Source organism: Bos taurus, chromosome 6 (assembly GCF_002263795.3).
Source record: "Bos taurus isolate L1 Dominette 01449 registration number 42190680 breed Hereford chromosome 6, ARS-UCD2.0, whole genome shotgun sequence".
Classification (NCBI taxonomy): Eukaryota; Metazoa; Chordata; class Mammalia; order Artiodactyla; family Bovidae; genus Bos; species Bos taurus.
In genome coordinates, this window is record NC_037333.1 from 85255498 (window position 1) to 85399676 (window position 144179).

Sequence of the window (144179 nt, forward strand, 5' to 3'; positions counted from 1 at the left end):
TGATTTTTATCTCTGATAGTAACTAATGAATTATTATTATTACATACTTTGGTAATATATGTTTATTTATTACTTTTAGATTATTAATGTATAAACTATAAGAGTAGAAGACCATGATTAACAAACTATTCAGTAAACACTCTAAGGAAATACACAAAAATGTCATTGATATTTTATTATGCTGATACCATTCTAAGCATACAATGAAGAGAATATAATGCCTTCTTAAGAGGGTATTTTGGGTCTAATCCATCTATCTTGAAGATTTTGTTAAATATCTTCCTTACCAGTCCAACAATGCAGGCCTTAAACTTAAAAAAAAAAGTACAATTATAAATTTTTAGACTTAATTTTATTTAGTCTTTAGGAATAATAAAGCATAATAAAAACATTGTAGAAGGTAGTTAAAATAATAAAACAATGTTGATCTTTCATATGCAAACTCTGAAATTCTTTGAATATTCTCTTATAAAACACTAATGTCAGTAAATAGGAAAACATTACACATAACTAAAGCAGCTGGAAAAAGAGCAAGTATTTCTTAGATCTCAGAATGAAATTGCAATGTAGACCCTTTCATTTTCTTTTCATAATCCTCTTCAAATCTTTCATACTGGACTACAGTAAACTGATTTTTCCAGTCTCCTGAAACACCTGAAAAGAAAGATGAGGTGGTAAATTTTAAACTAATGTTAAAAATTTCTAATATCAATTTTAAGCTTAATTACTAGCTTGTATTTTTAGACCTCTAACTTTATACTGCCATATCTACTCCATAACTCTGTTCTTCACCTCCTACTCCCACTCCCAGACTCTTAGACCTTCCTAATTTTCCAAAAATCTCCGTGGGTTTTTCCAATATCTTATATAAAGAAATAACTTGTTGAATAGCTTCAGGAAATGTCACTGAGAGAAAAATCCAATGTCTCAAAATCTTTACTCTTTGATTTTAAGAGCTTGATTAATAAAGGACCAGAAAGCTTTTCAGACATTTTAAAACTATCTTTTCCAGTGTAAAATGATAAAAAGTTACTAAAGTTATTAAAAAGTTTCTATGATCAAGTAAGATTTAGAAACTACTATATTCAATGTAATTAAATCTATTTCATTATTATTGTATTGTTCTTTCAATCTTCTTGATACTAACCACATCTAAAACCTTAAAGGAAGAAATAGGAAGTAGTATTTATAATGCATATCTGATAGAAACAATGTCATTTTCATAGGGCAATTAAGAAGACACATTTGGAAGCCCAGTTTTAGAGAAAAAATGAAGAAAACATGCCAAAACAACCATCAATCTGGCCTAGGACTTCTTAACCTTGACATTTTATTTATGTATATCTCCACTGTTGATATTTGAAGTCAGCCAGTTCTTTGCTGGGGAGGATGTGGGGGTTGTCCTGTGCATTGTGGGAGGTTTTAGCACCATCCTTAGCCTCTATACATTGGAAGCCAACAGCGAACCCCTAGTCATGATCACCAGCAATGACTTCAAATGTTGTCAAACATCCCCTGGGAGGCAAAATCATACCTGGCCAAGATCCAGATATTCCCAGCAAGGCTTATCCATTGCACAGTTCCTAACCTCCTAAAAATATCTCTAGAATGTACTGATGCATTATAATTACAATTTCCTTTAATAGTGCCTTTACAGGTTCTCATCAAAACATCTGTTCCTCCAAAACTGTCTTAGATTATATTAATATTTACTCTCTTCTTCACTGTAAAAAGATTTTACACCTATGTCCATTGTAGCATGTTGTGTGATTCCTCCTTGCCTCATTAACTTTGGGCTTGGATTTTTTGTATGCTTTGGCCAAAGGAATTTGAATGTATGTGGTATATAGCACATCTGAACAGAAACGTTAAAGGGCCTGGCAAGTTTCCAACATCTTTCTTGATCTTTCTCTCTTTTTTGAGGGCATAGCTCACAAAAGGGCAGCTCTTTCAGTCTGGGTTTCAGAAAGAGAAAACATAAGAGGCAGAGCCCATGAGAGTCAAACAAAACTAATCAGAGTCAAAAAGAAATGAACAAAATTGCTGCAGCCACAGTTGGCCAACATACAACAATATTAAACAAAAAACAAATCCCTAAGCTACTGAGATTCTTGGGGTTGTTTGTTTTAGCAAAGATGACTAATGCATACGCAACTAACAGAATTTATCAATCTCATCATAAGGACAAAGACATACACACACATTTTGTTCATTCACTTAGTCGTGTCCAACTACAGCATTCTGGGCTTCCCTGTCCTTCACCATCTTCCAGATTTTGCTCACATTCGTGTCCGTTGAGTTGGTGATGCCATCCAACCATACACACACACACACACACACACACACACACACACACACACACTTCAACTCAACATATATTCAGTAAAGGAATATTTTGTGCAAAATGTTGACTACAGTTCAATACTTGAGTATGCAATGATTTATCATAATCATAGAAACAATCTCAAGGAATTGGATTTTCTTTCATGGTAACCCACTCCAGTACTCTTTCTTGCCTTGAAAATCCCATGGACAGAGGAGCCTGGTAGGCTACAGTCCATGGGGTCACAAAGAGTCGGACACGACTAAGCGACTTCACTTTCATTTTTCATTAATTTATTCCCAGCATTATTTAAGCTAGTTACCAACCATAGCAAAAATTTTAGGGAATATGAAGAATATCTAGATAATTCAGACAAATAACAGTTATCCTTCTGATACATCATTGAATGTCAAAATCTATACTTATCAACACATAGATTCTTGAATAAACATTTTTTACTAGGAAGCTTGTCTTACATGTTAGACTTACAATAATAATAAATATTTTTGCCATGAATTATTTCCTTTAATAATTTTTTTCATAAAACTTTCTCCCCAACATACTTAATCTCTTCCCATTTACTTTGATATTGTTCTTATCTGCCTACATACAATGTCCATAATATTACTATCAATTTGTATAGAAGCTAATATATAATGTATATAAAGCTACCTTTTCTCATGAAGGGAGACACAGAATGGTCCATACAAAATTTTGGCATAGTGGTATAATTTGCACTAGGATTTTGCTTCATCATATCAAAGGAGCTATGATAGAGGATTTTATCCACAGTTTCTTCTGGAAGGTCTTTATCTAGAAATTTTAATAACTTCTGAATTTCACACTTTGGATCCTAAAAAACATTATAAAGAAACAGGATTATTTCAGGTAGATTTAGTCATGAAGTAAGCAATGCATTTTATAAGGATCCACATTTCAATGTGTCAGAGGAAATATTTTTATAGTTTTATATGGCCTTTTCAATTTCCTTTCCCAAGTGTATAATCTTATTCTTGATTATACCAGACAACCATCTGCTAAAAGGAAGAGGTAAGATTTGTTTCAAAAAATGGAAAAAAAAAATAGGTCAATATTCAACTTTTCACTTTCAAAAGTAGAATTATCCTGTAGAATAATAGATGGTGATAAAACAAACTTGGGTCTCCTGCATTGTAGGTGGATTCTTTACAACTGAGCCACCAGGGAAGCCCTATGATATTATGGCAAGGTATAATTAAGATAAGATATAATTATGACAAGATGAAATTTTCAAAACCCCTTTATCTTCTTTTTATAGCATATCTAATATTAAGAATAGATTTCCACCAAGCATTTAAAGAAGAATTAATATGAATATTTCTCAAACTCTTCCAAAAAGTAGAAGCTAAGAGAATACTTCCAAACTCATTTTATGAAGCCTGCCTTACCCAGACAACAAAGCTAGACAAGTAGAGTATCAGAAATGAAAATTGCAAGTCAATATCTCTGGTGAATATCAGTGCAGAAAACATGAACAAAATACTGGCAAACTAAATTCAACAGCACATTAAAAGGATCATATGCTATAATCATACCATTTCTGTCCTTTATGGAGCCCATCTTTGCATGAAATGTTCCCTTGGTATATCTAATTTTCTTGAAGAGATCTCTAGTCTTTCCCATTCTGTTGGTTGCCTCATTTCTTTGCATTGATCGCTGAGGAAGGCTTTCTTATCTCTTCTTGCAATTCTTTGGAACTCTGCATTCAGATGCTTATATCTTTCATTTTCTCCTTTGCTTTTCACTTCTCTTCTTTTCACAGCTATTTGTAAGGCCTCCCCAGACAGCCATTTTGCTTTTTTGCATTTCTTTTCCACGGGGATGATCTTGATCCCTGTCTCCTGTACAGTCACAAACCTCCACCCATAGTTCATCAGGCACTCTATCTATCAGATCTAGGCCCTTAAATCTATTTCTCACTTCCACTGTATAATCATAAGGGATTTGATTTAGGTTATACCAGAATGGTCTAGTGATTTTCCCTACTTTCTTCAATTTAAGTCTGAATTTGGCAATAAGGAGTTCATGATCTGAACACAGTCACCTCCTGGGCTTGTTTTTGCTGACTGTATAGAGCTTTCCATCTTTGGCTGCAAAGAATATAATCAATCTGATTTCAGTGTTGACCATCTGGTGATTTTCATGTGTAGAGCCAACTCTTGTGTTGTTGGAAGTGGGTTAAGAAGAGGTGGCAAGAATACACAGAAGAACTGTACAAAAAAGATATTCACAACCAAGATAATCATGATGGTGTGATCACTCACCTAGAGCCAGACATCCTGGAATGTAAAGTCAAGTGGGCCTTAGAAAGCTTCACTATGAACAAAGCTAGTGGAAGTGATGGAATTCCAGTTGAGCTATTTCAAATCCTGAAAGATGATGCTGTGAAAGTGCTGCACTCAATATGCCAGCAAATTTGGAAAACTCAGCAGTGGCCACAGGACTGGAAAAGGTCAGTTTTCATTCCAATCCCAAAGAAAGACAATGCCAAAGAATGCTCAAACTACTGCACAATTGCACTCACCTCACATGCTAGTAAAGTAATGCTCAAAATTCTCCAAGCCAGGCTTCAGCAATACATGAACTGTGAATTTCCAGATGTTCAAGCTGGTTTTAGAAAAGACAGAGGAACCAGAGATCAAATTGCCAACATCTGCTGGATCATGGAAAAAGCAAGAGAGTTCCAGAAAAACATCTATATCTGCTTTACTGACTATGCCAAAGCCTTTGACTGTGTGGATCACAATAAACTGTGGAAAATTCTTCAAGATATGGGAATACCAGACCACCTGACTTGCCTCTTGAGAAATCTATATGCAGGTCAGGAAGCAACAGTTAGAACTGGACATGGAACAACAGACTGGTTCCAAATAGGAAAAGGAGTATGTCAAGGCTGTATATTATCACTCGGCTTATTTAACTTATATGCAGAGTACATCATGAGAGACGCTGGGCTGGAAGAAGCACAAGCTGGAATGAAGATTGCAGGGAGAAATATCAATAACCTCAGATATGCAAATGACACCACCCTTATGGCAGAAAGTGAAGAGGAACTCAAAAGCCTCTTGATGAAAGTGAAAGTGGAGAGTGAAAAAGTTGGCTTAAAGCTCAACATTCAGAAAACGAAGATTATGGCATCCGGTCCCATCACTTCATGGGAAATAGATGGGGAAACAGTGGCTGACTTTATTTTTATGGGCTCCGAAATCACTGCAGATGGTGATTGCAGCCATGACATTAAAAGACGCTTACTCCTTGGAAGGAAAGTTATGACCAACCTAGACAGCACATTCAAAAACAGAGGCACTACTTTGCCAACAAAGGTCCATCTAGTCAAGGCTATGGTTTTTCCAGTAGTCATGTATGGATGTGAGAGTTGGACTGTGAAGAATTGATACTTTAGACCTGTGGTGTTGGAGAAGACTCTTGTGAGTCCCTTGCCCAGAAAGGAGATCCAACCAGTCAATTCTAAAGGAGATCAGTCTTGGGTGTTCTTTGGAAGGAATGATGCTAAAGCTGAAAGTCCTGTTCTTGGCCACCTCATGCAAAGAGTTGACATATTGGAAAAGACTTTGATGCTGGGAGGGATTGGGGGCAGGAGGAAAAGGAGATGACAGAGGATGAGATGGCTGGATGGCATTACCTACTCGATGGATGTGCATTTGAGTGAACTCCAGGAGTTGGTGATGGACAGAGAGGCCTGGCGTGCTGCAGTTCACGGGGTTGCAAAGAGTCGGACACGACAGAGTGACTGAAGTGGACTGAACTGATGCTATAATCAAGTGAGATTTATTCTGGGGATGCATAAATGTTTCAACATCTGCAAATCAATCAATGTGATACATCACATTAACAAAATCAAGAATATAAATCACATGATCATCTCAATAGATGCAGAAAAAATCATTTGACAAAATTTAATACAGATTTATGATTAAGAACTCTCAACAAAGGGAATAGAGAAGGAACATACATCAGTAAAATTAAGGACACATATAAATCCAGAGCTAACATACTCAAAGGTGAAAAGCTGAAAGTTTTCTAAGGCTAGGAATAATGGTTAACCATACTCAATAATACTCTGTTATAAGTTTTAAAGTTGCAGAGAGAGTATATCTAAAAATTCTCATCACAAGAAAAGATATATATATAACTCTGTGTTGTGATGTATATCAATTAGACTTATTGTGGTGGTTATTTTATACTGTAGACAGATATTGAATCATTCTTTTGTATACCTGAAACTAATATTATATGTCAATTATATCTTGATAAAATAACGAATAGATATACCTCTCAGAGAAATCTCTTATATTAGAAAAAAGATATTCTTTCTACCTCTCACGCTTATATAGATATTTTGATAGTCTGAGTATATGAGGACAGTAAAATAAAAACCTGTGCACTTTCCAGCCCAAGGAGTGGTAGGGAAGAGAAAGAGACAATAATGAAGAGGAGAGATCCATTTAATGTATTCCTTGTGACTTTCCTTCTCTATGCATCAGGACTGGACCTAGAAGAGCATGTTAGATGTAATGAAAGAGTTGCATTCAGATCAAATAGCTTGTGCCCTGCTACCCACTGAGGAAGTGTTCTTCTTGATGCTCTAAACCAGACTGAAACAGAGAGCCATAATCTTAGTGAATTGATGAGATCAGCCAGAAAACAATCTGAGCTTTCACTTTCCTAAGACATCCATCTCAATTCATGGAAACAGAACCAGAAAGTTTCTGTGGTGGCTATAATAGAATCTATTTCTTATAACTGCATAACTTAACATGGTAGCAATAAGATACACGCCCTAATTCTTCAAGCGGAAGAATTACTATCAAAGTTGAATCCCCAGTTGTGACTAGTCTATCATGTGAAAGGTACGTGGAAGAGTGAGGGGAAAGGGTGGAGAAGGCTTGGAATGGTAATATTTCGGGCAGATCTGATAACAGAGACACTGGAACCCTTGATTAATTTTGAGCTTTTTCTGACAGAAGATGTAGATTCTCCTCCCATATTTGAGAAGATTCAAATTCCTTGGAATAGGAAATGGCAACCCACTCCATTATTCTTGCCTGGGACATCCCATAGATGGAGTAATCTGGCAGGCTTCAGTCCATGGGGTTGCAAAGAGCCAAACACGACTTAGCGACTAACCAACAAAAACAAAACTTCCTTAGCTCAAAGACCTTATTATGACCTAATGTGGGAACTTCTCTTTCAAGATACTGCTTATCATCTTCAATCTCTATTTGTTGCTTCTTGTCCCATAATTAGGGTAATATACCACACCATAATCCAGAGTGGCAAGTGCAAAGTGGTTTGAACAGGTTGCATGGGAAGCTGAGAATTTGACTAGCAAATCTTCCAGAGAGGATTGCCTTAGGTGGGTAAGGTAGTTTCTTTAGGGGATGTGTGTGGAATAGATTTCCCAAATAAGAGATGAATGAATCATAGTCATCCAAGGGAATTTAGGTGTGGACAGGTTCTCTGAGAGACATTCAGTTTAAGAGATGAGACATATTCCTTAAATGAATTACCTAAATAATCAGGACAGGATAAGTTTTCAATCAAATTGTAGAATGAATTCTTTTCAATGCTAATGATTAAACTGAAGAGAAAAAATAAAAGTTATATGTTTTAGAGATTACATAATAAAAATTACATTGCTTCACCAATATCCTTGCCATAATAGTATAGGAGACTAAAAAACCATAAATAAACATATACATAGAATAATTAGAGGTGGTTGATACTATGAAAATAACAATAGAAGCAAAAGAGACTTTAGTAGACAAAAGATAAGTTATCTGATCTTGTGAACATGAAAGAGCTCTGTGGAGAGATAATACCCACGACATGAAGCATGAGAAGAGGTTAATCTAAAAATAGTAGGAAAAATGTTTCAAGTAAGCTCAATTTTTTGAGAAATGGAAAATGGCATCAGAAAAGATTGGAGAGACAGACAGGGACTAAATAATGTGCAAATCTATAAATTATCTTAATGTTTTATACTTTGGGGCTTCCCTGGTGGCTCATCAAGGCTAAAGAATCCACTTGCCAATGCAGGAGACACAGGTTTCATCCCTGCATCAGGAAGATACCCTGAAGAAGGAAATGGCAACCCACTCCAGTATTCTTGCCTGGAATATTCAATGGATAGAGGTGCTTGGTGGGCTAAAGTCCATGGGGTCATAGAGTGTTGGACAAAACTTAGTGACTAAACAACAGCAGCAGAGACAGAAGTCATTGAAAGATTATTAGAAGACAGTGGACATACTTTGATTCAGATTTTAAGAAGATCATTCTCTCTGAGTGAATAACAGAAGCAAAATTAGTTCAAATATATCAAGACAGTTGGCTGAACTAGAGTAGGAGACAGTATTAGCAGAAAGGAGTAGATTAAGTAAAAGATCAAGTTTCAAGGCTGAATTAATAGAACAGAAGATTAGTCATGAGGACTTGCCAGATGGCACTAGAATTAAACAAACAAACAAACAAACAAATCACCTCCCAGAGCAAGAGACTAAGAGACATCAGTTGGACCCCTGGTTGGCAAAGATCCCCTGGAGAAGGAAAATCACAACTCACTTCATTATCCTTGCCTGGAGAGTCTCATGGACAGAGGAACTTGGTGGGTTCTGGTCCAGTTCAGTTCATTTTAGTCGCTCAGTCATGTCTGACTCTTAGAGACCCCATGGACTGCACCATGCCAGACTTCTCTGTTCATCACCAGCTCCCAGAGCCTACTCAAACTCATGTCCATTGAGTTGGTGATGCCATCCAACCAACTCATTCCCTGTCGCCCCCTTCTCCTGCCTTCAATCTTTCCCAGCATCTGGGTCTTTTCCAGTGAGTCAGTTCTTTGCATCAGGTGGCCAAAGTATTGGAGTTTCAGCTTCAGTATCAGTCTTTCCAATGCATATTCAAGATTGATTTTCTTTAGGATGGACTGGTTGGATCTCCTTGCTGTGCAAGGGATGCTCAAGAGTCTCTCCAACACCACAGTTCAAAAGCATCAATTCTTTGGCACTCAGCTTTCCTTATAGTCCAACTCTCACATCCATACATGACTACTGGAAAAACTATAGCTGTGACTAGATGGAAATTTATTGGCAAAGTAATGTCTCTACTTTTTAATATGCTGTCTATATTGGTCATAGCTTTTCTTCCAAGGAGCAAGCATTTTTTAATTTCATGGCTGCAGTCACCATCTGCAGTGATTTTGGAGACCAAGAAAATAAAGTCTCTCACTATTTCCATTGTTTCTCTATCTATTTGCCATGCAGTGATGGGACCAGATGCCATGATCTTAGTTTTCTGAATGTTGAGTTTTAAGCCAACATTTCACTCTCCTCTTTCATCAAGAGCCTCTTTAGTTCTTCTTCACTTTCTTCCATAAATGTGGTATCATCTACATATCTGAGGTTATTGATATTTCTCCCAGCAATCTTGATTAAAGCTTGTGCTTCATCCAGCCTGGCATTTCACATGATATACTCCACATATAAGTTAAATAAGCAGGGTGACAAAATATAGCCTTGACGTACTCCTTTCCTGATTTGGAAACAGTCTGTTGTTCCATGTCCAGTTCAAACTGTTGCTTCTTGATCTGCACACAGATTTCTCAGGAAGCAAGTCAGGTGGTCTGGTATTCCCATCTCTTTCAGAATTTTCCACAGTTTGTTGTGATCCACACAGTCAAAGGCTTTGGCATAGTCAATAAAGCAGAATGATTTTCTGGAAACCTGTTGCTTTTTCAGTGATCCAGCAGATGTTGGCAATTTGATCTCTGGTTCCTCTGCCTTTTCTAAAACCAGCTTGAACATCTGGCAGTTCACAGTTCATGAACTGTTGAAGCCTGGCTTGGAGAATTTTGAGCATTACTTTGCTAGCATGTGAGATGAGTGTAATTGTGCAGTAGTTTAAGCATTCTTTGACATTGCCTCTCTTTGGGATTGGAATGAAAACTGACCTTTTCCAGTCCTGTGGCCACTGCTGAGTTTTCCAAATGTGCTGACATATTGAGTGCTGTGCTTTCACAGCATTATCTTTTAGCATTTGAAATAGCTCAACTGGAATTCCATCACCTCCACTAGCTTTGTTTGTGGTGATGCTTCCTAAGGCCCACTTGTCTTCACATTCCAAGATGTCTGGTTCTAGGTGAGTGATCACACCATCATGATTATCTGGATCATGAAGGTCTTTTTTGTATAGTTCTTCTGGGTATTCTTGCTACCTCTTCTTAATATCTTCTGCTTCTGTTAGGTCCCTACCATTTCTGTCCTTTATTGCGGGGAGCGAGCTCCGCCTCTGGCAAAGGTCATGAGGAAGGAGGCTTGGCATACGCAAAGGCGGGATCAAGCCTCAGGAGTCTCCCTGGAAATTCTCGAGCAATCTACCCCCAAAACCAGAGTCTGCCTACTTTCTGCTTTGTGCTTTCACCTACACCTCTGACTTTACCGGGGGGCTGTCCCCCACTACCTCTTTGAAAAAAGTTAGCTTACAGCTCCAGTTAATAATTCCTGGGTGTGACAGTGTTTAACCTACAAACTCCTTTGGAAATCCTCTAGCCTGCCTGAATAGGTTTTTCCGGCCTCATGTGATTGTTCAGAGCCTCCCAACTGTGAGAGGCAGGAGATGTTCTAAACTGTCTAAACACAGATTCTTTTGAGTAGTTAAAAGATTGATTAGAAATTGTATTGGTGAAGGGATTTTCACTTGTTGGGCCAATGTTTGCTGCTAAGTTTCCATATCCCTTACCTGCTGTGTCCCTGGCAGTGTATTGATTAATATAATTGGTGTAAGTAGTAGCTTTAATGTTTGTAACCTGGGACCCTTGAGTTAATTCTTTTTCTTGTTATAGCCCACCACACCTTTGCGCTGTAGGAATGCAACTTTATCTAATGCTTTTGGAGGGTGGCTCCTGACCAATCACCTTTAGAGAAAAATAAGTTTTCTGAAGAAAGGGTCTTAAAATGTTAACAGGCCTCCGGGCCAGAAGATGATGCAAATCACCTAAGCTTTTGCATATGATAAGTTTGCAGGAAGAAAGCCTGGCTTGCTGCCTGACTCCACCCCTTCCCCCATTATCCTCTATGCATAACTTAAGGTATAAAAACTACTTTGGAAAATAAAGTGCGGGGCCTTGTTCACCGAAACTTGGTCTCACCATGTCGTTCTTTCTCTTACCTTCTGGCTGAATTATTCAGCCTCTTTTCTCCACTGAATTTCCTCACTGAGCTATCCTTATTTCAGCCTCTTTTCTTCACTGAATTTTACTGAGCTATCCTCATTCTATTACTCTTTATATCCTTAATTAACATTTAATTAAGCAATTGTCTCCTGATCTTCGCCTACGCCGTCTCTCCTTCGAATACCCTGGATCAGCCGGGGCTGGTCCCCGGCACTTTATTATGCCCATCTTTGCATGAAATGTTCCCTTGGTATCTCTAATTTTCTTGAAGAGATCTCTAGTCTTTCCCATTCTATTGTTTTCCTCTATTTCTTTGCACTGATCGCTGAAGAAGGCTTCCTTATCTCTCCTTGCTATTCTTTGGAACTCTGCATTCAAATGGGTATATCTTTCCTTTTCTCCTTTGCCTTTCACTTCTTTTCTTTTCATAGCTATTTGTAAGGCCTACTCAGACAACCATTTTGCCTTTTTTCATTTCTATTCCATGGTGATGGTTTTGATCACTGCCTCCTGTACAATGTCACTAACCTCCATCCATAGTTCTTCAGGCACTCTATTAGATCTACTCCTTTGAATCTGCTTATCACTTCCACTGTATACTCATAAGGGATTTGATTTAGGTCATACCTGAGTGGTCTAGTTCCTGAATGCTTCCAGTCCACAGGGTTGCAAAGAGTCCGAAAAGAATGAAGTGACTTAGCACACACAGATTACTCATATTTATAGATCAAAAAGAAAAGAAAGTGTGATACAAAGATGAATCTTAAGTTTCCTTAAAAATGAAGAAATAGTAGTTTGCTCTTACCTGTTTCATGTCTTCATAAAACAGATAAAGTTTGCAATAATCTTTTTTCTTCTCCCACCAGCCCTTAACATGGTCATACCAAGAACCAAAAGCCACTAAATTGAGACATAAAATGATCACATAATTAAAATATTTACATGAAGTAAAGAATTGTTCAACATTATTCCCAGTCATCCTCACACATCAGTATGATTACTTATTAGTTCAGGAATGAGGGGTGGTAGGATAAGAAAAACATATCAAATAATTCCTGTTCTCACCCAACTTACAATCTTAGAAAGGATGAAATACTTCTGTTACATGATGAATTGTGTCCCCTCAAATTCTTATGTTGAAGTCCCGATCACTAGTACTTCAGACTACAACTGATTTTGGAAATAAACTGAAGAAGTAGTTATTAGGCAAAAAGGAACTAGAAATTGAAGATTTAGAAAATTCTCAGCTTATCCATATTGAAAAAGGATCTGAGGAAGCATACTCTGGAAAAAACACCAAGGATGTGATTGGCAGCATTCATCAAAGAGGTTCAGTGTGTGACTTAAAAATACAATTAGTTATCTCAGTGAAAACACTGCCAGTTTGCACTGAAGGGACGGTGGCAGGTTGAAATGTGAGAAGACTGTTAGACTTCTGGGTCCCTACAGGCAAGAAATAGACCAATAGGGCCATGTGGCTGCGAACATGCTTCTTTCTTCAAGGATGACCCGAAAGGAGGTTCAGAGGTCATCAGGAAATTACAACAAACATGTACAATGAGACCATATGAAGATATAGGGAGAAGATGGTCACCTACAAGACAAGAAGAAAAGCCTCAGAAATCAACCCTGAGTACACCTTTATCTTGGACGTCTAACCTTCAGAACTGTGAGAAAATAAATGTGAGTTGTTTAAGCCATTCAGTCTGTGGTACTTTTCTATGACAGGCCTAGCAAAAAAGATACAGCTACAAATAAATAAAACTAAAATTACAAGAGCAAGATGGCAGATACTAAGTATCACAGAAGGTAAGTGGTATTGAAGTTCATAGGAGAGGGAGAGGGAGAGGGAGAGAAAGACAGGGATTGAGAGGTTAGGAATGGGATGTGGAAGAAGCATAGAGTTACTACCATAGGCATGAATATGTTTCCTAAAAGAGGCTCTGTAGAAGAACAAAGACTTGAATATAAAATTTTCACTCAAGAATTTCCAGTTTATATAATAAAAATGGAGGAATGGTAGAGAAAAGAAAGTCCAAAAGATATGTACAAAATCAAAACAATATAAGGGGAGGGACAGTAAGAAAGTGCTTATCAGTGGTCACTAAGCAGTAACAAAACAGAGACTTAGGATTGATGACTCTGTAAGTCTCATATTCCCCAAAAGTCTTTAAAGGGAAGAGACTATATGTTTTATCTTTTGCTTTGTCTATCTTCTTCATACACTAGTAGAATGTTGGGCATATATTAGGTTTATAATAAATACAAAATTTGTATTTAAACCTTATATCTCCTTGTAAAAAGATTTTTCACAATGGAACTCTATCATTAAAATAAGATTTAGACTCACCCTTTCCAGTCATGAATTTATCTAGGAATTCCTCCCAGGTACCAGGATCTGGATGCATTTTTGCCATTTGGTAAAAATAATAGTAAGACACGGCTACATCATTAGCATTCCGTGCCACATAGACCATCTATGGGGAGATAGGGAAAATCATCAAGTCATTTATATTCTTTAATCACTTGTATTTTTTTGCTTACCCTGGCAGAATGTTTATTTTCCTTTTTTTAATCATAACCTAAGCTTTATATTTATATTCTGACATAGTATATTCATGACTATATATAACACAAAAACTTATATCTCACTTCCCTGATTTGTCTTTAGTCTTTCAAAAGAAGAACATCTCTTAACACATGGAAAACCAAGTATAATAAGAATTACAGTAAATATTGAATTTTAAGAATGAACTAAACTTGCTCTTAAATTGAGAATATTTCTCTGTATAACTTGTTAAAACTAATAATGAAAGGAAAAAGCAAGTTTATAAAGCTGAAAAAACACCTTATCTTTTATTGAAAAGAAGCTATTATTTGGGTACATTTAATCAATGTACATAACGATCATTGCTGTTTATAATGATTGACATGGAAGTAAAATTTATGTATTAAGATGCCAAGTATGTTTGAAGGCAGACATTTTGAATACATTTCCCAATAAAAGTGATATTGCTATGCCTTGCTGGCAAATCCTATGAAGTCCATTAAGCCTACTTAGCCCCTGTAAAAGCACACCTGAAAACACTGAAGCCCTAGCCACTTATGCAGTAAATATATTTCTAAGTAAAAATGTATTTCAGGAAGAAATCTCCTTTCATCTAAACAGAATCTGAGCTTTCTTCTTCTTTTCCAACTGATGGAGAAAGGAAATGGGAACTTTTATAATCCCATACCACTGGTAGTTCTCATATTCTGGACAGGCTTAGAAAGAAGAAAGAAGTGACATGAATGGAGAGGGATTTTTCAAAAGTTTAGAGCTTGGACTCTGTTGCTGATATAATTTTTTGAGAAAATAATAAACTTTGCAAATATTCTCAATTGGTTTCTGTTTCAACCATGGTGATGAATCAACTGCTTTCTTATCACCCCTTCTATTTCTTTAATGAAGTCTGTGAGATATAGATAAAAGGCTCTCAGAGATATTCCCCAATTCTCCTAACACCAAGGTATTTCTGGGAGTTTCTATGAGTTTTTACTTCAAGATTTAAGATGATAAACTATATCCTTACTTCCTTATCACATTTGTTTTAATTAGATTTTGAATGAAAAACAAAGGTAGACACAAACACACATACAAAGACATTTTGGATAACATAAATAAAGTATAATCAATCAATTTTTCAAAAGAAAAACTACAGCTGAAAAACAACAGCTGTTTTGCTCATTCTATTAAAGATGTGGTGATAGAGACATGCTCTAAATACCTTTCTCAGGTCTACAGGTCTGGTGACTGTCTAGCTTTCCAGATTCATTTTCCAACCACATTAAACCATTTGTGGAATCTGCCTCATGCCTTGCTGTTTCACATGTTAGGCTATGTACATATAGTTTTCTTTTTCTAAACTGACCTCGTTAATCTGAAAATCTCCTACTTTTTCTTTAAGATGTTGATGAAAATTTTCCTTCTTTTATGAGACTTCTTTCAAGACTTCCCTTGTAGTCCAGTGGTTAGGACCCTGTGCTTCCACTTCAGGGGGTATGGGGTTCTATCCCTGGTTTGGGAACTAAGTTGCTACAAGTTGTGCAGCATAGCCAGAGAGAGAGAGAGAGACTACTTTGCCCCAAAGAATCTTTACTTTACTTCATGCACTGGCACTTACCTTGCTGATATGTAATTATTTTTTCATATATATATATATATATATATATGTATATTTTGGCTGTCTTTTCCACAGTATTTGATGTATTCTATAAGACTATATGCTGTATGGACCAGAAGTCCCTGACTTTTTAAACCTTTGCATAATGTGGTCATAGAGAAAGAATATTATTATATCAAAATTTGTTTTAAAAAGAACATTACTACTTATGTTATAGGTATTAAACAGATATTTTGATATAAAGGTGGTAATTGAAGCAATAAAGCCTTTAGAGGAAAACAGAAGGGAGAATATATTCATGATTTGGGGGATGAGATTTTAAACAATTACAGAAAGCTCCAATCATAAAGAAAAAAACTCATATATCCACCAACGCCAAAATTAAAAACTTCTTTAAAAGATATTGCTGAGAAAGTTAAAAAAGAAAAAAAAAAACAGAGTAAGACATAGAGAAATTAAATTATCTCATGAAAACACTTGTATTAAGACTATATGGAGAACTTCTAGCTTAATTAAAAAGAAAGAAGCCCCTTTAGAAAAAGGCAAAGGATTTACACACATACCTCAGAAAAGGTGATATCTAAGCTATGTAAAGTTGCTTGAAATAATTAATTGTTAGGAAAATATAAAGTAAAACCACAACGAGATGCCGCCAGTTTGCCACCATTTACCAGTATGGCTAAAAGTAAATATTTTTAGCTATATTTTGGATTGATGAGGACATGGAGAACTTAGACTCATATACTACTGATCAAAGTGTACACTAGTGCATATGCTTGGAAAAGAAATTGGAAAATTTTTTTCTAAAGCTGGACAAATGCATACTTTAAGATACAGTACTATCCCAAGATATGTAACTAAGAGAAATGTATACATATATGTGCTATTTTATATTTGCATAAGAATGTGCACTGCAGAACTATTTTTATTACTGACAATAAACAACAACCCAACTGTCCATCAGTTATACCATGAATAAGTAATTTGTGGAATATTCACGTGTACATATTGGAATGCCTAACATCAGTGGTTCTCAAATGTTAATATGAACCAAATATGCTTGGAGGTCTTATTAAAACTCAGATTGCTGGACCCTAAGCCCGTAATTTCTGATTCAGTAGGTTGGATTTGGGCCTGAGAATTTGCATCTCTAGTGAGCTACTTTTGCTCATGATACCACAATTTATGATGTAAACAGGTCTATATTAAGGAAACCAAGACAAATGCAAAATAACAAGTATGGTAAGAATTGATCCCACAGATATTACATTAAATGGAATAAGCTAAAGGTGAAACTCCAGTATTTTGGCCACCTCATACGAAGAGTTGACTCATTGGAAAAGACTCTGATGCTGTGAGAGATTGAGGGCAGGAGGAGAAGGGGACGACAGAGGATGAGATGGCTGAGTGGCATCACTGACTCGATGAACATGAGTCTGAGTGAACTCCGGGAGTTGATGGACAGGGAGGCCTGGAGTGCTGCAATTCATGGGGTCGCAAAGCATCGGACACGACTGAGCGACTGAACTGACTGAACTGAAACATTCAAGAGAATAACTTTACAAGAAAAACAGGCAAATCACTTTATGATGAAAACATTCACAAATAATGATTATCTCTGCAAATGGGGATGGGTTCCTGTCTGGAAATGCACAGGAATAGAGCTTTATCTGGCTCTATTCCTCATTTAATTCCTTGGTCAATTTCTTGTTCTGGGGTCTAATTTTATGGGTATGCTCACTTTATGAAACTCGTCAATCCATATCCTTAGCATTTATGTACTTTCCACTATAAACATTACATGAATTAAAATACTTATTAAAAAGGTAGCTTGAAACAAATCCATTGTTATTGTTACAACAAGTCCATTGTTGTAAGTCATGTCCAACCCCATAGACTGTAGCCCCCTAGGCTCTTTTGTCCACTGGATTTCCCAGGCAAGAATACTGGAGTGAGTTGCCATTTCCTTCACCAGGGGATCTTCCTGACCCAGGGATTGAACCAGTGTCTCATACTGGCAGGCAGATTCTTTACCATTGAGCAACCAGTGAAATCCATAATATAGTAGTTAGCTAAACCTGCAACATAATATTTTGCTGTTGTTTAGTCACTAAGTTATGTCCAGTTCTTTTGCCACCCCTATGGATTGCAGCCCACTAGGCTCCTCTGTCCATGGGATTTCCCCTGCCAAAATACTGGAGTGGGTTGCCATTTCCTTCTCAAGGGAATTTTCTCAACCCAGGGATCCAACCTCCCTTTTCTACTTGGCAGGTGGATTCTTTACCACTGAGCCATCAGGGAAATGTTATAAATTATAATATGCTGTATGTTATAAATTATATATAAGTTCATATTGGTAAATTAAAATTATACTGAGTTAATGAAGGAGTTCTGGATTATTTAAATATCCATTGTTTAAAAGCAATGAGTGAAGGGATTTAGACAAGAAGGCATTTTAGAAACAAGAAAGCCTGAGTGATTCTCAGTGTTTGGGCACTGAGAATAATCCTTTATCTATAGCACTTGTGTCCAGTGGTATTATTTTGATCCTTGGGATATATGGACAAAATTATTATTTTTTCAATGATTTATCCAGGGATTGCAATTTCCCATCTTAATTTCTGCATAATTAGTCAAAGTAATCACAACATAAAGTTTGCTGTTTAAAAATTTGCTACCTTACAGTTATTTTTCCAAAATGAAGAAGGGAGAAGTTGGACAGGTAGGTGTTTTTTCACTAATCTAGGAGACTGCATGTCATTCAAGTCCTCAACACCTGCAAGCATAAAAGTTAAACTACATTTTAAATATGGAATCATAAGGTTAATTAAAATATAACCTAAGACTTTGTAAACATTAATTCCACTATGTGACTTGAAATGGATATATGACTGCATATCCTCATATACTTCTGAGATCCACAATAAAGTAAAAACAGATAAATTCTGGTGAGCTAGGATTTTTTATTTGTAAATAATGGGGCTTATTATCTTTATAAGTGTCTATAAATCCTCAGATAAAAGGCTTGCTTAGGCAGTAAGTCAAGTGCTAGTTGTCCAAGTTTTTCCTTCATTTATCTTCCTCTTTTACTTATTTACAGTATGGGAAAATTTAACTACAGGACTTCAAAATCTCTTTCCAGCTTTTTTATATTCAAATCTTAAAATCAAATTAAGCCATGAGATCCATGACTAATTTTAAATATTTTAATAATACAAAACCACATATTCCCATCATCATTTTATTTGAGTCTGTGAACATCAGCTACATAATAGTAGACATGATTCTATAATGAATCAAACACTGAATTTTCTACATATAATGATCACACATTATTTAAATGTTGAAAGCTTTAATATACTCATTAAAATGTCCTCATATGTAGATATTATCTTTGGGTGGAAGTTGACTATAATAAGGGTATTGGCATAGCCAAATTCTTACTCTTTTATTGTAGACACTTATGATTCAACTGCGCAAGCTCTATTTGTATCATTTTCCATCACAACACTTTCAAACACCACAAAAATAGGGATTTAATCCTATACAGAAAAGGAACATTAAGAGATATTACCATTTGTAAGTCTTGGAATTATTAATTCCATGAATGGCACTCGTTTGTATATTGCATCTCTTTTACATTTCTCCACATCCCCATGGTTATAGATCAAATCCAATATTTCACTAATCCAGGTTGTTCCTGAGGAAAAAAGAATCAAAGAAACTCAAAACTTCTGTGTTAAAATGTATATGAGAGGGTTAATAGAGGTAGAGAAGCACTGTAATATATTAAAAAAAAAAAAGTGTTCTTCATTTGCGTTCTGTTTTCCTAGGAGATAGGAAATATCAGTATCTCTTTTCTTAGGAGATATCAGTATCTATCTTGAACATATACATATGTATCGTGTACATATGTATGTATGTGTATCTATATGTCTAAAATCTGATTAAAATAACCATAAGAGTAAGGCAGGCAAAGGACGTAAGCATGACTTTTTAAGGAGACAGAATTTAAATAGCAATAGCATACCCTCCTGGGTGAAATGGATGAGGGAATTAGTCACATTTAGTGAATCTGACCAGAAACTTGTATATTTCTTATTTAACTAAAAAGATTATTAGTTTGGGGGACAAAAGAGCACTTCAGGTAAAAATGTTCAACATTTGGTGGAATGGTGAACAAGGGAAACAAGACATTGTAAATGCATCCATAGAGACTCACGTGTCATTCATCAACAAAAGACAATGGATTCTGAATAAGCAGGGCAGACCAAGTCACTCTGATCTTCTGAGATTGTGCCTCACTGGTCTTTTGAGAAACGGACCTAAGTGTATGAGAATATAGTCTACCCAATTGTCTACGGCACTCAATGATCAGGGTGTTGAGGCACTGCTAAACAAACAAACAAAACAAACATCGTAGTACCTCGGAGAAAAATACTTTATTAATTGTTTCTATCCTCTTCCTCTTTACCCAGTGTGTAATGATAGTCTCTAAATTGCATAATCGTAGATCAAAACTAAATATACAAATTAAATAACTGATCTGTGCACACAGCACTTCTGAAGAATGATCTGTCTGTAGATGCAATTTTGAGTACTTTAGACTTCCTTACTATTCAGTCCTTTCTTGTGGGCAACTCTTCCTCTTCCTTGTCCCTACATCATGAGCATGAGTCTCTCTCCTCTATCCTTCTACATAGACAATTATAGTACTAAGAAAAAGATGAGTCAAATCATTATCACCCTTGAACATTTTGTTGCTTGGTCTGATTTCGGCTTGGGCTTCCCTCATGTGGTAAAGAATCTGCCTGATATTTCAGGAAATGCAGATTTGATCCTTCTATCAGGAAGATCCCCTGGAGAAGGAAGTGGCAACTCACTGCAGTATTCTTTCCTGGGAAATCCCATGGACAGAGATGCCTGGTGGCCTACGCTCCACGGGGTCGCAAAGATTCAGACACAACTTAGTGACTAAATGACAGCAAATGGTTTTGGCTTAAGCGATGATTCATGAGGGGGAGAAAAAGAGACCTAAATGCCAAAGTACAATATAGCACATTTTATTTCCTATTAGTGGGTGGTTCAAATGGTGGCCAATGAAATCTGATTGAAAAAGATGCCAACTTATGGTTTGAACTGTAAATGTTTACTTTCCACAATATTTGAAAAAAATAGCATATGGTTTAGCTCATTAATGAGTTCATTAACTTGAAACTTTTTATAAAAAAATCAACAGGGCACCAAATATTAGTAATTTTAAGATGTAATCTCAATAGATTGTAAAGGAAATGAACTAAAAAGAAAATAACAGGAATAAAGAGTGTAGGATTAATTTATATGAAGCCATTTAGCTCTTACTATGCCAGAAAAAGTTCACCTTCAAGGATTCCTTTCATAGATGAACTGTTTGAATAATGGTAACTTCCAAAAATTGTCTTTAGAATGCTCCCAAATATCATTTGTTATTGTTGTTTGTTGCTAAGTCATGCCCAACTCTTTGTGATGGACTGTAGCCCACCAGGCTCCATGGACTGTAGCCTGCCAGGTTCCTCTCTCCGTGGGATTTCCCAGGCAAGAATATTGGAGTGGGTTGCCATTTCCTTCTCCAGGAGATCTTCCAGACCCAGGGATTGAATCTGCATCTCCTTCATTGACAGGTGGATTTTTTTTTTAATCACTGAGCCACCAGGGAAGCCCCCTTAACACCATATACAAAAATAAATTAAAAATGGATTGAAGACCTAAATGTAAGGCTGGATACTTTAAAACTCTTAAAGGAAAACATAATTAAAACACTCTCAGACATAAATCAGAGAAGGCAATGGCACCCCACTCCAGTACTCTTGCCTGGAAAATCCCATGGATGGAGGAGCCTGGTGGGATCCAGTCCATGGGGTCACTAAGAGTCAGGCACAACTGAGCAACTTCACTTTCACTTTCCACTTTCAGGCATTGGAGAAGGAAATGGCAACCCACTCCAGTATTCTTACCTGGAGAATCCCAGGGACAGAGGAGCCTAGTGGGCTGCCGTCTATGGGGTCGCACAGAGTCGGACACGACTGAAGCGACTTAGCAGCAGCAGACATAAATTGCAGCAAGATCATTTTTGATACACCTCCTTGAGTAGTGGAAATAAAAACAAAAATTAACAAATGGTTAGGTTATTGTTTTTGTTTTTGTTTTTGTTTTTTTTTCGAGCTGCATGAGTTTTTTGCATATTTTGGAGATTAATCCCTTGTTGGTTGTTTCTTTTGTAAATACTGTATTTTCTCTCACTGTGAAGGCTATCTTTTCATTTTGTTTATATTTTCCTTTGCTGTGCAAATGCTTTTCAGTTTAATTAGGTTCCATTTGTTTATTTTTGTTTTTATTTTCATTATCCTAGGAGATGACTCAGAAAAGATCCTGCTAAAATTTATGTCTGAGAGTATTCTGCCTATTTACCTTAAAGAGTTTTATAGTATCCAGCCTCACCTTTAGATCTTTGATCCATTTTGAGTTTATGTTTTTGTGTGGTGTTAAGAAGTATTCTAATTTCTTTGTTTACATGTAGTTTTTCAGTTTTCCCAGAACCATTTATTGAAAAGACTATCTTTTCTCCATTGTATACTCTTGCTTCCTTTGTCATAGATTAGGTGACCATAGGTGTGTTGATGTGTCTCTGGGCTTTCTATCCTATTCCATTGATTTATATTTCTGCAGTATATACATTTGTCCAATATATCCAGAGAAAATTATAATCTGAACAGATACATGCAGCTAATGTTCATTGCAGCACTATGTTTACAATAGCCAGGACATAAAAGCAACCTACATGTCCATCAACAGAAGAATGGATAAAGAAGATATAACACATATATACAATGGACTACTATTCCACTGAGCTATGTAGCACATATGTGTGTGCGTGCTAAGTTGCTTTAGTCGTGTCCAACTCTGCGATTCTACTGTGTGTAGCCTGCCAGGCTCTTCTGTCCATGGGATTCTCCAGGCAAGAATAATGGAATGGATTGCCATGCCCTCCTCCAGGGGATCTTCCTGACCAGGGATCAAACCCACAGCTTTTATGTCTCCTGCATTGGCAGGCAGGTTCTTTACCACTAGCACCACCTGGGGAGGACTAGTGGTCTAATGCAATGGACTATTCCTACTGTAGTACATATATACAACAACCTACATGTCCATCAACTGAGAAATGGATAAAGAAGGTGCAGTACATATACACAATGGACTATGGGCTAACCATTAAAAACAATGAAATAATTCAATTTACAGCAACATGGATAGACCTAGAGATTGACATACTGAGTTAAGTAAGTCAGACAAAGACAGATACCATATGTTATCACTTATATATGGAATCTAAACAACAACAACAAAAACAGTAAAAATGAGCTTATTTACAAAACAGAAACAGGATCACAGATGTAGAAAGCAAACTTATGGTTACTAGGGGGAAAAGGGGGAGCGAGGGATAAATTGAGTTATTGGGATTGATATATGCACAGTATTATATATTTATATATATAAATATATATTATATAGAAGAGTGATACCTAATAAAGATCTACCATATAGCACAGGGAACTCAACTCAATACTCTGTAATGATCTATAGGGAAGAAGAATCTAAAAAAAAGAGTGAATATATGTATAATTGATTCACTGTGCTATATATCCAAAACTAACACAACATTGTAAATCAACTGCACTCCAATAAAAATTAAAAATAAAACAAAACAAAGGTTGACTTAATGTATTGCTGCTTGTGAATATATCAAAAAAAGCAGAAACAAAAGAACACATATGTTATCAGCGACTATATTTCCTTTCCTAAGCTTATACTTCAACAAAGAAATGTAAAGTAGATTTGGTCCTAAACAATTTGAGCTTGGTGTACAGCTCTTTTCTATAATAGTGACAAGAGAAAGGAAAAGCAAGCTTTTGCTAAAAGAAACATATTTTTCATGTCTATGAAGGTCTGCATAATACATTTGTTTACTTCCTAGTAGGAACTCTATATTCTCATGCAATGTTTGTAATTTTGGCACATTAGAATCCCCCAAGCTTTGCAGGGCTTTCCTCCTAGGACCTGTAACATATAGCTTTGAGGTAGTTTTAATATTTATAATCTAAAAAAAAAGATCGGTAGTCAGTATACTTATTAAAATTTTATTTTCCTCAATTCTTTTAAGAAATGAAGCAGGAATATAAAGGAAAATTGACTTTAGAGAGTTCTGTAGTCAGGACAGTTGGTTGATTATGAGTGCAAGTAAATTAACTGGATAAAAGGCTAGAGAGAGCCTCATCTCTCTGATACCTTTCTATATATCTAACACTGGGTAAAGTGGAAAGCTATCATAAAAAGATCTGAAGGAATACACATTTTTTAATTGAAGTATGGTTGATTTAAAATATTGTGTTAGTTTCATGTGTACAACAAAGTGATTCAATCATATATGTTTTTGAGAAATACAAGATATTGATTCTTTTAAAAAAGTTATTTGCTTACATTATTTTTAGCCATCTTGGGTCTTTGTTGGGGCCACTCTTTGTTGTGGTGCATGGGCTTCTCACCACAGTGGCTTCTCTTGTTGCAGAGCACAGGCCCTGGGTGTGTGGGCTTCAGCAGTTGCAGAATGCAGGCTCAGGAGTTGCAGCAGGCTCTAGAGTGCAGGCTCAGTAATTGTGGATAATGAGCTTAGTGGCCCCATTACACATGTAATCTTTCAGAACCAGGGATGCAACTCATGTCCCCTGCACTGGCAGGGAGATTCTTCACCACTGAACCACTAGGGAAGTTAAAAAATTATCGATTTTTATTGTTATATTAAACTCTTCTTTCTGGAATTGTGTACTAAAGTGAGAAGGTATTTTGCTTAGAGCAAAATACTTCTAAATTCAGTTCAGTCTCTCAGCCATGTCCGACTCTTTGTGACTTCATGGACTGCAGCATGCCAGGCTTCCCTGTCCTTCACTTTCTCCCAGAGTTTGCTCAAACTCATGGCCATCAGGGCAGTGATGCCATCCAACCATCTCATCCTTTGTCATCACCTTCTCCTCTCATCTTCAATCTTTCCCATCATCAGGGTCCTTTCCAATGAGTTAGATCTTTGCATCAGGTGGCCAAAGTATTGGAGTTTCAGCTACAGGATCAGTCCTTCCAATGAATATTCAGGACTGATCCCCTTTAGGATGGACTGGTTGGATCTCCTTGCAGTCCAAGGGACTCTCAGGAGTCTTCTCCAACACCACAGTTCAAAAGCATCAATTCTTTGGTGCCCAGCTTTCTTCACAGTCCAACTCTCACATCCATACATGACTACTGGAAAAACCATAGCTGTGACTAGATGGACCTATGTTGGCAAAGTTATGTCTCTGCTTTTTAATATGCTGGCTAGTTTGGTCATAGCATTTCTTCCAAGGAGCAAGTGTCTTTTAGTTTCATGGCTGCAGTCACCATCTGTAATGATTTTGGAGCCCAAAAGAGTAAAGTCACTGTTTCCATTATTTCCCCATCTATTTGCTATGAAGTGATGGGACCAGATGCCATGATCTTAGTTTTCTGAATGTTGAGCTTTAAGCCAACTTTTTCGCTCTCCTCTTTCACTTTCATCAAGAGGTTCTTTAGTTCTCCTTCACTATCTGCCTTAAAGGTGGTGTTATCTGTGTATCTGAGGTTATTGATATTTCTCCCGGCAATCTTGATTCCAGCTTGTGCTTCATTCAGCCCGGCGTTTCTCATGAGGTATTCTGTATATAATTAAATAAGCAGGGTGACAATATACAGCCTTGGTGTACTCCTTTCCCGATTTGAAACGAGTCTATTGTTCCATGTCCAGTTCTTATTGGACTGCTGCAAGGTCAGGGGCACTAAGTGCATCAGTGCGTGCAAGGGACCTTTTGTAGGAGGTTGCCATTATCTTCTTTACCTCCACCCTAGTTTGGTCTCAGGTCAAAATACTTCTAAACATATTCACAAAATAAATACGTTTGAAATAGCAAAACACTGTTTTACAAAATATGTTTGAATATTAAAATAAGCAAAATATTTAAACATTAACTTGTATAGAAAGTTTATGTGTGCATATGTATTCTAATGTTCTTAAATTCTTTATCTATGTAGTTTGTTTTTGCTTGACTTTAAAAAGAAATTCCAATAGCATTAATTTCCACTCGGATATAGCCTCCACTCAGTTGCAGACCTTTCAAAATAAGAAGTGACTTTGTATAACTTAAAACTGTCCCACAGCTGCTCCAGATATCCCCTTGTCAAGTGATCTGTCGATCATTGGGCTTACACAGGTGAATCAATAACCAATCAGCTAGTACAAATAAATGAAAAGATCTTACCAGATTTGGGATAGGTGGCGATCAGAAGGTCATCTGGTCGATTTTCAAATGACTCCACCTGGGACCACTCCTCAACAATGCTCCAAAAAAGAGGGATGCCCTGAACATCCACCAACTCCCTCCTGAATATATCCAGCTTGCTGTCCATTTTTGAAAGACTAGATTTTAAGCAAAGAGGAGCAGGTCTTTGTTTTAACCACATCAATCAAATTAAGAAACAAGTTAATATTGTATTAAATAAAGTGATATTTCAGTACTCTAGATCAAGCAGCCTAGTCACAAGACTCTGCATTATGAATCAGTGGCATAAGAAGGTATTATAAAAACTGAAGAGGTATCACACAATTCATTTACATGTTTATGTTAAATAATAAAGCTGCTGCTACTGCTGCTAAGTCGCTTCAGTCGTGTCCGACTCTGTGCGACCCCATAGACAGCAGCCCATCAGGCTCCCCTGTCCCTGGGATTTTCCAGGCAAGAACACTGGAGTGGGTTGCCATTTCCTTCTCCAATGCATGAAAGTGAAAAAGTGAAAGTGAAATTGCTCAGTCGTGTCTGACTCTTAGCGACCCCATGGACTGCAGCCTACCAGGCTCCTCCATCCATGGGATTTTCCAGGCAAGAGTGCTGGAGTGGGGTGCCATTATAATAAAGCTACTGAACTTTAAAGTCAGGAGAACGTGTCTTAACCACAGTGCTTCACCAATGCATTGCATGGTCAAGTAATTTACAATGGAAGAGCCAAGAATATACAGTAGGGAAAGGAGAATCTTTTTATGAAATAATGTTGGGAAAACTGAACAACTACAGGCAAAAGAATGAAATGGTACCATTATCTTACACCATACACAAAACTTAACTCAAGATGGATTGAAGACTCGAATGTAAGACCTAAAACCATAAACCTCATAGAAGAAAACATAGACTGGAAGCTCTTGAAATGATTTTCTGGATTTGAAACTAGAAATAAAGGTAACAGAAGAAGAAAAAGAAAAAAAAAAGTGGGACTCCATCTGAAACTGAAAAGCTTCTGCACAGCAAAGGAAGCCAGTAACAAAATTAATATGCAACCTGGCAAATAATTTCAAATTATTTATCTAATAAGTGGCTAATATCCAAAATACATAGAACTCATACAACTCAATAGCAAAAAAAGACAATATGATTTAAAAGTGAGCAGGGTATCTAAAGAAATATTTTTCTAAAGATATTACATACATACCAACAGTTACATGAAAAGATGCTCAAAATCACTCTCAAGGAAATGCAAATCAAAACCACAATGAGATATAACCTCATACTTGTCAGGATGATTGTGATCAAAGAAACAACAGAGTGTTGGGGAAAATGCGGAGAAAAAGCAACACTTGCACACCTTAGTGGAAATGTAAATTGGTGCAATAATATGGCAAGCAGTATGGAGAGTCATCAAAAAAAAAAATTGAACTACCATATGACTCCAATTCTGAGTATTCTAATCAAAGAAAATGAAAACAGTAATTTAAAAAGATATATACAGCCCCATGTTCACTGCAGAATTATTTACAACAGCCAAGACATGGAAATAACCTAAGTGTCCATCAAGGGATAAACGAAAAAAAAAAAACATGATATTTGTATGTATATCTATTTATCTAATGGAATATTATTTAACTATTAAAAAGGTTGAAATCTTTTCTTCAGCAATAACATGAATGGACCTTGAGGGCATTATGCTAAGTGAAACAAGTCAGACAAAGTCAGACATATGATCTTACATGTGTAATCCAAAAATGATAGTATTTTTTTTTTTAATGAGCTCATAGATAGAACAGATTGGTCATTGTCAAAGGTGGAAGGGATTGGGCAAAATTGAGTTAAGAGATAGATGGGCCCCTGGGCTGGACAGCTGGTGTTTATCAAGTGAAGTAAAATTGAAGCTTTGTTTTCACCCAGACACTAAGGGACAAGGTGTCCATTCCTGAGGTCAAGGAAGACTTCCCTGTCTGCACATGCATAGTAAGGAAGGCTTCTTGGACATCAAAAAGGGAGGAGATTCCATCCCATAATAAGTGTGGACATGCACCCATCGGCCTCTGTGGTGGGATCCATCTTAGCAAAAAGGCACACACATCTTTGGGAGGGTCTAAGGACCAGTCAGGTGTGAAAAAAGTAACAAAACTATTGGCCAAATGAAAACAAAGACTAGAAGTTCTGTCCTATATCAACAATTTAAATCACCATTTTTACTGTGCTCCTCATTCAGGATGCCTGCACTCCTCTAGGGGGTGTGTATCCTGCTTCTGACAGAAATAAACTTTCTCTGTGTGCTCTTCCATACATTATACTGTGTCTCTAATAGTAAACTTTGTACCTGTTTTGCAGTTTTTGCCTCCTTGAAACGTTTTTTGCTTTCAAATGGGGTAAGTATCAGGGAACTTTGCCTCTAGCCTCTAACTCCTGGTGGGCTGCCAGCTAGATTCAATCCCTGGACAGGGAAATAAGATCCTGCTTCAAGACTACTGTCCCTCTGAAAACAAAACGAGTGAGTGAGGGTCAAATGGTACAGATTTCCAGTTGTAACATGAATAAGTGAGGGAGATATAATTTACAACCTAGAAACTATAGTTGAAGGGGCTTGCCATGTGGCTCAGTGGTAAAGAATCTGCCTGCCAGTACAAGGAAATGCAGGAGACACTGGTTCAATCCCTGGATCTGGAAGATCCCCTGGAGGAGGAAATGGCAACCCACCCCAGTATTCTTGCCTGGAAATCCCATGGACAGAAGATCCTGTTGGGCTACGGTCCATGGGGATCACAAAGAGTTGGACATGCCTGAGCACACATGCACAAACTATAGTTAATAATACTACATTGCATACTTGAAAGTTGTTAAGAGAGTAAATCCTAAAAGTTCTCATCACAAGAAAAAATATTTGGTAACTATACATGGTGATGAATGTTAACTGGATTTATTGTGTAGATTATTTTGCAATACATGCAAATATTGAATCATTATATTGTATACCTGAAACTGGGGCCTCCCAGGTGGCACTAGTGGTAAAGAATCCACTTGCCAATGCAGGAGACATAAGAGATGCAGGTTCGATCCCTGGGTCGGAAAGATCCCCTAGAGGAGGTCATGGCAACCAACTCTAGTATTCTTGCCTGGAGAATCCCATGGACAGAGGAACCCAGTGGGATACAATCCACAGGAGAGGAATCCAGTGGGATACAATCCACAAGGTTGCAAAGAGTTAGACACTCTTGAAGCAACTTAGCAGGCATGCATGCATACCTGAAACTACTATAATGTTATATGTCAATTATATCTCAATAAAAAAGAAAACAGTATCATCTAATTCCTCAAATTAAACAAATTTACTTTGATTTGTGAAAGATTGTGGTTCAAACTATTTAACAAATATTTTCTAGTTAAAATTCAATTTATTTTACAGCACAAGAATTTCATAAAGAGATGCCATTTTATCTTAAGTAACTTAGCCTCAGAACACACAGGAAACTGACACATTTGTGTGGCAGTGCTCAGACACTTTTATTTTCCCCAAATCCCTCATCCTTTCCTCCTGCTCAAAATAAGATCTTGGGATGGGAGGAAGAGTCAGATAGAAAAAATATTTTTTTAATATGTAATAAATTAAATTCATGATCTGATTCCTTTTCCTATATACTAACTTCTCAAAATAGCTAATGTTTGCTCCACTACCTAATATTTCTCATACCTTATAGCCTCTATTTTCACATTTCTATTATACTGTGCCTCAGGTTTCCAGTTGCCCTAATTTGTTTCTTCCCAGTTACCCACAGCTTCCCTTCCACAAGAAATAGTTTATAGGCTGGTACTAAAATGCAGGCTCTTTACTCCAAGTTTCAAAATTATTTTTTGTTTTTCTCTTATGTATTAAAAACTATCAAAATGAGAAATGTTTCAGGGTATTGCTATGAAATATGTAATTAACACTTTTTAAATCAATATGTAAAGGCTGAGCGAGACATTGACTTGCTTTTCAATCCTCCACCTGCCCCATTAAATTGTCTTGTTTTGCAATTCATCCTATGAGTTTCAGGCTCTTTGTGCTCTGTAATATAATCACATATGAAATATATCTATGCTAGTAGAGGATTTCTAGAGGAGATAATATGATCTTCCTGGGGAAGTTTCTGGAAATGCCATCAATTTGTATTCAGTCCATTAATGTTTACCAGATTCTTACTATCTGTGAGTCACTTAATATAAAAAGATTTATTCTCAACCACGCAGCTTTCGCAAAGGTCAGTCTTTTCAGCAGATGAAATAGTAAGAGCCTTCCCAGCCATATTATCCACTGTGTCAAAACATATCAGAGAAAAACCAAAAAAATGCACAGCAAGTCCTTGACTAGCTACCAGGATTTTTATTTTATATTGTCTAGAACCATATATTGTTATTATTGTTACTTTTTTTGTCACCAAGCTCATACATACTGACATAAAGGACAATGTTGTGAAAGTAAAATAAATTTTAAAATTCTTATTGAATATTAATATTTAATATCCAGCAGACACTGTCAACTGCAAACTGGCACTGGCAAGAATGCCCAAATAGCAATCAGTGCTCATAAATGGTCCTCAATATCAGACGCACATCAGAACCAATTGGCAAAAATGCCCAAATTACACCTCATGCCCCAAACAGCTCTCAACATCAGATACACATCAGAATTAACTAGCAAGAATGCCCAAATATCATTAACAAATGGTCCTCAGTGGCAGAGAGACATCAGAACCAATTAGCAAGAATGCCCACTGGCACTCACAAATAGGAAGGTCGCCGATGTGCACATTGGTGGACTTATCCAGTATTGGAGTTCATCAGCTTGTTGCAAATATGTTTCCACTACACCCAGAAAAAGCGTAAGTTGTCAGCAAGTGCCAAGCAGGGGAGAAATAGGGAAGACCCTCAAAACAAATGGTTTTGGCAGCTGCTAGGAACATCTACCTGGACAAGGTAGTGGCACCCCACTCCAGTACTCTTGCCTGGAAAATCCTATGGATGGAGGAGCCTGGTAGGCTGCAGTCCATGGGGTCACTAAGAGTCAGACATGACTGAGCGACTTCACTTTCACTTTTCACTTCCATGCACTGAAGAAGGAAATGACAACCCACTCCAGTGTTCTTGCCTGGAGAATCCCAGGGACAGGGGAGCCTGGTGGGCTGCCGTCTATGGGGTCGCACAAAGTCGGACACGACTGAAGTGCCTTAGCAGCAGGAACATCTCCCAAATCCCCTACTTAGGGCTAGCTAGCCACGAGCAGCAGGTTAATACACTGTCACAACCACAGCTCCCCCTTGAAAACCACAAGACAGCCAGGTGCCAGGAAAGCACAGGAGACAGCCCCTCATTGGGCACCAAAATCTGTTACCAAAAACGGTGTGGGGTGTGTTCCAGTTGCTTACTGCTGTAAAGTCAATAAACAGGCCGGGTTGATGAAAGCAGTTTACTTTATTTCAGGTGTTGGTAAGTGCGAGGGAGGTGGTGGACATCTATCAGAATTCCAACTCTCCCCAGCAAGCAGAGGGTGAGAGCTTTTCTAGACAGAAGTGGGGAGGCTACATGTAGAAATACAGTCAACTCTGATGGTCATTTTTAAATTGATCATTGGTGATCTGCCCAGCGTCATCATGATTATTTTAGGTACAGTTGATCTTCAGTTCAAAGGTCCTTTTGCTCCCATTTATCTGAGGGCCAATTCTCAGCACTGGGGCAGCTTATGTCCTGGGTACAGTCTGGTCATCATGTAGTTCTCCACCTGTTGCTTTAGTATCTATAAGACAGCTCACAGGATATGGCCCAAAATATTGTCTATATCTCTTAAGAAAGAACTAACAGTCCTTGACTATGTTTAATACTGTGCTAAGTTGCTTCAGTTGTCTCCAACTCTGTGCAACACTATGGACTATAGCCCTCTAGCCTCTTCTGTCCATGGGGTTTCCCGGGCAAGAACACTGGAGAGAGTTGCCATGTCCTCCTCCAGGGGATCTTTCTGACCCAGGAATAGAACATACCTTTCCCATGTCTTCTGCATTAGCAGGTGGGTTCTTTAGCACTGAATTACCTTGAAAGTGTTTAATGGCTACACTATTATTATTTAGTCTCCTTTGACTGTTTTTCTTTTTTTCCCCACATTTCTCATTTTTCTTATCAAACTTTCTTTTTGACGAAATTTTTCCATAGACAAAAGGCAGGAAGAGGACATGGTGTGGGGGCAAGGATCATGGGGTCCTGCTCTGTTTCAGTAATGTCTGTATGCCTGGAATGTAGAAAGTGAGGAGTGTATGAATACTTCCCCAAATTAGGGTGAGTTCAGTTCAGTCACTAAGTCATGTCCGACTCTGCGACCCCATGAATTGCAGCACACCAGGCCTCCCTGTCCATCACCAACTCCCAGAGTTCACTCAAACTCATGTGCATCAAGTCGGTGATGCCATCCAGCCATCTCATCCTCTGTCGTTCCTTTCGCCTCCTGCCCCCAATCCCTCCCAGCATCAGGGTCCTTTCCAATGAGTCAACTCTTTGCATGAGGTGGCCAAAATATTGGAGTTTCAGCCTCAGCATCAGTCCTTCCAATGAACACCCAGGACTGGTCTCCTTTAGAATGGACTGGTTGGATCTCCTGGCAGTCCAAGGGACTCTCAAGAGTCTTCTCCAATACCACAGTTCAAAAGCATCAGTTCTTTGGTGCTCAGCCTTCTTCACAGTCCAATTCTCACATCCATACATGACCACTGAAAAAAACCATAGCCTTGACTAGACGGACCTTTGTTGGCAAAGTAATATTTCTGTTTTTTAATATGCTATCTAGGTTGGTCATAACTTTCCTTCCAAGGAGTAAGCGTCTTTTAATTTCATGGCTGAAATCACCATCTGCAGTGATTTTGGAGCCCCCAAATATAAAGTCTGACACTGTTTCCACTGTTTCCCCATCTATTTGCCCTGAAGTGATGGGACCGGATGCCATGATCTTAGCTTTCTGAATGTCTAGCTTTAAGCCAACTTTTTCACTCTCCTCTTTAACCTTCATCAAGAGGCTTTTTAGTTCCTCTTCACTTTCTGCCATAAGGGTGGTGTCATCTGCATATCTGAGGTTATTGATCTTTCTCCTGGCAATCTTGATTCCAGCTTGTGCTTCTTCCAGCCCAGCATTTCTCATGATGTACTCTGCATATAAATTAAATAAACAGGGTGACATATATAGCCTTGATGTTCTCCTTTTCCTATTTGGAATCAGTCTGTTGTTCCATGTCCAGTTCTAACTGTTGCTTCCAGACCTGCATATAGGTTTCTCAAGAGGCAGGTCAGGTGGTCTGGTATTCCCATCTCTTTCAGAATTTTCCACAGTTTATTGTGATCCACACAGTCAAAGGTTTTGGCATAGTCAATAAAGCAGAGGTAGATGTTTTTCTGGAACTCTCTTGCTTTTTTGATGATCCATCAGATGTTGGCAATTTGATCTCTGGTTCCTCTGCCTTTTCTAAAACCAGCTTGAACATATGGAAGTTCACGGTTCATGTATTGCTGAAGCAGAAGCTAGAAATTTCAGGTCATTTCTGGGTGATTAATGTGTCCAGGATATACCAGGTTTCTGGTTAGAATTTACCAGAATAGGTATGTCCACTAACCTGCCACAGTGCCTAGTTTTAAAAGCAGTTTTGTCCTCATGTAAGAGCTTGGTGATAAAACTGATTCTGCAATGTTTCTGAACATTATTGAAAAAGGATTATACAATTGCAATAGATATTAGTTATCTTTTTTTAACCAAGAATTTGAGGATTTATAAAGACCACAAAGTTGCAATACCAGTAGATAATGATAAGTTAATTTTTGTGTTTGGCATATCTCAAAAGCAAATTTATGACTGTGTTGGCCTATGATATAATTGTACTGTGAAAGTGAAGTCACTCAGTCGAGTCCAACTGTTTGCGACCCCGTGGACGATAGCCTACCAAGCTCCTCTGTCCATGGGATTCTCCAAGCAAGAACAGTGGAGTGGGTTGCCATTTTCTTCTCCAGGAGATCTTCCCGACCCAAGGATCGAACCCAGGGATCGAACCCAGGTCTCCCACATTGGAGGCAGACGCTTTAACCTCTGAGCCACCAGGGAAGCCCCATAGTACTGCAGTATTTCCTGTTGGCCTTGGCTAAGTTTCATGAATTCCTAACTGTGAAAAAAAAAAAGCATAAGAAATGTAAAGTTTAAAATGTGCACAGTTAGAGGTTGTTTCTCTCCCTTCCTTCCAAAATAACACATTTTGATATAGTTACCTAGTAGCATTTTCTGAATATTACTGAATTTATATTTCAGTAATTATTTCAGTAATATTTCAGTAATATTTCTGACATTACTGAATATCAAGGGCTTCTCAGGTGACTCAGTGGTAAACAATCTGCCTGCCAATGCAGGAGACACAGGAGACGTGTTAATTTCTGTATCAAGAAGATACCCTGAGGGAGGAAATGGCAATTCACTCCAATATTCTTGCCTGATAATCCCATTGACAGAGGAGCCTGGTAGCCTACAGTCCATGGGGTCACAAAGAGTCAGACATGATTGAGCACATATACACACACTGAACATCAAATACTATTTCCGGGCACTGGTGATAGAGGAAGGGCTAGCCAGGGAGGTGCAGTGCATTCACAACACCTTTAGCTCTTTCTGAGCATCAAGACTATCTTTCAGTCTCTCTAGCCAGTTAGATAGAGAGCGTGGACCTGAGTTCTAGTTGATGGGCTGTGGGTGATGTAAAACCATGCCTCTACCCTCCAGTCTTCTGTTCTACTGCCTTGGAGCCCTGGGAGCATACGTGTTCAAACACTCAGGTACAAGATTGAGATATCTTCCTCAGACAGTGACAGTGAAAAATAAGTATTTATTGTGTTAAACCATAGATAGTTTGGTATTTGATTTTTTTTTTTTTTTTTTTTTTTGCTGCAGTATAGCCAAGCATACCACGGATAGTATAGAATAATTTCTCATCTCTGTTTATTCTGTTTTCAAAAATACCCAAAATATTTCTACCTATTTAGAACAGAGGTATTGTTTTTCTTTGAAATCCCATGGTTGGCTCCCTTATGTTATTTTGCACATTTTTTCTATGGTTTTAACAACCACCTGTAAACCGATGCCTCTAGAAGATAATATTTACCATTATTTTTTTAGGTTTCTGTTCTGAGCTCCTGGCCTAGGCATCCAACTGCTACCACCTGTCTTCCCCCAGCATTTCTCAGCCAAGTCTAAATTCAATAACAGCAAATTAAACTCAATAACCTCACTCTCCAGCAAACCAGTTCTTATCCTGCTGCTGCTGCTGCTGCTAAGTCGCTACTAAGGTGCCATTGCCTTCTCTGAGTTCTTATCCTAGAATCCCTATATACCTCATATTTTGATAACACCATGTTCACCTCACCACCTAAATCTGAAATCTGGGTGCCATGTTAGATTTGACCTTCTCCTTGACTCTTCCAAAGGAGAAAGCAATGGCACCCCACTCCAGTACTGCTGCCCAGAAAATCCCACGTATAGAGGAGCCTGGTAGGCTGCAGTCCATGGGGTCACTAAGAGTCAGACACGATTGAGCGACTTCACTTTCACTTTCCACTTTCATGCATTGGAGAAGGAAATGGCAACCCACTCCAGTGTTCTTGCCTGGAGAATCCCGGGGACGGAGGAGCCTGGTGGGCTGCAATCCATGGGGTTGCACAGAGTCGGACACGACTGAAGCGACGTAGCAGCAGCAGCAGACTCTTCCAAAACCATTTGGCTCACAGATCTTTTTATCTTTCTTTTTATTTTATTTTATTTTACTTTACAGTATTGTATTGGTTTTGCCATACATCAACATGATCTTTCAAATATCCCCAGTAAAGGGGCTTCCCCCGTGGCTCACTGGTAAAAAGTCTGCCTGCCAATGCAGGAGACATGAGTTTGATCCCTGGCTGGGGAAGATTCCCCGGAAAAGTAAATGGCAACCCATGACAGTATTTTTGCCTGGAAAATTCCATGAACAGAGGAGCCTGATGTGTTACTGAGTCAACGGGCTTGCAAAAGAGTTGGAATAACTGAGCAACTAAACAACAACAAATCCCTGAGAAAAGCACCTTCTCTTCATGAACTAACTCAGCTGTTAAGACTGTAAAGTCTCTAATTCAAATTTATATGCCAGGTCTGTTGTTTATTATCAGGAGGACTCTGGACAAATCACAAATTTAAGTTCAATTCATCAATTTAAAACAGCAGTGGTAACTTATTTACTTTATAAAGCTATTGTGATGGAAAAATAAGATGACAGATATAACATGAATGCTCATAAAACATGGTATATATTTGATAAATGGTAGCCATTGTTAGGGCTTCCTTGGTAGCTTGAGTGGTGAACAATCTGCTGCAAGGCAGGATACCCAGTTCAATTCCTGGGTCAGGAAGAATAGGCTACCCACTCCAGTATTCTTGGGCAGGAGACCTGAGTTCGATCCCTGGGTTGGGAAGATCTCGTGGAGGAAGGCATGGCAACCTACTTCAGTATTCTTGCCTGAAGAATTCTTGGATAGTGTAGCCTAGTGGGGTGCAGTCCATGGGGGTTGCAAAGAGTTGGACAAAGACTGAACACAGCACAGCCATTGTTAATACTGTCATTATTATTATCTCCCTTCTCCTGAGTCTTACTTTTTGGCCCTTATCATCATCCATAATGTACTAAGGCAATAGTCTTAGAATTAGTCTCCTTATCTCTAAATTCAGTTCCTCCCTTTCACCTGCTAACCATCATGATCTCTGTAACACCTAATCAAAACCCCATGTTGAAAGGAGAAAGTTTAGAGAATTTGGCAATGGTTTTTACACTTAACTTCTCTGACCCTCCCTATTAAAAAAAAAAAAAAGATCCATATCCTTCTATCTAGCTGCTGCATTTGTATGATTCTGTCTTTGAGCTGATACTCTTCTCTTAAAATCACTGCAGACGGTGATTGCAGCCATTAAATTAAAAGAAGATTATTCCTTGGAAGGAAAGTTATGACCAACCTAGATAGCATATTCAAAAGCAGAGACATTGCTTTGCCAACAAAGGTCCATCTCATCAAGGCTATGGTTTTTCCAGTAGTCGTGTATGGATATGAGAGTTGGACTATAAAGAAAGCTGAGCACAGAAAAATTGATGCTTTGGAACTGTGGTGTTGGAGAAAACTCTCGATAGTCCCTTGGACTGAAAGGAGATCCAACCAGTCCATCCTAAAGAAGATTAGTCCTGGGTGTTCATTGGAAGGACTGATGTTGAAGCTGAAACTCCAATACTTTGGCCACCTGATGCCAAGAGCTGACTCATTGGAATAGACCCTGATGCTGGGAAAGATTGAGGGCAGGAGGAGAAGGGGACAACAGAGGATAAGATGGTTGGATGGCATCACCTACTCAATGGACATGAATTTGGGTGAACTCTGGGAGTTGGTGATGGACAGGGAGGCCTGGCGTGCTATAGTTCATGGGGCTGCAGAGTTGGACAGGACTGAGTGACTGAACTAAACTGATCCCAACAACTCTTATTTTTTTCTTAAATACTTGTACAAGTTTCACATCCTCTGAAAAGCTCTCTTGGTGACCTAAAGACAAAATTAGTCACTTTTTCTTCTCCATTTCCATATATTGAATATACTGATATTATTTTATATATTTTAAAATTTGTTATTGTCTGTTTACAGGGTCTACTTCCCTAATCTGGAGAAGGAAATGGCAACCCACTCCAGTATCCTTGCCCAGAGAATCCCATGGATGGAGAAGCCTAGTGGGCTACAGTCCATGGGGTCACAAAGAGTCAGACACAACTGAGTGACTTCACTTTCACTTTCACTTCCCTAATCAGAACTTAGGTTCTTGTCCCTAGATTGGAATATATATTTGACTTTGTAATTCCAAGGCCTTTGCTGTAATGAGATGAATAAATGTAATTGCATTTGTCGTGATTGTGCTCTATCACTCATTCGAGCCTGACTCTTTGTGATACCATGGACTGTAGCCCACCAGGCTCTGTAGCCCCCAGGCTCCTTGTCCATGGAGTTTTCCAACCAAGAATACTGGAGCAAGTTGCCATTTCCCACTCCAGGGCATCTGCTTGATCCAGGGATCTTCTCCTGTACCTCTTGCATTGGCAGGGGGATTCTCTACTACTTGAGATATCTACTTGAGACATCTGGGAAGTCCTAATAAATGTATTCTGAAATGAAATGAAACTACTCCAATATTCTAGGTGTAATAATCAAGAATTTAATTATTTTATCTTACAGCTATAATTTTGATCATCAAGTTAGTACTTTGGGATATACTGGGAAGTGGCAGTAGGTCATAGACCCAATCAACAAGGAGTTTGCATTCTAATTAATTTTTCAAAATACATGCACATTCATACACATATGCATATAAACACACAACTCTGCTTTCAGTGCATGTATGATGTTATTTAATCATTTTTTTAAATCTTCTAATTTAAGTTCTATTACCCCTATTTTACCCAGGGGAAAATCCACATAGAGAAAGCTTCAGTAACTTGTCCAAGTAACATCACAGTATGTGGCAGGACTGGGTTTGAACCCACATAGTCTGATGACAGAGCCAGCAAACTTAATTACTATTCTATACTACCTTTTAAATATAAACACTGAAGAAATAAATGTTAATACAGTGACATAAGAGAAGTGCGAAATTGAGGTAAGGTGGTTGGTAGACCTATACTACAAGTTGTAGATTTTGACCATGAGGCTTAGCTAATTAGAGATACAAGAAATATTTAAAGTAGAAAAAATAGAAAATCAGCATTATTTTTTGTTCAATATCACACACAATAAAGTGCTTCATAAACACATGGAAAAGATTACTAAAGAACATAGGGAATGACTTTTAGAACAACTGAATTACACTAATGATTTCTTTTAATAATGTTTGTTTTCATTCAATATTCATATATATTTAACTGCTTATGTAAAATTTCATTTGGAACCATTTCTTAAGGGAGATATTATGCATTTTTCACCTTGTTTCATGTATGAGAATTGTACAATGAAATGTTTTAATTTAATTTATACACAAGTTTTGGTAACTTTTGGAATATTTGTGTTTTTGCCAATATCTGGTTATTACGGATCATACATAGAAGGTAAACTAATAATATCAGTGTCTTTTAATATTTCCTGAATTGAATTGAAATTTTGCATGTGTTCAATGTTCTAAAGTAGCATTATGACTCCTAAAAATACTGAAAGTATTCATCGAAGAAAGGTAATCAAATTTAACTTACCTTTAAACTCCTGAAAGCTGTAAATGAGTATCCTGAAGTTACAAGTCAGAGCCACAAAATCATTAAAAGAATGATACTTTTGAGTGGTGTATAATTTACTCTGTTTAAAAGAAATTGAGTTGGTGAAAGCTCACAAAATGTTGAAAAAAAAATGGCTGTTTTCCCTAGACATCTTTTGTTTACTTCTTTGAAAAATGTCCCTTGAAATGTAACTATCTCTGGAGGTTAATTATATGACCTAGAAATAATATAGTATCCTTCGCATTGATAAAAGCCAATGTTAGACCACATTAACCTGAACAAAACAATTCACTCCCAAGCCCATTACAGAATTAAAATAATGAAATATTGTACCAAAGGATATGATGTACCAAAAGATATTAAGGATATGCCTTAATCATAGAAAAATGAATATTAAACATGATAAATGAATACATTGTTCTTTTAAAAGTGATACTTTGATATTTAGCTGAACTTGACCTTAAAATGACACATTTTATTAGCTCTTTTATAAATAGATGAAAGCTAAAATACTTTAATGTTAGGAAAACTATTTGTGGGGCTCTTCAAAGCACAGCCTTGGGAAGCTGAAGAAAGGCATTTAGCACACTTCTTCCATGAACCAGCTGTATGACCCTGAGCTGCTTACCTCATATTTAGTTTTCATATGATCATTGGTAGCTTATCTCTGCAATAAATAATTCCATTATATGACTTCCCACTGTTTTTTGCTCTTTGTTTGCTGTATACCTAGAAATGAGGCTGTGTTCCTTTCCCACACTCTGTCTTATAAATAACCTTAGTCTATATTACAATTGGGCTTATATTACAAATGGGTTTCCTTGGTGGCTCAGATGGTAAAGAATCTGCCCACACATTCTGGATCAAGAAGATTATCTGGAGAAGGGAATGGCTACCCACTTCAGTATTCTTGCCTGGAGAATTCCATGGACAGAGGAGCCTGGAGGGCTACAGTCCATGGGGTTGCAAAGCGTCAGACATGACTGAGCGTCTTTCACTCACTTATACTACAAGTATTGAATTTAATTAGCTAAAACAACATGGAACAACATCACAGCATGGCTATGAATAAGATTAATATTTATTGAACATTTACAGGCATTGTAATTTCTGTAACATACATTTGCACTTGAACTTGATAATAATAGCTTTGAAATTCATATAATCATAACAAATTTCTAGAGTTTATGCAGCTTGCCCAACTACACAAAATTTTAAATGTTGAAATCAAGTTTCAAATGTTGGGAAATAACACACTATTGATGGAAGCATTTACCTTTGTACTGGAAAGGCCACTGTTATAAAAATTTTTTAATTTACCACCTATGTAGCTTTGGGAAAGTAAATTTGTTTTTATTTTTTTGAGCATAAAAAGTCTTCGTTTTAATAGATAGTATCCAATTCATAAAACCATTGTCATTGTGTCATTTTCATTGTCATAATGTCATAAATGAAATAATTTAACATGTATAAAGATGAAGCATGCTGTCTGGCACATAAAAATTACTCAAAATAGTTAACTATTACCAGGATTATTATCATATTGCTGCCACTCACACCATCATAATCTCAAAGTTCATGCTCTTTATTAACATCAACACTGCCTCAAATCAGCAGAAAAATACATACTCCTTACCCTAAAGAACAATTCACGCTGCTATTAGTTCCACACAAAAAGAGATAGTAGATCTAAGTTTTACATTTGACCTCTGCTTCATAGTCAGTCTTGAACAAGTTATTAACCCTATAAGTGCTTGGCAACTTTAGCTTTTGACTGGAGATAATTTAACTTCATCTTATACAGATGTTCTAAAGTTAAATAATATGTTATATTTTATATCTTTTTTATATCTTCTTTTATATATACAGTAATTAACTGTATATAGTCAGGAAGTGCCATTTGCCATTAGCCACTTTTTTATTTTCAGGGACTTTTAACATAAGAATTTTATGGTAAAGAGTTAACAATACTCTTCATCTGGGATCCCTGGGGCCTAATAAAATCCAGGAAACAGCTTTCCAGTGCCATAGCAATGAAGGAATTAATGAGTTCATCATCTCAGCTCTTGAAAGCATAAACAACTCCACATTATAAGGTCTTGCTGGCCAGCCTAAACAAAATATATATTAGAAATAAGATAACAAGCATGAACTTTCACTAAAAATATAACTGCATATAGGTGCATTTGTATATGTGTGTTTTTTTTTAAAGCTTTATTTTGTTCTTTAATGACTTGGTTTTCCTTTCACCCTCATGCTGTGTGATTTTACCTGAAGTTTTAAATAGGGAATTGAGAAATAGACAATATCCCGCATTTTCAAGGCCAAAGTGATCCAAGTTTGGCTGAATGAGACCCAGAGAAAATTTAGCTGGGCAATGGCAGGTCACTCATTGCCAAACCTTTCCCAAAGAATAAGTTTCTCTTCTCTCAGAAAGATTAATGTTATCTTTTTCCTCTCTAAAATCTCTCAGGATGTAGTGATATTACATGAATTGAGATGAGATATGTACTCTATAAAACTTAATAAAGAAGTCCTTAAATTCTTCAAAGAAGTTGATGACTACCTGTTGTAACTCACTTAAGTATCTTAGATTGTAACATTTTTAGATTCTTCCTGGCTACCAGTCCTTCGTTGCCTGGCTATGGGTCCATGAGAGTATTGAAACAGAGCAGGACCCTATGGTCCTTGTTCTTCCACGTCCTCTATCTGCCTTTTGTCTGTGGAAGACTTTAGCCAAAGAACAAGTTTAATCAGAGAAGTGAGAAAATGTAGAAACTACATTAAATGTAGAAACTGAGGAAAATAATCCAATCAGACTAAATAATAATAGTTTAGACATTAAGCATAGCCAAGAACTTTTAATTACTCCTCAATAACTATAGATAATATTCTGAACCATATCCTGTAAGCTGTTTTGCAGACACAGAAGCCCCCATCACATGGAGGAAGATGATTATATAATGACCAAACTGAAACCATGACATAAGCTGATCCACTTAACATAATTCTGAGAACTTGCTTCATAGAAATGGGAACAAACTCTGAAACTAAAGGTTAACTATACTTAAAATAACCAAGATGAAGCTGATCAGACTGCTACATTAATTATCAAGATGACTGTAAAAGCTGACTGTGTTGTTCTGTTCCCTCCTCCATCTGTACAAACCTGAAGTGAAGTCGCTCAGTTGTGTCTGACTCTTTGTGACCCCATGGACTGTAGCCTACCAGGCTCCTCTGTCCATAGGATTTTCCAGGCAAGAGTACACTGGAATGGGTTGCCATTTAAACTCCCCTTTAAAACCTCCTGCCCCCTGAGTAGCAACCAGGAGTTGATTCTCAGACAGAGGTCCACCTTCTCCCCCTGTTGCTGGCCTCCAGACTAAAGCAACATTTTCTGCCCTACACTTGTCTCTGGAGTATTGCCTTTAAAGAAACAAGAAGTAGGACCCTGGTTTGGTAACAGTATTCTAAACAATTTTAAAGGCTTTTGAAAACTACTTTCTATCACCTTTTGAAATCACTTTCAAAGTCTCTTTCATGACTATTTGCATCATGTTTCAGACCACAGAGGAAGTTGCTTTAGATGCCATGAATAAAGTTATGAATTTGCTAACATTCCAAGAAGAACAAAGAATCAAATTGATATTGAAGAATATTCTCTTAATGTTCTGGGCCATCATGAAATACTAAGTGAGTCATATGACCCAAAATGAACTGGCTTTTTTTTTTAATCACGTGAAAACTTCCTTAGTATATCTGGAAATCTAGATAACATATGATAGTATACAGCTTCAACAATATTAACCTCATTTTAAGTTGGGTATGTGATAATATTAAAGTCCATTATAGTTTTGTGCACATTGATAGCTAATAAATCTATATGTCATTAAAAATAACACAATTTTGAAACATTTTCAGGACATTGGCCTATAAATTTAAAATATATAAACTTTCCTGTATCTGAGAGAAATGCTTAAATTAGAGAAACAGTAATAGTGAAACATTTATCCATTGGGAGGAAAAAAAAAAACTATTGACTGGTCACAGGCATTAACCTAAATAGATGAACCTGACTTAATAGAATTTTATTTAATTTAAAATATATTAAACAGAAATACAGATCACTGAAACAGTATAGAAAGCTCAGAGATAAACCTAGACACCTATGGTCACCTAATCTATGACTAAGGAGGCAAGAATATACAATGGAGAAAAGACAGATACTTCAATAAGTGGTGCTGAAAAAACTGGAAGGCTCTATGTAAACAAATGAATTAGAACATGCTCTAACACCAAACACAAAAATAAACTCAAAATGGATTAAATACTGGACCCTATAAAACTCAATAAGAGAATATAGGAAGAACATTCTTCAACATAAATTGCTGCAGGATTTTTTTTTGACCCATCTCTTAAAATAAAGAAAATAAAAATAAACAAATAGGACCTAATTAAACTTAAAAGTTTTTGCACAGACAAGGGAACCATAAGGAGAGAAAAGAGACAACCATCAATATTAGGGAAAACCTTTGCAAATGAAGCAGCTGACATGGGATTAATCTCTAAAGTATAGAAATAGCTTAATCAGTGTAATATCAGAAAAACAAACAACCCGATAAAAAAATGGGTATTCTCCAAAGAAGACACTCAGAAGGCCAAGAATCACATGGAAATATGCTGAGCATCATTAACTGTTAGAAAAATGCAAATCAAAACTACAGTGAGGTATCACCTCAAGCCAGTCAGAATGGCCATCACCAAAAAAATTTGCAAACAATAAATGCTGGAGAGGATGTAGAGAAAAAAAGGAACCCTCTGACACTGTTGCTGGGAATGTACATTGATACAGACATTATGGAGAACTTAATGGAGGTTTTTGAAAAAAACTAAAGTTAAAACTATGACATAGTGATCCTACTACTGTGTGTATACTCTGAGAAAATTATCATTCAAAAAGACACATCCACCCCAATGTTCACTGCAGCACTATTTATGAAAGACAGGACTTGGGAGCAACCTAAAACTTCATCAATAGATGACTGAATAAAGAATATGTTGCACATATATACAAGGTAATATCTGTTGTTGTTGTTGTTGTTCAGTCGCCCAGTAGCGTCTGACAGTTGGCAACCCCATGGACTGCAGCATGCCAGGCCTCTCTGTTCTTCATTATCTTCTGGAGTTTGCCCAAGTTCATGTTCATTGCATCAGTGATTCCATACAGCCATCTCATCCTCTGATGTCCTCTTCTTCTTCTGCCCTCAATCTTTCCCAACATCAGGGACTTTAGCCTATGAGTCATGTGTTATTATCAGATGACCAACATACTGGAGCTTCAGCTTCAGTGAATATTCAGGGTTGATCTCCCTTAAGATTGACTGATTTGATCTCCTTGCAGTTCAGGGGACTTTTAGGAGTCTTCTCCAGCAGCACAGTATGAAGGCATCAATTCTTTAGCATTCTGCCTTCTTTAAGGTCCAACTTTCACAACTGTACATGACCACTGGAAACATCATAGTCTTGACTATACAGACCTTTGTCAGCAGAGTAATGTCTCTGCTTTTCAACATGCTGTCTAGGTTTGTCATCATTTTCTTGCCAAGAAGCAATCGTCTTCTGATTTCATGGCTGCAGTCACCATATGCAGTGACTTTGGAAATCAAGAAGAGGAAATCTTACTGCTTTCACCTTTCCCCTTCTATTTGCCATGCAGTAATAGGACCAGATGCCTAAATCCTAGTTTTTAAAATAGTCTTAGTCAGCTCTTTCATTCTCCTCCTTCACCTTCATCAAGATGCTCTTTAGTTCCTCTTTGCTTTCTGCCTTTAGAATGGTATCATCTGCATATGTGCGGTTGTTGATGTTTCTCCTGCCTATCTTGATTCCAGCTTGTAATTTCCAGCCTGGCATTTCTCATGATGTGCTCAGCATATAGGTTAAACAAACAGGGTGACAGCAGACAGCTCTGTCATATTCCTTTCTTGAGCTTGAACCAATCAGCTGTTCCCTACATGGCTCTTACTGTTGCTTCTTGACCTGCATACAGGTTTCTCAGGAGACAGGCAAGATACTCTGGTATTCCCATCTGTCTAAGAGCTTTCCACAGTTTGTCATGATCCACACATTTAAAGGCTTTAGTATAATCAATGAAACATAGATAGATGTTTTTTTCTGAAATTCCTTTGCTTTCTCTATAATCCAGTGAATGTTGGCAATTTGATCTCTAGTTCCTCTTTCTTTTCTAAACCCAGCTTGGACATCTGGAAGTTCTTGGTTTGCATAATGTTGAAGCTTAGCATAAAAGATTTTAAGCATGACCTTACTAGCATGGGAGATGAGTGCAACTGTCAGTGGTTAAAATATTCTTTAGTACTACCCTTATTGGGGATTGGGAGGACAATTTCCAGTCCTGTGGCCACTGCTGGGTCTTTCAGACTTACTGACATAATGAATGTAAAACGTTGATGGCATCCTCCTTTAGAAATGTGAATAGTGCTGCTGGAATTTCATTGCATCCATTGGCTATTAACAGCAGTGTTTCTTAAGGCCCACTTGACTTAGCACTCCAGAATGGCTGGCTCTGGGTGACTACCACACCATTATAGTAATCTGGTTCTTTAAGATCTTTTTTACACAGTTCTTCTATGTATTTTTCCCATCTCTTCTTGGTCTCTTCAGTGTCTACTAGGTCTCTACCATTCGTATCCTTTACTGTGCCCATCTTAGGTCCATTTAGTCAAAGCAATGGTTTTTCCTATAGTCGTGTATGGATGTGAGAGTCAAACTATAAAGAAAACTGAGCACTGAAAAATTGATGCCTTATTTTCACAGCATAATTTCTTTTCTTATTGTCACATGAGACATCTGCTTAACCAATCCAAGAATTGTTTTTTTAATTGAAGTGTATTTGATTCACAATATTGTGTTAGTTACAGGTGTACAGGAAAGTAATTTAATTAAATACACATATTTTTTCAGATTTTTCCATTTTAGATTATTACAAGATATTGAATATAGTTCCCTGTGCTGTAGAGTAAATCCTTGTCACTTATCTAATTTATGTTTTGTAGCTTTTATCTATTAGCCTTATCTTGAAATTGCACTCTTTCTCAGGTGGGACTTGAAACCAGCCAAAATTTATATTGGCACTTGAACTCATGATCCCTGAATTAGAAGAGGACTCATACTCATTGTCTTTTAATTGAAACTACTCACATAGTGTCAGAACTTGCTGAAACTCAGGTTCTTTTGTTTCACCACAGTGGTGGGGGGGGGGGGGGTGCAAACAGCAAGAAGCAAAGTGGCAGGCAAAGAGTGAATTTATTAGCATCCAGGACACTTGTGAGACAAACTAGCCAGCAGATGAGAAAGCTCTGCCCCTAGGTCTGAGAGTATGCTATTTTTATAAACAAATGAGGAGAGGAGACCATCTCCTTTCTTACTTTTATACAGACACCCAGGCTTACATCATTAACTTCTCATTTGACCCTATATTAAATGAGACTGTCATGGCACTATTTATAATGTATATTAGCAGAAGGGTGGTAATATATACTGAAATATGACAATTCATCTCAGGTTTCAGTGTAATGTCCCCTTTCACCTATATTCCTATCTTGTCTACAATCAGAAATGCTATTCTTCAAGGACTATTAATTCCCTGACTTCATGTAACAAGATTCAGACTCTTGTCTATTTTTTTGTGTTTTAACTAACAGGATTTGTGGTTTGAGTGTTTCTGGTGCTTGATTGCACCTGGTCTTCCTTCAAGGTAGACTATATTGCTGCTAGGTTGAAAGTGAAAGTGTTAGTCACTCAGTCATGTCTGACTCTGAGATTCCATGGATGATAGCCTTCCAGTCTCCTCTGTCCATGGGATTCTCCACACTAGAATACTGGAGTGGGTTGCCATTTCCTTCTCCAGAGGATCTTCTTGACCCAGGAAGATCGAACCCACCTCTCCTGCTTTGGCAGGCAAATTTTTTTACCATCTGAGCCATTAGGAAGGCTGTTGCCAGGTTATGGATTCTTTTCTTGAGTGATCATTAGCTACACAACAGTCTTGCCAATGCCCTTAAAATGCCCTTTGTCTTTAATCCACCGGTGGGATTTCTAAACTGACTAATTATCCTACTCTATTCCTATTAATTGGAGAAGGCAATGGCACCCCACTCCAGTACTCTTGCCTGGAATATCCCATGGATGGAGGAGCCTGGTAGGCTGCAGTCCATGGGGTCGCTAAGAGTCGGATACGACTGAGCGACTTCACTTTCACTTTTCACTTTCATGCATTGGAGAAGGAAATGGCAACCCACTCCAGTATTCTTGCCTGGAGAATCCCAGGGACAGGGGAGCCTGGTAGGCTGCCTTCTATGGGGTCGCACAGAGTCGGACATGACTGAAGTGACTTAGCAGCATTCCTATTAATAGGCTTCTCTTGTGTGTCAGATGGTAAAGGATTTCTATTAATACTCTTAATTTATCCTTCCTCCCTTTCCCTGTCTCCTTTGGTATAGATTACACTCCATTTAAAGTTATTACAAAACAATGGCTATGTTTTCCAGAACTGTGCAATGTGTAATGAGAACAAACTAGTGGTTAAGTCAGGATAGGGAGAAGGGGAAGGGCAAGAGAGAATTGTGGGTTTGAGATACAAACTTCTAGTATGAAATAGACAAGCAAGAAGAATGATTTATAACATGCTTCCCTTGTGACTCAGCTGGTAAAGAATCAGCCTGCAGTGCAGGAGACCTGGATTCGATCCCTGGATTGGGAAGATCCCCTGGAAAAGGGAAAGGCTACCCACTCCAGTATTCTGGCCTGGAGAATTCCATGGACTGTATAGTCCATGTTGTCACAAAGAGTCGGACACGACTGAATCACTTTCACTTTCACTTTTTGTTTTTTTTTTCAGATAAATATATTTTCACCATGGCCCAAGAGTCACAAATGATTCTGACATTTTGGGCTAAACAGTGATAGACTCAGAGGCCTTAATGCAAGTGCTGTGTGATAAATGCAGCATTTTCTTATTAAGAAAATGAATGAGCACGTTTCAGGGATGGCAAGGGGTTATGAATAAAACTAGATAGTTCTTGAACTCTTGATAATTCAGTTATTCCTGTCAAATATCAAATAGATGCCAATAGTTCTGATTACAAATGACTATAAAGAGGTGAAAGTGAAGTCACTCAGTCATGTCTGACTCTTTGCAACCCCATGGATTAAAGCTTACCAGGCTCCTCCATCCATGAGATTCTCAGGCAAGAATACTGGAGTGGGTTTCCATTTCCTTCTCCAGGGGATCTTCCCAACCCAGGGATTGAACCTGGGTCTCTCAAATTGCAGGCAGATGCTTTACCATCTGAGCCAGAAGGGAAGTTCCCACCAGGGAAGCTCAGCTACAAAAAGGTAGCTGATATTAATCTTGGTAAATATTAATTGACCTTCACTTTGTCAACAAAGGCCCATCTAGTCAAAGCTATGGTTTTTCCAGTAGTCATATATGGATGTGAGAGTTGGACTATAAAGAAAGCTGAGTGCCTAGGAATTGATGCTTTTGAACTGTGGTGTTGGAGAAGACTCTTGAGAGTCCCTTGGACTGCAGGAGATCCAACCGGTCCATCCTACAGGAATATCAGTCCTGAATATTCATTGGAAGAACTGATGCTGAAGTTGAAACTCCAATATTTTGGCCACCTAATTCGAAGAGCTGACTCATTTGAAAAAACCCTGATGGTGGGAAAGATTGAAGGCAGGAGGAGAAGGGGACGACAGATAATGAGATGGTTGGATGGCATCACTGACTCAATGGACACGAGTTTGAGTAACTCTGGGAGTTGGTGATGGACAGGGAGGCCTGGCGTGCTGCAGTCCATGGGGTCACAAAGAATCAGACACAATGTAATGACTAAACTGAACTTGTCTATGAAAGGAATATATGCTTTCCTGCCCAGTAAGTTTGGATTTATATATGATATCTTTGGCCAATTAACTGTGAGTAGAAGTGATAACTTTATATTTTGGGGCTCCAAAATCACGGCAGATGGTGATTGCAGCCATGACATTAAAAGACGCTTACTCCTTGGAAGGAAAGTTATGATCAAACTAGACAGCATATTAAAAAGCAGAGACATTACTTTGTCAACAAAGGTCCGTCTAGTCAAGGCTATGGTTTTTCCAGTGGTCATGTATGAATGCGAGAGTTGGACTGTGAAGAAAGCTGAGCGCCAAAGAATTGATGCTTTTGAACTGTGGTGTTGAAGAAGACTCTTGATAGTCCCTTGGACTGCAAGGAGATCCAACCAGTCCATTCTAAAGGAGATCGCTCTTGGGTATTCTTTGGAAGGACTGATGCTAAAGCTGAAACTCCAGTACTTTGGCCACCTCATGCGAAGAGTTGACTCACTGGAAAAGACCCTGCTTCTGGGAGGGATTGGGGGCAGAAGGAGAAGGGGACGACAGAGGATGAGATGGCTGGATGGCATCACTGACTCGATGAACGTGAATTAGAGTGAACACTGGGAGTTGGTGATGGACAGGGAGGCCTGGCGTGCTGCGATTCATGGGGGTCACAAAGAGTCGGACACGACTGAGCAACTGAACTGAACTGAACTGAGAAGTTGTAACACACCAATGACACTGTAAGAGCCACTGTATTTTACAGTGGTGCTCTTATTCTTTATTGTGTCTAACTTGAGAATGAACATGTACCCCAAAGGGACAGATTTGTCAGCTTGGGTCTCAGAATAAAAAAAACAAATGTCAGAGTCTCAGCCTGTTTAAAACCTGGAGAAGTGTGGCAGTCCAAAAGTAACATGAACAAGGACTGCTGCTGCTGCTAAGTCGCTTCAGTCGTGTCCGACTCTGTGCGACCCCATAGAGGGCAGCCCACCAGGCTCCCCCATCCCTGAGATTCTCCAGGCAAGAACACTGGAGTGGATTGCCATTTCCTTCTCCAATGCATGAAAGTGAAAAGTGAAAGTGAAGTCAAAAGCTCAGTCGTATCCGACTCCTAGCAACCCCATGGACTGCAGCCCACCAGGCCCCTCCGTCCATGGGATTTTCCAGGCAAGAGTACTGGAGTGGGGTGCCATAGCCCTCCATTATTGTTAAGTAATGAAAGATTTCAAATTGCTTGGTTTGTTTAGTAAAGCTTGCTAAGGTAATTGCTTCTTATAGACCTTTTCCTAAAATCGTTGCTAAGTTAAAGACCAGCTTGAAATTTTTCCTATGCATAGTTGTTCTAAAATATGTACAATAAATATTTCCCTTTATGAATAACTTTGGTCTTAATATTTAGAGATTTGGACAAAAGTACTTGATAATTCCCTGGTGGTTCAGTCAGTAAAGAATCTGCCTGCAATGCAGGATATCTGGCTTCAGTCCCTGGATCGGGAAGATCCCCTAGAGAAGGAAATGGTAACCCACTCCAGTATTCTTGCCTGGGAAATCCCATGGACAGAGGAGCCTGGTAGGCTACAGTCCATGGGGTCACAAGAATTGGACATGACTGAGCGAGTAAACCACCACTTGATAATTCAGTTGAAATTAACATTCAATGGTTTCACGAGTTGAAAGAAATGAAAAAAATAACATTTTAATTGGTAAGAATAAGGGATTTATTTTTTAAACTCTTGCTAATAATAGAGATATACATATGTACTTAGGTAGATATTTATTCATTCATTTATCTAATATTCATGATTATATACGTACACAAGTGTCAGTTCTATGGACTTTGTATTATTCTATGAATAAAACCAAGTCCCTGCCTTCATGGAGTTTGATTGCATTTGGATTGCAATTGTATTTGTATTGTCCAACTCCTTGCGCCCCTTTGGACAAAGCCCACCAGGCTCCTCTTTCCATAGGATTTTTCAGGAAAGAATTCTGGAGAAGATTCTCATTCCCTTCTCCAGAGGATCTTTTCCTGACCCAGAGATCAAACCCCATCTCCTGTGGTTTCCTCATGGAAGGCAGATTCTTTATTTGCTGATCCTTTGGGGAAGTCCAGTGTTGAATTAAATAAGCAGTCATGAGTTCATATTGACATGAATAAATAAATGAGGGGGAAATTACTTTCTTATAATGTAGTGCCATTCAACAAGCTAAGAATGATAGAAATAGAAACTATTGACAGAATTTGCAATTAATTTAGTGGTGAAGGATTAAGGCTAAATGATCAGTGGATGCTAAATGCAAAAGAATGAATTATTAATACCACAAAGTGCTAATCAGTTGCAAAGGCAGAAAAGGTGATGTTATGTTAGAGAAACAGGGCAGACACCAATTTTAAAAAATGATCAAGTTTGATAGCAACAGTGTGGAAGAGGCTGGGCATTACATGCCCTCTGGCGTGATATGCTGAGAGATCCACAATTTTTCTGTACGTCCTGAGTGTTGAGATGGACAAGATTGGGAGATATTAAAAGTCTATACTCTAAAACGGCAAAGGTCATGAAACACAGAAATATGCATAGCAACTGTTGAGACTGAAGGAAATCTCCAAGTCTGACAATAAAATGGAGCATTTTAACCCAGATTGGATCTAGGACAAGAAGGTAAGAACTAAAAACCCTGTGATGAAAAATTTTGGATGTATGTGAATGTACCATATAAATTGAATAAGAGCACTGTGTCATATTGATTTCCTATTTGGATAGTTGTGGTTATACAAGAAAGTGCCCTTATTTTTAAGAAATAGACACAGGCATATTGAAGGATGATTATGTCTACAACTTGATCTCAGATGGTTCAGAAAAAAAATAATGATAATTAATGAGTATGCAGTACTTTGGCCACCTCATGCAAAGAGTTGACTCATTAGAAAAGACTCTGATGCTGGGAGGGATTGGGGGCAAGAGGAGAAGGGGACTACAGAGGATGAGATGGCTGGATGGCATCACTTACTCGATGGACGTGAGTCTGAGTGAACTCCGGGAGTTGGTGCTGGACAGGGAGGCCTGGCGTGCTGCGATTCATGGGGTCGCAAAGAGTCAGACACGACTGAGCGACTGATCTGATCTGATCTGAATGAGTATGCATGTGTGTGTATGTATTAATGTGTGTTTTTGTTCAGTTGCTAAGTCATGTCCAACTCTTTGCAACCCATGGACTGCAGTATTCCAGGCTTCCCTGTCCTTTGACTACCTCCTGGAGTTGGCTCAAACTCATGTCCATTGAGTTAGTGATGCCAATCCAACCATTTCAACTCTGTCCTCCCCTTCTCCTCCTGCCCTCAAGCTTTCCCAGCATCAGGGGCATTTCCAGTGAGTCAGCTCTTCACATCAGGTATCCAAAGTATTGGAGCTTCAGCTTCAGCATCAGTCCTTCCAATGAATATTCAGGGCTTATTCCTATAGTATTTGATCTCCTTACAGTCCAAGGGACTCTCAAGAGTCTTCTCTAACACCACAGTTCAAAACCATCAATTCTTTGGCGCTCAGCCTTCTTTATGGTTTAACTCTAACATCTGTACATGACTACTGGAAAAAGCATAGCTTTGACTATCTGGATTTTTGTTGGCAAAGTGATGTCTCTCCTTTTTAATATGCTGTCTAGGTTTATCATAGCTTTCCTTCCTAGGAGTAAGTTTCTTTTAATTTCATGGCTGAAGTCACCATCTGCAGTGATTTTGGAGCCCAAGAAAAGAAAATGTCACTGTTTCCACTTTTTCCCCTTTTATTTGCCATGATACACACATACCTGTGTGTAAGTATGCATTAACGATTGTTCCCTCCAGAAACTGAGATTCTAATTGCCACCCCAACCCAACAAATTCTTAAAAAGTTTCAAGATTCTTCAATTTTTGTATAATTTATATAAATGTTACACTAAATATGGCTTTGATTCTGAAAAATCAAAATTATTAAACAAGGGGTAGGAAACTCCTAGTCTTTTCTGCAAATAAGAAAACATATATCAATTGACTATGATGTTGTATTCTACTGGAGACCCATAGTGATTTTTTCATAATTTCGTGTGTCTTCTGATTCAGAGAAAGGACGCATTGACTGTTAAAATAAAAACACTATAGGAAAAAGATGATCAATACAATATAGAAAAATAGGAGACGTAAGTTAAAACAACATTGTTTAAATAAAAAACAATTTTTTTTGCTTTTGCTTTTGTTTTATTTTACTGGTATATGTCACATTCATTAAAACTTTACAGATCTTACTTTCATTACATTGTGTATAGGATAGAAGGAACCCTAAAGCATAACGATTTTAAATTAGCTAAAGATATTAAAATGTAAATTGTACTCATTGGAATTATTTATAGACATCTGGAAATCAGTTCTGAAAATGCTGAAAATTTACACTAAACTAAGGTAAATTCCAAGTTAAGTCATTTTGCATTAATGAAAGATAATATCAGCCAAGAAATAATACATCTAGTTATACACTCATGTTTATTCTTTTCAGTTCTATTTGTCAAGGTTTTCAAATTCCATGTACAGTTATTAATATGTATTTAAAGGTATATGTATATACCAAATATACTAATAAATGGGAAAAAAGTAGACACAAAGTTATATAATTTGGAATGTCTGGTTATTTTTACTGAGGCTCTAACAACTTGAACAATTTGTGTGTACCTACATCATTCTCATAGGTTATAGCTCTGTGTAATATTTATAATTAAAGAAGAAAGGAAAGAAAATATTAAAGAGATAATCACAGGAAAAAAATCTCTCTTTCATACTAAGATCTCAATAATCATGTGAACCTGATCATGATCTTTTGTATAATTCATTATCTACTAGCTTAAAATGAAGAAGGTGAGGAAGGGTGAAAGAACAATTTAATCTCCGATGTTAAGAAAACCCTTCCTAGATCTTAGTTCGGAACTTCAGGGTAGACCCCTTCATTTGCTGCTCATAGTGCATGTCAAATTTCTCATTCAGGGCTACTGTAAAGTGATTCTTCCAGTCTCCTACATCTCCTATAACAGAAAAGAAAAGAAAGCAGTGAACACTATGTCTTCCAGTCAGAATAGAGAAATTTTCTAATATCTATCACTTTCATTAACACCTAATCAAATTTTACTTTGCAACCCTTAATTATAAGTATATACCATAAATACTATATATTTAAGAATGCAAACAAGGATTTGTCCTGATTGTTTAAAAATAATAAAACAAATAAACATACAAAAAAAACCCAGCACATTTATTTCTCTGACCTTCCTTTCTTATGCTACTTAATTTTCTTCTCCAATTTCCTTTGAAATATTTGTGATCCATGTTTTACCTCTCCTGTGGTATTAAATATCATCTTCATGTTGAGAACATTAAAATCCAGAATAATGTCTTCATACCCAAGTGCCTACCTGATGTGGTCACCTGTATTTCATAGAAACATCTCAAATTCACCCAGCTAAAAAATAAATTCATTTTCTTCCCCACCAGACTGTATTTTCTTTGAGTCATTTTCCATAACCTGGTTAATTGAATGCAGATATCCATTGCATAAGCTTGGCTGTTGTCTTTAGGCCAGAATATCTAATTCTTTATTTATATCCAGACTTTCTTCATAGCCATTGCCTCCTCCCCATTTTTACTGTCACCAACAGTTAGAGAAACTCCTCAATATTTACCACCTGTGCTGTTACAAAAGTCTAGAAGGTTCTTCTTTGCTTTTCATCACATCCAACTCTCCTCTGAAAGGAAGAAGTCTCTAGTACTTTAATCAGTAGTTCACTTGTCTTCTTAATCCAAGAAGCTCTAAACGTTCCCAGTGAAATAATCCAAAAAGCATAAGATAGAAAATGTGTCTTGAAAATCAGATTCTGTCGGAGGACTCAATAGTATGAAACATTTTACAAGCATGAAAATTATTTTTAGTTTATTGTTTTATGTTTAAAATATATGAAGACATTCTGGGGAAAGAAACTGAGATAATATAAGTAACCTAAATTTAGTCTGCATGTTATTCTTTTTTCAGGGGTGCCCTGTTTTAACCCAGTTGCAAGTTTGTTAATACAATTGTTTAAAAAATCCTTAACCCTATCATTGACAATTTGGTTCCAAGAGGAAGATCATTCTTTTATTTTATTTTATTATTTTTTTCTTCCAGGAGGAAGATATTCCAAGTAACACTGGATGTCCCAATACTTTGCATATCCTATCAGTTCAGTTCAGTTCAGTCACTCAGTCATGTCTGACTCTTTGAGATCCCATGAATTGCAGCACGCCAGGCCTCCCTGTCCACCTCCATCTCCCGGAGTTCACTCAAACTCATGTCCATCGAGTCGGTGATGCAATCCAGCCATCTCATCCTCTGTCATCCCCTTCTCCTCCTGCCCCCAATCCCTCTCAGCATCAGAGTCTTTTCCAATGAGTCAACTCTTCGCATGAGGTGGCCAAAGTACTGGAGTTTCAGCCAAAGTACTGGAGTTTCAGCTTTTAGCATCGTTCCATCCAAAGAACACTCAGGACTGATCTCCTTTAGAATGGACTGGTTGGATTTCCTTGCAGTCCAAGGGACTCTCAAGAGTCTTCTCCAACACCACAGTTCAAAAGCATCAATTCTTCGGCGCTCAGCCTTCTTCACAGTCCAACTCTCACATCCATACATGACCACAGGAAAAACCATAGCCTTGACTAGATGGACCTTTGTTGGCAAAGTAATGTCTCTGCTTTTTAATATGCTGTCTAGGTTGGTCATAACTCCTTCCAAGGAGTAAGCGTCTTTTAATTTCATGGCTGGAATCACCATCTGCAGTGATTTTGGAGCCCAAGGAAATAAAGTCTGACACTGTTTCCCCATCTATTTGCCATGAAGTGATGGGACTGGATGCCATGATATTCGTTTTCTGAATATTGAGCTTTAAAGCCAACTTTTTCACTCTCCTCTTTCACTTTCATCAAGAGGCTTTTTAGTTCCTCTTCACTTTCTTCCATAAGGGTGGTGTCATCTGCATATCTGAGGTTATTGATATTTCTCCCGGCAATCTTCATTCCAGCTTGTGGTAGTTTGAGAATTCTTTGGCATTGCCCTTCTTTGGGATTGGAATGAAAACTGACCTTTTCCAGTCCTGTGGCCACTGCTGTTTTCCAAATTCGCTGGCATATTGAGTGCAGCACTTTCACAGCATCATCTTTCAGGATTTGAAAGAGCTCCACTGGAATTCCATCACCTCCACTAGCTTTGTTCATAGTAATGCTTTCTAAGGCCCACTTGACTTCACATTCCAGGATGTCTGGCTCTAGGTCAGTGATCACACCATTGTGATTATCTTGGTCATGAAGCTCTTTTTTGTACAGTTCTTCTGTGTATTCTTGCCACCTCTTCTTAATATCTTCTGCTTCTGTTAGGTCCATATCCTATATGCCTATGTATTTATGAACTGACTGTGTCTCATCAAGAACATGCCTCCTCCCAGTAGATGTCACCTCATTGTATTTTGATATTTTTACCAAGTTGAGCAGTATTTTCTGCTTAGTGCTTTGAAACTTTAGTGCTCTTTTAGCATCTTTGTAGAAGTATAATTAATACACAGAAAACTGTACATATTCAATGTGTACCATTTGATGTTTGGACATTTGACATTTAGTCTTGAAAAATGTCTGCCACTTAGCTAGGGAAGAGCTGACTAACTGTTCTAAGGTTGTTTCCTCATCTCAAAATGAGATAATAGAAGTTTTTTCCTAACTCTTGTATTAGAATTTTTTTAAAAATAGAATTTACAATTTGTATAACATAAGCGTGTAGCACCAAGGCATAAAGACTTAACAAATAATAGCTAGTAGGGTGTGGTATTGGAGAAGGCGATGGCACCCCACTCCAGTACTCTTGCCTGGAAAATCCCATGGACAGAGGAGCCTGGAAGGCTGCAGTCCATGGGGTCGCGAAGAGTCAGACATGACTGAGGGACTTCCCTTTCACTTTTCACTTTCATGCTTCGGAGAAGGGAATAGCAACCCACTCTAGTGTTCTTGCCTGGAAAATCCCAGGGACGGGGGAGCCTGGTGGGCTGCTGTCTATTGGGTCACACAGAGTCGGACACGACCGAAGTGACTTAGTAGTAGTAGTAGTAGTAGGGTGTGGTATTAGTGCTAGTACTGAGGCTGGGGTGACTACTTGTGGTTCTTAATTTGTTGTATGTACCAAATAATCAACACGTAATAGTAATTTATTAGTAGTAGTACTAGTATTTTATGTTTCTGCAAAACCAGTCAATTACAAATAGTAAATTTCTAATAGTAATTTCTTAGTAGTAGTATTAATATTTTATACTTCTGCAGAACTGATCACTCAAATATGGAAACAGCTCTGAAGAAAACAAGTGGGGTCCACAGGCATGAATAGACTTTAATAGATGTTTGCCTGTAACTGTTTAAACTTAGGCCTTCCTGTAGCAATGGAGGCAAATAACATGAGCATCTCACCTTTTCTCATGAAGGGAGATACTTTTTGGTTCATGACTTCATCCGGCAATGTTGTATAATTGGTAGATGGATTGTTCTTCATCTCCTGGAATGAAGTGTGTTTTATAATCTTGTCCACAAGCTCATCTGATGCCTTCCTTCCCAGAAATTCTAACAATTTCATCACCTCTTTTCTGATATTCTAAGAAGAAAAACATATTTTGTTTTTGGAAAAAAAGGACACAATAAGAAAATCATTCTTCCCCTCTCCTTCCCACACTGATATTGGAAAGTAGGCTTCTAATGAGCAGTTTACCTGTCAAACTCCAGCTTAAGTATCACCTTCTTTGGGATTATTTCCTTGACTATTCCAATTTAAGTTAAATAACTCTATTTTTGCTCCATAAATTCCATATAAATCTATTGTATCATATATGTATTCTCACGCATTTTTTATTTACTTGTTTCCATAAAAAAGATAGTATCTCTACATATATGGTAAATGTCTTTTACTCTTACTTGATGTATTGCAGAAACAAGAGAAAACATTTATTCTTTTGCTCCTCATTTATGCAAATACAGAAGAAACATAAACCTGGCCATTATTGATCAAAATAGGGAGTAAATGGATAGAGCCGATTTGGGAGGATGAAAGGGATGGATTAACTAATAAATTTTGTTCGTGTGCCTTTTAAATTTACTGTCTTCAATATTCTAGCTATAGAACACAAATTTAAGAAACATAATAGCAAACTACAAATCATGGTTGCTTCTCATTCAAATCTGTTCTGCATTAAATTCTATAAAGGAATAATTCTGCTTCTAAAATAATATCCATACTTTTATTTTAAATATGTCCTCATCAAAACAACTCTAGAATTACTGTGAAATGAATTTCAATAATTGCTCAAAGATGTGAACAAGACATGGATATCAATTGCTTTCTTGGTGCTAATAAAGAATGAGAGAAGAGGGCTTCCCTGGTGGCTCAGTGGTAAAGAATCCACCTGCGAAAGCAGGAGACATGGGTTCAATCTCTGATCCAGAGGATCCCACTTGCCGTGGAGCAACTAAACCCATGTGGCACAGCTATCAAGTACGTGCCTTAGAGCCCGGGAACTGCACCTACTGAGCCTACATGCCCTAGAGCCTCAACAAGAGAGGCCACTGCTATGAGAAGCCTGGCCACCTCAATGTAGTGTAGCCCCTGGTCACCACAACTAGAGAAAAGCCTGAGCAGCAGTAAAGACCCAGCACAGCCAAAAAATAAATAAATAAATAAATATAAATATATATATATATATATATAAAATAATTTAGAGAAGATATTTGTTATCCTTTAATAAAAAGATCTAGTATTTTGTCTTTCATTTATAAATTATTTGATATGTGTACATATATACTTTAAAGAATAAATATGAATGCAGCACCCTTACCTACTACCCAATGCATGTAAGAAAACATTCACAATTGGCTAAGGTCTTCCATTTGCAAGTTCCCAACTTCATTTTTTTCACTCTCCATTCCAGTTTTCACAAACAACAACAAACAAACTTGCTGTCCTGAAATTGACCTACTCAATCCTGTGCCTTTACTCTGTAGATTTGAAACTCATGTATGTATCCCTAGACAACATATAGCTTGATTTTACTCAACTGATAAGCACATTTGAAATATATTCCTCTTCACTACAATATAATATTTAATTGTGGAATAATAGTACATACAATGCATTTATTCCTGAGTATATGTGTATTGGGGTTGTTTTTATGGTCGTGCGGAATGCTGTTATGAAGGTTGCTGTGCATATAAACTAATATACACATCAGCCCTGGGATTTCTTTGGAAGGAATGATGCTAAAGCTGAAACTCCAGTACTTCGGCCGTCTCATGCGAAGAGTTGACTCATTAGAAAAGACTCTGATGCTGGGAGGGATTGGGGGCAGGAGGAGAAGGGGACGACAGAGGATGAGATGGCTGGATGGCATCACTGACTCGATGGACGTGAGTCTGGGTGAACTCCGGGAGCTGGTGATGGACAGGGAGGCCTGGCGTGTTGCGATTCATGGGGTCGCAAAGAGTCGGTTCATGGGGTCGCAAAGGGGTCGCAAAGAGTCGGTTCATGGGGTCGCAAAGGGGTCGCAAAGAGTCGGTTCATGGGGTCGCAAAGGGGTCGCAAAGAGTCGCTGTCCGACTCTTTGCGACCCCATGAATCGCAGCACGCCAGGCCTCCCTGTCCATCACCAACTCCCGGAGTTCACCCCGACTCACGTCCATCGAGTCAGTGATGCCATCCAGCCATCTCATCCTCTGTCGTCCCCTTCTCCTCCTGCCCCCAATCCTTCCCAGCATCAGAGTCTTTTCCAATGAGTCAACTCTTCGCATGAGGTGGCCGAAGTACTGGAGTTTCTGCTTTAGCATCATTCCTTCCAAAGAAATGCCAGGGCTGATCTCCTTCAGAATGGACTGGTTGGATCACCTGGGTTCAATCCCTGGGTTGTGTTGGGAAGATCCCTCGAAAGTGAGTATGGCAACCCACTCCAATATTCTTGCCTGGAGAATCCCCATGGACAGAGGAGCCTGGCGGGCTACAGTCCATGGGGTTGCAATGAGTCAGATATGACTGAGCAACTAAGCACAGCCCAGTCAGACTACAGCTCATTGTTGTGACTCTGCTGGGTGTGAAATAACACCTCATAGACATTTTTATTTTGAATTACCCTGATTATTAATGAAGCTAGAAAAAAACTAGATTTTTAAGACATTATGATGTCATCATACTTTTGCATTTTGCTATTCTGGCATTCTGTTTACTCTCTTCTGGAAGTTTGACTTGATACATGTAAGATGTTATTACTCTATCCTACATATCCATTACTCTTTCTAAAGTATTCTATTTATCTCACTGAGGTACATCCTGTGGACTTTCCTCAGCATCATCTACCACATTACTAATTCACTATGTAGCCATGCCTTATCTGTTATTTAAGCCATCTTTTTGCTTTTCAAATTTTAATTTTTAGAAGTTATTTTAGAAATTCTGGTTTGCTGCTCTTTTTTCCCCCAAATCTGCTTTGTCAATTTTAGTAACCTCTTGTTTCTTTGTAAGATTTTAAATTTCTTCTTTTATTTTTTTAAATACGTGAAGTATAGCTATTTTATGGTCTTTTTTTTTAATAATTCCATTATCTATGGATTTAGAAACCAGTTAACTCTTCTTGCCCATTGTGATTCCTTTTGTGCATCTGCATCTGTGTGTGTGTGTGTGTGTGTGTGTGTGTGTGTGTGTGTTGTGTGTGGCTGTTGCTTTGATTTAAGAACTCAAACTCTTTCCACTTTTATGTTTGGTAATTTTTTTGAAACTTGAGTTTAAATGTGTTCATTTACAGAAGGTTTTTATTCACTAGCTTCAATCTATAGTGGAGTATCTGGATTATTGTAACTTTTGGAGTTGGCTGCATTATTTATTTGAAGGCAAAATTTTGTATCTACATTATTATCAAATGCTAACATTTTGATAATTATAAAGTTGCCATATCTTTTGAGTTTCTCACCTCCTTCATGTCTTCATAGAAAAGAAATAGCACTTGCGGATTCTTGCTCTTTTCCCACCAAGATTTTGTATGTTCAAACCAGGAACCATAAGGAACTAAGATCAGAGATAAAAACAATGTGAGCTCGGGGCTGGTGCATTGGGACGACCCAGAGGGATGGTACAGGGAGGGAGGAGGGAGGGGGCTTCAGGATGGGGAACACATGTATACCTCCGGTGGATTCATGTTGATGTATGGCAAAACTAATACAATATTGTAAAGTAATTAACCCTCAATTAAAATAAATAAGTTTATATTAAAAAAAAAAACAATGTGAGGACATAGCATCAACTCTACACTCAGACTCAGCTTGAAAATGAGGCTTCAGAGAAAAAAAATATAAATAAATGATCATGGAATGAAAACCAGAGATCAGCTGCCCATCTGAGGCAAATTTCTCTGCAGGAAGTATGTTGAAAAATCTACATACAGAACTATAATCTCAACTTTCATTATTATGACATAGTTTATGACTCAGAGGAAAAGTGATGGAAGTCTTTCCATTTGATTTAGAACTTATAAGAGTATTTTTGAAAATGGTGTGTGTGTCTGTGTGTGTGTGTTGTTAATGAAAGGAGGTGAGTAGTAGAGCTATCAATATTTTTATGATTAGAATGCAGTCCAGATCTCAAATTTACCATTTAAAAAGTAGCTTTGGTAACTGAATAATTTATAATTATAATAATTATATAATTTCATTACACTGTTTCAGTTTAAACGGTAAGGGATGCTTTCTTAGGGATCCTTAGTTTCATTCTCACTTTAAAAAGTTAGAAGATTTTGGACATGATATGATATGACCAAATATGGATTCCTCTTTTCTCTCCCTCATCTTTTCTCACATGTATCCAAGTGTTTCACCCAGTAAAAAGCTGACAAGTTAATATAATGATGTGTGAGTCAAGGTATTCTGCTTTGCATTAAGTTATTGGATATTTCTTTTGTTCTTTGACCCTACTGACAATTATTTATTTATTTATAGTTAACCTAAAATAATATCAAAGGTGTGAACATAGTGATTCAATATTTGAATACATTACACACCAAAAGTTAGTATAAAATAATGACTATATTCCCTGTATGGTTCATTACTTCCCTGTGATGTATTTATTTTATAGCTAGCAGTTTGGACTCTTAATCCCCTTCATCATTCTGCCCCTCCCCTATCCTTCTCCATTATGGTAACTGCTAATCTTTTCTCTGTATCTGTGGGTAGGTCTTCTGTTTTGTCCCATTTGTTTCTTTGCAGAAAAGTCATAAATGACTTTTATAGTGATCTTATTCATCTATTTTGCAGAGGTACAGCATTATCTTTATCTGTTTTACAATGCATGTTTTGATGATCTTGAGGCATGTAATTTATTTGTGCTTTAGCATAAAGTTTTCCAAAGGTAGCAACAAACATAAAGCACATATATCACACTTTTATTGAGTCAATATTAATTTTGGAGGATATAAATGACATTATTATCCTTTCCTTACACTTATTATTAAGGAGTCAGAATGGCCTTCTTTAGTTAATACTAGATACTAAACACTTTCTTTCTTGAACCTGAATACTCTGTTGCTTTAGTCTGGAGTTAAATAAAAAGACAAAATTTCCCAGAATTTTTGCTCAAGTTAACTCTTGTACTATTCTAAGAAATCTAGTTGAATTATTCAGACTGTACAGAGGGTAGAATGAGTAGAAATTTTGTAGATATTCAGACTTCTTTGTGAATTCTGGCCTCATTTAGTATCTGAAATTTTTCTTAAATATAAATGAACAAGTTCTGTCCTCTATCTTTTTCCTTCTTGTTCAATGAAGTTATAATAACGCACTGTGAAGTACTTCTGTAATAAAAAGACATGAGAGAGAATTGGACACACACATATCATCTATATACCTACTTGTAGGCACTGTACTTGAATGTCCAGATTCTGAATTTTGCCATTCTCATCTGGAAAAATTATGCTTGTTCTAAGTTCAAGGGCTTCTAGAACTTCTGTGTTTTAATCAAGGACCAGGAAGGATAACAGACCAGAACAGAAAGCAAAAATTATCCCTAAAGATGTCATTTGTCTTGTATCATTTACCTTGAAAGAATTCAGAAAAGGAAAGAAACTCTTCATACCTTCTCCATCCATGAATTTCTCCACAAAATCTTGAAAAGAGTCAGGATCTGGAATAGCAGTCACCATTAAAATGAAAAAATAATAAGAAACAACCACATCCTTGGCATTCCGGGAAAGATAGATGATCTAAGGAAGATGAAATTAGTTATTAAATCACCTGCTATTTTTCAAATATAGTCACATCAAGATTTAAAAAGAAAAAGTTTATGTTTTTAACTGTAAACATAACATATATTTGCTTTAGAAAATTTATGAAATATTAAAATTATAAAAAAGGAAATTCCTTCAATAAACTGAAATGACAACGTCTTTTGTATTGCTGTTCAATGTTAGTTTTCACTTTTCATTTTTATGCCATTTTCACATGTTTAATTTGAGAGCCTCAAATTCCACTGATATAAATTGGGTGAGGCAGATTATTATCTCCAAATTATAAGTGAAGAAACTAAACTAAATATGAGTCAGAATACATGGTTGAGAATTAATCAATGAGACTAAGCGATTTGATAAATCATTCAGTCAAAAAGTCTTCTGGCCTTTATACTACACAACTATGCTGCATAACAATTTTAAAAAGGTCCTGCTATTTTCTTATAGTCTTGAAGAAAAGCTAATTTTTATGGGATGCTTAGACCCCTAATACTCCATGCTTCCCTGGTGGCTCAGTGGTAAAGAACCTGCCTGCCAATGCAGGAGTCAGGGGTTGGATCCTTGGGTCAGGAAGATCCCCTGGAGTAAGGAAATGGCAACCCACTCCAGGATGCTTGCCTGAGAAACCTCATGGACAGAGGAGCCTGGCAGGCTACAGTCCGTGGGGTCGCAGAAGAATCAGACATGAACCAGCGACTAAACAACAACTCTGCATTGCAGGAAAAGAGCTGCACCAGTAAATTCTCTCTATGGTCTTCCACTTCCTCCTTCAGGCACCTGAGCCACACCATGGTCTATGGCAGCTCTTGATTCTCCACTCTTTAGTGGATTTGATAAGGCTCACTAATCTGTCTTACTCAAGTTTCTACACTTTCAAACAATTTTAAAGAAATCTATTTGAATATTCTAAGAAGTATGGTTTTCATTTTTAAGGCCCCACTATAAAAAGCTCCAAATACTACAGAAAGTCAACTTTCTTTCTCAACAAAGCTATCATTGGCCGTATGAAACTTTTCCACATTTATTTAAAATTTTCCCTAGCCTTTTTGCTTATGAGCTGAATGGAATTCTTTGCCACTATATATATATATATATATATATATATATATATATATATATATATATATCTCCACAAATTTGCTTTATCATTTTTATTCCTTTTTTTGTTCATATTGTTTCCTCTGTCTTGAATATTCTCTGCATCTCAAAATACAATCTATATTAAAGTTTTGCTCCAGGTCATCCACGAAGCTTTTTTTTTTTTCCTAATGTACTCTTTTTTTATTGAGTTATAGTTGATGTACAATATTATATAAGTTTTAAGTGTACAACATTGTGATTAATAATTTTTAAAGGTTACCTCCACTTATAGTTTTTATAAAATATTGACTATATTCCTTGTGTTGTACAATATATCCTTGTAGCTTATTTATTTTATACATAGTAGTTTTTACCTCTTAGTTCCCTATTCTTCAAGGTGGGGGAAGGCGGAATGTAAAAGCAACCCCTCTTTCCTTAAACTTCCACTAGTTTATCTTCTCTGCATTTTGGAAGATTTGATTCTATACACTAACTTTTCACTGTGCATGCTCTTCCTGCCTTTGAGGAAAATCTAAGTCTTTCCCCTCAGCTCTCTCAAGTCAAAGTTTCTAGTTTGCCCACAATTCACTTGGGATATAATCTGTCTTAAAAATCCTACACTTGAAAAAACCCTGTAATAATTCATTCTTCTCCTAACTGAAGCCATTTTTAAACTTATGGTCACTCCCTTGCTTAACTGAAGATTTGAACATCAGACTCATAATATTACTCTCTATTCCAAAGCTTTTCATCATGCTGTGTAATTTTAGTGTTTGTATACATGATCCATCAGATTCTTTAGGTTCTTGGGGTCTTTGATCATTACCTCTATTTTACTTCAGTTAGCAACATTTGCAGCCAATTCTTGAAACTAGTCCAGTACCTTAAAGGTTCTGAAGACTTGTCCTTGAGCACCATTTCTTCCAAGACAGTTCTGTTTCTTTATCCTTTCTCTCTTATCAAGGATATATCTCTTCTGCAACAACTCCAAAGCCTCAAGTTTACTGACTTCAATTGCTTCTTTTAGCTTTTAGCTTGTTCCTTTTTTTCACTCTCTTTTTTTTTAACCACTTAAAGTTTTTAGTTCAAAACTCCAAACACACTTTTACCAATAGTTTCAATCCACCTGTCTTCTTGTCCACCAGTGAATCACCCCAGAAGTACTCAAGTTGTGATTCATCCAATGGTCTCCTACTCTTTGATAATCCCTGAGATAATAAGCAGGCTTTTGAAGACTGTAGCTATTGTAAAGGTACAGTATCTTTTCATGTCCAAGTAAAGGGATAACACCAAGACTTCATTCCATTCTTCAAAGAAAAAAAGTAACTTGGCCAAATATCTTGAAAAAATAGTAGTCACACATTTCCCAGAAGATACATATAAATAGTATTTATTAAAGAGAGAACTCTTATGTATGACTTCAGAAGGATGTATGTGATCTTTCTAGGATTGCTTATGATAAAAGCAAACAAACAAAAAAACACTGAAATCTTCCAAAGTTTGCACTACGTAGCTCCAAAAAATGTCATCTATACCATGTTATATCACAGTACAAAATAGAAATACTTCATGACTCTGATAGATCCCTTTTTGGTCAATAATGACTACATATAGTACTTTAATATCTCATATGTTTAGTATGGATCATAGTGTGTCCTAATAAAGCTAGTAAAGTCTTGAGGAACAACATCAGTGGTCTAAGACAATGTTTGGCCTGTACTTTAGGATTCCTTGTTATTATTCTTTCTAAACAGCAAAACTGATCATCTCAATCAGCAGCTTAATATGGCTGTAACTCCTCATTATCATCAAAGTAGAGCCCAAACTTCATAAGTTGGCCTCCATATCTGTTGCAAACAAACCCAGCTCATCTCCCATCCCTCATCCAACCAGTACAGGCACTCAGTCTTCCAGTTAAATTGAACTGGTTTCACATCCCACCTTGGGTTGCCTCAGAGATTATATAGACTAATTCTTATGCATCCTTCACATATCAGATGAGATGTTACTTGCTTTAAGGTTCCTTCTCTGCCCTCAATATCTAGGCCAGAACTCTTCCTTTGCTTGATCTATATCACCTTCTGTAGTGTCTGTTATTTATCCCTTTCCCCTGTGAACCATGTGTCCATAAAGACAAAGATTACATGTGTATTTGTTATATTGCTGGCTCATGATAGGCACTCACTAAATAATTATTCTATCATTTTTGTCTGGTTTATCCTTGCCTAGCTCATTTGCATGCCTCACAAGGCCAAGCACAATAGTTTGCAAAAAGAGTACATTGACTACAATTACTAATAATAACAAATAAAAGTAGCCATTGTAAATTGTTTATAACATGCTAGGTACTATGTTAAGCACTTCACAAGCATTAATTTAGCTAATCCTTATAACAACTCTATGTGAAATGCAATTATTATCCCTCTTTTAAGATGAGGAAACTTCAGCTTCCAGAAAGCTCAGAGAGTTTATCTGTTTTTCTGAGAATCAGCTCTGGAGTTAGAATTGAAGTCTAGACCTTCTAACTATATTATGATCCACATTTTTAAAATGTCTATAGATTCAGTGAAGAAATAAATAAACAAGTGTATATAAGACGCAGGATATTACCTAACTTTATTCATTGTAACATTCTTTGAGTTGGGTGAAGTTCTAAGAACACTTGACTCTGTTACCTTACAGTTCTTTTCCCAAAATGAGACTGGAAGAAGCTTCACAGGCAGGTGAGACTTCACTATTCTAGGAGATGCCATCTCATTTAATTGTTTCACTCCTAATTAAAAAAAAAAAAAAAAAGTTGGACAACTTCAAAAATTACAAATATTTGTATGGATTTTTACAGATTTTAAAAATAGAAATATCTATACATTCTATATTATGTTCCTAATAATGATATGTATTCACTATGACAGAAGTTTAGATAGATAAAATCATACAGAAAAAAAATAGATTAAATAAATTTTCACCACTTTGAAAAAAATCATTATTAACATTTTGGTAAGCATCCTTCCATACAACTATATCAATATGCCCAGACTTATAGCCATATAAATACCAGACACACAGATGAAATTTTTTAATATTTTATAATTGCATTTTTCTTAATATTTTGTACCAACACTTCAGTGACAACAAACATATGATATCATAATATGTTTAATGACTTCATGTCACTTTTACCTTCTGTTGATTAACATTTATATTGTCTCTAATTTTTTACAATAATAAAAGAATCTGTGATGAACATCTTTTTGCACATCCTTGAAAATTTATGGATATGTCCCTAGTGTTTAAAGTATCACTGCATATATCCCAAGTAGAGATATAATTCTCATATATTACTAAGCTCTGATGAAAGCATGTCAGAGCTTTCCTCACTCACTCAATTCCAGAAATATGCTATACTATAAACTGTCAAGATTTAAATTTACATACCTCCTTATGTAGACAACATAATACTAATTGCCATTTAATACTATTGCCAAAAAATGCTATTTTGCATACAGTCTTTCTTGTACCATTTACACCCACACATTAAAATATATGTGTATAGCTTTTAAAATTAACTTATGTATTACCATTCATCACGTGTTCAGTGCTACATTCCAGGTAAGGAACTCTATTAAAAATGACGTCTTCTTTGCACTTTTCCACATCACCGTTATTATAAATCATGCATATAATTTCACTAAGCCATGTTGTACCTGAAAAAATTAAACACACCTGAGTCTCCCATTGACAATGCATAATGATAATGCAGGGATCAATGTATTTATAGTTGGATAAAGTAAGATGCTACCAATGAAATAGCATTTGAAAGTTGTCAGAATCGCCACAGGACACAAAAACTATTTCCCCTAATATTTACTCTTATACATAGCATCAAAAATAAGGATGAACATAGTTGTAATAAAATACACCTATGATAGAAATTTGACTTTGTCAAAAATGAATTGTGATATTGTACAAGCTGATAACTTATTTGAATCTAAATTTTCACATCTAAAAAGTAAGCACGCTTTCAACCACAGTGTTTCTCAATAGCTTTTATGCCTCAGGTTGAGTCCTAGTACAGAGAATATAGAAAAGAAAAAGTCTGGTCCTTGTCCTGTGATATTCAAGGGCCCTCAGAAGAGTCAGAAACAGTGCTCAATAATTACACTTCATTTTTCTTAAGTGGCTGTAATATAGATGGGCACAGGGATTTAAAGAACTGTAAAGGAGGACTTGATGTGCTTCTGCTGTTGCCATGATGTTTCCACAAGAAAGAAATGACTTTAAGAGAACATGGTAATTGAGCTTAGCCTTAACAAATTATTGGCATAAATTCACTAATTGTGTAAGATAGGAGAGAGCTCTATCAGACAGAAGAACTCTCTCTCCTTTTTTTAAAATCAAAAGCCAGATATTTACAAATAGTAAAGTGGTGAGGAAATGAATTGGATGTAGATTGCTTCTGTTGTGACTCTTCTGCGACCCCATGGACTGTAGTCTGCTAGGCTCCTCTGTCCAAGGGATTCTCCAGGCAAGAATACTGGAGTGTGTTGCCATTTCCATCTCCATGGATCTACATCCATGGATGTAGATTATAAAACCTAAATCAGAGGCTACTTGAAGGGATGAATGGAGATGAGGATGCAGTGTCAAGCAGACACCAAGCCTACAAAGCCTTGTAATTCATACTAGAGTTCAGGTCATTTCTAAAGGATTTTAAAGGTCACTGCCATACATCAAGAAAGAAAGCAAGGTTATAAGGGTCATGTTTTGGAAGACTTCCTCTAGTGGCAGAGTAAATACAATAATGGAGTAAAGCGTCATAAGAAGGTGACAACAAAACTAGAAGCTGACTCTGAGGCATATCTATGAGACTAAACAGGCAAAACAGATTGATTGATTGAATACGGAAGATGAAGAAGTTAAGAGAAACTGATTCTGAAATAGCTCTCATATGTCCTCAACAGGTGACTGGTTTTGTGCTGACATTGATCCAGACAGGAAAGAGAATGGAAGACCACTTTAGAGTCAGAATAGCCTAAGGTATATTTAACGTTTGACATATTTAAGTACTAATTGGAGCAACCAGATAGAGAAGAAGTCTGGATTGGACTTTCTAATTTCTAAAGTTCTAAGATTGTAAGACTATGACAAACAAGGTAAGTTCAGGAAAATATATAATAGATATTCAGAGATGGACTTTAGAAAGAGGAACTGATTAACTAAAAAGTGCTAATTTTTTAAAAAATCCATGAAAATTACTTATACTTTGTCTATACAGCAATGACAACAATGACATAAAGACAGGTAATTTTAAATTTTACTAATGGTTCTATAGTCATCCATCTATATTATGTGAATTTCTTATATGGCAAAATACCCATTTATCAGTGTGCTGCTTAAATTATATGTACAGATTGTAGTTTTAGAATAGAGCTATCAGTTCAGTTCAGTTCAGTTGCTCAGTTGTGTCCAATTCTTTGCAACCCCGTGAATCGCAACACACCAGGCCTCCCTGTCCATCACAAACTCCCAGAGTCGGTGATGCCATACAGCCATCTCATCCTCCATCGTCCCCTTCTCTTCCTGCCCCCAATCCCTCCAAGCATCAGGATCTTTTCCGGATGAGTCAACTCTTCACATGAGGTGGCCAAACTATTGGAGTTTCAGCTTTACATCAGTCCTTCCAATGAACACCCAGGACTGATCTCCTTTAGGATGGACTGGTTGGTCCTCCTTGCTGTCCAAGGGACTCTCAAGAGTCTTCTCCAACACCACAGTTCAAAAGCATCAATTCTTTGGTGCTCAGCTTTCTTCACAGTCCAATTCTCACATCCATACATGACTACTGGAAAAACCATAGCCTTGACTAGATGGACCTATGTTGGCAAAGTAATGTCTCTGTTTTTTAATATGCTATCTAGGTTGGTCATAACTTTCCTTCCAAGGAGTAAGTGTCTTTTAATTTCGTGGCTGCAATCACCATCTGCAGTGATTTTGGAGCCCAAAAAGATAATGTCTGACACTGTTTCCACTGTTTCCTCATCTATTTCCCATGAAGTGATGGGACCAGATGCCATGATCTCAGTTTTCTGAATGTTGAGCTTTAAGCCAACTTTTTCACTCTCCACTTTCACTTTCATCAAGAGGCTTTTTAGTTCCTCTTCATTCTGCCATAAGGGTGGTGTCACCTGCATATCTGAGGTTATTGATATTTCTCCCGGCAATCTTGATTCCAGCTTGTGCTTATTCCAGCCCAGCATTTCTCATGAGGTTCGTGACATTGTACAGGAGACAGGAATCAAGATCATCTCCATGGAAAAGAAATGCAAAAAAGCAAAATGGCTGTCTGAGGAGGCCTTACAAATAGCTGTGAAAAGAAGAGAAGCGAAAAACAAAGGAGAAAAGGAAAGATCTAAGCATCTGAATGCAGAGTTCCAAAGAGGAGCAAGGAGAGATAAGAAAGCCTTCCTCAGTGATCAATGCAAAGAAATAGAGGAAAACAACAGAATGGGAAAGACTAGAGATCTCTTCAAGAAAATGAGAGATACCAAGGGAACATTTCATGCAAAGATAGGCTCGATAAAGAACAAAAATGGTATGGAACTAACAGAAGCAGATGCTATCAAAAAGAGGTAGCAAGAATACACAGAAGAACTGTATAAAACACAGCTTCATGACCCAGATAATTACGATGGTGTGATCACTCACCTAGAGCCAGACATCCTGGAATGTGAAGTCAAGTGGGCCTTAGCATCACTATGAACAAAGCTAGTGTAGGTGATGGAATTGCAGTTGAGCTATTTCAAATCCTGAAAGATGATGCTGTGAAAGTGCTGCACTCAATATGCCAGCACATTTGGAAAACTCAGCAGTGGCCACAGGACTGGAGAAGGTCAGTTTTCATTCCAATCCCAAAGAAAGGCAATGCCAAAGAATGCTCAAACTACTGCACAATTGCACTCATCTCACATGCTAGTAAAGTAATGCTCAAAATTTTCCAAGCCAGGCTACAGCAATACGTGAACCGTGAACTTCCAGATGTTCAAGATGGTTTTAGAAAAGGCAGAGGAACCAGAGATCAAATTGCCAACATCCGCTGGATCATCGATAAAGCAAGAGAGTTCCAGAAAAACATCTGTTTCTGCTTTATTGACTATGCCAAAGCCTTTGACTATGTGGATCACAATAAACTTGGGAAAATTCTGAAAGAGATGGGAATACCAGACCACCTGACCTGCCTCTTGAGAAACCTGTATGCAGGTCAGGAAGCAACAGTTAGAACTGGACATGGAGCAACAGACTGGTTCCAAATAGGAAAAGGAGTACGTCAAGGCTGTATATTGTCACCCTGCTTATTTAACTTATACCAAGAGAATAGAGTTATAATATGCCACTATTTTCTGTGTATATAGCAGAACTTGTATAATATGTCCTTATTTAATACAGAGAATGAATGTGGGAGAAATGAATGGCTTAATATTTAACAGAAAAGGTGCATTTGTCCTTTCTAGGTGAAAAGGGAACAACTTTGACATAACAAAGAGACTTACCAGATTTGGGATAGGTGACAATGACAAGGTCATCTGGTCTTGCCTCAAATTCCTCCACGTTATGAAACTGCTCGATAAATTTTTTATACATTGGTATTCCACCAAGTTTGCCAAAGTAATCTGAAAAGGATGGTTTGGAAGAACTCATCGTGGAGTGGTACACTGAAAGAAAAAAAGATACGTTTTCCACTTCACATGCACTTTAAGTTGTTTTAATATTAATAGTAGTCCTGTACATCAAATTTCTCTTGGGTGTCTAACATTTCTTATATGTTGAGCATATAGGGTAAGGAATATTAAAGAAATGTATAACATAGCCTTGGTGCTTTAAGAGTTTCTATTTCTATTACTAAGTCTAACATATAAAAGAATAAGTAGTACAAAGCACAAATAAGTTACATGTTTTAAGACTATGTACAAAATGTGTGATACATTCAATAGAGCCTTGATTTCTCTGTCAAAACTGATTAAACATATAAAAAGACTAAGAGATTGTGAAAATGCAACAATATTTTGGCAAAGAATCCCTTTAATTAATTTTGTATACATTAAATAACAATAAATTTTGATGGCCACATTTGATAGCTATTGCCAGATGTCAAAGTCAAAGCTTTCTTTGATACTGAATATGTTTCATTCAATGAAAAAAAAAAATCAAATGCTTGGTGAGAGTATTAAAAAGATGAAAATAATGACACTGTAATGTATATGTCTAAGACACAGATTCTTGAAGGTATAGAAGAGTATGACCCCCTAGCATTACTTATACTTTTCTCTCTCACTTCATCAGTAAAGTTGACACTCTCATTGAGTGACTTGTGTGAAATTTATAAGGTTAAACAACACAGTTATCATTGACAGTGCCTGATCCCATGATATCTCATTTCATGTTCAGAGTAAGCCTTAGACTTTTTAATTAGGCAAACTTTCCTTTATTGGCTTTCAACTCCTCTCATTACCTTTTTCCTCTGCAAACTTACTCCATTCTGTGTTTGTGATATAGCATTTCAACAAATGTTATCCTTCTTTGATATTGCCCTCACAGGATCTCCTTTATTTTTCTTTTAAGATGAGGTATTAGGTGACTGCAGCCATGAAATTAAAAGACGCTTACTTCTTGGAAGGAAAGTTATGTCCAACCTAGATAGCATATTCAAAAGCAGAGACATTACTTTGCCAACAAAAGTTCGTCTAGTCAAGGCTATGGTTTTTCCTGTGGTCATGTATGGATGTGAGAGTTGGACTGTGAAGAAGGCTGAGCGCCGAAGAATTGATGGTTTTGAACTGTGGTGTTGGAGAAGACTCTTGAGAGTCCCTTGGACTGCAAGGAGATCCAACCAGTCCATTCTGAAGGAGATCAGCCCTGGCATTTCTTTGGAAGGAATGATGCTAAAGCTGAAACTCCAGTACTTTGGCCACCTCATGTGAAGAGTTGACTCATTGGAAAAGACTCTGATGCTGGGAGGGATTGGGGGCAGGAGGAGAAGGGGACAACAGAGGATGAGATGGCTGGAAGGCATCACTGACTCGATGGACGTGAGTCTGAGTGAACTCCGGGAGTTGGTGATGGACAGGGAGGCCTGGCGTGCTGCGATTCATGGGGTCGCAAAGAGTCCGACATGACTGAGCGACTGATCTGATCTGATTACTGAGTAAAATGAGGCTCATCATGCCAGAGAACTGGGCAATATTCAGTTACAAGACTGCCTCAGGATTGTTGTTATTGTTTAGTAGCTAAACCATGTCCAACTCTTTGCAACTCCATGGGCTGTAGCCCTCCAGGCCCTCTGTCCATGAGATTTCCCAGGAAAGAATACTGGAGTAGGTTGCCATTTCCTTCTCCAGGGGATCTTTGGGATCTTCCCAATCTTCCTGACCCAGGGATCAAACCCACATCTCTTGCACTGGCAGGCAGATTCCTTCCCACTGAGCCACCAGGAAAGCCCATAGTTTCTGCAGTACAACAAAGTGAATCAGCTATATGTACACATACATTCCTTTCCTCTTGAACCTCCCTCCTGTCCCCCATCTCACCCCTCTAGGTCATCCCAGAGCACTGAGCTAAGCTCCCTCTGCTATACAGCAGCTTCCCACTAGCGAACTATTTTACACATGGTAGGATCTCCCTTTTATCCACCCCTGTCAAAAAAAAAACCAACAACCCTGTAGGATAAGTTGTTAGACACTCATACATGTGATTGAACCCAGGTCTCCTGTGTCTCCTGCATTGCGGGATGATTCTTTACCTGCTGAGCCATCAGGGAAACTCCTAAAAATCTGTATATCGAAGATATTTTATAGCTTTTCATGTTTTTATGTTTCATAAGTTTATTGGTTATTTTAATCATTTTGGTCGTTTGTCCATCAGAAGTGGTTTTTTTTTTTCCTAAATGATATATAGCAGGTAATTTATCATTGATTTATAAATTGAAGATATCTGAAGTGTTCCCATCTTATATTGCCAGTTGTTTTTAATTTTTTAATGGTTTATATAGAAATTTATTGCTCATATAATCACTAGGGGGAAAAAAATGTGTACAAAAGGCATTCCTTGTCCTGCCTATTGATTTGTTTATTCATATGAACAACTTGCTTGGTGTTCTGCCAAGTTTGTAAGAATTGGCTTATAGTCAAGTGGGAGTAGCTGATTTATTATCAAAAGCAGTTGGCTGACTTCTGACTGACCCTTCATGGTCAATTTTAATCTCAGGGTTAAACTAGGTGGCATATAATAAAATCCCTTGCTTTGTTTAGCTTCTTTTGGTAAGTTCTCTCATCTTGTAATGTACAGATTCACCTCCAGCTGATTTTTTCTTTCTCAAAAGACATAGTTCAGTTCGAAATTGTCAACTGCATTCCCTAACTGAGTGTGGAGGGTGCTATTGTCTAGAAACACTGACCAAAAATTATTAGAACTGTGATTCATGAATTCAGTTGAGGGAAGAAATATGTTTCTTCTTTTCTTTGTATTTCCTCTTCCCTTCTTCTTTCTTTCTCTCTTTCTCCATCTTCCCCTCCTCTACTCCCCAGTCTGCCTTTCATTCAGCGGTATATGTGAACTCCTCTGCTCTTACCAGACACAGAGATAAGTGCTGACTATCAGGATGAGTATAGATGCAAAGGGCTTGCTTCAGCCTCACCTTCTACAACTTAATTTGGATTTGAGCAAAGTGGCTGAAAGCAGAGAATATCCTTTTGGACATATTTCTATCCAGAACCATAGCACTATGTCACAAAATAGATGCTAAAAAATCCTCATTAAATTCAATTGTTTTATTGTTAGATCAAATCTGCTTGGGCTTTCTAGTATCCACTAGCAATTCCTAGATGAAACAGCCACTGTCCTGCCAATGGTGTACCTTGTCAACTACTTACCAAGGACTTGGATTTCTGCTCTTGAAGGTCAAATGTCTCTCACTTAAAAGTAAAGTGATATTTGCAAGTTCCCTGTTAGTAATAGATTGCTTCTGACATATTTCACAGAAGTAAACATAGAATTCAGTCTCCACTTTAACTTTTCTACTCTGCTTGCTTTGTTCTTACTTCAGTAAAATAGAGAACATGTTTAACATGCAGGGTTTACAAGGCAACTATGATACTAAGTTTTATGTTAAAACGCTTTAATTTAAACAGCAAAACATTATATAAATATATTATTTTTAATAAGTGATCTTTTATCACAAAGTGATTATTTGCTTTATGCTAAGTAAGTAAAATATTGATAAAAACTTTATTCTCTGTATTTCCTTTTTAATATAGTTTTGTAATAAATAATTCTGTATTTTCTATATCTAAAATCTAAATATTAATATCAGCAATAATAATAGAGATAAAACCTGTCCAGATGATCCTGTGAAAGCAACTGGGTAATCCAATTCAGTTTTCTTCAATCCCCACTCAGGTTTCAAGCTGCAAAAAAAGATGAGCACTACTGTGTGTTTGGAATGTTTCTGGTGGATTTTTATTCTGAATACCAGAGAAGGAGGCGGAGATTAACTTGTGAGTCTAGGCTTTCTGGATTTCCTGATGCAATGGGGTAAAACAAATATGGAATCATACCTGCAGGTGCAGTGAGCCACACAGTCATGTTTATTCACACAGATATTAGAGGTTCTCCAGTTATTTTTCATCCTTGGCTCTTAGGCAAATTTCTAAATTTGCCAGTAGCCATCACTGGGTTAAGGAGGAGGAAAAGGAAATAAAGGTAAAGATGAGGGAGAAAAATGTAAACAAGATGGAGCAAAATATAAGAGAATTTGTAAGAGAGTGTCACTTACTGAATCAAAGGATGAGGTTGACTTTTGAAAGATTAAATTCCCTAGAGGAATAAGAAGAGAGAAGAAAATGACCCTGCATCAGGAGACCCAGATTAGCTTAGGGAGACTTTTCAAAGAGGGATTTATAGTACTTGCTTGTGTATTAACAGGTCACTTGGAAAACACCTTTTGTTTAAAAATCTTTGCCTTTAACTCTTGAGTAACCCTGAAAATCAAAAACAGATGACAGCTAAAGGAATAATGTAACAGAAAGCACCTTTGGATTACTATTTTTAAAATTTCACTTATCTCTGCTCCCAATCACATGCTCAATGATACAGTGTGGAATTTCCAGGTAAAGTTAGTCATTGACAGCATTGAAATTTAGATAAGAGAATGAGAAAAATGGACTTGGAGGGCACTATGCTAAATAAAATAAGTCAGACAGAAAGGCAAATCCTGTATGACATCACTTGTATGTGAAATCTATAAAATACAACAAACCAGTGACTATAACAACAAAAAAAGCAGTCACACAGATATAGAGAACAAACTGGCTGTTACCTGTGGGGAGAGGGAAAGAGGGAGAGGAAAGATAGGCATAGAGGATTAAGTGGTACAAACTATCAGCTATAAAATAAGCTTCAAGGATACACTGTACAACACCAGGAATATTGCTAATATTTTATAATATATAGAGTATATATATATATATATATATAATATTTTGACTACTCCAAAGCCTTTGTGCATCACAACAAACTGTGGCAAGTTCTTCAAGAGATGGTAATACCAGACCACCTTACCTGCTTCCTGAGAATCTGTATGCAGGTCAAGAAGCAACTGTTAGACTGGACATGGAACAATGGACTAGTTCCGAATTGGGAAAGGAGTAAGTCGAGGCTGTATATTATCACCCTGCCTATTTAATGTGTATGCAGAGTACATTGTGTGAAATTCTGGGCTGGATGAAGCCCAAATCAAGATTATGGGGAGAAATATCAATAACCTCAGATATGCAGATGACACCACTCTTTTGGCAGAAAGTGAAGAAGAACTGAAGAGCCTCTTGATGAAGATGAAAGATGAGAGTGAAAATGTTGGCTTAAAACTCAACATTCAGAAAACTAAGATCATGGCATCTGGAGCCATCACTTCATGGCAAATGAATGGGCAAACAATGGAAAGAGTGAGAGACTTTATTTTTCTGGGCTCCAAAATCACTGCAGATGGTGACTGCAGCCATGAAATTAAAAGATGCTTGCTCCTTGGAAGAAAAGCTATGACCAACCTAGACAGCATATTAAAAAGCAGAGACATTACTTTGCTGACATAAGTCCATTTAGTCAAAGCTATGGTTTTTCCAGTAGTCATGTTTGGATGTGAGAGTTGGTCTATAAAGAAATCTGAGCGCCAAAGAACTGATGCTTTTGAACTGCAGTAAGAATTGATGTTTTTGAATTGCAGTGTTGGAAAAGACTCTTACGAATCCCTTGGACTACAAGGAAATCAAACCAGTCCATCCTAAAGGAAATCAGTCCTGAATATTCACTGGAAGGACTGATGCCGAAGCTAAAACTCCAATACTTTGGTCACCTGATGAGAAGAACTGACTCACTGGAAAAGACCCTGATACTGGGAAAGATTGAAGGTAGGAGGAGAAGGCGACAACAGAGGATGAGATGGTTGGATGGCATCACCAACTCAATGGACATGAGTTTGGTCAAGCTCCAGGAGTTGGTGATGGACAGGGAGGCCATGTCCATCCATGGGGTCACAAAGTACGGCATAACTGAGAGACTGTACTGACTGAACTATAATAATTGCAAATGGAGCATAACCCCTAAAGATGATGACTCACTATATTGTACACTTGTAACATAGAATATTGTACAGCTATACTTCAAATCAAGAAAAGGCCAAGGTTTCTTTGTGTGTTTTTTTTTTTTTTTTCATGTCTCTGCACTTACTCTTTTCAGTGGAGGATATTCTCCTTTGCTCCACCTCATACCCTCATCAATACCTCCAACTCAGTTAGTTCACAACCTGACTAGTTCTCATTTGTCTCTTGTCTTTAGTCTGATTGCACTTACTTTGAAAGACCTTTCCTAACTTTTGCAAGACTGAATATCCCTTCAAATGGCCTTTGAAACTCTGCACTGCATCCTATTTAGCATTTATTTCATTATGCCAGAATTAAAATTTACTTGTCCAATTTCCTTATTAGTCTGTCTATACATTTAAAACAGGGTGATATTTGGTAACTAGCTCATAGGCTGGGCATTGAATACATAAACAGAGTGAAAGTGGCTGATGTGTTAAAAAAAAAAAAAAAAAAACAAAGTTAAGAGAACTGCCGTTGTTAATTACAAAAGACATTAATATCCAGCCCTACCCAAAATAAAATAAATGAGTGGTTTTTGAGAAATGGCAATTTTTTATGATAGAAAATCAAAATAGAGCAGGGTTAACCAGAGGCTTATTTTTAAATTGCATATCATTTGACTTTATGTACTTTGTCATTTTACTTTTTTAATTTTTATTTGTGTTAAATAAGTGTTAAAACATTTAACTGTTAAATATACAAGTTTAATATAAATTGTAATATTTAATACTATTGCAAAGCTTAATTTTAAAATTATCATCATTTAATAATAAGGATCTGTAAGATTTCTATCATTGTTCACCAAGATATTCTTTGATCCAAAAAGTCAGGATATAAGCATAGGCTAATTGGAACAGATTTAGCTTTCAGGCCATCTCTCTTATCTTTCAGTTGTAAGCAATTGGCTGCAAAGATATTACAAATGTGTCTAAACCATGTGATGCTGGCAGCCACTGAAGTCCAAAACACATTTATCCTTAAAAAAATCTTTCAAATGATGAGGATTCATTTACTAATAAAAAAATAAGTGTGAAAGTACATTGTTGTTTAGTCGCCAAGTTGTGTCCAACTCTTTGCAACCTCACAGACTGTAGCCTGCTAGGCTCCTCTGTCCACGGAATTCTCCAGGCAAGAATACTGGAGTGGGTTGCCATTTCCTTCCCCAGGGTATCTTCCCAATCTAAGAATCAAACCCGTATCCTGCATTGGCAGGCGGATTCCTTACCACTAGCTCAATATGGGGCATTGAGTTCACCTAAAGTGTGTTAGCGGAGAAGGCAATGGCACCCCACTCCAGTACTCTTGCCTAGAAAATCCCATGGACGGAGGAGCCTGGTGGGCTGCAGTCCATGGGGTCACTAGGAGTCAGACACGACTGAGCGACTTCACTTTCACTTTTCACTTTCATGCATTGGAGGAGGAAATGGCAACCCACTCCAGTGTTCTTGCCTGGAGAATCCCAGGACGGGAGAATCCCAGGGGGAGCCTGGTGGGCTGCCGTCTATGGGGTCACACAGAGTCGGACACGACTGACGCGACTTAGCAGCAGCAGCAGCAAAGTGTGTTAGATAGCTACTATAAATAGCATATAGTAAAATGAAGCCTCCTGAAGGGTGCAAAAGAAAAGTTTTGCCCTAAAGAACTTTCTGTATAATCTTCTAAAGTATGAATCACATAGGTTAAAATAAGAATGGGCCTGTAATGCAGAAGATACTGATTTGATCCCTGAGTCAGGAAGATCCCCTGGAGCAGAAGAATGGTTACCCACTCCAGTATTCTTGCCTGGAGAATTCCATGGACAGAGGACCTTGGTGGGCTACAGCCCATGGGATCACAAAGAGTCAGACACGACTGAATGAACACACACACACACACACACACACAGAGTTTAATTAAGGTTCATTTTTTTTGAGTTGCACATTTCTATGAATGTTGATAAATGCTTAATGCCAAGCATCTGACATTATGCTATTATACAAAATAGTTTTGCCCCCACCCCTCACAACAATATCTTATGCTCCACCTCTTCCTTCTGCCTCCCCTCCTGTGAACTTCTGACATTCACTGATAATTTATCCTATCTGTAGTTCTGACTTCAGAATGCCATATAGTTGAAGTCAAAGAGCATGCATAGCCTTTTTAGATTGGCTTCTTGACTTAAAGCGATGTACATTCAAAGTTCCTCCATGTCTTTTGATCATTTAATACCTTATTTATCGTAAATGCTGAATGATATCCTATTATCTGAAGGTACCAGAATTTGTTTATTTACTCACCTATTAAGGGACATCTTGGCTGCTTTCAGTTTTCAAAATTATCAGTAATGCTTCTATTAACATTCATGTGCAGACTTTTGTCAGAGAAGGCAATGGCACCCCACTCCAGTACTCTTGCCTAGAAAATCCCATGGATGGAGGAGCCTGGAAGGCTGCAGTCCATGGGGTCACTGAGGGTCAGACACGACTGAGCGACTTCACTTTCACTTTTCACTTTCATGCATTGGAGAAGGAAATGGCAACCCACTCCAGTGTTATTGTCTGGAGAATCCTAGGGACAGGAGAGCCTGGTGGGCTGCCGTCTATGTGGTCGCACAGAGTTGGACACAACTGAAGCGACTTGGCAGCAGCAGTAGCAGCAGGCTTTTGTGTGGAAATAAGTTTGCTCCTCATTTGTGCAAATATGTAGGAGTGTGAGTGCTAGACCAAATGGTTAAGACTATATTTAGCTTTGTAAGAAACTGTCACTGTTGCTGCACCTTTTTGCACTCCCATCAGCAATGAATTAGACTTCCTTTTGCTCCACATCTTCACCAGTATTTAGAATTGTAAGAATGTTGGATATTATCTGATTAAAAGATAGGCTGTGTTTAATGTTTGCTGTTGTGTTATGGACTTTAGTTTCCTCTAGTGTCCTTGCTTTGATCTCCATTATCTTTTACCTCCCCTCTATGAGACAGGAATGCCAAAAGGGCTGTAGTTGAGTATTTCCCTTCCCCTATATCAGATAAATTGCTGGTAAGATCTTTTTCCTTAACCAGAAGTCCCTTATTATGGAGAACACTCTAGGTTTATTTTAAAATGGTTATTTTTCCCCTCCCTCTGCCTGAACCCAGGCGGTTTTCCTCCATTGGTTCTTCACCATGATAATCTGATTGAAACTTGGAAGAAAAATTCACAGAAGCCTGGAGATTTTCTCTAACTGAGCCCTCCAGGGTTTTTAACTCTTAAAGCAAACTGTTCTTGCTGTTCAGTCGCTAAGTTACATCCAACTCTTTATGACCCAATGAACTGCCGCACACCAGGCTTCCCTACTCTTTACTGTCTCCTGAAGTTTGCTCAAATTCATGTCCATTGAAATTGGTGATACTATCTAACCACCTTATCAGCCTCTGCCACCCTCTTCTCCTCTTGCCCTCAATCATTCCCAGCATTAGGGTCTTTTCCAATAAGTCAGCTCTTAAATGTCCAGCCTCCTCCATCCAGCATTTCATCAGTTCCTACCAGTTACTGGCTCCAAAGTCTTCCTCTTTCATCAGATCTCATTCTATGGATTCTGTCTTTCTAGGTTTGGGAACTGCAGTTTTCCCTGTGACCTCATTTCTTTGATAGATCTAAGAAGTCTTATTGATTTCCAGTTCAGTTTTTTTTTCTTCTTGTGAGGATGTGATTCGTTATTTGTGCGCATGGGAAGTCACTTCAGTTATGTGCGACTCATTGCGACCTTATGGACTACATAGCCCGCCAGACTCCTCTCTGTCCATAGGATTCTCCAGGCAAGAATACTGGAGTGAGTTGCCATGACCTCTTTCAGGGCATCTTCTCAACCCATGGATTGAACTTCATCTGCCGCCCTTGCATGGCAGGCGGATTCTTTACCGCTGAATCACGGTGGGGGCGGGGTGGGGGAGGGAGCCTGTTTGACTATTTACATGCTCTTTATATATTACACCTGAATCCAGGGGTCTGACAGCTCTTTAACACATCCATGTGGCTTCACTTTTTGATATTCCATGAGCCTGAAAAAGTAAAGTGACTGCAGTCTTCTCCCACCCCTGGGAAGTCCCAGAGAGTCTTATCAGGAAAGAAAGACATAATCATTAACTTTTTAGTAGTGCTCATTTGAGCACATAGGTTCTTTGAAATGCCCAATAATTTGAATGCCAGAGACTTACAAAACTCAACATCTTTGTTTATCTTAATGAAAGAAAGTTTTTTGGAATTCAGGTTTTCTCAATGTCAAATTTAGTAGTTTACTTTTTATTTCTATCAGATACATACTTACTACCCAATTGATAGAATTAGCTTTAAAGTGGTTGTTGGCCTATAAATTGTACTGTTAATTTCAACTTAGCCTTATCGAATAATTTTAACAATGTTGCACATTTGAAAGTAATACAATAATATAAAATAGACTCTAATTCATAGCATTTTGCCACATGGGTCATGACATAGTGTAATATTGTTATACTTTAAAAATGGCACTGATAATTTTGTGAATACTTTAAAATTCTTTCACATTATGGTCTGGTTTTCCACGGCTTTCTTTATTTTGGGAGGTGGTTACCCTTGAGTTCAAGGAAGCATCAGTTTCCAGAAAGATTGTGAAATCCTATGTCCCTCTTGTTGTTTTGATTCCTTTCCTCCTTGATGGTCTAATTCTCAGAGATGATACCAATTCACAAGTTTAAGTTTCTCCAGTTTACCACTTCCTGAACATTCTATTCCCAATTTTTGGCAAATGAAAAATTATTTTGTAAAAGTATTAATAATGTACTTTTATAGTGAGTCTTGTTACTGGTCCAATGTTAGTCTGTATCTAGTAATCAGGCTCTTTCTTTACTCATGGGTCTACAGCAGCAGCAATGCAATGAAAAATAAGAACTTAGTGAAATATACAGAATGCCTTCTATATGCCACCCCGTTTGTGTTCAGTTATGTGATCTTCACATATATCCTATACAAGTGCATCCTACAACCCTGTCCTGAAATATGCAGGTGTAAGTACAGCTGTGATTTGGAAACCAACTATGTCAAGAAGCTTCATGATAAAGAGAGAGTGAAGTCAGTCTTCATCTTTAAAATTATGCAAATTTGAATTACATTTCATGATAAGAATGAAAAAATATACATAATCACAGAGCAGGCAGAAAGTGCTAGGACAATGAAATTCAGGGAACATGGGGTAGAAGGTGATAGAAAGGTGGGTGTTAGGAGTCAGAAATTGGAGCACGTGGTAATTTATGAGTTAGATATCTGGCAGTCACGCAAGAGCAGAAAGACGGAACAGATGATAGAGATGCTGCTACAAACCTAGAGCTAAGAAGCAGGACTAATTCTCAGAGAGACATAAAAAAGTCTGATTTGTATAAGAGAGGAATTTAACATATCCAGATAATGATTCAGGTGTGGGGGAAAAAAGTGAGAAACCTGGGATATAATGCAGGTTTTGTCGTAGGACAGTCCCTGATCTGATTTGTAAAACTACTAAAATTATCTAATGTTTCATGAGGGTTTATTATGTCTCAGGAACTACACTGAGTACTTTTCATAGATTATTTCTTTTCATCCTCACTTCAACCCTTTGAATTAGTATTTTATAATCATTTTAAGACGAAAGAATTGAAGCTTAGTTAAGGTGCTGTTGTTAGTCACTCCGTCATATCCAACTCTCTGTGACTGCATGGACTGTGGCCCACCAGGCTCCTCATCCATGGGATTTCCCAGGCAAGAATACTGTAGTGGGTTGCCATTTCCTTCTCCAAGGGGTCTTCCTGACCCAGGGATCAAACATGCATCTCCTAATTGCAGGAGGATTCTTTTACCACTGAGCCAGTGGGGAAGCCCTCAGTTAGGTTAGGTAAGTGGCAAAAATTTATAACCACTGAGTGGCTGACTTGGGATGTGAACCCTAGCCAACTGATCCAAGAGCCCATTCAAAGACTTAGCCCAATAGCAGCTAAGTCTCTTCACTTCCCTGCACCATTTCTCCAGCTTCTTCTCAATTCCTCCTCTTTCCTACCAAGATTGGCCTCAGGGCATGAGGAGATGCCACAGCTGTGGAAACCAGGAATATTTTTGGGAAGTGAGAAGAGACTCTTTTAGATATTGCCCAATTGCTTAATCAAGCCCAGTAATTCTCTAATCTCTAATCAGTTTACTGAATTCTTGCTAGCTCCCAATATTTCTGTTCTTTAATAAGATCACCTAGTTACACTGAATCTGAAAGGGACAGGACATCATCACAATCATTCTAACCTACCTAAGGCCTTCTGCCTCTGTGCATAGAGTGTGTGTGTTTGCTCAGTCACTCAGTCATGTCTGACTCTTTGCGATCCTTGGACTGTAGCCCAGCAGACTCCTCTGTCCATGGGATTTCCCAAGCAAGAATACTGGAGTGCATTGCCATTTCCTTCTCCAGGTGATCTTCCAAATACAGGGATCAAACTCGTGTCTCCTGCATCTCCTGTGTCTTCCTGCAATGCAGTCTGATTCTTTATCACTGAAATATTGGGGACGCCCTGGGCATAGAGACTAAAGTATAATTTGCATGTTCCCATTGCTCGTAGGAATATCATAGTCAACTACACCAGGGGACTGGTGAACTGGAGCAATACCTGAATATCTGAAGCCATGGAAATAGTTTTCATCTATGATGGTCCACTGCAACTGTGGGTTTCTTCTCTGATCTCTAGAATCAGTTCACTTTCTGTTTTTTTGGCCATCTTCTAAGAAAGAATTCTACCCTGAATCTTGATCCATTCCTCTACTCTCTCAATTTCTGAGGTAACTTTTACAGTCTATATTCTTGAAAGGTTACAGACAGGGAGAAAGGAAGAAAATGGTGGCAGATTTATAATTTGTTGATAAGAATGTGTTCCCTATCTGTTTGTTATGTGTCCCCTCAAAATATATGTTAAAGTCTTGACCCTGGTACCTCAGAACATGACCTGGTTTGGAAATAGAGCCACTATGGATATAACTAGTTAAGATCTTACTGTGGTAGAAGTGAAAGTGAAGCGAAGTCGCTCAGTCGTGTCTGACTCTTAGCGACCCCATGGACTGCAGCCTACCAGGCTCCTTCATCCGTGGGATTTTCCAGGCAAGAGTACTGGAGTGGGGTGCTGTTGCCTTCTCCATAGAGGACCCTTAATTCAATATAATGATGTCCTTGCGAATTTGTTAACCACTTAGACATCACTAAGTCATGTCTGACTCTTTGTGACCCCATGGACTGTAGCCTGCCAGGTTCCTCTGTCCATGGAATTCTCCAGGCAAGAATACTGTAGAGGGTTGTCATTCTCTTCTCCAGGGTATCTTTCAGATCCAGGGATCGAACCCAGGTCTCCGCATTACAGGCAGATTCTTTACCATCTGAACTACCAGGGAAGCCTAATGATGTCTTTATAAGCTAACAATGTAAAGATATAAGGAAAAAACTCCATATGAAGATGGAGGTACAGACTGGAATTATGTGTCTATAATTCAAGGAACACCAAAAACTGACAGAAGCCATCAAAGCCAAAAAGAAAAAAAAAGAAAAAAGCAAGGAATGATTCTATCCACAATCTCAAGGGAAACATGGCTTTGCTTACATCTTGATTTTGGACTTCAAACCTCCAGAACTCTGAGAGAATAAATTTCTGTTGCTTTAAGCCTCCTAGTTTGTGGTGTTATGGCAGCTCTAGGAAACAGTGCACTACCCTTCCTACCTGAAAGTGAAGTGTAGTTCTCTACTGCAATAATCTTACAATTAACTATGTAATTTGCTTTTTTGCAATAGAATATGAGAAGACATGACAGAGGCCATATCTGAGCAAAAGTTTGGAAAGCCTTTGTGTGTTTTGGCTGTCACTCATGTTGTTATCCTCCACCAAGAGAACATAATGCACCGAATAATACTTCCTCCTTCATCTTCAGTGTTTGAACAAGGAGACAAATGAGAGTCACAGAGCCCAGTTACATCATAACTGAGTTGTAGCCTTCAAGTGGAATGAGCAAGAAATTAATTTTTCTCATTTTAGGTCACTGATGTTTTGCAGTTGTCTGTTCTAAATGCTAACTAATGAATAAATCCTGGAAAATAAAACTGTATCTTTCCAAATGACCTATGCTGTGATATATATGATACAGTTAATATAAGGGAGGTACACCCAGGTGGCTCTAGTGGTAAAGAACTCACCTGCCAATGCAGGAGACATAAGAGATGCAGATTGCATCCCTGGGTCAGGAAGATCCTCTGGAAGAGGGCATGGCAACCAGTATTCTTGCTTGAAGAATCCCACAGACAGAGGAGCCTGGCAGGCTACAGTCCATAGGGTCGCACAGAGTCAGACATGACTGAAGCAACTTAGCACACACACTGTACTTTAGAAAAATATTACAGAGGACTCTAAAGTAATCTAGGAGTTATGGGCCTCTGCACAGATTTAATAAAAAAGATACAGTTTTATAATACAACAAAAGTGTCTTGTTTTAACTAGGACAAAGTGAAGGTGAAAGTCACTCGGTGGTGTCTGACTCTTTGAGACTCCATGGACTATACAGTCCATGGAATTCTCCAGGCCAGAATACTGGAGTGGGTAGCCTTTCCCTTCTCCAGGGGATCTTCCCAATCCAGGGATTGAACCCAGATCTCCTCCACTGCTAGTGGATTCTTTACCAGTTGAGCCACAAGGGAAGCCCAAGAATACTGGAGTGGGTAGCCAATCCCTTCTCCAGCAGATCTTCCCAACCCAGGGATCAAACCAGGGTCTCCTGCATTGCAGGTGGATTCTTTACTAACTGAGCTATCAGGGAAGCCCTCAACTAGGACATAAGGCATATGTAATTAGAAGTGAAGAATTATAAAAGACTTTAAAATTAGGGTTGGTATTGTGAAGGGGATTGGACAAAATCTAGAGCCAAGATCATGGGAATATCTGATCTTGAATAAGGTTAGATTACTGTTTCAAAAGAACATTTACTCTGACAGTGATGTGGAGAATATCCGTTCTAGACTGTGAGATTATATTATAAAAGAACAAATAAAGATTGACTTAGTAGAAAGAAATTTTGTTTAAAAGGCTTATTGCAAAATGGCAGGGGGCTGGGACGAGGTAGAAGAAGAACCGTTGTGATATATAGAACATTCTGATAGATCAGCAAGCATCTTAAGAGTTAGGCAAGGTATATATTATATGATCTTACTTACACGTGAACTCCCAAAATTCAAACTCATAGAAGCATGGTTACAAGGAAATGAGTGGGTGGGAGCATGGGGAGATGTTGGTTAAAAGGTACAAACTTCCAGCTTCCATTTATCTTATGATAAATAAGTTCTGGGAATCTAATGTACAGCATGGTAACTATAGTTAGTAATACTGTACTGTATACTCAAAATTTGCTGAGAGTAGACTTTTGGTGTCCTCCTCACAGAGACAAAGCTAACTATAAAAGATGATTGACATGTTATTTAGTTTGATCAGGATAATCACTTCACAATATATACTTATATAAAATCATCACACTGTACAATTTATACAATTTTTATTTGTCAATTTTATGCCACGATGGGCTTTCCCAGTGGTAAAGAATCCACCTGCAATGCAGGAGATGCAGGTGACACGGGTTTGATCCCTGGGTTGGAAAGATCCCCTAAAGGAGGGCATGGGAATCCACCCTAGTATTCTTGCACGCGCACGCACACACACATACACACACACACACACACACACACGGAAAGCTGGGGATGGGAACGCTAGGCAAAAGGGTTTTTCTTTCATACAGAGAAGTCAGCAGACAAGAAGGAACCCTGAATGGAGAAATGGGATGAAGAGCCGTGTGATGGAAAAGAAGGTCAGAAAATGTCTCACCCTGAGGCCAGCCTGTTTTCAGGATGGACTATTAAAAAATGATTGTTACTACTCAGTCGTTAAAAAAAAAAGATGAAGTATTGTCACTTGCAACAATATATTAATAGATGGACCTCAGTCAGACAGAGAAAAACAAGTACTGCATGATTTCATTCATATGTGGAAACTAAAAAGCAAACAAACAAAAGGACAAAGTAAAGAACAAATCAAATGAAAGTGAACACAGATAGAAAACAGAGTAATGGTTACTGAAGGGAAATGGAAAACTGGTAAACAGAGTCACTGTATGGAGATGGATGGAAACTAAATTTTTGGTACTGAGCACCATATAGTCTCTACACAACTAGAAATACAATTCTGTACGCATGAAACATATAAAGTTATAAACCAACATTATCTCAATGAAAAAATGAATTTAAAATTGAATTGTTTATCAATTCAGGCAGATAGCAAGGTAAAGTTCAGGACCCTGGGGGAAGAAAAGAATCAAAAGTTTAGTCAAGAAGAATCTTATTCGGTTAATCATTGACAAGGCAAAACATTGATATGTGGAGGGTGTCAGTGTCACCAATAAACAGGCATCTGTGATTCTTAGCAAAGCCATATGAGAAAGAGTATTTCTTTGGAGAACAACAGAGAAAGTTTAACATTGTCAGCATATAACTGTAAATACATTGAGATGAGAAATCAAATATAGTTGTTTCCCTTGAAGTCCAGGGCACCCTCCATAGACTATCAAACAACACAAAGTAGTGAATGAAAATAGATTTGATAGTGAGGCTACCTGGTCTGCTTGTGATAAATTGTACAATGCAGGGGAATTATTTTAACTACTATTTCTTCATATAAAAGAGAATAACACATCTCTGCTTACTATAAGAAATGGGGCAAATATGAACATCTTTGGAAACACCCTTTGTAAACTGCAAAACATCGGACATGAGTTTAATATCTATGAAGTGAACACTGGCTGACCAAGTGAGCAAGTACAGAGGTGTCAGGGTACAGGAAGAGCCCCATGTTCCCTCTGCTACTTTGTTAGAATATACCGCTTCCTCTGCCGCATGCTTGCCTTCACATCTTGCTTAAGAAGGAAAGAATAAATTAGGTTTAGCTTGCCAGAGATAGAAACTTTGAATTCTGTGCTGCCTGGTACTTATCAAAAGCCAGGTTATGAAAAGCAATATTTATAGAGAGTTGTCTAAGGATGTGAATTCTATCGATTTCTCTGGGTATTTTAAAATGCTACTTTTCTATTAAAGTGAACTGAAAGGAACAGTTGCTCAGTCTTTATGACCCCATGGACTGACTATACAGGCCAGAGTACTGGACTGCCTTTCCCTTCTCCAGGGGATCTTCCTGACCCAGGAATCACACCAGGGTCTTCTGAATTGCAGGCAGATTCTTTACCAACTGAGCTATCAAGGAAGCAATTAAAACAGGCCATCAAAGAGCTAGCACTTACACTAACTTATTTTGACTTCTCATAGAACAGGTTCATTGAGCCAAGACTCCATAAGGAGTTTGATGAAGTGGCTGACAGCTCCAACTCTAAACCTGGGGCAGACCTGAATTTAAGTACCAGTTCTGTCACTTAATTATTGGGACCTTGAGCAACTGATTGAAGTTTCTTGTGGTTTATCTATACATGATGTTCATATAGTAACTTCCTTATAGAATTTCTGGACCATCACATGAAATTATATATTTGAAAAGATTATCACAATTTCTGGAAATCATAAACCTTTTTAGGTTATGTTTGTAGCTAAAAAGGATGTTCTGAACTCTACAAGCTTAGAACCTTGAAAGTCAATTTTGTTAAAGGTGATCCATTTGGTTACAGATGATCAAGAAGGAATTAGATATTCCGAGTGGGCTAGTCAGATTATGACTGGGTATCTAAACCTAGAGTCCCTGCATTACTTGGAGTTAATCTCTCAAACAATTCAGTGATGGCACCAAGGCAGTAAAATTTTATTTGCAGTGCTAATTGAAGAGTAGATGAGGCCACACAGTGAGTGAAGAAAAGAGCAGATGTGAGAAAAAGATAAATCCTTGGCATCTTTTCTCTTTGGTCTCAAATGTCTTTCTAAAGGCTACATGCCTGTTCTTAGAATTAAGATTACTCTCATGGAAAAACCGTATGTCTAGTTTTAGAAGCTGTATGTTTCTGGAACATAAATTTCTTTAATTATTTAGTCTCCTCTTACTTTCAGAAGGGAAAATTAAAAATTAGAACAAAATAAGATTCAATAATGGAGAATGAAATGGCAGCCCACTCCAGTATTCTTGCCCGGGAAATCCCATGGACAGAAGAGCCTGGCAGGCTACAGTCTATGGGGTCACATAAAAGGTGGACTTGACTTTGTGACTAAACAATAAAGATTAAATGAAAAAGAGAGGTTATATGTATGATCCATGCAGCCATATAGGAAGGATATTTTATTGATGAAAACAGCATGTTACAACCTATATACGGCTTTAGTATTTAACTTAGATGGAAATCAAGACATACTCAATTATTACTAAATTTAACTTTTCTATCAATAGTTTGATTGTTCTTATCGGGCATAAACTCATCAACACAATTCAACTCTCATTTGATAAAATCTCTAATTGCAAAACTCAGTATATAGGTATTGGGGAAAGAAAAAAATTCCCTCTGTACTTCTAGGTTCTTCTGACTCAGCTAAGACTTAAATTGACATTAGCAGAAGAAAAACTAAATTTAATTACATATGTCTGGAGGTTCCATAGGACTGAGGTCCAAGGACAAGTTTAAATTAACTTGAGAACCTTATTCTGAGAGAAGAGGGTAGGGATCTGGGGCTTTAAAGGGGAGAAAGGCAATTCATCTGGAGATGGAAAAACAAATATTTGATAAAGGAATGTTTGTTTTGCCATAGACATAGTGGGACACAGAGTAGACTTTGGTCTCCAGGCCCTGATAAGCTTCCTACCACAGTAGCCCCTCTTCTCTGTAGATCTCTCTGGTGAGAGGGCTCATCCTGGACCAGGCCGTTTAGCTAAAATCTTTTAGGCAGCTAACAGGGAGGTAATAAGAAAGACTTCCTGAGCCTTTTGGTTCTTAAAAACAATCAGCCAAAACTAACTGTCAAGCTGAAGAGATACATTTTGGGGTGGTAAATTTTGTTTTATCACCTAACTTTGCTTTATCAAAAAAGCTGGATGGTAGTCAAGCAAAAATATAATTCACTCAAGAGGATTTGCCTAAAGTGATTTTCATGAGATTGTTTCCAAAGATGCAGCCAAGATTAAGGAACCTAAGGCATGATGAGGTACCCAGAGACTGACTTCAGTAGAAAGTGATCACCATTCTTAGCCTGAAGGAGTGAGGGAAAGGATATTACTAGATTCCAATGAGAACTGGGGACTTCCCTGGTGGCTCAGTTGGTAAAGAATCCACCTGCAATGTGGGTTCCATCCCTTGGTAGGGTTCCATCCCTTGGTTGGGAAGATGCCCTGGTTAAAGGCATGGCAACCCACTCCAATATTCTTGCCTAGAGAATCCCTATGGACAGAGGAGCCTGGCAGGCTGCAGTCCATAGAGTCGCAAAGAGCTGGACATGACTGAACGACTAAGCACAGCACAGTGAGAACTGGAGAAGAGGCCACCTCACAGGAGTTGACTTTTCTATATGACTTGCTTTAGAATCAGAATGTCCAATTAAAATGTAAAGCAAACCCTGTATCTTTACAACTTTTGTTTCATTAGCTAACGTAGGAAGAATTGTTAAATGTGTAAATTTGTGTCTATGTAAAAATCATCTAATCTTTCAATTACCTAAGTCTTAGTTTGCATCCTTCAGTCATTTTCATGATTTTTTTTCATATAAAACTTACATAAATGCAACTTTATAGGAAGGGGTGTTTTATCTTTGTTGCTGTTATTGTCGTTTTTGTGAATAGCTGGTTTGCTTTCTTATCTCTTCTACCAAGTGATTCTGTGACTAATTGCAAGCTCTTGGAGTTGCATTTCAGAGTGAAACTTTCAACTTCAGACAGTAGAACTTGGATGGAGGTTACTAAGTGGTCACCAGTAAGTACTCTTCCTGCCCTTCTTCTTTTTACTTCTTCACTATCAGATTTAACCAAACTCAATTCAAGCAAACAAGCTGACACCACTTTCCATAGTTCCATGAAAGTGAAAGTGAAAGTGAAAGTCACTCAGTCAAGTCCAACTCTTGTGACCCCATGGACTATACAGTCGTTGGAATTCTCCAGGCCAGAATACTGGAGTGGGTAGCCTTTCCCTTCTCCAGGGAATCTTCCCAAGCCAGGAATCAAACCCAGGTCTCCTGCGTTGCAGGCGGATTCTTTACCAGCTGAGTCACAAGAGAAGCCCTCCATAGTCCCATAGTTGGATATGAATTCTATACTGAACTTCAGACAAATGGAAAGAGATATGATATGTGCCTCAATTCTATCTTCTTTAGAATCAGATGCTTTCCTTGTTCACTCTAGTTAATAGAGAAAATCCTATTTCAAAAAAGGAAAAAGATCTAGGATCCAAGCACAAAAGCTTCCCCCTAATACCCACTGTTTATAAATATTACCACTAAAACCCCTTTCCCCCACAGACACGAATACTGCTCACTGCTCAAAATTATACTCCAGTTCATCCCACTCCAGTGGGCCTTGTGCTTCGATTTATGAACACCCCTCAGAGGGGTTAACCTTACACATGGATCAGGTCCCGTTTCTTCCTCTTCTCCACCCGGTCTTTCAGCCCATTTTAACATAGCCTGAAAGATGAGGAAAGGTTTCATGCAAGAGATAATATTTGAGCCAGGTTTAAAAGGACAACTCAGATTTCTATAAGGAATGAAATGAAAGAGAAGAAATAACATTCTAATTAGAAGAATAGATGTAAGACATCTAAACACTTAGTATTTAAAAATAATGATTTCTATATACTGATAAAATATTATCTCTAAGACATTCATGAATGGGAAAAACTGGGAGAAAAGTAATTCATAAGGTGTTGTCTCCTTAATTTAAAATGAATGAGCAAAAATATATATATTTTAATAAATGTATACATGTAAGCAAAATGCTTTTGCAAATTGATTTGGAAGAACCTCTGAGAAAGGAGTTCATGATCTGAGCCACAGTCAGCTCCTGGGCTTGTTTTTGCTAACTGTCTAGATCTTCTCCATCTTTGGCTTCAAAGAATATAATCAATCTGATTTCATTATTGACCATCTGGTGATGGCCATGTGTAGAGTCTTCTCTTCTTTTGTTGGAAGAGGGTGTTTCCTATGACTAGTACATTCTCTTGGCAAAATTCTATTAGCCTTTGCCCTGCTTCATTCTGTACTCCAAGGCCAAATTTTCCTATTACTGCAGGTATTTCTTGACTCCCTACTTTTGCATTCCAGTCCCCTATAATGAAAAGGACATCTATTTTGGTGTTAGTTCTAGAAGGTCTTGTAGGTCTTCATAGAACCATTCAACTTCAGCTTCTTCAGTATTACTGGTCAGGACATAGACTTGGATTACCATGCTATAGAATGGTTTGCCTTGGAAATGAGCAGAGATCATTCTGTCGTTTTTAAGATTGCATCCAAGTACTGCATTTAAGACTCTTGTTGACTATGATGGCTACTCCATTTCTTCTAAGAGATTCTTGCCCACAGTAGTAGGTATAATGGTCATCTGAGTTAAATTCACCCAGTCCAGTCCATTTAAGTTCACTGATTCCTAAAATGTCAATGTTCACTCTTGCCATCTCCTGTTTGACCATTTGCAATTTGCCTTGATTCATGGACCTAGCATTCCAGGTTCTTATGCAATATTTCTCTTTACAGCATTGGACTTTACTTCCATCACCAGTCACATCCACAACTGGGTGTTGTTTTTGCTTTGGCTCTGTCTCTTCATTCTTTCTGGAGTTATTTCTCCACTGATCTCCAGTAGCTTATTGGGCATCTACTGACCTGGAGAGTTCATCTTTCAGTGTCCTATCTTTTTGCCTTTTCATACGGTTCATGGGGTTCTCAAGGCAAGAAAACTGAAGTGGTTTGCCATTCCCTTCTCCAGTGGACCACGCTTTGTCAGATCTCTCCACCATGACCCGTCCATCTTGGGTGGCCCTACATGGCATGGCTCATAGTTTCATTGAGTTAGACAAGGCTGTGGTCCATGTGATCAGATTGGTTAGTTTCCTGTGATTGTGGTTTTCAGTCTGTCTGCTCTCTGACAAGAGCTTTATGGAAGCTTCCTGATGGGAAGGACTACTGAGAGGGGAATTGGGTCTTGTTCTGATGAGCGGGTCATGTTCAGCAAATCTTTAATCCAATTTTCTGTTGATGTTTGGGGCTGTGTTCCTTCCCTGTTATTTACCTGGAGCCAAACTATGGTGCAGGTAATGAAGATAATGGCGACCTCCTTTAAAAGGTCACGTGCAAGCACTGCTACATTCACTGCCCCCAACCCTGCAGCAGGCCACCACCAACCCACGCCTCCACCAGAGACTCCTGGACACTCCTGGGCAAGTCTGGGTCAGTCTCTCATGGGGTCACTGCTCCTTTCTTCTGGGTCCTGGTGCACACAAGGTTCTGTTTGTGCCTGCCAAGAGTTTCTTTCCCAGTCTTGTGTAAGTTCTGGCAGCTCTATGGGTTAATGACAATTTCCTCCAAAAGGGCTTATGCCATACCCACATCTACTGCAGCCAGAGCCCGAGCCCCTGCCCCTGTGGCAGTCCACTGCTGACGTGTACCTCCTCAGGAGACACTCAAAAACAATTCTATCTCAGTCTTGTGGGATCTCTGGATCCTGGTGAGCACAGGTTTGTTTGAGCCCTCTGAATTGTTCTGGCAGATAGGGGGTTTGATTCTAAATGTGATTTTGCCCCTCTTACCATCTTGCTCCAGAGGTTGGTGATGGACAGGGAAGCCTGGCATGCTGCAGTCCATGGGGTTGCAAAGAGTCAGACATGACTGAGCGACTGAACTGACTGACTGACTGACCATCTTGCTGGGGCTTATCCTTTGTTCTTGGACATGGGGTATCTCCTCACAGTCACTCCTGCCATGCAGCCACCACTCCTTATTGATAAATTCAGACTTAAATTGAAGAAAGTAGGGAAAACCTATAAACCATTCAGATATGACCTAAATCAAATCCCTTATGATTATACAGAGGAAGTGACAAATAGATTCAAGGGATTAGATATGATAGACAGAGTGCCAGAAAAACTATGGACAGAGGTTCATGACATTGTACAGGAGGCAGGTATCAAGACCATCCCCAAGAAATGCAAAAAAACAAAACAGTTGTCTGAGGAGGCCTTACAAATAACTGTGAATAGAAGAGAAGCAAAAGGCAAAGGAGAAAAGGAAAGATAAACCCATTTAAATGCAGGGTTCCAAAGAATAGCAAAAAGAGATAAGAAAGCCTTCCTCAGTGATCAATGTAAAGAAATAGAAAACAATAGAATGGGAAAGTCTAGAGATCTCTTCAAGAAAATTAGAGATACCAAGGGAACATTTTATGCAAAGATGAGCACAATAAAGGACAGAAATGATATGGACCTAGGAGAAGCAGAAGACATTAAGAAGAGGTGGCAAGAATACACAGAAGAACTATACAAAAAAGATCTTCATGACCCAGATAACCACAATGGTGTGATCACCAGCCTAGAGCCAGACATTCTGGAATGCAAAGTCAAATGGGCCTTGGGAAGCATCACTATGAACAAAGCTAGTGTGAGTGATGGAATTCCAGTTGAGTTATTTCAAATCCTAAAAGATGATGCTGTGAAAATGCTATACTCAATATGCCAGCAAATCTGGAAAACTTTACTCTCAATATGCCAGCAAATCTGGAAAACTCCAAACCGATCTGGAAAAGATCGGTTTTCATTCCAATCCCAAAGAAAGGCAATGCCAAAGAATGTTCAAACTACCACACAGTCGCACTCATCTCACATGCTAGAAAAGCAATGTTCAAAATTCTCCAAGCCAGGCTTCAGCAGTACATGAACCATGAAATTCCAGCTGTTCAAACTGGATTTACAAAAGGCAGAGGAACCAGAGATCAAATTGCCAACATCCATTCAATCCTTGAAAAAGCAAAAGAGTTCCAGAAAAATATCTACTTCTGCTTTATTGATTATGCCAAAGCCTTTGATTGAATGGATCACAACAAACTGTGAAAAATTCTGAAAGAGATGGGAATGCCAGACCACCTGACCTGCCTCTTGAGAAATCTGTATGCAGGTCAGGAAGCAACAGTTAGAACTGGACATGGAACAAGAGACTGGTTCCAAATTAGGAAAGGAGTATGTCAAGGCTCTATATTGTCACTCTGCTTATTTAACTTATATGCAGAGTATATCATGAGAAACACTGGGCTGGATGAAGTGCAAGCTGGAATCAAGATTGCCAGGAGAAATATCAATAACCTCAGATATGCAGACGACATCACCCTTATGGCAGAAAGCATCTTGATGAAAGTAAAAGAAGAGAGTAAAAAAGTTGGCTTAAAATTCAACCTTCCAAAAACTAAGATCATGGCATCCAGTCCCATCACCTCATGGCAAATAGATGGGGAAACAATGGAAACAGTGAGAGAGTTTATTTTGAGGAGGCTTCAAAATCACTGCAGATGGTGACTGCAGCCATGAAATCAAAAGATCCTTGCTCCTTGAAAGGAAAGCTATGACAAAACTAGACAGTGTATTAAGAAGCAGAGACGTCACTTTCCCGATAAAGGTCATCTAGTCAAAGCTATGGTTTTTCCAGTAGTCATGTACGGAAGAGTTGGACCATAAAGAAGGCTGAGCACTGAAGAACTGATGGTTTTGAATTGTAGTGCTAGAGAAGACTCTCTGGAGTCCCTTGGCCCTCAAGGAGATCAAATCAGTAAATCCTAAGGGAAACCAACCTTGAATATCCTTTGGAGGGACTGTTGCTGAAGCTGAACCTCCAATACTTAGGTCTCCTGCTGCAAAGAGCCAACTCACTAGAAAAAGACCCTGATGCTGGGAAAGACTGAAGGCAAAAGGAGAAGGTGCAGCAGACAATGAAATGGGTTAGATATCATCTCTGACTCATAATCATGAATTTGGTCAAACTCCAGGGGATAGTGAAGGTCAGAGGAGCCTGTTCCCAAGGCAGTCCATGGGGTTGCAAAGAATCAGACGCAATGTAGAGACTGAACAACAACAATTGGCTGGATTTATAAAATGTGATGATGTAGGATTGTGTGTGTGTATATATATATTAGTATGTTAGTTGGGAAATTAGGAACAGCTTGTTGAGAGGAAAGAATAAAAATGCTCAGTAGGAAAAAAAAAATTAAAACATGACTGGATGAGAGGACTATAGAGAAAATACCTTTACATTTTTATACAGGCAAGACTTTATGAAATGTGGGGTCTAAGTTAACAAACGGAGAAGGCAATGGCACTCCACTCCAGTACTCTGGCCTGGAAAATCCCATGGATGGAGGAGCCTGGTGGGCTGCAGTCCATAGGGTCACTAAGAGTCGGACACGACTGAGCGACTTCACTTTCACTTTTCACTTTCATGCATTGGAGAAGGAAATGGCAACCCACTCCAGTGTTCTTGCCTTGAGAATCCCAGGGACGGGGGAGCCTGGTGGGCTGCTGTCTATGGGGTCGCACAGAGTAGGACACGACTGAAGCGACTTAGCAAGTTAACAAACAAGACTTGGTAGTTAAAAGATCCTGAGATCTACTCTCTGACAGGTATGTCTTTATATCATTTGGAATCCAGGAAACATCACCTGGACTTTCAAAATTAGAAGCACTCGACATATTTCCATCTCTGGAGATACTTATTTACATTCCAAGGGATAAGAACCTTGAAACCTTTTCATTCATTTGCCAATTATAATTTGTTTAAATTAGGGAAATTAAGTTTCCCTTTCTCTTTCTGGACCAGAGGAAGTCAACATGTTTATAGAACTCCTATTTCTATTTTGGGGTTCCATTCCTGTAATGTAAAAGCAGCCTTTGTACTTGTAGGTGTGTCCATATGGCTATCACTCTACTTCACAAGGAGAAAGAACTAGGGCAAAAGGGAATTAGCAAAGTAATTATTGTGAGGAATAATACCTCTGATCACTTCTCCAGAAATTCTATGTTCACTTTCAGATAGTATGAGAAAATATAAATATTAAAAACTTATCATAGCACTGATATTCAATTTCACTGAGAATCATACTTTTGTGGCAGAGTTGAAGGTGGCTATATTCCTAGTGTTTTGCTTTTTTTTTTTTTTTGATCCCATCATTTTCAGAATATAAATTGAAAGATATTATTTTGTCTTTTTTGTTTCACAGGCTTCTATTAACAGCCTAGTAGGTGTCAAGTACAAGTTACATTTGCCATCCACCTCTACAAGGATTAAATCATGTGTTACTGCAGCTGCTGATTTTCAACAGCCCCTGAAAGGAATTCAGAGTGGAGAGTAGAAGTAAGGCCCTCTGTACTCTGGGGGAAACTGCAGGATAGGTCTTTAGATAGATAGATATTTTTAGGAAGTAATTTTATGAGCTCAATTCTTGTATCTCCTCATATCTAGAAAAGCACTAAAATCCTTCATGGTGACATCTGTTCCTCATGACTAGCAGTATCCTTCATGAGACTAGCAGCAACTTTAGCAAAAAATATGTGCTTTGCTGCATGTATTCCCCCTTCAACAAAATCACACATATACTGACCACCCTGTTCAGCTTTTTGGAGCAGTTCCTCAGCACTATCTGGGGTGCTATCTTCTCGTATATAGTCCTCATTTTGCCCTTAAATAAAACTTGATTTGTAACCCTGACATTGTGTGTGTGTGTGTGTATATTTTAAGTCAACAGGGGGCAACAGAGAATGAGATGGTTGGATGGCATCATTGACTCAATGGACATGGGTTTGAACAAAATCTGGAAGATAGTGAAGGATAGGGAAGCCTGGCATGCTGCAGTTCATGGGGTTGCAAAGAGTCAAACACAACTTAGCTACTGAACTACAAGGTTCCAAAGTACAATACTGGATAAAAGCATACCTAAATTCCCACAATCTGCTGAGATGAAGCAGGCAATAGACAAAACAAGTGAGACATTTAGAATGCCAAGTATTGGCTGATATTAATTTCCTAAAAGTAAAGCAGGATGATAGGGTAAGGAGTAGTTTATCTTAAATATAGTGACCAAGAAATTTCATTCTGAGTAGGTATTTGATTCCTTGATAGCTCAGTTGACAAATAATCTGCCTGTAATGCAGGAAACCCTGGTTCAATCCCTGTATCAGGAAGATCTCCTGGAGAAGGAGTTGACTACTCACTCCAGTATTCTTGAAATTCCCTTATGGCTCAGCTGGTAAAAAAACTATGCCTGTAATGCAGAGGACCTGGGTTTGATCCCTGGTTTGGGAAGAACCTCTGGAGAAGGGAAAGGCTACCCACTCCAGTAGGTCACAAAGAGTTGGACACGACTGAGCGACTCACTTTCACTCTCAGGTGGTATTTGAATAGGAATATAAGAAAAATGAGTGATCTGTAAAGCTGTTTTGGGGAACAGCATTCCAGAAAAATGGCACAGCAGGTGCAAATGTGCCAAATCAAGGGCATGCTCACTATAAAGGGAGGTTTCTGCTTTACTGACTATGCCAAAGCCTTTGACTGTGTGGATCACAATAAACTGTGGAAAATTCTGAAAGAGATGGGAATACCAGACCACCTGACCTACCTCTTGAGAAACCTATATCCAGGTCAGTAGGCAACAGTTAGAATTGGACATGGAACAACAGACTGGTTCCAAATAGGAAAAGGAGTACGTCAAGGCTGTATATTGTCACCCTGCTTATTTAACTTCTATGCAGAGTACATCGTGAGAAATGCTGGGCTGGAAGAAGCACAAGCTGGAATCAAGATTGCTGGGAGAAATATCAATAACCTCAGATATGCAGATGGCACCACCCTTATGCCAAAAAGTGAAGAAGAACTAAAGAGCCTCTTGATGAAAGTGAAAGAGGAGAGTGAAAAAGGTGGCTTAAAGCTCAACATTCAGAAAACTAAGATCATGGCATCCGGTTCCATCACTTCATGGCAAATAGATGGGAAACAGTGGAAACAGTGTCAGACTTTATTTTTCTGGGCTCCAAAATCACTGCAGATGGTGATTGCAGCCATGAAATTAAAAGACACTTACTCCTTGGAAGGAAAGTTATGACCAACCTAGATAGCATATTCAAAAGCAGAGACATTACTTTGCCAACAAAGGTTCATCTAGTCAAGGTTATGGTTTTTCCAGTGGTCATGTATGGATGTGAGAGTTGGACTGTGAAGAAAGCTGAGTGCCGAACAATTGATGCTTTTGAACTGTGGTGTTGGAGAAGACTCTTGAGAGTCCCTTGGACTGCAAAGAGATCCAACCAGTCCATCCTTAAGGAGATCAGTCCTGGGTGTTCATTGGAAGGACTGATGTTGAAGCTGAAACTCCAATGCTTTGGCCACCTCATGCAAAGAGCTGACTCATTGGAAAAGACCCTGATGCTGGGAATGATTGAGGGCAGGAGGAGAAGGGGACAACAGAGGATATGATGGTTGGATGGCATAACCAACTCAATGGACATGGGTTTGGATGGACTCTGGGAGTTGGTGATGGACAGGGAGGCCTGGCATGCTTTGGTTCATGGGGTCGAAAAGAGTCGGACACAACTGAGCAACTGAACTAAACTGAACTGAAAGGGGGTTAGTATGGATAGAGGAGAAAAAGGAACAAGGAGGAAGAGGACAGGAAAAAGGTTTGGGAGCCAAATTGCAAAGGGGTTTGGTGTGCACTCTAACACCTTTGGTTGTTTTTGAAAAATTCAACACGGAGATGTAAGCAGAGAACTGAGATATCTGATCTCTATTTTAAAAGATTTACGTTAGTGACTGTGCTGAAAATAAATGTGAGATTGGAGGTGTGGGCAAGAGTAGAATCTGAAATAATAGTCAGGATATTAACTAAAAAAAAACATGAATACACAACAATGTAAGAACTATAAATTCAGCTTTTGGGGGGATTACTGAGGACTATAGCCTGGGAGACACCCTCTCAGCTAGTTCTAAAGAATTGCTCTGCAAAGGTATGGGGAAGTCTATATCTCTCTATAATATGATTTTGGTGAAGTGGGTACATGCAACCAGGCACACAAATCTGTAGAAGGTTTCTGCTAGTCTCAAGGAATAGATGTCTCTGTTAATGATTTTAGGACCCCTTTAGGTATGAGAAGATGCAAGAATTTGAGTTCAAAAGTTTCTCATGAAAATATCTAACTATCTGAAATTCTATTCTGTCAGTTTTCCCAAAGCACAGTGTGCCTCTTTCCTAATCTCCATCCTTTACTCCTTTCAGGGTTTGTTAAAGGTCAGCAATCACAGTGGCTAATGACCTAATACTTACAGTGCTGTATGGTGGTTGGCAAGAGTGTTTTTTTAGTTGGCAAGAATTTTTTCAGCTATTCAAGCAATGGACCATGCTGACTTGAAGAAAAATGAAAGTGATGGATTTGTAAGAAATAGCCATAGAACTGACAGGATTTGGGAATGGTAAGTGAGAGAGTGGAGTAAAGGATGATTCCACAGTTTTGGGGCTGAGCAAGTCAATGAATGTTTTCTTTGGAATTTACTCACTTGGAATGCAAATTACAAGAAAGGGAGGATAAGAGTTCAATTTTGAGAAGTTGTATAGACATCTACATGGAGATAAGTAGCAAATGTTGAGTTTTAGGGGAGCATTTCAATGTAGAGATAACACTCTGTACCCTATAAATGGTTTATTCTGTTCTCCATGAAGTATAACTTTCATTCAGTTTTTTGCTTAAGCATCACTTTCATAGGCATTTCTAGATTGATTTATACCAAATATCAATGTTCCCCCAAATTTTAGTCCTCTACTCTTCATTATGATAATTCACAGGAATTATCTCCACATGGCATATTACACATATGTTTTTGTTTGTTTGTTTTCTCTCTCCTTCCATCAGAATAAAATATAAGCTTCATAAAAGAAAAAAGATTTATTAGTCATAGCATTGTCCCTGGTAATTGCCTAGCACATAAAATAGTTAATCTGTAAGTACTTTTGAATCAAAGCATAAATAATGTTTATTGAAATACTTATATGCTTCACATATTATTTTTTGAGTAAAATAATTGTAATTATTCATATATTTTTTCCCAAAACACCTACCCAAGCATCTAGCATTGTTATTTTTATTAAACACATTTAATACGCAAATAAAGAACTGAATGGTTTGTCATTGACTTTTACTTAATGCAAATTTATTTTAGTAATTTATTTTTCACATTTGTAGGTAAGGATAATAAAAGCCCTGGGGGGCTGTTAAATAGAGGGAGCCTTCTGAGTATTCCAAATGAGAGCTTATATAGTCTACACAGGTACTTCCTTATATCTGGTGCTTCTTTCCTTCCTGGACATTTAGAAGACTGTATTTCTTTGAAGGAGGAAACAGAACAGGCTCCATCTTGAGAGCAGGACTCCATCTTGGGCCAGACTGTGGACTTTGAGCTATATGCCCAGTATCTATGGAAATGACATACCAACTGGAAAACCAGACCCCCCCTCCCCTGGATGGAAGAGCCCCAGGGCTTGTACCTAGACTCTCCATCACCTAAAAGAATACCTTAATTATCTGTGTAACCAAATAGAATCATAAATTCTATTATGCTTATTGGGGTATGACCACAGGCCTATTGATAATTGTCCATTGTTAACTACCTAGGCTTAAGGCATACTAATCACGGGTTTAAGACATACGAATCACAGGTTGATTTTTTTTTTCTTTTTTTTAAATTAAAAAAAATTATTATTATTATTATTTTTTTTTACTTTACAATATTGTATTGGTTTTGCCATACATCAACATGCATCCTCCCCGGGTGTACATGTGTTCCCCATCCTATTAACGCATATATATGGAATTTAGAAAGGTGATAACGACAACCCTGTATGCGAGACAGCAAAAGAGACACAGATATATAGAACAGTCTTTTGGACTCTGTGGCACAGGTTAAATTTTATTGCATCTTTCTTTTCCTTTGTTCAGACTAGTTTCAGAGAATCTGGGGAGGTAGGTTTGAGCACGTACACTTAGGGTATATAAGGTTTTCACAAAAACTGGTCAGGGTCCTTGGCTAAGAGGAGACTCTGCCTTGGGCCCGCCAGTATAATAAACTGCACTCCACTATCTGCATCGTCCTTTTGAGTGAGTTTTTCTCCCGGAACACATGGCTACAACATGTTAACCACTTTGTCCGTGTCCTTGTCAGAAAAAGGATAGAGGACAGTCCTCTTGATGATTGCCCATTCAGACAAAACATGTGTTCCTGGAAAGGGAGCCCAGAGTATGGTCTCTGACCCAATACTGCAACCTAACCTACACATTGAAAGAAAACTAGAGCAGCCAGAACAATGGAAACTGAGTGGAGTAAAATATCTGTGGTGATAGAAGGCTCTCGTAGCCTTCTATCTAAAAAGGAACATTCTTTCAGTATTACCTAGAGGTCTCATTTTGATTTTGTACACTAAAACGTTTTTGCAAGTGACTAGAGATGAGGGGGAAATGTGTATGAATTCATCAGTTGAGATGGCAGACTACACATCTTTAAGTTATTTAGGTAAATCTCTAGGACCATGACTGCTGGATCACACAATACATCTATGTTTAGTTTTGAAAGAAGTTGCCAGACTGTTTACCAAAATGCCCATATCATTTTGCATTCTCACTAGCAATGAATGAAAGTTCTTGTAACTTTGGATCTTACAGAAAAAGAGACACAAGCCTGAATTTTCAGGGAGTCAATAAACTAAAAATTAATTGTGCCTTTCAGTAAATCACTTTTACAAGAATAATTACTAAATTACTCAGTAGGTAAGACAGTGGATCAATAGCTATTTTTCACATTTACTGCCTCACTCTTCATCATCTACCAAAGAAGCATTTCCAGTATAAATTCTGCCTGTACCGGACTCCATCCAGCCACAAAAATTATGGAAATCTTTGCTCTGCCTAAGGAATCTTAAAAGAAGACAATCTTGGAGTCAGTTTCTTGGGAAGAGGCTTATTGGTTACAGAATCTTTTGAATACATGATGAAGAAGCATAATGAAGCTGGTTCCAGTTTCCATTGGGAGACTTGGTCTGTAGAATTTTGAGTCCCTTAAGTATCTCATTAAACCTTAATGCACAACCTATGTTTCATTCTTAAAATATTTTTCTTCTTGCTGTGCATTTGATTACTTTTAACTACTGACTTTGGCCACTTGATGCAAAGAGTCGAATCATTGGAAAAGACTCTGATGCTGGGAAAGATTGAGGGCAAGAGGAGAAGGAGGTGACAAAGGATGAGATGGTTGGATGGCATCACCAACTCAATGGACATGAGTCTGAGCAAACTTCAAGAGATAGTGAAGGACAGGGAAGTCTGCCATGCTGCAGATCATGGGGTCTCAAAGAGTCGGATATGATTTAGCAACTGAACAACATTGACTTTATAAGTTGAAGAGCTGCTGCTTCCTTGATAATTCCCTATTAACTCCAGCTTTTGACCCCACTACCACAAAGTAGTATAAATTAAATTCAGTTCCTATCATTACTTTTGGAAAATCATCCTCCCATTTCCTATCATTTTAATCTCATATTAAGGGTTATCATCATCTCTTTGATATCTTCACAGAGCAGGAAAAATATGCCATGATCATTTTCCCTGCAACCTTTTTCATGGTCATGTCAGGTACCCTAAAACACTAAAAGAAAAACAAAAACAACTGTGATAATGGTTCCTAGCCTGACTGCCTATGTCTGTGTCGGAGTTTTGGGAAAAAAAAAAAAAAAAAACAGTTTATAAATCATTCAGTATTCAACGAAGTATCCATAATACATTCAACTTAACTTCCCCAGCAGTATAATTTATTCTATAATTGAAAAATGAATGAATAGATCCATGAATTATATAAAGAGCTTGCTGTATGAAAGAATACAAAACAAGAAGAGAAATATAGAACAGACCTCTGGGAATTACAGGTATAAGACATGTAAAAGTAATTTTGAAAAAATAAACTTGAAATGGTCTTGAACGTTGAGTAGAACTTTGGCAGGACATGAAGAAGGGAGAAAGAATTATATCCAAAGACAACAGGATGAACATTCCAGTTTTCTGGCCTGGAGAAGATTCTAATAGAATCTGGCCTGGGAAGACTCTAATAGAATATTCCCATATAGTTTTAACCATTTTGTCCTTCTCAAAATGTGATATGCCTGAACTGTTAACATCTATATATTCTACAAATTTCAAAAATTCATATTCTCAGACCTCACCTCAAATCTCCTGAATCATAATCTCTGAAAGGAGGTCCATATTCTGTGTTTTGATTAGTGCTGTATACAATTCCAAAGTACATTAAGTTTGAGATTCATTGATATAACTCATTCAAAAGATCATAACAAAAGATAAATTAAGTAGAACTAATTGAGATCTAATATCTATCCAGTCAAAACATTATAATAATATGTATTTCAGAAATGTCACAATTGGAGGTATTAATGAATGTCTATATCATATATAAAGTTTAATTTTATAACATTACACAACTTTATAGGGCTTCCCTTGTGGTTCAGCAGTAAAGAATCCACTTGCAATGCAGCAGATGTGAGTTCGATCCCTGGGTCAGGAAGATTTGCTGGAAAAGGAAATGGCAGTCCACTCTAGTATATTTGCCTGAGAAATCCCATGGACACATGAGCCTGGCAGGATACAGTCCATGGGGTCACAAAGAGTCAGACATAACTTAGCGACTAAACAACAACACATAGTTCTATAAAGAACAAGCTTAAGTAAAACCATTTGCAAGTTCAGGCATAATCATGTATAATCCCATAAATACAACTCAGTTATAAATAGAAACTCATTTATATTTTTCCACATCACATTCTGTTAACAATAGAATCACTGTTAATAATCTGGCATGTCATTTCACTAACCCCAGTTGTCCTTGGGAAAAAAAAGAAATCCAATTTACTCTTTTTGGGATGCCTACTAAGAAATCATACTCACCTAATATTTTTTCCTTTTAATAAAAGAATACCACTGTGTTACATTCATGTTTAGCATGAATCAAATGTTACCATTTGTCAAATTGTAATTTTCAGAAAACTCTATGAAATCAACAGCATTATCACCTACATTTTGCATATAAGGACACAGAGACACAGCAGTGGTAAGGAAAGCACCCAACATTCTTCACCTAAGAGGTGAGAGAACCAGAATGAGTGTTCCAGAACCCATGCTAATTCTTTTTCTTTGTAATATGTTAAAATCCTCTTTGTTTTAAGTCAGACCTATTAAGGCATACTGTACATACAGTAAAAGTCACCATCTTCCATAGGCCAGTCACTATTCACAGGTTACATTTTCTTCTTTAACAACAGTGTTTGTCAAACTGTGGTTCCCAGATCAGTAGCATCAGCATCACCTGGAAGTTTGTTAGTCCACCCCAGTCTTACTATCAGAAACTCAGTGGGGGTGAGAACCACAGCACATGTCATATTTATCAGAATTAACATCAACATCGTCTTAATATGTTGAAGTGAAACTGGCACCTCACCTTTGTATTCTTCCTCCCCCACACTCATGACTCCAGTATAATACTGAGAAAAGCTATCAGGCAGATGCCAATTCAGAGACATTCTACAGAATAGCTGACAATTCTTTCTCGAAATTATCAAGATCATCAAAAATAAGAAAAACTATCACAGTTGAGAGAAGCCTAGGAGACATAAGAACTAACTGGAACAGAAAAAGATATTAAGTAAAAAACTAAGGGAATAGGGCTTCCCTGGTGGCTCAGTGGTAAGGAATCCACCCGCAATGCAGGAGACATTAATTTGATCCCTGAATCAGAAAGATCCCCTGGAAAAGGAAATGACAACTCACTCCAGTATTCTTGCCTGGAAAAATCGATGGACAGAGGGCTAGAGTCCATTGAGTCGCAAAAGAGTCAGACATGACTTAGCAACTAAACCACTACCATCAAGGGAGTAAAAATCAATATATTAATGTTAACTAAAAGAAGAGATAAGAAAGCCTTCCTCAGCGATCAGTGCAAAGAAATAGAGGAAAACAACAGAATGGGAAAGACTAGAGATCTCTTCAAGAAAATTAGAGATACCAAGGGAACATTTCATGCAAAGATGGGCTCGATAAAGGACAGAAATGGTATGGACCTAACAGAAGCAGAAGATATTAAGAAGAGATGGCAAGAATACACAGAAGAACTGTACAAAAAAGATCTTCATGACCCAGATAATCACGATGGTGTGATCACTGACCTAGAGCCAGACATCCTGGAATATGAAGTCAAGTGGGCCTTAGAAATCATCAATACGAACAAAGCTAATGGAGGTGATGGAATTCCAGTTGAGCTATTTCAAATCCTGAAAGATGATGCTGTGAAAGTGCTACACTCAATATGCCAGCAAATTTGGAAAATTCAGCAGTGGCCACAGGACTGGAGAAGGTCAGTTTTCATTCCAATCCCAAAGAAAGGCAATGCCAAAGAATGCTCAAACTACCACACAATTGCACTCATCTCACATGCTAGTAAAGTAATGCTCAAAATTCTCCAAGCCAGGCTTCAGTAATATGTGAACTGTGAACTTCCTGATGTTCAAGCTGGTTTTAGAAAAGGCAGAGGAACCAGAGATCAAATTGCCAACATCTGCTGGATCATCAAAAAAGCAAGAGAGTTCCCCCAAAGACATCTATTTCTGCTTTATTGACTATGCCAAAGCCTTTGACTGTGTGGAAAATTCTGAAAGAGATGGGAATACCAGACCATCTGACTTGTCTCTTGAGAAATCTGTACATGGAACATGGCACTGGACATGGAACAACAGACTGGTTCCAAATAGGAAAAGGAGTACGTCAAGGCTGTATATTGTCACCCTGCTTATTTAACTTCTATGCAGAGTACATCATAAGAAATGCTGGACTGGAAGAAACACAAGCTGGAATCAAGATTGCTGGGAGAAATATCAATAACCTCAGATATGCAGATGACACCACCCTTATGGAAGAAAGTGAAGAGGAACTCAAAAGCCTCTTGATGAAAGTGAAAGAGGAGAGTGAAAAAGTTGGCTTAAAACTCAACATTCAGAAAATGAAGATCATGGCATCTGGTCCCATCACTTCATGGGAAATAGATGGGGAAACAGTGGAAACAGTGTCAGACTTTATTTTTTTGAGCTCCAAAATCACTGCAGATGGTGACTGCAGCCATGAAATTAAAAGATGCTTACTTCTTGGAAGGAAAGTTATGACCCAACCTAGATAGCATATTCAAAAGCAGAGACATTACTTTGCCAACAAAGGTCCATCTAGTCAAGGCTATGGTTTTTCCTGTGGTCATGTATGGATGTGAGAGTTGGACTGTGAAGAAGGCTGAGCGCCAAAGAATTGATGCTTTTGAACTGTAGTGTTGGAGAAGACTCTTGAGAGCCCCTTGGACTGCAAGGAGATCCAACCAGTCATTCTGAAGGAGATCAGCCATGGGATTTCTTTGGAGGGAATGATGGTGCAGCTGAAACTCCAGTACTTTGGCCACCTCATTCGAAGAGCTGACTCATTGGAAAAGAGTGATGGTGGGAGGGATTGGGGGCAGGAGGAGAAGGGGACGACAGAGGATGAGATGGTTGGATGGCATCACTGACTCGATGGACGTGAGTCTGAGTGAACTCCGGGAGTTGGTGATGGGCAGGGAGGCCTGGCGTGCTGCGATTCACGGGATTGCAAACAGTCAGACACGACTGAACGACTGAATATATCAGCAGCTGAATGGACATGAGTTTGAGCAAACTCTGGGAGACAGTGAAGGACAGGGAAGCCTGTGTTGCTGCAGTTTATGAGGTCACAAAGAGTCGGATACGACTTAGTGACCTAATGACAACAATGTGTTAATACTGGTTCATTCACTGTAGCAAATGCACTCTGGTAATATAAGATTGTTTTGCCAAAAGTTTCACTTTTGTTTTAAGTTCAAAGGATTCACTAACCAGCTAAACTGCCTGTTAAACACTATAAAAAATTTCAATATGTCATAGAGGATTATTTAACTTAATTTCAATATACAATCATTAGAAGAAAGGAAAAATAGAAATAGAGAAAAGTGAAAGTACATACATCACCAAATTGGGCTGACCAATATCGAGACTCAAACGGTGCTGAGAAGTCCTTTGTTAATAGCAGTCTGGAGTTCCAATCAGGAAAGAGTCCCAAACAGTGCTTCCCCTCCACAGGTGAGGCTTCAAACTGCAGTGTCAGGAGCTTGTGCTTTTAAGTCCAGACCACAAACTGATATCATCATCAGTTTGAGTGCAAAAATACAGCTCTGGCTTTACTTTAACATTTTTATGTTTCATCTTGTGAGTTAAGAGAACTTCCAGACCCAACCCTCAGGGGCTGAAGAAAATTCCAAGAGTCATTCTCTATCTTATCTAAAATGACACTCAGCTCCCTGGTAAAAATCTATGCACTCACAAGCCGGCAAGAAGCTAGCAAGTCATCAGGGACATGTTCAGACAGATCAGAATCAGATCAGAGGCCTATTTTGCTTTCTTGCCTCTGAAGACTGAACAAGACTGCCTCCATTTTCGTTTCCCTAACAAAGATATCAGAAAAAATTAGGTGTGGGGTATATGGGAACTGTCTTCACAATCTTTCTGTAAATATAAAACTGTTCTAGGGCTTCCTTGGTGGCCCAAAGGTAAAGAAACCACCTGTCAATGCAGGTTCAATTCCCGGTCCAGGAAGATCCCACATGCCTCAGACCAGCTAAGCCTGTATGCCACAACTATTGAGCCTGTGATCTGGAGCCCAGGAGCCACAACTATTGAGCCCATGTGCTGCAACTACAGAAACCCATGTGCCCTGGAACCTGTGCTCCACAGCAAAAGCCAACGCAATGAGAAGCCTGCACACCTCGACTGGAGAGTAGCCCCCCTTCTCCTCAACTAGAGAAAAGCCTGTGCAGCAACAAGGACCCAGCACAGCCAAAAACAAACAAATAAATAAATACATTTTAAAATGTTCTAAAATTAAAAGACTAGTGAAGTAAGCAATAAAATAAGAATTTAACTTAAAAGTTAGGGGAAAAAAAGAATAATATGTCAGAATAAGCTCAAAGTGTATAAAATTCAATATTACAAACAAAAGAAAATGGAAGAATTCTTAGAGAAAAGAAAAGGCCTTTAATTTTGTCTTTGAGATACAGATTAAAATTGAGGAAGACAAGCAAAATAAATTAAGAAAAATATCACACATACAAACAGTACTGAAAATGAGAACAAGTGATTTATGAAGAGATGAGACATCTATGAATATCTTCTTTGCCAATAGATTTTAAAATAGATTAAATTGAGACAGTTTTGAAAATATAATTTTCAAATATAATTTTAATCAATAAGTACAAAGAAAAATACTGAAGCATTAGGTTTTAATTAAATTTCTTTAATGATTATTAAATACTATGCTATTACAATGTAAAGAAATTTAATAAGCATTTACATAATGCTATAGCCATTAAATAAGTTTAATAAACAATTTAAGACTTTACAAAAAACAAATATCAGATTTAATTATTTTACAGGGAATATCTATTAAACATTCAAAGAAAAAATATTTGTTGATATTGTTTAAAATTTATAATGATGTTAAAAGTTATGTTCTCTTTGATTCCAGTTAGCAGAGCTAAAACCTATAAGGATTTTTAAAGCAAGCAGCAGAGCAGCAGAGAAGTAACATTGAAAACTAAAAGGAAAACTAGACTTCAAGATTTATTATAACTCTGAACACCTTTGTGAAACATATTCAAAGTGTTAAGGAAATTCAAAGTTTTCTTTCTAGGTTAAGTATTTGAATTTTGTGTGTAGGAAAAAGTCCTCATATGGACTGGGGGCAACCTCAGAGGATCATTCTACCTCCTCCTCTCCTCTTGTCTTTCTCCTCCACCCCTCCTCCCCACATCCTCCTCGTCCTTCTTCTCTTCTCTTTCTCTCACACACACTCACTTACTCACACACATATACATATACTCACTCGCACACACATAACCAAGAGAGATTCAATCCCCTCTCTACCTTATAGATTTTAAAAGGGACAATCAGTTTGAATCAGTTCAATTTAGTTCAGTCGCTCAGTCGTGTCCAACTCCTTGCAACCCCATGAATTGCAGCACGCGAGGCCTCCCTGTCCGGAGAAGGCAATGGCACCCCACTCCAGTATTTTGGCTGGAAAATCCTATGGACGGAGGAGCCTGGTAAACTGCAGTCCATGGGGTCACTAAGAGCCAGACACAACTGAGCGACTTCACTTTCACTCTTCACTTTCATGCATTGGAGAAGGAAATGGCAACCCACTCCAGTGTTCTTGCCTGGAGAATCCTGGGGCGGGGGAGCCTGGCGGGCTGCCGTCTATGGGGTCGCACAGAGTCGGACACGACTGAAGCGACTTAGCAGCAGCAGCAGGCCTCCCTGTCCATCACCAACTCCCGGAGTTCACTCGAACTCATGTTCATCGAGTCGGTGATGCCATCCAACCATCTCATCCTCTGTCGTCCCCTTCTCCTCCTGCCCCCAATCCCTCCCACCATCAGAGTCAACTTTTCCAATGAGTCAACTCTTCACATGAGGTGGCCAAAGTATTGGAGTTTCAGCTTTAGCATCATTCCTTCAAAAGAACACCCAGGGCTGATCTCCTTCAGAATGGACTGGTTGGATCTCCTTGCAGTCCAAGGGACTCTCAAGAGTCTTCTCCAACACCACAGTTCAAAAGCATCAATTCTTCGGCGCTCAGCTTTCTTTACAGTCCAACTCTCACATCCATACATGACTACTGGAAAAACCATAGCCTTGATTAGACAGACCTTTGTTGGCAAAGTAATGTCTCTGCTTTTGAATACGCTATCTAGGTTGGTCATAACTTTCCTTCCAAAAAGTAAGCGTCTTTTAATTTCATGGCTGCAGTCACCATCTGCAGTGATTTTGGAGCTCAAAAAAATAAAGTCTGACACTGTTTCCACTGTTTCCGCATCTATTTCCCATGAACTGATAGACGTATTTTAATTTCAATCTTTTTCTTTTCAGGAAAAATATCACCTCTTACCAGTAGGTGGCATCAAATAGCTATGAAATATGCTTGCTGCTGCTGCTGCTGCTGCTGCTGCTAAGTCGCTTCAGTCGTGTCTGACTCTGTGCAACCCCATAGACTGCAGCTTTCCAGGCTCCTCCGTCCATGGGGTTTTCCAGGCAAGAGTACTGGAGTGGGGTGCCATTGCCTTCTCTGATGAAATACGCTTAGATGACTGCAAAGTCAGAGAAAAACTCAAAAAGGTCGTGCAACACATTATCTTTCCTTAGTTAAGGAGATGAGGATTCTGCATCTGAATTGAAATAATATTACATAGATCTTTTAACCTTCTTTAAGAATAACTTGTTAATCGTTAAAGAGCATAGCAAAATGCTTCAATTATAAATTCTATAATTAAATATATGACTTTATCATGTGAACTAGTTTATCTTTGTTGAAAAATAGCATTGTTAATTTCATTTGTTCAGACATTTGTATCATCAATGGATAAGGTCCTGGATATTTAAAATCATTAGATACTAGACACAAGAATGCATAAATAAATTTGCTATCTACATGCATGTCTCTGTTTTGTAAATTTAGGTCGAGGCCATGCGGTTAAGGATGAGTAGCTAATTTAATTTCAATCAATTAAATGTTATCAATTTACGGGCGAGTATATTTCAAGCACTGCAAGACACTGACTATGCAGTGATAGCTATCCTTGCTGTCAAAGAATTCAAAATTGAGAGGGAAGACAAAAGTGTAAATAGGCAATTAAAATATGCTGCTGAAAAAATACAACCCTGATCTCATGAAAATTTAACACTTTCCAGAAGACCTCAGAAAAGGATAACCTGACAAATAGCAGAGGAGAAGTGATGCCAAAGCAGGGATAGGCCAGCAGAGCTGGGATGGAGTGGAGTAATATAAAATGAGAATATTCTAGTTGAAGGAAATAACACACATCGGGATGCAGGAATAAGAGTCTCGTACATTCTTGAAATCAAAAGACATGTGCTGTGTCTGTATCCTTGAGAAAAGGATGGGTGTGGAAAGTGGTGAGAGATGAGGCTCAAATCGTGCGGGGATTCGTAGGTGAGTTTAGATGATTGACTAGTATCATATAAGCAATGAGGAGCCAATGAAAAAAAGGATTTCAATAAGTTGTTCAGTTGCTAAGTCATATCCAATTCTTTGTGACTCCACGGACTGCAACATAGCAGGCTATTTTTCCCTCACACCATTGGCTCCTCGTTTCACTAAGATAGATATTATAATTAGTTTTGATGTGATTTCTTGGGCTAAAGTGTGGAACACAGATTGGATAGGAACAATATCAGAAACTGTGAGAAGAGTGAAGAGACTGGACTATTCCAGTAAATTGATGGTGTCTCACCTAGGAATGGCACATTTGGTGAAGTGAAGTTACTCAGTTGTGTTCGACTCTTTGCGACCCCATGCACTGTAGCCTACCAGGCTCCTCCATCCACGGGATTTTCCAGGCAAGATTACTGGAGTGGGTTGCTTTTTCCTTCTCCAGGGGATCTTCCTGACCCAGGGATTGAACCTGTGTCTCCTGCATTGGAGGCAGACGCGTTTACCGTCTGAGCCACCAGGGATATTTGATAGGTAGACTCAAAAATAGTTAATGCTAGATTGGCTGTTGAGGAAGGAGATGATATGATATGCAGATGGACTAAGCAATGGAGAGAATGATCTAGGTAAACAAGGCTAGGCTCAAGCAGAAGGCAAGATGTTCCTTTTAGACCTAGTAAATGTGAGATGCCTCTATGGCTTTCCTGATCCTCACCTCAGATTTCTCCATCTCAGTGAAAGGCACTAACAGTCATGCATGTGTTATTTGCCTTACTCTCCATATCCAAATGATTACAAAGCTCAACATGTAAATTCCTTTTTAAATCCTCTTGAAACTACTCAGCTCTTTTCATCCCCACCAACCCTCCTTAAACATTATCATCTCTTATTTGTTGTTCTTTAGACACTCAGTGCTTCCCTGATAGCTCAGTTGGTAAAGAATCCATCTGCAATTCAGGGGACCCCAGTTTGATTCCTGGGTCTGGAAGATCTGCTGGTGAAGGGATAGGCTACAGACACCAGTATTCTTGGTCTTCCCTTGTGACTCAGCTGGTAAAGAATCCTGAAATGCGGGAGACCTAGGTTCTATCCCTGGGTTGGGAAGATCCCCTGGAGAAGGGAAAGGCTACCCACTCCAGTATTCTGGCCTGGAGAATTCTATGGACTGTATAGTGGATGGGGTCGTAAAGAGTCAAACACTACTGAGCAACTTTGACTTTCAGTCACTCACTCAGTCGTATCCAATTCTTTGCAATCCCATGGAGTGTAGCCTTCCAGCCTCCTCTGTCTATGGGATTTTCCAGGCAAGAATACTGGAGCAAGCTGCCATTTGCTTCTCCAGGGTATCTTCCTGACTCAGGGATCAAACCTGCTTTTCCTGAATTGCAGGGAGATTTTTCATTTACTGCTGAGCCACTGGGAAGCCTTCTTCTTTTATTTGGATAACTCCAAAAGGCTCTGAACTAGTGTACCCGATTTCATTCTCCCTTCACTGCAATCTCTTCTCTACTCTGAACCAAGAGTGAGTTTTTAGTATATAAATCTGATCTTGTCACCTCCCATCATAGTCCTACTACTTAAAACCTTTCAATAGCTTCTCACTGTTATCAAGATTAAGACCAAATCCCTGAATTAGTCTGCAAATCCCTGAATGACCTCATTTCTGCCTTTCTAGTGTCAGGTATCATCTTTCTCTACTCCTTCCCCTTTCTCCTCCACTCCAACAAACACTGGCTTCTTTTAGCCCAGCAATGGCATCCTCATTCTCCTTCAATAGGCTCTGAACATCGTGCTTTGTTTCGCCAAAAATTCTATTCAGTAGCTGTTTCAGCTCTTTCTCATTCTGTTGACCACAGCTTTACAAGCCAGTTCCTTATGAAAAAAGCTCTTCCTAACTTATTTAGATCAAACACTTTCACAGGTCCCCATGGCACTACACCCCTCTTTTCCTGCAGTTGTCAAAGTTGCCCTTTTCCACGTTTATGCAATTACAATCACATCTCCTGATCTACCAAGCTTCAGGTTTCAAGACTAAAGACTAGTTCTGATTTAACTCATCTTTGGGTTTCCAGAAGTTTGTCTGATTGTGGCAAATTGGGAGCACAGATGCTTCTAACTTCCTGAAAGAATAAATATAAGCAGAATAGTACACTTTATGTGTGGATATAAAGCTTAAGAAACAAGCCTGAGTGGGTCATATGATTCAGGTATCTTTAGAATAAAAATAATAATTGCTGTTATGGGAGTGAATCAGATCACTTACGAAATGCACACAGAATGAAAAACAAAGAAAGGGAGAGAAGGAAGGAAGAAAGAAAATCAAGGCTGTGTTGATCACTATTCTGGTTGTTATAGAAACATAATCTGTGTTTAAGCAGGAAAGAAATTTATTTTAGAAATTTCTAATGTGTTTTAGAGAATCTAATTCAGAGATCCAGGCCTGGAAATAGATGGGAACAGCACTAAAGACTACAGTGAGGGATTTCTAGGGAAATAATGAGGTTCACACAGATTCTGCCACTCCACTATGACTCATGGTTCATATAGACAATAAACACCAAAATAAACACCAGAATTTTGCCACTCCAATTGGCACAGAGCTCATCAGGAGGTTAATGCCCTACACACCTGCTTCCTCATCTTCACTGAATTTACGATTCTAGCACCTCGAAAGTGTTTCTGATAGGCATAACCTCACCTAACTGACATGCCTCACTGCAGTAGCAAGGAAAACAGAAAATAAATGTTCAGGCCTCTATCTTGATAAGTTGCAATATGCTGCTGCTACTGCTAAGTCACTTGAGTCGTGTCCGACTCTGTGCAACCCCATAAACGGCAGCCCACCAGGCTCCCCCGTCCCTGGGATTCTCTAGGCAAGAACACTGGAGTGGGCTGCCATTTCCTTCTCCAATGCATGAAAGTGAAAAGTGAAAGTGAAGTCGCTCAGTCGTGTCTGACCCTCAGCGACCCCATGGACTGCAGCCTTCCAGGCTCCTCCATCCATGGGATTTTCCAGGCAAGAGTACTGGAGTGGGGTGCCATTGCCTTCTCCGAGTTGCAATATAAGACATTATAAAAATATAGAGATATCAATCCAAAGAAAAATAAGTACCCCCCTCCCACAAATAAATACAAGCTATGATGGCTCAGAAGGAATTGCTGAGAATATCAATATATATGGTTAAGGAAGCAGAACTATCTAAATAACCAGAGGGACCAAGGGGATAACCAGGAAGATGTGTCACTAGAGACAAAACCTGGAAAGAGTGTTCTTTTTTGAAATATTTGCTTATTTAGCTGTGCCAGGTCTTAGTCGGGGCGTGCAGGATCCATTTGCTGCAGGCATGGACTCTGTAGTTGTGGCCTGCAGCTTTAGTTGCTCTGTAACATGTGGGATCTCAGTTCCACAACAAGGGACTGGACCTGCATCCCTTGCATTACAGGCAGATTCTCAGCCACTGGACCACCAGGGAAGTCCCAGAGAAGAGTGTTCTTAAATAGGAGTATCAGTATATCAAATGCTACAGAGATATTTAATAGGGAACAGACTGAGAAGTATCCATTGAGGACCAGCCAGGAGGTCATTAGTCACCGTGGAGGGGCCAGTTTCTGGGAATAATGATGTAGAAGGCAAATTGTAGTATATTAGTGAATGAGTGGGAAGTAAGAATACAAAGAAAATGTAGGATGTTATTTTAAAAGATTGTTGAAGAACTAGCAATATATTATGGAATTAAAAAGGCTTTGCTATGATCACCTCTCCCAAGGGGAGAGATCTCAACATGTTAAATGGACCCATTAAAGCAGAAAGGTTGAAAATGTCCAGAGAGAAAGATATTAGTGGGGGAAAGTCTCTGTTGTGATGCTCAGCAGAGGTTGAAGACCCGACTTCAAGGAGGAGGAGGGATACACGTTCTACCAAAAAGGCAGGGAAGGAACAAAGAAAACTATGGGTGAATGGATTTGCAGGTTTGCTGGCAGGAACAGTGAGAGCAGGTTTGGTACAGTAGGCTTTTGTTAAGCAGAAGGTGGAGAGTGTTGGAAATAGAGGATTGGAGAGTAGCAAGCATATTTATTTCAATGGGCAACACCCACAATGCAGGTAAGTTTGGAGCACAGAAATGTACAGGGTCATCAGCTGCATGGTTTTATGGTTCTCTTCTGTAGGGTTCAGTAGTCTAGTTGTTGGTATAAAACATTCAGCCTAGGGGAGTCTAACAGGACTTCCTGTAGAGATGAAAGTGTTCTTTTCTGTGCCTTATACAGCAGCCACCAGCCACACGTGGCATTTGGTACTTGAAATGTAGCTAGACTGACAGAGGAGGTACATTTTTCATATCTTCATTTTAACTGCTTAAAATTTAAGATTTAAATAACCACACACAGCTAGGGGCTAGTTTATTACGCTGTGTAGATTGAGAGCTGGAATTTTTGCAGTATGGCTTGAAAGGACAGTGGAGCTAGGAAGTTCAGAATGTTGGTGATAGAATGGCTGAATGGATAATGGATTCTAGGTGACATAGAAAGCAGTTAGTGGGAAGAAGGAGAAACATTGGTGTTACAGAAGAGACCCCTTGGCATACAACTGCAGCTGTAGAGAGAACTGAGTAAAAGGGCTATGTAGAAGCTGAGGAGGTTAAGATAAAAAGCTAACCTATTGAAAGTTAGCCTTTTAAAAGTGGAGGAATTCTAGGTAATTAATGTTTATTGTCTTAAAGCAGAGGTAAACCTTACAAATATGTTATAGAAGTGAAGTGAAAAGGGAAATGTAGTGTGGGGATAAACTGGAAGCTTAGATTTACATACACATACTACCATGTATAAAATAGATAACCAACAAGGACTACTGTGTAGTACAGGGAACTCCACTCAATATTTTGTAAAAACACTTATATGGGTAAAGAATCTGACGAAGAATATCTATCTATCTATGTAACTGAATCATTTTGTTGTACTCTTGAAACTAGCACAACATTGTAAGCCAACTATACTTCAATAACATAAAATTTAGAAAAAAAGTGAAGTGGAAATGGTAATGAAGAGGTGGAAGAATTGAAGTTGTGGCTCTTGTCTGGACTGGGCAACTCTCCCTGTTGAGAGCTAGGAGCATGTTGAATTGGTTTTGATTATTTACAGGACTAGGGAGGGGTTGCTACTTGCATTTTAAGGGCAAGTCAAAAATTCCCAGTACCTTGAGATAACCAAAACAGACTCAAGTATAAAAAGTTTGGTTTCGTAATGCCAATAGGACTCTCATAGAGAATCAGTGCCTTGGATTTTGGATGAGTCGTGTAGGAATATTGAATTAACTCTTGATAGAACTTGGAGGCAAGAGGAGGATTTTTATAAAGAGGTCATCAGTCTCATTTAGTTTAGTTTAAGATATTAGGAGAGTTATGAGTTTAGTAGATAACAAAAGTGAAACAGTCACTTATCATATGGTGTAAGTTCCAAAGAATCAGATGTTTGACATCAAATGAAAAATTAGAAGTTTGTAAGCATACTAAAAAGTGAGGAAAATGCTAACCCACTTCTGGAGTATGCATGAAAAGAATAGTTATACTGCCTTAGGTGGAATATAAGAGAAACATGTATCCTTCTAGTGAAAATCAGATTTCTTTTTAACTATTTGGGGGCATTCATTTAAAAGGTGGACAGCAAAGGAAAGTTATTTATATTTAGCATGAAACTGTATGAAGCAGCAGTCTTCAAATTGATAGGTGCATCTCTAGGGGTTCATGAACATGTTCTGAGGGCCATGAGACATAGGCACATTTAAGAAATCAATGTATTTTAGATATTCAGTTTTCAAATGTACACTTCCTTAAACTGTTGCATTCAGAACACACAGTGGAGGTACCTATCATGCTAGTCTTCCTTTCTTATCTACTCTTTTACAGTAGCATTTTTTCTAGTTAAAGGAAAATAAAGCATCCTTACATCAAATCCAAATCTAACCATGGAACATTTCTCCAAAATGGAGGAAAAAAAAAAAAAAAAACAACTTTGAGGCACATAAAGAATCAATTCAGGCTGTAGGTGTCAGCAAAGCCTCTTTTAATCAAGGGATCATAGACCACACAATGCTTATCATTAAAAGAAGCATTTTCAATACAATTTCATCTTTTTCTTATAACTACTGACATAATAAGTAAAAATATACTTTTGATCAAGTATGCAAAAATAACTGTATTTTAATACTTAGAAAGGCATTTATGATCATTGAAAAATTTAAAAAACAATTTCAAAAAATAAATAAAAAATAAAAAACAATTTCAAAATATTAATATATTCCTCTCATACTCTAAGAAAGTTATAAGGCAAATTGCTCTTATCCTATATAGACAAGTTTATATCCATGTGAGAGAAGAAATGAAAATCCAATGAAACCACGGGAAAATTTTTCTGAATTTATAGTGTTTTCCTTGGAGAATTTCATAGAAACTAGAGAGAGAAAAGGAAACAAAATTAGTAGCAAAAGATAACATCTTCCATTCAGATAAAGTTTATATCTTTACAATTAAATGAATTAACTATTATAGAAACATTCTCAAAATGAAATTACATGGATAAATGAAATCTAATTTTACAATTTTAATGTCTATATTTAGAATTTTAATATTCTTTATTTGGAAGACATATTTCCTTATAAATAATCCAATCCTTCCTAGTTGATGCTTAAATGTAATTTTTTTTTCTGTCTTGATCATTTTCACAACTAAATTGGTCTTCTGTTTCAATCAATCTATCATAGACATATACTCAGACCAATAAATTGCTTATTTAGAGTTGTCTTAGAATTTGATCACTCTGAGAATTTTTAATGAAATATAGCTGATTTACAATAGTATATTCATTTCAGGGGTACATTCTCTGAGATTTGTATCAGAATGAGTCCTGCTCCGAATGGCAGGTCCCATGCACCAGATCTGTGGTTTCCCAAGGTTCATTCTCCTCACGTGCATAGACATCCTTGTCCACAGACAATTTTCTTAGAGCAATTATTTGTTCTCTCATATTTTACAGGACATGCCACATATTAAACAGTGCATGTTTTAAATAAGGGAATCTTCCTTTAGAGATCAGATCAGATCAGTCGCTCAGTTGTGTCTGACTCTTTGTGACCCCATGAATCGCAGCATACCAGGCCTCCCTGTCCATCACCAACTCCCGGAGTTCACTCAGACTCACGTCCATTGAGTCACTGATGCCATTCAACCATCTCATCCTCTGTCGTCCCCTTCTCCTCTTGCCCCCAATCCCTCCCACCATCAGAGTCTTTTGCAATGAGTCAACTCTTCGCATGAGGTGGCCAAAGTACTGGAGTTTCAGCTTTAGCATCATTCCTTCCAAAGAAATCCCAGGGCTGATCTCCTTCAGAATGGACTGGTTGGATCTCCTTGCAGTCCAAGGGACTCTCAAGAGTCTTCTCCAACACCACAGTTCAAAAACATCAAATCTTCGGTGCTCAGCCTTCTTCACAGTCCAACTCTCACATCCATACATGACCACAGGAAAAACCATAGCCTTGACTAGACAGACCTTTGTTGGCAAAGTAATGTCTCTGCTTTTGAATATGCTATCTAGGTGGGTCATAACTTTCCTTCCAAGGAGTAAGCGTCTTTTAATTTCATGGCTGCAATCACCATCTGCAGTGATTTTGGAGCTCAAAAAAATAAAGTCTGACACTGTTTCCACTGTTTCCCCATCTATTTCCCATGAAGTGATGGGGCCGGATGCCATGATCTTCGTTTTCTGAATGTTGAGCTTTAAGCCAACTTTTTCACTCTCCACTTTCACTTTTATCAAGAGGCTTTTTAGTTCCTCTTCACTTTCTGCCATAAGGGTGATGTCATCTGCATATCTGAGGTTCTTGATATTTCTCCCAGCAATCTTGATTCCAGCTTGTGTTTCTTCCAGTCCAGCATTTCTCATGATGTACTCTGCATATAAGTTAAATAAGCAGGGTGACAATATACAGCCTTGACGTACTCCTTTTCCTATTTGGAAGAAGTATACAAAATAGGAAACCATTTGATTATAACACTTTATATATCACTTAAACCTATGTTTTTTATTCCACTTCATCACACTATAGTCTGATATAAGACAGATTAAGATTCTGAGCCATAAGACCACATCCTACACAAAGGTGAGCAACCTTGATTGTAATTATTAATTGTAAAATAGGAAGACTTATGGGGATGATACTACTATAGAAACATCTCTAAATTGATTAAAGTTTTCTTTGTAAATATAACAAAAACTAAGCAAAAGGAAATTGTGTAAGGAGGAAATGTTATGCATCTAGATTAGAATTTTCATTTGAAAAAGAATTACTTTGATCAACAGAACAAGATATAGGAATTTGCTACCATACAGATGATTTGGAGAGAAATTACTATTCAGCCTTCCCAAAAGATTATTTAGAAAGGCTGAATTAAAAAATGTCAGGCTCAGGAGGAATTACAAAGGGCTTCTAAACCAACTAGTTGTATGCACAGGATTCTTGTACATCTTATTAGAATTCTTGAAAACTGTCAGTATTAGGCATCTCAGATGTTGCAACATGTGCTGAGTAAGGCAGATACTCCAAACTGTACCTTCCTGTTCCTCAACCTTTGCTTTCTTCCCCAAAACTCCTACATCCTCTTACATATTGAATTTCCTTTCCTTCTATTACCATTTCCCATATTTTCAGGTTTGGGCCCAAAAGGAAAGGTAAGCTTATTTCAGGATGTCATCACAATTTAGCTACTCACCAAACTAAATAACTGATCTGTAAACAGGTAGTTATAGAAGGGGAATTTGAGGATGAAGCCTAAGGGATCAATGAAGATTTTGGAATTTGGGGGACAAAGCATAGTACCAATGTCATCTGGTTAGTGAAAGGAAAGAATGGATTTGAACCCCATGGGCCACATCATGAAATCAAGACAAAAATACATTTTGAGATGGAAAAACTAACCTCAAGAGAAAATCTTGGTGAAACTGATTTCCAGTTAAGATTCCTATGGTCCTCAACAGCTGCTGGGTTCCTTGTCAGTCATTTATGTGTGTGGTATGATCTATGGTTGCTAATAGAAATGTCAACCATATTTAACAACTGTAATTGTTATGTAAATATAATTGCAACTATCACATTTAGAATTAAATGTTTGGAATGAAAGTGTAATTTTTTTTTCTCATTATCTACAACAATCAATCCATGTCCTTATTCATAAAAAGGGACATGATAGTATTACTATCTGTTACGATAATAATTTTACTGTCTTTGTTTTTTTCCAAAATTTTAAAGAATTAAATACAATTTTTATGAGCTTATTTTGTCCTCAAATTCTGAGAAGACTAAGTATTAATATGTTTTTAACTGTATTGAACTAGCTGTATCAATATTAGGAGCTCAGCAGTAGAATTGTATTCTATTAGACTATGTAAGATTTTTAGGCTATGTAATTTAATTAGGTAATTTTCTATCTCTTTTCTCTTCAATGTTGTAAGATTTCAAGCGTAATCAACACAAGTGAAATAATTACATTTCCCCTTTAGATTAAAATGTATTTGATCTATGTTATAGAATCAGTCAACAGTTTGCATTTTTTTCACATTTATCCATTTAATTTTGGCTGAATAAAGATACTGATATTGGAGACTTCATGTCACTGAAATACACCTAACAAATAATTTCCTTGTTCTAAATCTATCTTTAAATAATTGCCAGTGCATTCAGAACATTTCTAGGAAGTGCATTGTGTCCATTTTCCAAACATTTTATCTGTGACATCTTGATTTCCTAATGTGTCATTTTAACCCTCAAATTTATGATTTTATGCCAAAAGCATAAACTGTTTTTGCCACCATTTATCTATATTTTAACCCTTTTTAATAAAATTAACATCATTTTATAAAGAAATAGCCATTAGCTTTACATGTTTAGAGATCATAAAGCCATTAGTATACTTTGAACTTCATGCATCCAAATACTAACTTTATATTAGTAGAGGTAGTAGAAATCAAAATGAGAAAAATAGGTTGGACTTCTTAAAAATAGCCCTAAGAAGTTCAGCATCTTGGTGTAATGCATGCCTTTTTATTATTTAGGAATCTCTAAATTACTCTGGGTAATCATATTTTATTTCTTTTAACTATCAGACCAAAACTTCAGGCTTCTAGATACATGCTGCTGCTGCTAAGTCGCTTCAGTCGTGTCCGACTCTGTGCAACTCCATAGACGGCAGCCCACCAGGCCACGGCAGCCCACCAGGCCCCACCGTCCCTGGGATTCTCCAGGCAAGAACACTGGAGTGGGTTGCCATTGCCTTTTCCTAGGATGCATTCAATGATGAACACTGACAAAGATGCTTGTTTTCTGGTACTTTCATTCCAGGCAAATGTGGGCAGACTGTAAACTTTTGATAGACATATTTAAATTACACATTAGGTTAGAAGTGGTACAAGCCATCAAAACACAAAAAAAGAAAAGAAAGGGAAAAAAAGAAGGCTTAATGTGATCAGTATATTGAGATGTTCAGGAAAAAATAAAGCTGAGGAGGCCTCATTGTGAGAAGGTATAGGACACACAGAAGGCATTTGCTAAATGGTACATCTTTGCTATCAATTTATTTGTGATTTCAAGAAACAAAGTATTTTTGTAAAATTATGTCTAACACCAGTGTAAATAATATTTACTAAAACAATAGATTTGATCATTTGGACACATTTCAAAGTTTATCATTTTTATTTTGTTATTTCCAAGTTCCAAGAAATATTGTAACACATGCATACGGAATAGAGTTTGTTTGGTTTTAGAAAAATACTAAAAAGTTATTCCTGTTTACATACCATCCTAACACAGTTTGAATGTAATATTGAATGGCATATTTTGGGCCAAGACCTCAGTTCAGTTCAGTTCAGTCACTCAGTCATGTCCAACTCTTTGCGATCCCATGAATCGCAGCACGCCAGGCCTCCCTGCCCATCACAAACTCCCGGAGTTCACCCAAACTCCTGTCCATCGAGTCAGTGATGCCATCCAGCCATCTCATCCTCTGTCGTCCCCTTCTCCTCTTGCCCCCAATCCCTCCCACCATCAGAGTCTTTTCCAATGAGTCAACTCTTCTCATGAGGTGGCCAAAGTATTAGAGTTTCAGCTTCAAGATCAGTCCTTCCAAAGAACATCCAGGACTGATCTCCTTTAGAATGGACTGGTTGGATCTCCTTGCAGTCCAAGGAACTCTCAAGAGTCTTCTCCAACACCACAGTTCAAAAGCATCAATTCTTCGGCACTCAGCTTTCTTTACAGTCCAACTCTTACATCCATACATGACCACTGGAAAAACCATAGCCTTGACTAGATGGACCTTTGTTGGCAAAGTAATGTCTCTGCTTTTGAATATGCTATCTAGGTTGGTCATAACTTTCCTTCCAAGTCACATTTTAATTATGATATCAGCTGGGTTTATCTATGCAGTTCAGCTACAACAAAACAGTTAAATGTTTTCCACAGAAAGCTGCCTAGAACTTCAAAAGATTATTATAGACTATAGTATAATATAAATTGTTTCTCCTCTTTTCCTATTTTTCTTTGCATATCTTCTTATTTTATTTTCCTATACGCTCTTTATTGGTTAACATACATACCAAGCTTCAGGTTGTTCATCACTGAATGATAGAATCATTAAAGGATTCTGGTTGATAGGAATAATATGCACTGGAAGGACAAATATATACAAATAACTATTATTTGTACAGTATTAGCACTTTAATTTTAGACCTATAAGCTCATCCATAATATAAATTGAAAGTTGCTATCTCTGATGTAAAAAATAATAATGGTATATATATATATATATATATATATATATATATATATGTATATATATATGTCAATCCAAGAGAATATTTTCATGTTTTAAATATATATATTTATTTCCATATCTATTAAAAATATTGCATCCCTATTAGGCATAGCACACCCTGAGTTTTATAAGAATGAATATTAATGCTTAACTTGTCAAAGGGAGGAAGGAGGGAAAGAAGGAAGGAGAAGGAAGGAAGGAAGGGAAGAAGAGATACATATCAAGGGAGACAGGCCGCACAAAATTCGTTGTTATAGACATTACAACCTTATAATACCTTCAACACCTTAACAGAAGTCCAATGTACTGTGAGTGTTTGCTGCTGCTGCTGCTGCTGCTAAGTCGCTTCAGTCGTATCCAACTCTGTGAGACCCCATAGACTATGAGTATTTAGAAAGAGTATAAATCACTTTAAAGTGAACCAAGCAGGAAGAGTTTTGTGGATGAGGACATACCATGGAACAGTGAATTTGAAGTTTTTCAGCACTTCCACATTTCAGATATATTTCTGGGTCATTTTTTTTCAAATTTTACTCCCCTTTATAACAACCCTAGGAGTCATCATTACCTTCATCTCCACCTTTTAGTAAATAAAATTCACAAAATATAACTCTCCTGAATCACGCAGTGTGTATTCTCTTCTTCAGGGACTACTATTCTATGAGAATATCTTAATGAGACATCATAAAATCACAGCCTGTGTGACAATAGAAAATTGAGACCTCTCTAGATTACTGGTGATGGCTTTTCTAAACATTTTTAGTCCTCATTCTAAACAATTGCTCCTGGCATCAACTCTGGCAATTGTAGCTAAACTTCTTCATCTTAAATTCTTATTAATATATTGTCTTCTTCTGTCCTCCCTGAGATCATTTACACAAGGTTGTTGAATTTGTGAGAATTTCATCACCACTTATTGATTTAAGAAGAGGACTTCAGTGTAGGGGGAAAGAAAAAATAAAAGCATTAAATGTGAAAATTATTATAACTACCCCTAAATTCTATCAGTCAAACTCCAACAGAATCTTACAAGACATTATTTTTCTTGACCTCAACCTGCTGTTGTATTCTGTAATTTGCCACCTTTAAAATCAGAGCTACCCGTACTCTGTCATATCTAGCTATATTCAAGTTCCCCATATCCTTCTTTTGAGGTTCCCAACTTTTGGAAGCCAAAAATCAACTATTAGGTAAACTATTTCCACATGTAAAGGATATTCTTTTACAGTTCAACACCTCTTCAACCTAAACTTTGCTAGTCAAGATTTTGCTAAGATTTTATAAAAATAAACAAGGCTAAACACGTTTTTAGGAGTGACAAAAGAATTAAGAAATGTCTACATTTTATTTTATATCAGAGACAAATTTTCCATCTTGCCTGGGAATGTCAGTATAAGGAGCTTGAGGCTAAACTGAGATCTGTTTTATTCCATACCTCATTTTTTCATTATATTTCTTTCACATAAAGATTAGTATATCTCAGTAGTTTTGAAAAGAGGGTCGCAAAATCAGAGAGGTGAGTAAACTGAAGGTAAGTTTGAGAAGAAGCAATCAGCTATTGAATGAAGTGCAGATTATGTTAAGGAGAGTGTTATAAGATTGATTAGACAGCTAATTCAGTTTCACTCCAAATATGAATAATTAATAGTAAGATGTTTAGACACAATTCATCAGGTACCATATGACTGACAAAGTGAAGACTTAAGAAGATAAAAGAAGTACGTACAAGTTCCACAGCCTCATATAGAAGATGGAATTGTATCAGTCATGTCCATATAACTAACCTGAAACAATTACTTATTCATCTGCAGTCTCCTATATAACTGCCTATCCATCCCATTGTCTTAGTTCTAACTCTTTTTGCTTTTAACTTTTTACTTTATATTGGAGTATAGAAGATTAACAATGCTGTTACAGTTGCAGGTAGACAGAAAAGGGCTTCCTGGGTGGCTCAGCTGGAAAAGAATCTGCCTGCAATGCAGGAGGCCTGGGTTCAATCCCTAGGTTGGGCAGATCCCCTGGAGAAGGGAATGGCTACCCACTCCAGTTTTCTGGCTTGGAGAATTCCATGGACAGAAGAATCAGGTAGGCTAGAGGTAGGCTTTGCAACCATGGGGTTGCAAAGAGTCAGAGGCAACTGAGCAACATTCACTTTTCACTTTCACAGACAAAAAAGAGACTCAGCCATACTTAAGCATGTATCCATTCTCCCTCAAACTCTCCTCCCATCCAGGCTGGCACATAATATTAAGCAGAGTTCCCTGTGCTACACATTAGGTCTTTGTTTGTTCATTTTAAATATAGCAGTGTGTACATGTTGATTCCAAATTCCCTAACAATCCCTTCCCTTCATCATTTCCCCCTGAGTGTTAGTTCCAACTTTTGCATTTTCTATTCTATATGTTGTCTAGACACGACTTCAGTATTCACATTTGAGTTTAATATCCATTCTAGCTTTGTTTTGGGGCTTTCCTGGTGGCTCAGATGATAAAGAATCTGCCTACAATGCAGGAGACCTGCGTTCGATCCCTGGATCAGGAACATCCCCTGGAGAAGGGAATGGCTATCCAATCCAATATTCTTGCCTAGAGAACATGGACAGAGGAGCCTGGTGGGCTACAGTCCACGAGTCTCAGAGTCGGATACAACTGTGCGGCTAACACTTTTTCACTGTTTGTCCTAGTGGACCAGAGGATTCAGATTGCCCTTAACTTCCCAATATTTACCCTGACCAGCTGCCCCAAATGCCTTGGATAGAAAATCAAATAACAAACAAAACAGTGTGCCTTATCTTTAGAAAAGTTTCATTAAATTATTGTGTTTAAGTGTTTAGTCAATTTATTTGTTAAATTTCTGACCATGTGCTCTCCTTTTTCCCACAGGTTTTCAGGAAGGCATCCAAGATGACAGTGTCTTTGGCTTTTCTCTTATGTCTTCTCAGGAGGACTTCTAGTTTTCCTAAGAATGGCTCTGTGTGCCCTACAGGTTCATCATATTACTTGTCCAGTTGCTTTACCTATTTTAACCATAGATTGAACTGGGCTCAGGCAGAGGTATGTATATATGATTTTGCTTATACTTTTAAGTCCTCCTCTTCATGCTCTGGTTCTTTCAGTACATTTATAACACCAAAAATTGGAGATGGAATTGTTTTATTTTATTTCAGCAAAATGTGCACAATCATACAAATAATTGGGATTACATTTTCTACTTTTTCCTTCCCAGGGTTTATGTCAACAATATGGCTTTTATCTTCTCACCATCCAAAATGTTCAGGAAGCCTCTGCCATAGCTACTTTGATAAAAAAAAACTTCCAATAGAATGAAAATATCAGGATTAGATTAGACACATCTATTCAGGTATTGCTAAATTATTTTTCTAAGAGAGGATATATATTTTTTCTTTATTTCCTACATGAAGAGGGCAGTAATATGGGCCTACTAGTCAACCAAGACACATATGTTTTTGGTCTCTTGGTTTTTGTAAGATTTCCCAATTTAAATTATAAACTAAATTCCACATTTTTTAAATTAGCTAACTCATAATTTGTGGAGAGTCTGAATTTCCTAAACTTCTATTGGCAATCCAGGTGCATCTGGTAGGTCACAGAGTTTTTTCTAAGAAAAGTATGATCAATGTACAATGCTTTGTATTGTGTGAGTTTATGGATATTATTTCTGTGTACTGAATCAACATCATCTCTGCAATATTTGCCAGATACTAGTCAGATGTGTTTTAAGTGTTAAAGAAGATTCTATATGGATTAACAACCTCTAATCTACTCTGCCTGAACAACATTATTTTATTGCTATATTACATAAATAATTCTATTACTCTAATGATATTATACAAAACTTTGGGCTATTATGCTATTACAGCCAGAATATTCTTCTGAATATTCAACTTAAGGGACACAATATAAGTATGGGAACATTAAATCTCTACAAGCTATAAATTTTATCAAAGCATTTTTGACTTCTGTTCTTAGGAACTATGAATGTGTTTGTTCATTCATTAAAAATATCATCTTAGTTCAATCTCTCTGTGTAGTAATAGATATCTATTGATCAATTGCTAATTTATTTTTTATTATCATCCAAATTATACTTTTTTCAGCTATGAGATAATATAGCCAATAAACTGCACTAGATCCTGAAAAGGTAGAGCTCTATATCATGCCTTACAAATTATAAAAACTCTTGCTGTGTGGTTTATACACATTTGCATTATAATATGACCAAAGAATATTCTCTTTTGGTAATTCTCAGCTTACTAATAAAAATTACCCCTCTCTTCACTGGGGAGACATTTTACTTCAGAATAGCCAGTGGAAAATCGTTCATGGACCTAGATATGGACAATATATACCACTAGAGAGCCAAAAGTCACTATAAAAAATGAAGATTGTGTGGAACTTATAGCAGCAGAAGGTGAGAGTATATGATAATAATAAATTTTTTAAAAATATGAGTTGCACCAACAAGGCCTCTTTCTAATTATTTGCTCTAATATTTTCCAAAATTTTCAAGGAGCCATAATTAGGTCAAAAAAGAAAGGGTTCCTTTATCAAATATGCTTTTGAAATACTACATTCTATAATCTTTCTCTAGTAATTTATAAACACCTTCGTGACTTAAAGGCTCTGAAAACTCCTACTGTTTAAAAGAAGGCTTTAATGGTCTTTAACCAACACTTTCCATATGTATTTGATCATAGTTCTTTTTTCTCTCTTTACCTGGTAACATTTTGCACAGTGGTATTTAGTTTGCAAAAATGCAGATTCAGATTTATCAGTTGAGTACTGCAAGGGAAAATGTAGGTAATAATCTCAGGACTGTTGGAAAACCACTGATTGTCACACAATTTTTCAAATTTGTTTTATTTAGGATTCTTAAAGTGGAATAACCTTCAGTGCCAAGAAAGGAGGTCCTTCTTGTGTTAAAATGTGTAAGTCTCCAGAAGTTACAATTTCTAATTCAGTCTTCTTGGAATATGAAGAAAACCCCATCTAACGCTATTAACTTTCATAGTTAAAAGGATAAGAACACCTTCCATGGTGAATGCAATATATAAATACTTCTTTTAGTGAGTTCTTTTCATAGATTTGAGAAGTCTTTTTCCTTTTTTTTTTTTCAGATTAAACACTTCCTGAGTAATGTTTCTTATGTGATCAAAAGCCAGAGAATCTTAAAAACAGGTATGATTCCAGAGCACTTCAAGTCTCAAAATAATTAATTATATGAGCATTATTATTGTATAATATGAAGCAAACTCAAAAAATAAAATTCACAGGACATATTATTCATTTCCTATGGGGGATACATTAACTTCTGTATCTGATAAACAGACCTCCAAGCATGGTGCTAGGAATTAAGATTAAGACCAAAAAAGATTCTTGCTCACGTTATAATGGAAAAGTCAGAAAATAAACAAGTAAATAAAAATGTGCTCTGACTGCATGTGTGGAAGTCACTTCTGCTGCTGCTGCTAAGTCGCTTCAGTCGTGTCCAACTCTGTGTGACCCCATGGACTGCAGCCTACCAGGCTTCTCTGTCCAAGGGATTCTCCAGACAAGAACACTGGAGTGGGTTGCCATTTCCTTCTGCAATGCATGAAAGTGGAAAGTGAAAGTGAAATCGCTCAGTCGTGTCTGACTCTTAGTGACCCCATGGACTTCAGCCTACCAGGCTCCTCCATCCATGGGATTTTCCGGGCAACAGTACTGGAATGGGATGCCATTGCCTTCTCCAGGAAGTCACTTCAGTCATGTCCAACTTTTTCAACCCTATGGACTGTAGCCCACCAGGTTTCCATGTCCATGAGATTCTCCAGGCAAGAATACTAGAGTGGGATGCCATGTCCTCCTCCAGGGATCTTCCCAACCCAGGGATCAAACCCATGTCTCACATCTCCTGCATTGACAGGTGGGTTCTTTACCACTAGTGCCACCTGGGAACACCAGACTATAAGTAACATGTAGATGTGTATTATCTACATTAGAACTGTCTCAGATGCTAGGCATCCCCTTTACCAATAAATGGAAATCTATCCATAGCCTATGCATCCTGATTTGCTACTATGCATCAAATATTAATGATTGACAGATCATAAAGCTACTGATTATTTGGTTTATTAGGAAAGTTAATTGAGATAATTTCTATCCATGTTTGAGTAGGGTTTATATTATGAACATCTTCAAATTTCTACTTTTAAGTAGCTCTCTGAATTCCTTTTGAGATAGTGATTTTTCTCTACTGTATGTAGTCTTCATGTGAGGGTGTGTGCACACACCTGATTTCTCACAATGGAAATGCAAAGAACCAGATCTTAGTTCTCTGTGCTTTGTTATGGGCAACATGACCCAAACTTGACAATGGAATCATAAATCTTTATTGAGTAATTCCAAGTGAAGACAAGATAGATATTATAGCCCAGCTATTGTGTAGGTTCAGACTATTCTAGCTAGTTTCCCTTGCTATTTTGTTCTATACCATTCAGAGCTATCTTTCAAATTCTCCTTCTGAATCCTCCTTTCCAATAACCTTTTGCTTAAGATAGAGCTTGTTTCAAGGGTTTGTAATCAAGAACCAAAAACATGCGGTGTTTGAAAAGTCCCTGACTCCTTAGTTCTAGTACAAAAATAGAGAATTTAGGTGGAAAGAAAGAAAGGATGACCATGAGCCTGGAAATCGTGAAATTTCAGATTAGGCACTTATCTATATTTTCTCTGACCACATAGTTGATATTTACCAATGCCACCAAGAACTGAATAACGTTATGTTGCTCAGGCCCTCCCATGGCACTACACCCCCTACAAATGCACACAATCCAATCCCTTTCCTCCTGTCCACCAAATTCTATCTGTCTTGTCTCTTCCTTGCATAATTCTAAAATCTTCTAAGCTACTGAGTCTGAAACAAAAGCAAAGTTTATTGAGTATGGAAAATCAATTTATATCTTGATAGGGGTAATTAGAGGCTTCCCTGGTGGCTCTTCACCCAGATGGTGAAGAATCTGTGTGCAATTTGAGAGACCCTGGTTCGATCTCTGGGTTGGGAAGATCTCTTGGAGAAAGGAATGGCTACCCACTACAGTATTCTTGTCTGAAGAATCCCATGGATAGAGGAGCCTGGAGGGCTACAGTCCATGGGGTCACGAAGAGTCAGACATGACTTAGGGACTAACATAGTGGTAATTAGGTGAAACAAACTGTCTTTACCAAAATTGAGGATTTAAAAATGATGAAGTTATGATTTTTGGTAAAACACCCATTATTATATCCCCTAATAATATCTACATAGGAATTCTCTGTTATATGTATTTTGTTTGTTTCATAAGTTTTGGAGTCTTAGATACCTTCAGTAATAGTAAAAGTATATATATTTGTAGGCCTTTTCATTTAGAATATTGGAAGAAAGAGAATAATATCACAAAATTAAGTAAAGTAACTGAAAGTGATGAAAAAACTAAGGACTTTGAGTTCTGAAACTTACGGTAGAGTAAGAGTAAAATCCACAACTAAGGAAGAAAAAAAAATAGAATTTCTTTTCACAAATGTACATTCATAATTCATTTCATTTCTTTTTATTCCCTTTTGTGTATTTCTCCCCTTCTTTTCTTTCATTGCTTCTTTCTACCCTTCACTTTAGAAATTTTCTTTTCTTATTACTGTTAATTTTGGTCTTCAAAATGATCAAACCTAATGGGTACATGGTCTCAAAACCTTTAACTGACTGAAATATGACATAATTATCAGTGAAACTGAAAGCCTTGATTTACTACTTTTTGGAAAGTTTTGATAACTTGTTTGATATAAAGTACTTTCATATTTAAAAATCTTATTAAATTGTCATACTTACCATATTGGTTGCAAGATGCCAAGAGAGTGACAATTTCTTATTATTTTAAAACCCCTTTACAAAAGTTACTGATTTAAGGCTGTAATGTCAATAATACTCTAAAACACTTAAGGAAATTATGTTTATGATCATTTTCATTCTGCAATGTAAATATACTTTAATCAGTGAAAAAGAGCATTGACTTTCCATCAGTCAATGCCTTCATTCTTGTGTTTGGCTTTCTTGTTCATTGTTTTTCTCTTTTTTTTTCCAGAATCATTCACCAGAGAAAAGCTTGACTTCTTTTTTGATGGTTTCCTTGATATTCATCTCCTTCTTCATTTCCTTCTTTCCCAAAATCAACATCTCCAAACAAAATCTGCCAAACAAGCTTGATTAAAATATTTCTGTAAATGAACACTGAAATATTGTAAAATGTCTGGACCTAAGTTTCAGAAATTTTTAAGGGACTGTGATTTAAGGTAAAGAAATAGCCTGCCACAGTTTCAAAGATAACAGCAGAAGACTGCAAATACTGAACATAGGACAAAAGATTTATTGGACACAGACAACCACAGGAGAGTATCAGCATTTGCACTAGTTTCCCCAATTCTTACAGTGCTATCTGAAGATGGCCAGGTGATAATCTGTATACACAGTGGGTTGTACTATGCGGAAGGATTCTAAATGTAAGGAATTCAGTTTTTTATAATGAACAGCCAGCTTACCTGAGTTTTACCCTGCAAAGAACCATGATCTTTATTATAAATGGACAGAAAACATATCCTTTGCTCTTAATAGTGACACTATCTCTATCTAGTATGCTTACGAAAAAAAAAAAAAAAAACTTTGGAAAAATGGTCCAAAACAAAGACAGTCAATGATTCTACCTGCAGGACATGAGGAAAAGCAAGATTGGAGGACTGTTTCTCAATATTCAGTGAAGGCCCAGCATGGGTATCCAAATGCCTCTGTGAAGACAGATTCTATTGTTGTTCAGCTTCTCAGTTGTGTCTGACTCTTTGTGACTCCATGGACTCCAGGACACCAGGCTTCCCCATCCTTCACCATCTCTTGGAGTTTGCCCAAACTCATGTGCACTGAGGCAGTGATGCCACCCAACCATCTCATCCCCTGTCATCCCCTTCTCCTCCTACCTTCAATCTTTCCCAGCATCAGGGCATTTCTAATGGTCCCTCATTTTTAAACTAGTTTTTATTTTTAACTTCATATATTCTCTTTCAAAATTAATTCTGGATTTTAATATTGATTTGTAAGAAATTTATATAAACAGTTGCTTGTTAGGCATATAACACAGGTTCCCAACATTTCTTTTCCAATATAAACTGGTAAAAGAAATAAAAGTTGTTGTAAAGCAACAGTAATGCTTCTTGTTTGTTTGAAAAGAAGAGAAATGGAAGCATGGAAAAACCATTGCCCTTATATCTGTAGAAGATATAAGGTAAAGATTATATCCTGCATTACTCTCTTTCCAAAATGGGAGCATGATATTAAAATAAGCCTTTATAAAGCAAATATTATGCTTAAAAGAAACTGATAAAATCAAAGTTTAAATCATATATATAGTACAATTTAAGATAAAGATGTATGTATAACATAAATTACAAATTAACAATTTAAATTACACCTTGCCAAAAATTATGTGACACTTTATTGAATTTAAATACTGTACTACAGACATTTGTTGCTTGTCAACAAAGTTTATAACTTTATAAGTTAAAAAAAACACCAATATTCTAATTAAATTAAATAAAATAGATAATGTTTAGACTGATTATTTCATTGTTTTGAAGAACTCTAGTAAATTGTACAACCTACCTGACTGAGACAAGGACATTTTTAAGAACCTGCATTTGACATACCACAGAAGAGCCATTGTTTTCTAGACGATGGATGCTTCCTTACCTTGAGTGACCTGTCAGTATTGTCCAAGATGATGCAATAGCTTTAAGGTCAATTAAATGTCCTTGCCCTCTGTCTCTAATGTCTCCTTAAACAAAGATCGAGCTGACTATTTTGACTCCCTATTTTGTCTTAAAAGTTAATAATTCAGAAGTAAAAAGACTGAAACCAGAGAAAATAATTTATATAATAATTTGAAACTTAAAAATAGGAAAGCCAGGATCAAAACTGGGTGTGAGGCTAGTGATATTCCTTTTGAAGGTTTTGATGGTGAGGATTTTCTCCTTGGATTTTGGAAAACAATAACACTGCAGAAATACGAGTTTTTCAATGCATTACAACAAATTCCATTTATTATATCAACACAGTGAATAAAAGGATATAAAACTATGATAACTATTTTACTCTCAGTGATAATAAATATAGAAAAAAGAAAATCCATACAGTAAAAATTTGATTTATTTGATTATCTAGAGGTTGAATACTTCTCAATATCAAACCCATCATAACATTAAAAGGAAAATAACATTTGTGAAAATATGTCCACAAAAGTAATGACTGGCAGATAAATATATTTATGATTGAATAAAATTTGCAAAAAGATAAAAGCATTTCATGGAAAAAGCAGGAGAGTTCCAGAAAAACATCTATTTCTGCTTTATTGACTATGCCAAAGCCTTTCACTGTGTGGATCACAATAAACTGTGGAAAATTCTGAAAGAGATGGGAATACCAGACCACCTGACCTGCCTCTTGAGAAATTTGTATGCAGGTCAGGAAGCAACAGTTAGAACTGGACATGGAACAACAGACTGGTTCCAAATAGGAAAAGGAGTACGTCAAGGCTGTATATTGTCACCCTGCTTATTTAACTTATATGCAGAATACATCATGAGAAACGCTGGGCTGGAAGAAGCACAAGCTGGAATCAAGATTGCCGGGAGAAATGTCAGTAACCTCAGATATGCAGATGACACCACCCTTATAGCAGAAAGTGAAGAGGAACTAAAAAGCCTCTTGATGAAAGTGAAAGTGGAGAGTGAAAAAGTTGGCTTAAAGCTCAACATTCAGAAAACGAAGATCATGGCATCCAGTCCCATCACTTCATGGGAAATAGATGGGGAAACAGTGGAAACAGTGTCAGACTTTGTTTTCGGGGGCTCCAAAATCACTGCAGATGGTGATTGCAGCCATGAAATTAAAAGACACTTACTCTTTGGAAGGAAAGTTATGACCAACCTAGATAGCATATTCAAAAGCAGAGACATTACTTTGCCAACAAAGGTTCGTCTAGTCAAGGCTATGGTTTTTCCTGTGGTCATGTATGGATGTGAGAGTTGGACTGTGAAGAAAGCTGAGTGCCGAAGAATTGATGCTTTTGAACTGTGGTGTTGGAGAAGACTCTTGAGAGTCCCTTGGACTTCAGTGACATCCAACCAGTCCATTCTAAAGGAGATCAGCCCTGGGATTTCTTTGGAAGGAATGATGCTAAAGCTGAAACTCCAGTACTTTGGCCACCTCATGCGAAGAGTTGACTCATTGGAAAAGACTCAGATGCTGGGGGAAATTGGGGGTGGGAGGAGAAGGGGATGACAGAGGATGAGATGGCTGGATGGCATCACTGACTCGATGGAGGTGAGTCTGGGTGAACTCCAGGAGTTGGTGATAGACAGGGAGACCTGGCATGCTGCGATTCATGGGGTCACAAAGAGTTGGACACGACTGAGAGACTGAACTGAACAGAACTGAAAAGCATTTCTCAAGAAAAAGGCAAAAGATACAGAATCAAGATGCAACTTAATATTAAATAATAAAAATCTTTGTTCATTATTTAATGAAATTAACAAAGATATAAAACTCCCAAGTCAGATAAAGAGTATTTGACATAAAGCTAATGGTCAAACAAGTACTTTCAAACATTAATTATGCCTTTATAAATTGAAAATACCAGTTGTGAAAGGTATTTGGAAATCTGAACCAAAGATCAGAAATGTTTATACATTCTTTCATGAATTTGAAATTGCTCTTCACAATTGCATGCAAAAGACATTGCTAGATGGTATGCAAAATAATCCATGTACATGTTATAGCCATATGTAAAAGGCATAAAACAAAACCAAACTCTGAAAATAAAAAATTACTTTTAAATGGTGACTAAATACATTGTTATGTATCTAAAATATGGAAAATTGTGGCTCATAGAAACTGAAAAGAGCCCCTGGGAATAAAAAAGACCATATTCTATCAGTATATATTTCAACTGAAGGAATATACATTTACCTCTTTTACATTTAAAATTTTAAAGAACAGGATCCATTGCTTAAATTTTCTTAAATATTACTAATCTATAAAAATGCCACTGGGAGGTCCTTGGCTAAGAGGAGACTCTGCCTTGGGCCCACCGGTGCAATAAACTGCACTCCACTATCTGCATTGTCCTTCTGAGTGAGTTTGTTTCCCAGAACTCGTGGCTACAACATTTGGTGCATGGGCCGGGAAACTCCTCACTTTGAGGAGACAAGTCCCATTTGGGACTACTCCGAGGCCTTGTGGCTCGAATCTTCTAGAGGGGGGAAGGCACCTCGCCCTTCTGGAAGGATTCTGCTTCTCAATGCCCAGACCTTTCATGTTAGCAGGTAGTGGACGCATCAGGGGAACTGAGCGCTCAGGTGAGGAGGAACCCACCCAGCAGGGTGGAAGAGGGGGCCTGATCACCCCGCTGGGAGAGACTAGAAGGATGGGGACCCACAGGAGCCTGGAATAGGCAGGTGGCAATGATTACTTGGTACACAGGTTGACGAGCGTGTTAGGGCTTAGGAAAGAAATTTGTGAAGGTCATTTAGGAGATGGTTTCCACACCATCTTGGGGAAAATAATTACCAAGAAATTGCCAGTGCATTTTTAGGAGAAGAAACGGTTTTTGTGTGCTTATATTCTTCCCTCCCCATGGAGGTGTCCCATCTGCTATGAAATTCTTGACCCCCTCGGAATTGTCAGGCTAGAAGGACAGGGATACATAAGTGAGTACGAATTGGCTTTTCCGGAGATGGCCTGGGACGTGGGATATTTAACCCATCTGTATTTTCATCCGCACCTGATCAAGCCCACCAAGGCAAAATGGACTTTACAAGTTAAGGGAGAAACAGTCTTGGATCATGTGGTGTTCTGGTTTGGCTGTGCTCACCGGCAGGTGAAGACACGCCAAGCCCCATTCCTCCCTCCGGGATCTGGCAGGTAAGGCTCTTCTCACCCCAATTAGGAAGGAGGCAGAATGGCAATTTAAGTGTCATTGAGTGGAAATATCAGAAGTATATAAGGTACTGAAAACTTCATAGGCAGAATGAAAAGGAAAAGCAGAAGAAGGTACAAGAAGGTAAGCAAGATGGGGGAAGTGAATCTAAGGCATGTATTGGAGTGCATGATTAAAAATTTAAAGAAGGGGTTTGGAGGAGACTATGGGGTGAAGATGAAGCCTAACCACCTCCACATACTCTGTGAGGTCGAATGGCCCCCTATGGGAGTAGGATGGCCATCAGAGAACACCATGAACTTACAAATAGTGGAAGCAGTCTATACAGTAGTCACAGGAGAGCCAGGACACCTGGATCAATATCCATATATTGACTCATGGCTAGGGTTAGCTCAAGACCTGCCTACTTGGACAAGGTTCTGTATCCAGAAGGGAAAGGGAAAAATATTAATGGCACAAAAATTGACTGATGATAAAAAAGGAAATTCTACAGGATTTGGAGGGGGATGACCTGACACCTCCCCCATACTGGATAATGACTCGCCTGCCTCCCAGTGCTCCACCAGGACCGGAAGTCGCCTTAATGCCTAATCCAGGGCCAAGTTCCTGCAGCAGCCACTGCTCTTCCACCAGCTCTCCTGGAGTTCGTAGAGCTGCCATTTTGGTAGGCTCCAATCCCAGCAATGGAGACCTCTGGTCAGCGCCCCCAGGATTCCACCTCAGCTAGACCTCCTAGATTGTATCCACCTCTCCCAGTGAATACCGATGGGAAGGGGGAAGAAAACACAGCAATTAGCCAGAGGCTGCGCTCTGCCAAGGAACAAGGGGAAGAACCCCACTACAGATGCCCCTCAGAGAGCTACAACAGCCTCCAGTTCAGGACACCTGGGGCACTACCATCAGCCCCCTGTAGCCTATTATTACAAGCCATTTTCCTCTATGGATATATTAAACTGGCAGAGACACGCTCCACCGTACTCAGGGGAGCCACAAGCCACGATTAGGCTAATGAAGACTATTTTCGAACCCACCGCCCTACATAGGATGACATAATCCAACTACTAGTCTCCCTTTTCAGCACTGAGGAAAGACACAGGATCCTAACTGAGGCCAGAAAATGGCTAAGAGAAATGGCACCTGAGGGTACTGCAAACCCACAGTGTTGGGCAGAAATAGCCATCCCCGATGAGACGCCCAACTGGGACTGTAACACAGAGGAAGGGAGGGGCCACCTGGAGAGATATCGAGCGGCTATTTTACAAGGTCTCAAGATGGGGGCCCAAAAAGCTATGAGTATCACAAAACCCGTTGAAGTGATTCAAAGGGAAAGCGAATCACCCTCTGAGTTCTATGAAAGACTGTGCAGAAAGAGGCTGCTGGGTCTCAGATGGTGATAAATGCAGCCTTTGTGTCTCTAGCCTACCCTGAAAATGTCAGATGGGGGGACACCAAGTGACTCATGAATTTGTATACATCCCTGAATGCCCAGTACCTTTGTTAGGAAGAGACTTCCTGCCTAAATTGGGGGCACAAGTGACCTTTCCCCTCATGAAAGACTCATTGTTCGATTGGGCTCAACCACCTATTTACTCTTCCTCTCAGTAACCCCTCAAGATGAGTGGAGGTTGCACAACCTCCCGGAAAGGAAACCGGATGGGCTAAACAGTCAAGAGAGAGAGTTAACTCAACAATTTCCTGAGGTCTGGGCAGAAGACAACCCTCCCCCAGGCTGCAAAACAAGTCCCACTGGTAACAGAACTCAAACCCGGCACAATGACATCAGCACGCGCCTTGGGCCTGCCAGACCTTGCTAAGCCGTTGACTCTTCATGTGACTGAAAAGGACAAGGTGGCTATGGGAGTGTTGTCCCAGACTATGGGGACACGGGCAGACCAGTGACTTATCTCTAATCAGCTGGACAATGTTGCCACTGGGTGGCTGGGATGCTTATGGGCAGTTGCTGTGGTTGCCTTACTGGTCCGGGAGGCAACCAAGCTGACTTTGGGCCAAGAGTTGTCTGTAAAAGTCTCGCATGAGGTCAACACTTTCCTGAGAGGGGACCCCCATAAATGGCTGTCAACATCCCGGATTACTCAATACCAGGGACTGTTATGTGAGAACCCCCATTATACTACTGAGCCTTGTCAAGCCCTGAATCTGGCCACTCTCTTTCTTGTGGGAGAAGGTGGGCCCTCACATGGTTGCAAGGAAATATGCCAGCAGACCTGACTTGAGAGACCTGCCAATCCCAGACCCAGAATTGGTCCTGTACACCAATGGCACCAGCCTGGTGAAATAAGGACAATGACTGTCGGGATATGCAGTAGTCACGGAAGAAACCATCGTTGAGGCTAGCTCCGCTCAATGGCCGAACTATATGCTCTAACCCAGGCCCTCCAGCTGTCAAAAGGTAAGAAGATGAACATTTACCCAGACTCCAGGTATGCTTTTGCCACACTACAGGGCTCTGTATAAGGAGAGAGGCCTTTGACAGCTAGTGAAAAAGGTATTAAAAATAAGGAAGAAATTAAGACCCTATTAGATGCTGCCTGGGAACCAGAAAGGGTTGCAGTCATACACTGCTGAGGACATCAAAAAGAGGATACCCTCCAGGCTCAGGGAACAGACTGGCAAGATAAGACCGCTAAACAAGCAGCTGAGGACTTGGGGTGACAAGTGAAGCCCCTTTTAAAGCTCTCATATTGGTGGAGCTACCTGAGCTAATGTAGACTCTCCAAAATACACCGAAGCCCAAAACCAACTAGCCAAAGCAGAAGGGGCCATCAAGACTGAAAAGGGATGGTGGGAATGGCAAACTGGCAAATTATTGGTACCAGAGGAGCTGGCATCCACTCTGGCAAGCCAAACACACCAAGCGACCCATCTAGGCCATGATAAACTGGAAAAGTTAATTTGAAAATATTTCTTTGTTCCCCACCTCTCTTCCCTATGCAAGACAAAATCTCAGAACTGCACTGCCTGCTCACAGGTCAATGCTGCCTCTCGGCACAGACAGAAGCCTCCAGGGATTCAGGTAAAAGGCACACTGCCCTTTGAACACTTGGAAGTGGACTTCACTGAAATGAAACCTCACCAACACTACCATTACCTGCTGGTCATGGTATGTACGTTCTCGGGATGGGTAGAAGCTTTTCCTACCGGTAATGAAAGAACATCAGAAGTAGCCTGGTGCCTGCTTAGGGAGATAGTTCCCAGATTTGGATTTCCTACCAGCATTGGATCAGACAATGGTCCGGCTTTTGTAGCTGATTTAGTACAAGTAAGCAAAACTTTAAACATCAAGTGGAAATTACATACAGCATATAGGCCCCAGAGTTCTGGGATGGTGGAAGGAACCAACCGGACACTTAAATAGACACTCTCCAAGTGGATCTTAGAGACTGACTGTTCATAGGTAGACTTGTTTCCGAGAGCTCTGCTCAGACTCAGGATGACCCCACAGTCCCAAGGTTCTTCTCCGTACAAAATTGTGTATGGGAGGCCCCCTCCCATAATAAAACAGGTGTCAACAAATTTGCCTCAGGTAAGGGGAGATGAAGATCAGATTCCCTGGTGGCTCAGACAGTAAAGCATCTGCCGGCAATGCCAGAGACTCGGGTTCAATCCCTGGGTTGGGAAGATCCCCTGGAGAAGGAAATGGCAACATACTTCAGTACTCTTGCCTAGAAAATTCCATGATGGAGGAGCCTGGAGGGCTACAGTCCATGGGGTCACAAAGAGTCGGACACGATTGAGCGACTTCACGACGACTTCACGAAGGGGAGATGAGATTTTACAGCAGATGGAACAACTGGGTAAGGTAATAAATCAGGTAACTAAGTTTGTACAAGAAAGGGTGCCATTCCCCCTTGGGGAACAGATTCACGAATTTGTGCCCAGGGATCAGGTGTGGTCAAGGACATTGGAAGGGTCCATATACTGTTGTTCTAACCAGCCCTACTGCAGTTAAAGATGCAGGTGTCACTCCCTGGATCCTCCACATGAGAGTGAAGAGAGCATACCACGAGATCTGGAGGATGCCAAGCAGACTACACAAAAGGACCCCTCTGATCCCCGTGAAACCAAAATCTTAAAGATGAAATAGGTGAAGCTCTACAATCAACTGCAGCTACAAGGACTTGCTGGTATCATCTTGAGACTAACCATAGTTTCAGTACAAAGAGGGACCTGTGCTATAATTAAAGTTGAATGTTGTGTATATATTCCTGATTTATCTGGCTATATATCAGCCACCCTAGATGACATGAAAGGTCAGGTAAAAGTTATGTCTGATGATAAACTTCCTTTTTGGACTTCGGTCCTATCTGGGTGAAGGGTGATTGGTGGAAAACTATATTTACCATTGCTATGCTGCTGCTGCTGCTAAGTCGCTTCAGTCGTGTCCGACTCTGTGCGACCCCATAGATGGCAGCCCACCAGGCCCCACCGTCCCTGGGATTCTCTAGGCAAGAACACTGGAGTGTGTTGCCATTTCCTCCTCCCATTGCTATAGTTGCCTTGATAGCTCTGCTTTGTGGACCCTTTATTTTACAATGTATTGTGAACTTTGTAACCCAAAGGTTGATGTTGTTCTCCCAAATTGGAGGTCAGAGAGTCAGGGTGCAATATATCCCTATGAATGATGCTCATACTCTGAGTTAAGAGCATCAAAATGGGGGAATGAAGGAGGAAACAGACAGAACAGGCTCAATCTTGAAAGCAGGACTCCATCTTGGGCCGGACTGTGGACTTTGAGCTATATGCCCAATATCTATGGAAACGATATACCAACTGGAAAACCAGGCCCCCTGGATGGAAGAGCCCCAGGGCTCATACTTAGACTCTCTGTTGCCTAAAAGAATACCCTAATTATCTGTGTAACCGAATAGAATCATAAATTCTATTATGCTTATTGGGGTATGTCCATAGGCCTATTGATAATTGTCCACTGTTAACAACCTAGGCTTAAGGCATATGAATCATGGGTTAACTTTGATTGTATCTTTCTTTTTCTTTGTTCAGACTAGTTTCAGGGAATTTGGGGGGGGTGGGTTTGGGCACGTACACTTAGGGTATATAAGGTTTTCACAAAAACTGGTCAGGGTCCTTGGCTAAGAGGAGACTCTGCCTTGGGGCCACCAGTGCAATAAACTGCACTCCACTTTAAAAAAAAAAAAAAAATGCCACTGGGAAAATGTGACAATGACATAGCAAAAAGTAGAGGAACAAGTAGTTTATGAAATCAATATAATATACTTTACTTACACACACACACATATATATGTATGTGTATGTATGTATGTGTATAGATAAAAAAATATACAACACATTTTTACCAATGGCTTCTTATCTTTGAGCTGAAGGTTAATGAATTATCTTTTTTTTTCTCTTATTGATTTTTAAAAATTGTGTACATATTTAGTCACTAAACCCAAAACTACAACTCTTCTACAATAAGTAAAGCTTGTGACTCAAACCTTTTGCCTCATTTTATAAGTTAAATGTCAGAAACTCTAAAATTGAATTTAATGTTTCAGTAATCTACTTGATTATACATTTAAATAATAAAACAAATAAATATGATAAAACCATGTGTTTGTACTCTTATCAAGGACACAGAAAGTCTTTGGGGGTACATTTTAAAAATAAAGCACAGGGACCTCCCTGGCAGTCCAGTGGTTAAGACTCCAAGCTCCCAAGGCAGGGAACATGGGTTTGATCCCTAATCAGGTAACTAAAATCCCATGTGCTGCTCAGTGGGGCCAAAAAAAGAGCCACAG

The 144179-nt window shown here is 38.2% G+C and overlaps 2 protein-coding genes across 3 annotated transcripts; both read right to left on the minus strand.

Moving 5' to 3' along the window:
• Window positions 1–468: 468 nt before the first annotated feature.
• On the minus strand, window positions 469–26215 carry SULT1D1 (sulfotransferase family 1D, member 1). The gene is made up of 7 exons (XM_002688336.4): window positions 26068–26215; window positions 19287–19412; window positions 18391–18488; window positions 13900–14026; window positions 12355–12449; window positions 2996–3176; window positions 469–654 (listed from the first exon to the last, which is right to left on the minus strand). Exons 1-7 carry the CDS (start codon window positions 26213–26215, stop codon window positions 542–544), a joined length of 888 nt encoding a protein of 295 aa, XP_002688382.1. The 3' UTR covers window positions 469–541.
• Window positions 26216–53524: 27309 nt separating this feature from the next.
• On the minus strand, window positions 53525–109617 carry SULT1E1 (sulfotransferase family 1E member 1). 2 transcript variants are annotated; one of them, NM_177488.3, is given in 9 exon segments: window positions 53525–54362; window positions 57811–57991; window positions 61344–61438; window positions 63497–63623; window positions 67403–67500; window positions 68306–68431; window positions 72275–72436; window positions 76111–76183; window positions 109489–109617. In NM_177488.3, coding segments are annotated over 7 exon segments (888 nt in total). In that variant the 5' UTR covers window positions 72423–72436; window positions 76111–76183; window positions 109489–109617; the 3' UTR covers window positions 53525–54249.
• Window positions 109618–144179: the final 34562 nt, after the last annotated feature.

Coding starts and splice junctions, on each gene's coding strand:
- SULT1E1 (XM_059887309.1), bottom strand. CDS start 72,422: ATGAGTTCTTCCAAACCATCCTTTTCAGATTACTTTGGCAAACTTGGT. Junction 67,501..68,305: donor CACTGAACACGTGATGAATG/GTAATACATAAG, acceptor TTTTTTAATTAG/GAGTGAAACAATTAAATGAG. Junction 63,624..67,402: donor TTTGGGAAAAGAACTGTAAG/GTAACAGAGTCA, acceptor CATCTTCCTTAG/ATCATCTATCTTTCCCGGAA.
- SULT1D1 (XM_002688336.4), bottom strand. CDS start 26,215: ATGGACAGCAAGCTGGATATATTCAGGAGGGAGTTGGTGGATGTTCAG. Junction 12,450..13,899: donor TAAATTCATGACTGGAAAGG/GTGAGTCTAAAT, acceptor GTCTCAATTTAG/TGGCTTTTGGTTCTTGGTAT. Junction 655..2,995: donor GTCTCCCTTCATGAGAAAAG/GTAGCTTTATAT, acceptor CTTTCTTTTCAG/GTGTTTCAGGAGACTGGAAA.